This window comes from Dermacentor silvarum, chromosome 6 (assembly GCF_013339745.2).
Source record: "Dermacentor silvarum isolate Dsil-2018 chromosome 6, BIME_Dsil_1.4, whole genome shotgun sequence".
NCBI classification, from domain to species: domain Eukaryota; kingdom Metazoa; phylum Arthropoda; class Arachnida; order Ixodida; family Ixodidae; genus Dermacentor; species Dermacentor silvarum.
In genome coordinates, this window is record NC_051159.1 from 82,948,068 (window position 1) to 83,092,246 (window position 144,179).

Sequence of the window (144,179 nt, forward strand, 5' to 3'; positions counted from 1 at the left end):
ACCGATTCCTATATAAGAGGGATCAACCACATTTTTTTTCTTTTTTTTTGCCTTCTTTTGGAATGATTATTAGCTTTTTTGCTTAGCGGCATCTGGCAACTCTGCCTATCTGCGACCATCGGCGAAGCGGCGTGGGGGCGTGGGCCCCCTTTTTTTTGCGCAATGCACTGTGGGTCTGCGCAGTCAGTGACCAACGCGCGGATACAGTGGCTAGAATAGCGCGGATGGAGCAAGAGCCATGTCGACGTCCTGCACGTCGGAGCGCGTTTGCCGCGTCCGGTTACGTTGGCTGTGCTAGTGCGTCGTACTATAAACGCTGTTGCTCTCGCCAACGTGGCGTAGCGTGGGCGTGCTCTCACGCTACGTCAGACTCTATCCGCCTCTAGGCTCTTCACAACGCGCGCGCGCCGGCGTTCGTTTCGTGGCGTCACGTCGCCGATGCCACGCCAGGCGCAACTCGGACGCGGCCCGACGCAGCGGCCGCAGCCAAAGCAGCGCATGCTCAGTTACAGTGGCTAGAATCTGTAGCCATAGAGAAAGAAAAAAAAGTTTTTAACACGAAAGTGTTTTATGCCGGGGTCCACCAAGACATCACTGACGTATTTCCGTCACGGAAATACGTCACACGAACATACACGAACATAATACAAAGAAAGAAACCAGAAGAAAAAGTTCCACAAACATGGAAAATTTGGAAATCCAACCCACGACCTCTCGGTCCGCAACGATAGATCGCCGAGCGTTTAACCCATTGCGCCACAAACGCATTTGCAGAGAGCTACACAGACGCGCCTTATATATCTAACACTCCTCCGTGTACCCGCGCTCTTGCTCGGGGCGGTGCCGCCGCCTACGAGCAGAAAAGAGAAGTACTGCATTACGACACTAACGCGCACCGACAGTGAACGCTTCGGTGGTCTCAGCACTACGACGCCTCGATGCCAGCATTCGAAGGGACGCTGGCATCAAGAAGCACTACCAACGCGTTCTCGCAGAAGCACTACTAGGTGGCGTTCACCGTACTCAGCACGGAGCGTGGCCTCCGCAATTAGCTCTGAAAATGTTTCTGAAGTTGATCGCGGAGGCTGCAATTACGACGCGCTGTACGCGCTGATTTGACTCGGTGACGATTCAGTTACGTGCTTTGTCTTGCGCGTTGTATTAGTGTGTCAGTTACGTGCTTCGTCTTTCGCGTTGTGCTAGCGTGTGCAGCGTAGTGCAGCTTCCATATGCACGACGGTTGCTCATGGTCATCGACGTTGGTAGTCGTGATGGAGGAGACGTGCCACCAGGCGTCAGCGTGGGTGCATCAACGCCTAAGGGCGCTTTAGCCACAAAACACCAATAGACATTATATATCAATGTGCAATAAACATTACACTACTTCTGTGAAGACACGTTTCACTTTCGTGTTCTATACCGATTCCTATATAAGAGGGATCAACCACATTTTTTTTTCTTTCTCTATGCTGTAGCTCAGTAGAGCAGAGCGCCGCGCGGAAAGAAACGCGGACGCGGTGCAGTCTGGGTAACGTCGTCGGCGTGGCCTGGCGGCAGCCGGCGCATTCGGTCGCGCCTCGCGTAGTAGCGTCGCTGGGTCCAGCGTGCGCGAGCGTCGTTGTTACGTCGGAATATATCGAGCCCATAACTGTCGGCCCACATAGCGGGCGCACTCACAGGTAACGTAAACACCGGTAACTGCCCGCCTCGGTGTACTGAAGATTGCTGGATCTTATCATGCTTTTATCGAGCGCTCTCACAGAACAAGGGATCGTCGTGAGATTTCGCAAATACGCGTACACGAACGTCAATGGGCCTTCCGTGCAAAGCCTTATGGGTAGCCGTGACTATACCGTAAAGAACAAGTCCGCGTGACTAGCAGCAGTATCACTTATGATCGCATGCGAGAAACAAACCCTGGTAGCATCTACCTGGAAGATCAGGTAGATGCTACATTTGAGTAATATACAGGGTCCTGAATATTTCGCTGCACCTATTCGAAAAAAGGTTTTTCGCTCACCGCTGCACTGTTCCTGCTCACATTTTGCAGAACAATCGCATTTTGGGGCCTGCTTCGCTTAGTATAACACTTACCACAGTTAATTGCCTGTTTTTTTAAAGAAAAAAAAAGTGCGAACTTGCCTTCACTGATGGGGATGCGGGCTGCTGCAGCGACAGCGCTGGCATAAACTTGTGTCGCCTCCTGCCGGCAGCTGCAGAAAGCAGCCTGTCAGGGAGGTTTGCCGCGTATTCCAGGAGTGGGCAACACGCGGCGAACTATAGTGTACTAGATTTGGCGAACCCCACTGACCGGCTGCTTTCTGACACAAGTTTGTGCCACCCTTCTCTCCGGTGGGCCGCTTTCTCGCAGCCGTCACAGGTTGGGGGTGATGCTAACACTGGAACTATGTGGGTTTCTTTTCTTTATTGCGATAGCAATTATATGGACACTTCAACCGGATTTCTGCCGTCGCCGTCGCCGTGAGGTTCCCTATAGATAGAATCTTCACCGCGCGTCGTATGCCCGGGCGGAAGCGCGCGGGGACGCGCGCTATCACGGAGAGCGAACGCACTCAATCTCCCACGCGCAAGCAAGGAAGCGGAAGCCAGCGCCGGAGGGAGCTGGGGGGGGGGGGGGGGGGCGCACTTCTACTCTGCCAACAACCGCGCTCGTCGCTCGCCCGCACCGTCTCTTATCTCCACACGGCTCTGACCTTTATGCGCCGTGCATTCGCCGCTCAATTTCCGTTGCAGCGATAGACCGCACGTACCTTCGCCCGCGGCGGCGTATGCGCTCGCTGCCAGCGTTTTGACAGTCGTTGTCTGCAGTCATTCAGTGTGATCTATTCATGTTTGTTTGTGCGCGCTCACACCACGCTTGTTCATTCAGTAAGTAATCGTCGGGCCACATTTTCCAACGCACGCTACACATGCAATGATGCAATGCTGCCCGGATCGGCAGTGCAGCACTACAGGTGTACGCGCTGCCCACGGGAAGCGCTTCTCATCAACACCACCGTTTCACACGCGCCTTCTCGTGGTCATCGAGTCTCTCTTCATGTCGGTCTACTTACGCCGCAGCACACCTGCTTACTTAATCAGCTCATGTTTACTACAATTCATATTGCTACCAAAGCCGCTCACCTTACTTGGTATGACATTGCTGTGTTGCTATCGCATTCATTGCTTCGCCCTTAGGGCGGAACTGTGACATTTTTTTTTCTTTTTTTCGGAAGATGGGTCGGACATTTTGCAATATAATAACAAGAGCTTGGTGGCGCAACCCACCACCCCGTTTCAAAGCTAGGGGACGCTCATAGCATCCATCCATCCATCATGTCGGGAGAGGAGGGCTATTCTGACACATGCTTCAACCGCCCCACCGCAACATCTAAACATTTAAGCGTTCCGCGACGAACCCGCCGCGTAAATCAATCCCTCGGTTGCGCGAGTGCACGCGCCCTTTGCATCGGCACCTTTGTATCGGCGGTTCACTGTCCATCGACTACCGTCGTAACTACCACGAAAACGACCGAGAGCGGCAAAGAAAGCTATTCGCTTTAAAAAAAGAAAAGAAAAAAAAGACATCCGAGGACACGTACATAAGCCCTTCTTATGAGTTGTGAATGCGAAAGCATTAATATCCAATTGAACGCCACTGAGCGGTCCTTCGAGTTATAAACTCCTCGCGGACAGGCGAGCGGGTTTTGATTTGGCCTTACCGAGGCTCAGAGGCTCAGTTAGAACCAAGGAGATTTAAGTTAGAACGCAGGCGGAGAGCTGCCGCGGAGAGCTGCCCTTTGTCTTCACCATTTCAATGGTGAAGACAAAGGCAACTTGGACGATCTAGACTATAAAATTAAATATTGATGCATTATTTGAACAAGAAAAAAAAACGGTAAGTGTAACTTCTTTTTTTTTTTTTTTGGTTTTGAAAGAAAAACGCAGGTTCACAACTAACTGAACGATGATGTTGCCTATTGAGCCAATGATTCAGCTATGGTGGCTAGCCACCATAATTCAGCAGACACCATCTCCATCGCTACTCTCTATCCAATGCGATCCAATCCCGTTCGTATCCGCTTGCTGTGAGCAACGCCTCCTATAAAGACAAGCGCGCGAGCTCACGAGCCATTCTGTGTTCGAGTGCGTTCGAGGTCCCAACGGCTTAGCGGACGAATGGCTTTATGAGCGGCGTCGGTCATCCCGTAACTGTATTTACTCAATTCTTCGCGTGTGCCGATGGACGAGACCAATTTTCTAGACGACACAGACTTGTCATCGCTGCACACAAGTGAACCGCGAGCAACTTCTACAGTTCTACCTGACCAGCGGTAGGTTGGACACTATTTGAACTACACTTTGGTTTAACATGTGTTGGAAACTGCAGTGTGTCTGTTTTAAAAAGGGTCGGCGAAGAGGCTAGCTGGAGAAGACGTCTTCGAAAATGTAATTGAGAGGGCGAATCGTTGTGTATGGTGCTCGTACTTCTACACAGTGTACGTTGTAGAACCCGCTAAAGAGCTTTAATTTTCGTTAAGAAATTGCATATGTCCACAGTCGTCTGAACACGTAGGATTTATTCGGCCAGTCACGAAGCGTCCGACTGCGAAAAGCAAATGCATGTTTCCGTAAATTTATATACTTACGCAAGCGACGCCTCACTTTTTCACCGGGACGCGTTATGAGTGCTCAAGTGATGGAGGCGACGGCTAGAGGTGAACAAGATAGATACATTTCACTATTGCAGGGGCAACGTTTAGCAAATGGGCCCGAGGCTCGCGCGCCACTAACTCGTTTGGTGTCAGTACCTTCCGTTTCCCTCGCTTACGCGTTCTAAATAGGCCTATGTTGAACTGCCGAAGACGCAGTGCGTATTTTCTTTCGTACAACAGGGTCACGTTTATGGGTGTAGAGGCTGGCGCCATGCTTTCTATATATATGGCGTAGTCCAAGAAATGTGTGGGAATTCGGTCGGTCAACACGGCTCCGCGTCACTTGTGTAGACGCGGCTAGCATCCGTCAGCACCCTTCATCATACATGGTGTCACAAGTGGGCGCCGTTGACTCTCTGTAATGGCGAACAAGCCGGACGCTGCGTTTGCCGGGGGATCTGGACTCCAGCAGCCACCGAGCTTCGGCTTCGCCAACCCAACCTGGATTGAGCAGTTCGAGGACTATGCCTAAGCTACAGGATTGCACCGAGCTACCGACGAGGTTCAGGTACGAACGCTTGTTTATTGCATGGGTGTTCATGCTCGACGCTTGCTGGCGTCTTTCAACTGGTCGGCCGAAGAAGTTCAGTCGTACAGCGTTTCCAAAAGCAAGTTCACCTCGTATTTCGTGCACCCGCTAAACGAAGTTCACGAAAGTTTTCACAAGCGGACGCAGCAAGGAGATGGAAGCGTCGATGCTTATTTTCCGCTTTGCGGAATATGGTAAAAAGATGCAACTACGGCTCATCGTCCGTCGTTGACAGGCTCGTTCGAGACCGATTTTTTTTTTTTTTTTCTGGGAGGGGGGACAGTAGGTTATCCGAACAACTCTGCCGCACTACTGACTTGACGCTTGATAAAACGCCCCTGCATGCACGGCTGCACGAAGATGCCGAACGATAAAACCAGTTATCTGGGCAAGTCGCCGTTGATGCAACGAAGCACAGGCCAGCGAGAAGACAGTCACGTAATCAAGCGTCGGAATCAGGAGAAACGCTCCTCGCCGGCGCGCACTTATCGTGTCATTTCTGCGGACGAGAAGAGCATCAACGGGAATTTTGTCCTGCCAAGAAAGCTATTTGCAAGCTTTACAGCGAAGCTGTATATGGGTATGTTCTGGAATACTTTGCGTCCGTCGATCGAGTCGCATCGACAGAGAAATTTTCCCCTTACCCGATACCACCTGTGCGCCGGCGGCGCTCCTTCGCTCCAGATTAGAGGGGCAGAAAAAGAAAATAAAACGACATGGTCTACACCCACCAATCGTTGTGCCTCGTTTTTAGGGGCGAAGCTCCTTAAGGCGGCACCCGTTCGACCCTCGTCGTAGTAGTAGTGTGTAACCAGTCTGAGAAAAATGAGAAAAAAAAATTCCGAAGTTGTGTCCGTAGCGCGGAATCGAACCAGGGACCCCTCGCTTACGAGCGCGCGGCGTTAGCCCACTACGCCACGAAGCACACATAGACACAAGCACCACGATGGCAATAAATACCCAACATTAACGAAAGGCCGCGTTTCTAGCGAGTTTCTAACGCGTTTGTGCTAGCGCGTTACGGCCCGTGTAAGAAGCTGGTGTAAGACGCTGTGGCCTCTCCGCCTTACCTTCAACGCGTTTCGAACGCGCTGCCCAAGGCGGTGGCAAGTCAAGTTCAAGTCGTGGAGCGTTTATGAATACGGGGGGTATACTCTCTCAGCAGTCATGTGATGGCGTCGGCAAACGCGGTGCACGTTCCGGCATGTGTAAATGGCTGCGTTAGACGCTGTGGCTGCTCCCCCTTACTAGAGAGTACTGCACGTCTCTAACGCGTTTGTGCTAGCGTCCCCTTAAGCGGGAGATCCGATGATTCCCTCCGGAGCTTCGCCCACTCATCATCATTCACCCCGTGGATATGCTGTGATTTTTTTTCTTCTAACGCAGTCATCGCCCTAGCGCCGTTATCAGCAGTTGCACTTTGTACTTGCTATGGGCAGGGCGCACGTAGTTCGCTCTGAAGAAGAATAACGTGCTCTCGAGGAGCGCCGACGTGAACAACAGCGCGAATTGGCGCATAAGCGACGGTAAGCCGCTGCCGCCGAACGCGCAGCGGCCAACGGGTCGGGACCTTCGAGTAGCTGCTCTCTTTTTACCGACGAAGAAGCACAGAGGGCCAGGCCAGTCTGGAGCGTCGGCCGCAGCAGCAGCGACAATATGTGCGGCGACGGCGGGCGAATACAACCAACAAGGAGCGGGCCGCGGATGCCAAGCGCAAGCGTTGTGCCCGTTATCACGATAGTTATCACAATAGTCGTACCAAAACAGCTTCGCTGGTTGTCCTTCTTCACACAGGGGAAGGGCACAGATTTTTTTTTTTCAGAAAGAAAGGACACTTCAAAGCAGTTTGCTTGGCTAAACAATGCTCGCAAAGCCGACAGTCACATGCCGTCGTCGAGATGTATGCTGTCAAGACCAGTCATAAGGCAAACGCTAAGTTTGTTTGGGTCCCCGTGAATGGATCGAGTCCTACTTCAGTTCGAAGTTGACTCAGGCGCGGAACTTACCGTCCCTCCCAGCAGTTTTTCGAAAGTACTGTCGCGACTTGAAAAACCGGAGGGTCATCTCACTGGTCCAGGAATTTATCCCTTGAAGGTAACTGGCCAATTCACAGCTACGCTGGAGTGGAAGAGCCTCATCTGCCTGCAGTCGGTGTACGTCATGCCTTGGCAGTCTACACCTCTACAAGGCTATCCTGCTATCCTCGCATTGGGAGTCGTGAAGTTCATCAACGCCGCACGGCAACCAGAAAAGCAAGCCAGCTCTGCAAGCGACGCAACCCTTGGCCAGGACATATTCGAAGGGCTTGGTACCGTAGGGGTGGAGTACACTAGTCGACTCAAGACAAATGCCAGGCCATTTGCTCTCAGTGTACCTCGCAGAATTCCCATTACTCTGTGCAACAAGGTAAAGCAGGAGTTTGAGCAGATAGAAAAACAAGGTGTCATCAGGCGCATTACGAAGCCGACGCCATGCTGTGCCGGTATGGTCGCTGTACCGAAGGCATCAGGTGGCATCCGAATATGTGTGGACCTCAACAAAGAAGTTATCCGTGCTTTGTGCTTCCAACGGTCGAATGGGGGCTCGGGCAACTGGGCAACGCAAAAGTGTTCTGGAAGCCGGACGCGACAGCAGGATTTCATCAAGTGCGATTGTCAAATGCCAAGAGTATACCACATTCATCACGCCATGTGGACACCACTGCTTCTGTCGTGTACCTTGTGGCCTGACTTCAGCACCAGGATATTTTCAGAGAAAAACAACTCGAATTTTGGAGGGTGAACCGAGTTCTACTATACAGCGAAGTCCGTGTAAGTCCGTATACACATGTTTTAAACACGAGTGATACATTTACTCACGACGCAGCACAGCCATTAATCGTCACAAATGCCAGCGTCTTCAAAGAAGCGTTGAAGTGCTTTTTGATATAGCTTCGCGATGAATCGAATAGGAATATTCCACGTACATGGTGTCGAATATTCCTGATCGATTCCATTAGAAAGTTTCGCTGTTCGAATACTTCTACTTATTATGTTCGAAAAAATAGCGTAGCTTGACTGGAGGCGCAATGCTAAAGGGACAGCGGAGCTGATGGGCACCTAGCTAGTCCTGGCTTTTTGGCTAGGCTAAGCGCTACCAAGTCAACCCAGCATTTCCCGAAATTTATTGATTATTGATCAATTATCGATTAGTTATTGATTGGCTATTGCAAGGTATTGGCTACGTATTTGGGCTAGGCTAAGCACTACCAAATCATCCTAAAAGTTACCGAAATTTATTGATTACTGATCGATTATCGATTAGCCATTGATTGATTATTGATGACTGACTAAGCTTAAGTAGTCCCAGTCATGCTTAGCTAGACTTACCCAGGCTTAATTTCGCCAGTTCACAGGGGTATGTGCCCTTGCGCTTGGACCATTTCTGCACTACCGCCAGGATCGGCCCGCATTTTTGTCCGCGATGGACGGACTAACGGCCGGCTTAAACAGCTCCGCTGTTAAAATTGTGCTTTTGTAAAGGTTCTACCATGATAAGATGGCTGCGCAAGCCTTAAGAGATAGGGATTATCGCCCTTAACGGTCCTTAGTCCGAGAACTCTGATCGACAGCATCAAGAAACGTCCACAGCTGCTACAATAGCGAGCACAGTGGTGAGCCACAGTGGAGAGCTGTCTCATAATGAATAGTTTTCTCATCGGGCCACAAAAATCGGAGAAACCGAAGGCAGGGTGCGTACAGGTTTTTGAAATCCTTGAAATTGAAAAGAGCGTTTTCAAGGCCCTTGAAAGTCCTGGAATTTTTTTCCTTCCTTGAAAATCCTTGGATTTCGTGAGCAATGCATTCTGATATCGACATTGCGGCCTCCTTTCTATGGTAGAACGCCGTCTATCTGGCAAACTCCCCATTTCAGAAACAATACGCCGGCGCGAGCACACATGGTTCCGTTTTGCAGAACTCCACGGGGAAAAAAAAAATAAAAGGCTTACCACCTCAAACCGCAAACGGAGCGAGAGACCCGTGCTGCCTCGGCTGGCAGTGTTTACGCTGCTATCTTTACCCTATCGTTCGTTTCACTCCTCGTCCGTTGGTCTGCCTTTTCCCACTTTCACTCTTTCCCGAAATTTATTGATTATTGATCAATTATCGATTAGTTATTGATTGGCTATTACAAGGTATTGGCTACGTATTTGGGCTAGGCTAAGCACTACCAAATCATCCTAAAAGTTACCGAAATTTATTGATTACTGATCGATTATCGATTAGCCATTGATTGGCTATCGATGACTGACTAAGCTTAAGTAGTCCCAGTCATGCTTAGCTAGACTTAGCCAGGCGCGAGGTGAAGCTAGTGAAGCTAAAGAGAGCTATAGTGGAGCAACTTTACCACTGATGCTCAGTGCCCTTTGGTGGAGGTTTGTTATAATATTATTTATGATAATATAAGTGCAATAACATTACCGTATTTTCCGTTCTATAAGTCGCACCTTTGTATAAGACGCACCCCCCTCAAAACGGCAGTTTTTCCGGAGAAAAAAAAAAACGTATATAAGTTGCACCAGTATACAAGACGCACCTGTTCTTTCGGTAAGCGATTTTTAAAAAAAAGTTAGTGACGTTTCGCTGCGTGAACGCGGGTCACGCGCAAGCGTATGGGGGCCATATATTTCCACTCCAGGTGCATTTCTGCCGTCGTGGTTGCCGCGTTGTTCCGTGTAAAGTCCAATGGCGATAACATCGTCCCCGCGCACCGTATGCTGTATGTGCAAGTGAAAGCGTGCGACGGTGAGCCGAATCGCGCACAAGGGAGGAAAGCAGGAAGGTAGCCCGGGAGGGAGGAGGGGCTGCCTGTACTCTCGTAGCAACTGCGTAGTTTGCGCAGCGGCGCGCGCCGTATCTTAATTGACAGCGATATGCAGATGCGACGACTTCGGGGTCGATCGACTCGCGGTCGGCCTACCGCCGCATGCGTTGCTGCTCCATCCTCCTCGCACGGTGCTGGGGAACTCGATCACAAGAACCTGGCACCTCGATAGCGCGCACAGAACCCGTAGCAATTAAGTCAACCAGCGCGCTTCGTTTGGCCATAACATCGGATCCGATTTTGACGGCAGTTTTTCCGGAAAAAAAAAAAAAAAACGTACATGGGTCGCACCGTTCTAGAAGACACGCCGACGAAAAATTAAGGGGAAAAAACGCGTCTTATACACCGGAAAGTACGGTATGCTGAGTGTTTTGGAAATGTTATAGATGAACCAACCCAGCTAATACTGCAGAAGCCTGAGCAGCTGTTGTAAGTGTTCGTTGTGTTAAGTTTTGATATTGCGGACTTGAGAAATGATCAAGACAAGGCATATGTTTTACAAATTGCAATATACATCTATTGTTACAATTTAATGGATGAAACCCTTGAAATACATACATACATACATACATACATACATACATACATACATACATACATACATACATACATACATACATACATACATACATACATACATACATACATACATACATACATGCATGCATGCATGCATGCATGCATGCATGCATGCATACATGTGCGATAAAATTTGTGTAAGATATCAGTGGTAATTCAGCAGTAAATGCGAGAGCAATGCGTTACCATTAGGTCGCACCTCTTTGAGGTCCCGGATCCATCATTTAAGACGTCTTCACCGCATTCCTAAGTGTGGTTCAGGGGCGGCTTGCACGAACATTTAATAACGAAAATAATAACGAATTTAAGAACGCGTTCTCAGTTCCGACTAGAAAGCTTTAGCTCGGGGTGCTCCTATCTAAATACACTTAAATGGAAATTCGTTTTTCTCGGCAACCACTGCACCAAATTTGACGAGGTTTGTTGCATTTGAAAGAAAAACTTAAAATCTGGTCACTGTTTCTTTCAAATTTTGTATTTATGTTGTCAATTGTTTATTAAAAATTGACGAAAATTGCACATTTTCAGAAATCAAAGCTATCAAGTTTGAAACTCAGCAATGAATGATATCACAATTCTGTGCATTGCATCTAATATTAAATCTCGCGCGGACAAAATTGATATATTGCACATGAATCTAAAAAAAAATTTGTGATATGGAAATAGAATTTGCAGAACCAATGTACACAATGTAACGAATTCACGTAAGATATAAAGTGACCTATCGAATTTGTCCGCTTTGAACGATCTAATGGATGCCGTTTACAGAACTGCGACCGCTGATCTGGATGCAGAGCTATTCATTTGTAACCTTCGTGCTCCGATCTTTATCGAACTTTCGAATTTTTGAAAGTTCTTGTTAAAACTGTCATGCCCTAAATCGAAATTCCGCTTGAAACAGTCACTACAATTTATCTCTCACTCTCAAATGCAACACATTTCATTAAAATCGGTCCAGGGGTAATCTCAGAAAAGCGTTTCTGCCTTTTACACATGTTTGAATAGGCCGCATCGGAGTTGGGTCCGAGCTAAAGCTGCCTCTTAAGAACTTAAATTGCTGCCTCTTCGAAGAGCGAAGTGTAACCGACTGTGGTCAGGAGCAGACCACCGTCAGTTGCACTGTGTGTGTGTGTGTGTGTGTGTGTGTGTGTGTGTGTGTGTGTGTGTGTGTGTGTGTGTGTGTGTGTGTGTGTGTGTGTGTGTGTGTGTGTGTGTGTGTGTGTGTGTGTGTGTGTGTGTGTGTGTGTGTGTGTGTGTGTGTGTGTGTGTGTGTGTGTGTGTGTGTGTGTGTGTGTGTGTGTGTGTGTGTGTGTGTGTGTGTGTGTGTGTGTGTGTGTGTGTGTGTGTGTGTGTGTGTGTTGTGTGTGTGTGTGTGTGTGTGTGTGTGTGTGTGTGTGTGTGTGTGTGTGTGTGTGTGTGTGTGTGTGTGTGTGTGTGTGTGTGTGTGTGTGTGTGTGTGTGGTGTGTGTGTGTGTGTGTGTGTGTGTGTGTGTGTGTGTGTGTGTGTGTGTGTGTGTGTGTGTGTGTGTGTGTGTGTGTGTGTGTGTGTGTGTGTGTGTGTGTGTGTGTGTGTGTGTGTGTGTGTGTGTGTGGTGTGTGTGTGTGTGTGTGTGTGTGTGTGTGTGTGTGTGTGTGTGTGTGTGTGTGTGTGTGTGTGTGTGTGTGTGTGTGTGTGTGTGTGTGTGTGTGTGTGTGTGTGTGTGTGTGTGTGTGTGTGTGTGTGTGTGTGTGTGTGTGTGTGTGTGTGTGTGTGTGTTTTGAAAGACGGACGACGACCAGGACAGGCAGCACTGGCAGACCCGTTTATTCCGCAGGCACGGCCCAGGCTCGAACACGAAGACAAACAGGGATTATGATGGCTATGTACAAATGAGAACGATGAATTACGTTAAATGTGCTTACAATATATATATATATACATATATATGCTTGTGGAGCAAATGGTGGGCTCGTGCCTACCTTCTCAATATTCATAGGACATTAAGGACAGGCACCCTGGCACCCCATCAGGCATAGGTAACCACAGGATTATCAAGTGCCTCAAATACGTTAGCATATATCTGTGAAAATACCTCGGTATCCTGTCACCAAACCTCGCAGTGCCTTAGATGGTATTGGTTTAAAAGAGAGGTCGAAGCAACACATTCGAACCAGTGGGCTTCCAAACACCGGACTACACGCAGACTGCAACCATAGTACTGTTGAAACTTTTTATATGCGTATATATTAGAGTTGACGAATGCGCTTTGAGTGGCTCGCGGTGCCATTATTTCCTCCAAGGCATAAATAATCTGCGCAAACGTGAGCGGGCGTTTTACCCGCAACGTCATCCATCAACCAAGCGAAGACCGATGAAACACAGCAAAATACATAGTGGGTTCCTTTGACACAAGTTCGCGTGTGAGTCCCACTGAGTCATGTGCTTTCGCGCCGTTATGGTTATGTTTCCAGTTAAAATAGCCAATATATTTGCGTGTCAGCGAGTAGTCGACGAAGTTTTGTTCATAATAGAGACCAGTTGCGTTACTGGTGGACACATATTCGAGGCCTATAGAAGATGACTCTGTTTCGCGCAATATGATTCTTATAGGGCCAATGGTCACTAATGTCGATAAACACGCCGTGTCTTTCAATGCTTGCGCCGCCATGCGCATTTTATCGTGTTATAACCTTTTTAGAAGCACATAATTTAACATTAAATTTAACATGCGTGATGCTACCTTTGAGCAATATACAGTGTGTTTTATTTAGCTGCACCAAATTTTTGAAATTAGAAACATGTAAATCATGGTCACGTTATGTTTACCATTCGAGTGTACGGATTGTTGGCCTCTAGATACAGAGCAATTTCCGCACGTACGTGCGTAATTAGCGAAGTTACGCTAATAACTTTCTAATTATCAACAATATATGGCTACAGCAAATGAGTACTTTGGGGCCCGTCCTCGACACTACCTATCCCAATGATCAAATTTTGAATAGCGGAGTTCATGTGGGAGCTACGCGAACAATTAGTTCCCCTTGGCATGCTGCTTGGAACCGAAACTTGCCGCAAAAATGGCGTCCGTGTCGTCAAAGTCGCCGCCCTTTCGTCACGTCTCCGACGTCACCGCCAGTCCGGCCCATTGAGCAGCTTGCGTTATCTCCTTGGGCCGTATTCTGAAACGTTCCACGTCGGCGAAATTTCTTTTTTCGCTTGCGCGCGCTGATTGTCTGGCTGAACAAAATTGAATGACGTCGGGCTCAACCAGCCAATCAGCTCATCAGTTTGCTAAAACAGCCAATCATCGCGCGCCTGAAAGCGAAAAAGAAATTTCGCTGAAGTGGAACGTTTCAGAATGCGGCGCTGTATGCGGCGCTGGCCGCTTCAATGCCAGCGGGCCGCCAAATTTACTTCTTCATTCCGTCGCGCGCCACGTTGCGTTGTAGCGCCGACCCCGCTCCTTGGGCTTTTAGATACAACCGGCATGACGTCATATCAGTCTGTATCGTCGACTGCGAACGCCACAGACAGCAAGGAGATAACGCTAGCTGCTCGCGGGGCCGGACCGGCGCTTACCTCGGAGACGTGACGAAAGGCCCGGTAGGCGGGGACATCGACGACACAGACTCTCTTTTTGCGGCCAGTTTCGGTTTCAAGGAGCCTGCCAAGGGGAACTAATTGTTCGTGTAGCTCCCACATGAACTCAGCTATGCAAAATTTGATCGTTGGGATAGGTAGTGTCGAGGACCGGCCCCAAAGTACTCATTTGCTGTAGCGACCTATTGTTGATAATTAGAAAGTTAATTAGCGTAACTTCGCTAATTACGCACGTAAGTGCGGCAATTGCTCTGTATCTAGAGGCCGCCAGTCGGGACACTCGAACGGGAAATATAACGTGACCAAGATATATATTTTTCGAATTTTAAAAATTTGGTGCAGCTTAAAAAAAATTACACCCTGTATAGCAACAGCCGTGCTACGTGACCCTGGTGTATTGGTTACTTCAGCTCTGAAACTAACGCCTAATGAAGCAAAATTTACAGAAGCACCTCATAGGTAACAACCCAACGCTTGGAGCCGCATATAACATTGACGTCCTCTTTCTCAGTGTTTTTTTTTTTTCTTTTTTTTTTTCCCGCGGGCAGTGAAATTCAGATAACAAACGCCGACGATCGTTCCTCAGTCAACGGCTTTGGCCGTTCTATATCACCCGATATGTCGTTTTGTTTTGTTCAACCTGTAAACGGTATCCTGCGGAGCTGCTGTTTTAATCTTCCGCAACAATTCGACTCTTCAAAAACAAAAAAAAAAAGAAAGAAAGAAAGAAAGAAACTTGCTTCAAGGTAGGTTAACAGCGCAAGGCCAGCAGAGGGGACAGAAGATAGAACAGAGCGCTGAAAGCGCTGTGTTCTCTCTTCTGTCCCCTCGGCTGGCCTTGCGCTGTTAACCTACCTTGAAGCATGTTTTATCAACAAGCCCAATCTTACACGCTTCTTAAAGAAAGAAAGCAATCTAGTCTTCAATTCTGAAAATAGAATGTCTTGAGTGAACCATTTTCGAAAAACGATAGAATTGCAAGGCGTTTCTGGCATGTGATTCTATTACGGCGCATGCATGCATGTGGATCACGAAGCTGGTATTTTATCTTAATAAAATGCGCTGCACGCCATTAATCGAATATTCGGCAGTCTTCCGTTGAAACATCTACGTTGCAGCAGAGGGCCCTTCGATTTCTGTCAATATACATTCTGCACGCCGTGCTTGTTTAAATGACAAGATGCGGAATTCTGCAAGGGTGGTCGTAGTATCTTTAAAAATAGGTTTTCACGAATGTTCGATGAGGAACAAAATATTTGCATTTCCTCTCCTTAAGCATGAAGCTTCCCTTTCCAGCACTTGCGTGTTTTTTATTTATCCAGCCAAGTATCAATCACCTGTGTTGGTTGAAGCCTGTTGTGTAAACAATTGTTTCAAATAATTTTGTTGTTACGTACTTCCGGGTAGAATTATATTAGCGTACTACATCAATAACATCACTGAAACACACAAACACACGACACAGCATACTTGCACGGCATTGCAGAATCATAGCATAATTACCACCAATGCCGTTTCCTTAAACAGTTCTATTAGCAATTTTTAATACCCTAATTAAACCAAACACTTTAAAACATTGCACGCATATGACGCACAGCATGTCCCCGACCCATTTCATGCGACTTTCAACTCAGTGTCACAATTCGTTCTTTCAGGACATCACAAAACATGCGTATAACGCTTGTATAGCACTTTCGAGTGGTTCAGTAAGTAATCAACTGCAGACGCTATAATCAGCCCACATACTTTGAATTTTTCGGGGAAGTCAGCTATATAACGACGGTCACGCTTCTCAGTGTTGCTGGCGTCGGGATTGCTATTATTGCGATAGAAATTATATGGACACTCCAAGCGCATTTTTGTCGTCGTCGCCGTGAGGTTCCGTATAAAGTCCAACGGCGATAAAACCGTCGCCGCGCGGCGCACGCTATGTGTGCGAGTGAGAGCATGCGAGGGTGAGCTGGCAACCACAGCTTAATCTCGCGCACACGAGAGAGGAAGGCGGTCGGAAGCGCGCGCGAACGAAGACCGCGCGCGAGGCACAGGGAGGAGGCGACGGAGACGGTGGGGGGTGTGTTCTGTTCTTGCGGCTGCTGCCCACGGAGCTGCCGCGCGGGCGCCTATTTTGAAAGCGATCTGCGATGTGGCCGAAGTGTGCGCCCACGGGTGCATCATCTTCAAAGCGAACTGCGATGGGTACAAAGTGATAAGACTATTATTGTCGCTGTAAGGGCCAATAGCCGAACGCTTCTAGAAAGCTATTCGCTTTTTTAAAGGAATGATCGCCGGATGGCTTATGTTAGTGATACAGTCAGCATATTTAGGTAGCGCTCGCTGTTTCATTACGTAATTCGGTAGAGAACATAGCCGCTAATCAGCACATCTGTTACATATAAGCCGATTCGCCATGTGTGTTGCCTCCAGCGGCGCAAGCAACTGCGCTCGCTCGCAGCCGTCACAGGGGGAGCGTTGGGTGGAGATGCTGTCGGGAGGGGAGGGCTGTTCTGACCCCAACCGCTCCACCGAAACATCTAAACATCCAAATGTTCGACGACGAACGCGCCGCGTAAATAGATCACTCTGTCGCGCGAGAGCACGTGCCTTTGCATCGGCACCTTTGTATTGGCGGTACGCTGGGCCACCGACTACCGTCGTACCTACCACGAAAGCGGCCGAAAGAACCAAAGAAAGATCCCAGGTCACCCAAGCCACGGCCGCTGGATAAACAAACAAACAAACAAACAAACAAACAAAGGTCTTTCGAGTTATGAACTCCTCGCGGGCAAGCGATCGCGTTGATTTGACCTTACCGACGCGCAGTTAGAACGCAGGCGAGAGCTTGCGCGGGCGCGGACAAAGAACGCGAAGAAAACACAGGTTTCCGAGAGCGAGAGCAGATGACGTGGCGTCGCGGTGATGCCATCTCCCTTCACGCTACACCTGGCGCGCTATGGAGGCAGCAGGTGTCCCCATTCGCCCGCTCTACTCCGTCGAGACGCGCTCGTAAAGTGGCGTCGCAGCCAATGGGAAATTAGGTACAGCTTCGTTTATACAGATGACAGACGCCGGCTTTATCGCTCAATGAGCCATTTGACTCTTTCGCATTAGAAAAAAAAAAAAAGAGAGAAAACAAAAAGGTGCGGCCTAACCCAATGCCTACGGACAAACTGTTAGTTTCGAACACTATTCCCTGCACTGTTCTGAAATCTAAGAACGTTGGTTCCTCAGCAGTTAGCGCATGAGTCAGCACAACATCCCAATCTCTACCCATTAGAAGTTGGTTCACCCAGTGACCCAAGAATGCTAATCGCATTAAAAACTGCGAATTTCCCTTCATCTGGGCCCTTCGCAGCGTGAGTAATACATGGCAGCTGTGTCACTTCCAGGCGTCTTGCATTACGGCATAGCATTACCTTCGAGACTGTTTGTATTAATCGCTGGGGGTGCATTTCAATGGTGAAGACAAAAGCAACTTGGACGATTTGGACTATAAAATTAAATATTGCTGCATGATTTAAACAAGAAGGAAACATCAGTAAGCGTGACTTTTTTTTTTCTTTTAAAAGAAAAACGCACCTTGACAACTTACGGAACGTCGATTTTGCGTAATTTTGCGCATCACCTATTCAGCAGACACCATCGCCATCGCTACTTCCTATCCAACGCGATCCAATCCCGTTCGTATCCGCTTGCTGTGAGCCACGAAAGCGCGCGAGCTCACGAGCCATTCTGTGTTCGAGTGCGTTCGAGTTCCCAATGGCTTAGTGGGCGAATGGTTTTATGAGCGGCGTCGGTCATCCCGTCACTGTCCTTACTCAATTCTTCGCGTGTGCCGATGGACGAGACCAACTTTCTAGACGACACAGACTTGTCATCGCTGCACACAAGTGAACCGCGAGCAACTTCTACAGTTCTACCTGACCAGCGGTAGGTTGGACACTATTTGAACTACACCTTGGTTTAAAATGCGTTGGAAACTCAGTGTGCGTTGTAAAACCCGCTAAAGAGCGTTAATTTTTGTTACGAAATTCTTTATGTCCGCAATCGTCTACACGTGTAGGATTTATTCGGCCAGTCACGGAGCGTCCGACTGCGCAAAGTAAATGCATGTTTGCGTGTTTATACTTTCACTGGCGACGCCTCACTTGTTCACCGGGACGCGTTATGAGGGATGAAGTAATTAAGGCGACGGCTAGAGGTGAACAAGATATACGTTTCACTACTGCAGGGGCAACGTTTAGCAAATGGGCCCGAGGCTTGCTTGCCACCAACTCTCTCGGTGTCATTACTCATTTCACTATGATTAAAGGGGGGTTGTATGAGCGATTCTTCGACTGTTTAGGTGTGCTTCCTACCATGTCGTCCGCCGACGCGCTGCGGTGCCGCTGCCCGGGGCCGCCGTAGAAGACAATTCGCGACGAGGTGAACATGACTTATACTGTTGCGGGCACTACTTCCGAACCTTACCACTGCTACGATACTGCTGCTTCGGATTATTCTTCAATGGATGCCAGGGACATTGCTGCTACTGAGATGCATCCCTGTTCTACTACTACTGCAGCGGTACTGCTGCTGCGACGCGTCCATATTGCTGCCCATGCTGTCTATGAGGAACCCCCTGTACTACTGCGATGACTTACACTACGGACTTCAGACGCTGCTACAGAAACGCGTCCCTACTTCCTGCGACCACTTCTTCGGACTTGGAACGGCTCGGACGTTACCTTGGCGCTAACCCTACCAACCCTACTTCGAACGCTGCTTCTGCGACGCGTCCACTACGTCCATGGACCCCAGGTACGTCTCGTCTGCTGCGACGCTCCTGCTGATACCCAGGCCAACGCCTCCTATAAATATATAGGAGGCGTTGCCCAGGCGTGCCCTTCCTATTTCTTCGGACCACGGACGCTGAACGCTACAGCGCATTTCATCAATGCTAGACGCTGCCAAGGCACAGACGGCTCCGACCACTGCGACCTAGTGCGCTCCAGAGTACTCCTACTCAGACGACGATCCTCCTGTTCGACCTACAACCATGCGTTGTGAAATTCCGCCGCCGCCGCCTTTTTAGCAGACGCCGGGTCCGCCCCCAAACCATTGGCGAAGTGGCGTCGCGTTTTCCAAGTCTATGTGGAACTGGCTGGAGACACCACTCCCGACTTCAAGAATATTCTTCTGACCGCCCTGTGGTCTAGGGGTTGAGGACCTAGGTGCATACATATTTCGAGCTCCAAGAGGCCCAGACGCAGGCGGGGAAGAACATTCATCGATCGCGGAGTCCATGGACGTGTACGAGGCGACGCTAACGATGCTGGAGACACACTTCGTAACGACATTCAATGAATCATCAGCGAGGAAGGAGGAGAAGAATGGTCAGAACTTGGGCGATTTACAACCGCGCAAGCGAATTGATCGGATACCGTCGCCGAGTGGAACAAGGGCCGTATTCTGAAACGTTCCCCTAGGCGAAATTTTTTTTTTTCGCTTTCAGGGTGTGCACTGATTGGCTGGTTGAGCAAAATTGAATGTCGTCGGGCTCAACCACCCAATCAGCTCATCCAATTTTGCTAAAACAGCCAATCAGAGCATGCCTGAAAGCGAAAAAAGAAATTTCGCATGGGGGGGGGGAACGTTTCAGAATACGACCCCATGATGGCGGTTGACGGCACCAGCGGCATCCCTGGCTGGAACCTGGTAGCCAACAAGGCGTCTGTGCAGCCTTACCGTCAACTACCAGATACCGCAGTGTGTCTTGTTGTGTGCAGCTACCGTTCATGCTTATGCACGTTCCTTTCAAAGGAGGGATGTGATGTCCATGCATCCACCAACTGGGACGCCCCAGAGTGGCAGTGACCAAGTGCCGTTGGCGTCGCCTGATGTCATGCCTATTTATACATGTGTCATGATTAACGGGGATTGTACAAGGGAACGACTGTTAAGTTGACCTTCCTTCCATGTCATCGGCCTGCGGCGCGATCCCCCTTGTTCTACGGCGGCATGCCGCCATCAATGACATAAGTACCTTCCGTTTCCCTCGCTTACGTTCTAAATAGGCCTGTATTGAACTGCCGAAGACTCAGTGTGTATTTTATTGTTTCCTACAACAGCAGTGCCAGGTTTATAGGCTACCTTTTAATAGGTTGGTAACAGTGAGGGCAAGCGCCTGCACAAGATTTGTTCCAGAAGGGCACAGTCCTGAGGGCCAACCCTCCTCTCATAGTAAATTCAGCCTTGGTTTCACAATAAAAAAATAATTTAAAAAATGAATGACTGATTGGTGAAAAATGACTGATTGGTGAAAAATGACTGATTGGTGAAAAATGACTGATTGGTGAAAAATGACTGATTGGTGAAAAATGACTGATTGGTGAAAAATGACTGATTGGTGAAAAATGACTGATTGGTGAAAAATGACTGATTGGTGAAATGAGCTCCTGCCCTCATGCTCAAAATACATTTCTGGAGCCCCTGCAGTTCAAGTTGTATTTTCAGATGACTTGCAGAGAAATGAGAGCAGTTATTTATTAGTCGCGCGAGGGAGGGTAGCGAAAGTAGGAAGAAACGGGTTGATGATAGCATTGTAACTGTCTAACCTTAAGTTTGACACCTTAACAGTGGTCATCAGTGAATAAAGGGAATTACAGGTGACAATATGAATGGAACTAAGAAAGAATGTGCAAGAATGTATCGATCGGATACCGCTTTGCAAAGAATATAACTTGGACAAAATGTTGAACAACATTGCTAGCAGCAAACGAGATCACCTAGAGGAGTTTTTTAGTGCGGAAATGAACAAACCTGACCTACTATTGAGGGTTATTGTATCAGAAAAGGACACTTGGCAGAAGTCTATCTCGCTGTTTTTACAAGCCAAGCTAGCCATTCTAAACGTGAATTACCCATTGTTAATACGTAACTCTGATGAAGTGATTGACTTTTTGAAGGACAACTCTGATCGAGGGTTCCAGGTCTTCTCCGTCGATTTGACGGACCTCTACTATATCTTTCACAATGACCTGCTGTCAGCTATTTCGCAGACAATTGATGAATTTGGTGCTACCCGTTTTCAGAATAATGCTGGGCTGTCAAGCAGGCAATTTTTAGAACTTTTGAGCTTTTATTTGTCATCAACGTTCATTACTTAGAATGATGGCATCTATTTGCAGAAAAACGGAGTATGCATCAGTTCTTGCATTGCCCCGCCCCTCAGTGATTGATTTTTAGCTCGCCTAGATGTCATGTCAGTGAACCTTAATCAGACTAATGTTTTCAAAATATTTCATTATGTGGACGACTTTTTGTTTTGTATTCAATGTTCTCCGGCTGACCTTGGGGCTGAGGTTGCAATGGTGGTGCAATAGTGAAAGAATTTCCTTGCCCCCCTTGACGTTACCCACGAGCTCCCACAGAATGACACGATCCGGTTTTTGGATCTGCGCTTAACTTGGTTCCGATATTTACACGTGTTGGTACTATGAACCTCGTGCCAACAAACCACTTCCGTTTTATTCTGCTCATTCTAAGTTGGTCAAGAGAGGCATAGCTAACTTTTGCTTAAATAATGCATTGAAAAAAATTGTGCCACCATATACCGTCTTGTCTAGCTTTGCTTCTCAGTGCGAACGGCTTTCGCAGGCTGGTTATCCCCTGTCCTTACAGGTGTCAGTGGCAGAATGAATTCTAAGAGTTTAGAAAAGACAACCAGCATGAAAATAATCCTACAACTACTCGGAGTAGGACAAGCATTATTCCTTATATCCACAGCATCTCACATAATCTTAAGAAAATCGCCAAGCGAGCGAATATTTGTGTTTTCTGCCCCTAACAAGCTTATGAGGATTTGCAAGCTCACTAATCCAAATAAGGCGGCTCCTCCTAGCTGTGATAAAAAAAAATCATAAAAGAAGTTTGTTAATTGCACACATTGTGTTTATTGCTTTCCACTCAAGTGCGGAAAACGTTATCTCGGTCAAACTGGTCGATGTCTGAATGATAGGCTGCGTGAGCATAGCCACAATGCTAAGAATTGCATCACAGCCAGGGGGTTTCTTGCGCAGCACTGCAAAACTTGTAGTTGCAAACCTTTTTTTAGAAGAATGCGTCATTTTAGGACATAGTCTCAATCAGCTTACAAGTGAAATCATTGAAGCGAAAGCTATCATAGGTCCTGGCCGTGCATGTGTAAGCTGACCTTCATTATCGCCATCAAGCAGTGAATTGGCGTATCTCGGACTGCCGCCACAGGCTGTCTGAATGTTTTTTCACATGGTTATTTTAGGTTTAGTTGCTTGTTTTTCGTTCTTGTTTCCTTTTCATGTCACATGGTTCGCTGAGTGTATAAGTAGCCTTCTGAGTCACGAAATAAACCATCAGTTGGAAGTTAGAGCTCACCCTGTTCTCCAGTCCTTTTCGTTACCCCTTCCACCTTCCTTTTTTGCTCGTTCTGAGCTGCGCTACAAGCCTAAAAGTGTAATATATATATATATATATATATATATATATATATACGGTGATGTCACTAATGGCATTTTATTAGTTTGCATGTAATGGATTTTCGTGTTAGCAATGCAGCCTGCATGCCATCATGATTTTTAGAGAGTAACCGGGGTGGAAGTTGCTGCTGCCCCAAATAGTTTTTGGTATGCCTAGTCCTGTGCATGTGCAACATTGCCGATGCATTATTAGCAACACCCTAGGCCTGTAATAGGTCTACTACACAAGTTAAAATGGAAAATGCACACATTAGTTTGATAGCTGCATCTTCTTTTGCGCAGTGAGTGAATCTTTGGCACTTGCGCTTGTATCACCCCATTCCATTTGTTTGCCCCCTGTTGTGGCATTCTATTGAAAAGTTCTAACACTTCCTGCCCTAACACAGCCTGCCCTATGTGCCTTGTGAGTTAAGCTTGTTAACCTGTACAGATGGCTTGTGCCGTTCACTCGTTTTCCTTAAGGCTTTCTTCCGCTGCTGTCTTTGCTGTATTTTAGGATTCGTCTGACTCGCCCATCATGCGGCGACATTGCCACGAGCCTCTTTCACGATCCCAGTGACAGTGACTCATCTCTGGGCCTTTTAACCAGCAATGATTGCCTAGGTAGGAATTGGCATTGTTTTTGTGACCTAGATTCTGTAGTCTTCTTCTTTTCAGAGGTGCATTTTAGAATTTCTGCAGGCATGTTTGGTTAACATGCCTGCAGCTGTCTTTCTTTTTTTTTTCTTGTTTTCTCTGTTGCTTCCTGATGAGTGCAGCAGAGTTATATCTTTGATATTATATCTATTGTTAGATTTCTTTTGAGGTAGCTGGAAAGAAATTTTCTAATGAGAAGGCTTATTGATGTTGAAATAGGCTATGAGAAACTTTGCATGTTTTGTACATGCTTCAAGTTCACTAGTAGCATTGCTGAAACAATGCAAAAGAAGCTTCTGATTTAAAGTGTTGGATTATTACCTAGCAAACAAGGCTTCAGCAGCCTTCCAGCACTTTTCCTAGAAAAGGCTTTGGTACTTAGGTGCTACCTGGAAAAAGAGGGAAGGTACGACGAGGGAACAGAGATAAACACGAAGGGACCAAGGAATTCTCTCCGTCATACGGAACTTTGTCTTAACAGAAGGCTTATTGATGTTGAAAAAGGCTATGAGAAACTTTGCATGTTGATTTGTACATGCTTCAAGTTCACTAGTGGCCACGGTGTAAGATATATACTCTTTAGGTGGGGACACTTCTCGGCTTGCTTGCTAGACGCGATCGACCAGATAAAGTAGCAAGGGCGCGCGTCTATCGGGGCGGTGACGGCAGCGGATACCTATCGGCGGGACCACGCAACTTCAGTTAGAACGCAGGCGAGAGCAACGTTACTAGATAAGCGAGAGCGTGCGCCGACAAGGAAGGTGCGCATGCCCTCTCCCCGGTGACCTACTTTCGTGCGTCACTCAATCATTTCGGATTTCCTGCGAACCGCCGGTTGCTACAACAGGAGATTAAACCAATAAAAAGCTTTCCGGGTTGAAGTTGCGTCGTACTGCCGATAGGTATCCGCTGCCGTCACCGGGCCGATCGGCGCGCGCCTTTGCTACTTTATCTGGTCGATCGAGTCTGGCGAGTGTCCTCACCTAAAGAGTATATATCTTACACCGTGCTAGTGGCATTGCTGAAACAATGCAAAAGAAGCTTCTGATTTAAAGTGTTGGATTATTACCTAGCAAACAAGGCTTCAGCAGCCTTCCAGCACTTTTCCTAGAAAAGGCTTTGGTACTTAGGTGCTACCTGGAAAAAGAGGGAAGGTACGACGAGGGAACAGAGATAAACACGAAGGGACCAAGGAATTCTCTCCGTCATACGGAACTTTGTCTTAACAGCAGTGATCCACAGAAGAGAAATTTCACTATGCTAGGTGTATCCAAACATTAAAAGTACATTTATTGTGCTTGCATGACTCAAAGCGTTGCTGACTTGGAATCTTAGTGTTATTCTGGAAAGCTGACATTTCTCTTAAGTTACTCAAAAATCTTTCAGTGCCCTTTAGTTAAAAAAAAATAACACCAATGTATTTAGGGCATTAACAGCTACATCTCATGTTATGACCACTGGTTCATGTGGCTGCTCGCAGTGTCTTCACAATTTTCACCCTACAAACACTTCAATGACCTCCCACGGCTGTTCGCTGTGAAGATTTTAACATCCTCTTTGATACTGGCCTAGTCTATTGTCTACAAAAATACCATTTGGTTCCAAGGTTCCAGACATCTTGCTGATCTGAGAAGGCTGCGGAGCAAAGTAAATGATGGCTGTAGGAGCTTGGCTTTACTGAATAGATGGTTTGTGTTAAACCGATTCTTTTTTGTATTGCATGTAATGGAAGCTAACCAAGCGCTCGTACATTGTTAGTCATATACGAAAGTTGTGCCACCTTTTCCTGCCACTTGGTTAGTAGTCTTGTCATTTTCAGACAATTCTTACGTGAACAGTTCTTAGACTGTTTGAACAGTTTGACTGGGCATTGGTTCAGGCACTTAAAAACACTGGCAGTGCTTTAAACCTAGCGTTGTGTATAAGGCTTATAAGATTGTTACATTGAGTGCTTCACGTGTGATATGAGTGATTGAGTATGGCAGCTCGATAAGACAGTGAGGTTTTTTGTTGGACCAGGAGCGTCTCAGATGTCATAATGCCCCAGGATGACAATTAGGGGTTTTCTGTTGACAAATGCAATTGAATTTTCTTGTGTGGTTCCAGATTTCAGCCTTCTGGATACATCTACACGGTTGCCTGCTGCTGAACAGGTCGTAATGGAGGTGATTTTTCCCCATTGTTAATCTTGTGAATTACAGCACAGCTTGATGATATGAGGTGAACGAGCAGATGGAGCACATCTGTGAAATGCATCATTACCCTGAGCATTTGAACATGCTCTTCTACAAATAGCACAGCTCTAAATTGTGGACTATTTCTGTGCATTTACTAGTGGAACTGTGTGTTGCATTACGCACAATCTTGAAAAAAATTCGTGCCGGAGATTAAAGGGCATATAGCAATGTTCAGGAAATAGCATACATCAGTATTGGACAACAAGTATGCTGGTACTAGTCGAGTAAACTGTTTGAAGCCTCTGTCATTGCCATTAAACAGAATGAAAGAGACGGTCAGTGACACTTTTAAGGCAGGCTAGACATCTTATTGTGCTCTTAAAACTGACTATTTTCATGAAGAACGGAAGGAGGGGGGGGGGGGGGTCTGTACGCCAGGAAACTGCAAAAACATGACATGCTATTAAAGCAACTTTCTTCTGATGTTTCACGTGAACATTCGCTTCCTAGCATTTAAAAATTTCTGAATGTTAACCAGCCATCTGTGTCTTGTTGAAAAATTAATCTTTTCCAGGTACACGCCAACAGCTCTTGCTTTTTTGTTTTCCTTTACTTCAGTAAGGTTGAAACAAATTCAACCCTCACTTCAACAAAATCAGTTAATCAGTTAACTCTGATTGGTGGTGCCTCATTCTTTTATTTTGTTGTTACTGGTGAGATTGCTGCGTACATGTATTCTAACCTTAATGGTTTTGTTCTTGAACAATTCTGTACATGTTTCGGTGCGGCACATTTTAGTATGGGTATCTTGAAATTTGTGATAGTCTAGCGATTTCTTCTGTGTATGTGCCTTGAGCACTGATGGCTTCAGTTTCATATTGCAACATGTGCCCTAATGTAACAGTATTAGTGAACTCTAGTTTCTTAGTACTCCAGTGATAATCATGCAACCTCTGATGTCCAGCAGTGTGAATGACTTGCCAAAAAATTTCTCTGCTGCTTTGTTTTAAAAATTTGCTTGGTCTTTGCTTAAACACTTGGTATATACCATGTGCCGAAACCTGCATACTTATTGCACTTGCTGCATAAGTGCATCACGAGGCTGTAGTGCCTTTTTTATTTTTTAATATCAATTTGGGCATTCAACATTTTCTAAGAAAGGAAGTTCATCTGCTGTGCATCATAGTGTTATTGCTGGAATTTGCAGATGTGTTGGTCAGATATGGTCATCTCTGTGGAATTATTTTGCCATATTTACACCTTCATTTGTACATTATAGGGGACACCTTCCAGGAGCAGCTCCAAGTACCTGAGGGAGCGTTTTGATGTATCGGAGACTGGTGAGTGATAACACTGGAGATTTCAAGTTATGGTAATGACACGACAACGCAATGCTAATACATAAAACTTCATAGGCTATTCCGAAGGGGTCTCTTGCAATTGCACAGGTGTTATAAGCAGCCTATTTTCATTTGCAATTGTTATGGTGTTGGCTTCACAAATTACGTACAAACTACGCCTTTACTACTCAGTACTGCCCAAGCTTTCTGGAACTTTGCACAACGCTTGCATGTGCATACGAGGTGGCTCCCCTCATTCTCGCAGAAATATGCTGTGCTTGCATCGCAACATGGCTGCAAATGTCTTTACTCTTCCTACACAGTTGAGCCCACTTATAAAAAAATTGATAATTCCTTGAAAAGCGATCATTATATACCAGTAGTTTGGTTACATGTAGGCTTGTCATTGTCACTCAAATCTGGTCCTTGTAATGAATACATTAATAGGATAGTGTGGGATCGACGTACTTGTAATGGGCAACAGATTTCTGCCACCTAATGTGCCTCTAGTGTTTCTTCACCACCATTAGTGTCATTTTCACTGGCACTCTCTCATTTCAGATGTTGATGCTCAGGCTGCCTTTGAAGAAAGCTTCACGGGTGAGACATGCATTTGCTGTGAAAATTGGTCTGTTTATGTAGACACATCATACAGTCTTGTTCAATATCAGAAAGCCTACTAGAGAACCGTTGTTCTAGTTTTCTATTGGATACAGGCTCCCTGCTAGGTAGCATTTCATCGCAAACACTTTATTTTCAACACCAGTAGTGCGAGCCACACATCAAGCAAACTACTGACACGACTAGAGGTTGTATGGATTGGTACTGAAGTCTGTCTTGTATCTGAGCTTTTATCTGAGCTCTTAATTCTTCTCACAGAATGGCAGATTATAAGGCGAAGTGTTGAAACAGCAAACACAGCAGCCTGTGTGATGCCTATGACTTTCAGTACTCGCACAGGAATGGTAGATGTGTTTGTTTTAAACCCCAACGAGGAAAGGAAATTCGTCCGTGTGTCACGCAAGATGATCGCTTTCAAGATAGGGCCCACAGCAGTGAGCAAATTCACCTTTGTGCTGCCTCTCGCTTCAACGCAAGCTAAGCTGCGAGAACACAGCGCAGACGAAGCTATCAGCGCTTGGCGCACTTTGTCCCCATCAGATTGCTGTCAAAATGGGGGCCACGCGTCTCGCTTCAACGCAAACTAAGCGGCGAGAACACAGGCCCATGCGACCGCGGCATACGCAGCTGTTTCTGGAGTACGATTGATCACTGTTGATAATGGCTGGATGCGGAAGGATAAGGTGCTAAAGAGTAATAACAGGCTTATAATGATCGGAACGTCATCAGCGCACCTAATGCCGCCACCTGCAGTAGTTAGCTTGTGTTATCAATTCACCTTGTGCCGCTGTCCACAGTAGTTCGTGTCGCCGCCGCGATGTCGTTTATACCAGTCAAATCAAGTTTCATAACATCGATAATGACACCGGATTGCGTGAAGATGAGCAAGTGGCAGAATGCTTACCCATACTTGGACAACTCCCAGAGGAGTGGCTTCTTTTTTCGTTCTCGTTTTGCAGTCTGCAAAGATATACAAGATGTATACTCTAATGTACAGCCCCCGGGCATCTTTAGCTATATCGTGTGAGAACACTAATATGGTCGTACGTCGTCCTGAAGGGAACATCGCATTAGATGATTCTTACACAGGAGAGTGCTTAGGGCACTTGAGAGTACTTCTGCCAGTCTCGCTGATTATCGTCGCTTAAAGGCGCTAAAGTGACGTGTGATGGACACTCGCATGATATAGCTAAAAATGCGACAGGCTGTGCACTTGATGCACATTATTTAAAGGTGGGCAAATATTGATTTTTTTCAAATATGAATCGAGTGCAAATAGCAAGTATTGAATATAGACGCAGATATTTAGAGCAGAAATGTTTACTTTGGTATAATTATGTACCACTTTTGTACTGACTAGTGCAAAAAGACAGCTAACTAGGAGGTATAAAGGATCAGTTTTAAATATTACATCATTGTGCGCCGTAGACACATGTAAAATGGCCAGTTTCAAGGAAAGCATCACAGGATGTAGCGTAAAAGATAAAGCACACAGTATGCTAATTTAACATGCAGAGGCGAAAGTCCCGACACAGACAAATCCACCATGTGAAATGGGTGATTATGTAGCAAGCCAGCCTAGAAGTCTGGCGGAGCTAATAGCAGCTGCACTGCGGCCCTCTCTTGGCTGACTGCTACATGACTGAACGACCAAAACCACTAAATGACATGCTACAAGCAAGTCGCAGGTTGTCATGTAAGCTTTTGTCACGAAACCAAAAAAAAAAACTTGTATTACTGATTTTGTGTCTCTATTGCTCTGAAAACTTTAACTTTTGTCTTTGTTCACTCCTGATAACTTGCAATACTTTGTTTAGCAGACGGAAAACAGTAACCAGATTTCAGTTAGTTGTTAGTTTCGAATATTCTAAAATACTGAATAGTAGTTATTGCAAATACGAATACAAATAGTTATTGTGTAGTATTCAATTCATTTTAAAATTGCCCACCCCGGCATTAATGAATTCATCTTTGCTGAGATGACTCGGGACAAGCTTATAACAGTATGCTGTGTTCGTCTGCAATTTGCTGTTTTAGATGATGCTGCTGAACAAATCCAACAGGATGAGCAGCAATTCAACGAAGAGCATCTGTTGGATGTGAGTATTGTAATGGTATGCTAAATATTCAAATGGTACCCTTGCACATGACTAAAAGAAAGCAGTTACAGTTGAACCTACTTTTAACGATCCCAGATGTAATGAATTGTTGGTTATAACGTCCGCATTTCACTTCATTTACAATTTTCCAACCCTGCCTATTGAAACTGCGTCCAGATACGAGGTCTGTTAGAAAAGTATCCGCCCTTGGTTTTTTTTTTTTGCTAACCACTGATGGATATGAAACAAGCGCGCTTGCATCAGCCGACCTTGAACCTTCGTGCGCATGCGCGTATTTTTTCCCGCCTGTCTATAGTATCAGTCACTGGGATGCAGCGTTTGAGTGAGGTAGTGCGCAGTGCTCTCGTCGTTTTTTTTATTGCAAGGAAAATGACGGGGCAACTGGAGCAGCGCTACTTTATAAAATTTTGCCAGAAACTGGGCGACAGCCAAGTGGAAACCATTCGGAAGATTCGGACTGCTTTCGGTGACGATGCTATGAGCAGCACACAGATTAAGGAGTGGTACAACCCGTTTAAAGACGGCCGCACATCGGTAGACAGCGAGCCACACTCCGGTCGACCCTCAACATGCCGAAATAACCAAGTCATTGCTGAAGTGAACGCTGTGGTGATGCAGGACCGTCATGTGACCATCCGAGAAATTGCGGAAGAGGTGGGCGTGAGCACTTCTGCACATTCCATTTTGACCAAAGATTTGGCCAGGAAGAGAGTTGTGCCGAAATTCGTGCCGAAGCTGCTCACAGTGGAGCAAAAGCAACTTCGTGTTGAAGTCTCACAGGACATGCTGGATTCCACAAACAGTGACTTCGACTGGTGACGAGTTTTGAGCGTACGGGTACGACCCGGAAACCAAATCCCAGTCGTCGCAGTGGAAGCATTCCACGTCACCAAGACCAAAGAAGGTCCGCCAAGTGCGTAGCAACATCAGTGATGCTGACTGCTTTCTTTGACTCCTGTGGTGTGGTTCACCATGAGTACGCACTACAGGGTCAAACAATTGCCAAAGAGTACTACAGGGATGTCCTCCGTCGCCTACGTGATGCTGTGCGGTGCAAGAGACTGGAGTTGTGGTCAACAGTAAATTGGCGCATCCATCGCGACAATGCTCCTGCACATCCCTCGCACTTGATTCAGACTTTTTGGCAAAAAACAAGACTCCTCTAGTTCAACAGGCTCCTTACTCTCCTGATATGGCGCCCTGCGACTTCTGGCCGGTTCCCAAACTCAAGAGGCCATTGAAAGGAGCGCGATTTCAGACAAGAGAGGACATTATGGCTGCAACGACAGCTAAGCCAAACTTCATTCCGAAAGAGGCATTCTCGGAATGCTTCCAACAATGGCAGCACCGCTGGGAGAAGTTGTGTTGAGTCCAAGGGAGACTAATTTGAGGGTGATTAGGTTTCCAACGCTCCAGTTATGCCAGTTTTTGTTCTTTGGCCAAACGTCGGATACTTTTCTAACATACCTCGTACAATGCACATGTTTAAAAGCACTGTACAGTTGCAACGAGCACTTCAAACCAGGTCACGCTCATGCTAAGTTTCGAAGCACAAAAGTGCGGTTGTACTGGGTGCACAGCAGCGCACCCCCTGCTTCAGTATAATGGCGAAGAAGGTACAACCACTGAGATGAGTGAGCGCTGCGCGTGGATTTCAGTAGCCGCAAGGAAATTCATTTGCTGTCGACCATGCTGTAACCATGCTTTCAAGGCATGTCCCCAGCGTGCTTCAGGGCAAGACAGTGCCGTAGCCTCTGAGATAGCTGGTGCACGCGCCAGTGCTATCTTGGAGGCCACAGCAGTGGCACCCTTGTTCTTGCACTGTTTTCCGTGCAGCACCACATGCATTGTGCCTATTTGGATCAGTTTGGACCAACTGCTGCTCAAGTGTTTAATTCTTATTGCTGTCTGTGGTCAAGCACCCCGAATTAGCGTGAATGCGGCATGATGCACCACTGCCACACAAAGTTACTTAGTCGCGGTTTATATGCCGCTATCAGGGGATTGCGGTTCATAGACACTTCGTTTACATCATTGCTGATAAGTTAGGGGTGGCATTCTACCTTTCAAACATCATACTTTTTTTGGCCGAAGCGACAAAATGTGATTGCGTGGCTCTTGGTGCTCGTGTGGCTAATGCTGCAGCCATAACGACAAGAGCTTTGTGCATTGCCAGCATGCCGCAGTACTCAACTGCTTCTAGCCAAGTAGATCGCTTTGCTATCGTATGCAGAATCCACTTGTGTCCTACAAAGATGCTGAAGTGGACTTGAACGAAGAGCAGGAGTTTAATGATGTAGATGGTTTATACAGTACCACTCTTGTTACAACGGACCCTCTTTATCTGAAGTCCGTAATATCCGAAATGTCTCACTTCCAAAACTTTGGTCACAATCTCTAACGTTATTGCAAAGAGTGAGTGACGAATGTCCAAAATAAAAAATAAAAAAGTTGCAGTTTCGCCCGCAAGGCGAAGCATCGATTGTAATAGCAGATTAGTAGACAGCTATACTAAGTACGGATAGTAGTTTTATCAGCCGTGTGAAGTTGTAAACATTTGCTTATTAACTAAATCAACAAGCACTGTGTTATGCGTGCACCGGTAAACATGAGCACATCTCGATTGATGACCGCGGAAAGTCGCTGTCAAAACGCTGTAGTTGGAAATCGCTGCAGCAGCAGTGAGCGAACTAAACGTCAAGCACAGAGCATACAAAGCTACCATCCTTTCAAGATAAGATCGCTTTCAAGATACGGCACTCCTTTGAAGAGCCCCCAGAGGGGAGCACCTCCTCCTCCCTCCCTCTCTCTCGCCTCCCCACCCTGCCTAGCGCGCGCACGAGATTGAGCCACGATTGTCTGCTGACTTTCACAGGTCTTGTCAGCCCGTGTCGACATGGCAAAAGTACGCTTTATATGCCCGATTTTGAAGAAAATTGCTAATTTCGTCCACTCTAGCCGATAGTACGTTGTAGCACGGTCAGTTAAAAGCGAACTTCGTTGCATTGCTAAAATAGGTAAAGCAAACTAAGGTTGAAATATGGTCCGTTATGTGCGAAAGTCAGTTGTACGCGGATCCGTTGTAACGAGCGTACATACAGAACACTAGCGCTATCAGCGTGTACAACGTTGGTAGACAAAATGGCGAATAGATAACGATACAGAACCGAAACTGACAGTAGAACAGTTGTATAAACGCGTCCGACTGTATACGCCCCTCATACGACAATATCAAGGCACGTTATCTTCTCATTGGTATCTTGACTGTCTGATTGTTGTCCAGGCCTATGAAGAACCTTCATCGATGCGCTCCTGTGGAAGTTCACAGGACGCTGAAATCAGCCGTCCGTCGTGGATGTCCAGCGGTGGGGATGACCGCGTAACCATCAGTGCATACCTGCGAAGTCGGTCAGCACCGGTGAAAGAAATGATGGTGAGTGCCATCATTATTTCTTTAGGAGAGAGCCAGTGCAAATGCAAGAGGTTAGTTTGTTGGATTACCTATTAATCTTCAAATAGGATGTGGAGTATTTTACCAGTATTCCTGATCAAGTACATTCAGTATAACAGTAATTGGACCTGGAAAAGCCCTAATGGAGAAACAAGGAATGAAATAGATTTCATACTCTCTGCTGATCCCAGCATAGTGCAGGATGTAGAAGTGTTAGGTACGGTAAAGTGCAGTGACCATAGGTTAGCGAGGTCTAGGCTTTCTCTCAATTTGAATAGAGAAAGACTAAAATTAGTCGAGAAGAAACAGGCCAACGTAGACGCAGTAAGGGTAAAAGCAGGCGAATTCAGGGTGGTGCTCGCAAACTAATATGCAGCTTTAGAACAGGAAGATGAATGTAACATAGTGGTAAGGAATGAAGCTAACTAGGCTGATTTCAGAAGCAGCAATTGAAGTAGGCACCAAGGCAACCAGTAGGGAAGCTCTCCCAAGTAACAAAGGACCTAATAAAGAAACGACAGAGCAGGAAAGTGTCCAAATCAAGAGATCTGATAGAATTTGCTGAACTGTCAAAACTAATCAACAAGAAGAAAGTAAGAGATACCTATTCAATATTATTATGTGTAAATTATTGAGAAGCAGTAAAAAAATGGTCTCGGCATGAAATCAGTGAGAAGAAAACTTGGCCTAGGACAAGGCAAGATGTATGCACTGAAAGATAAGCAGGGTAATGTCATCAGCAATTTCAATGATATAGTAAAAGCAGCAGAATCCTATACCGAACTGTACAGTACCCAGAGCAGCCACGCTACCTTCACTTGAAATAGTGGTGAACAGGATACAGAGGCTCCTTCTATAACTAGTCGTGAAGTTAGAAGGGTCTTGCAAGACATGACCCGTGGAAAAGATGGAATAACAGTATTTAATCAAAGGTGGAGGAGATGTCATGCTTGAAATGATTGCGGCCCTTTATGGGCAATGCCTCACGGCTTCAAGTGCACCAGAGAGCTGGAAGAATGCCAACATTATACTCATCCGCAAGAAGGGAGATGTTAAAGGGGCCCTATACCACTTTTTATCGAAGTGGAGAAATGCAATTGATGTTAAAATAGACTATTTCAGAAATAATTTGCCACAAAGAGTACTTCAATGCGTTCAGCAGAAGTGGAGTTATTGGCAATAAAAGACAGCGTTTGCGGTGGAGGCTCCCACTCCAATTATTTGCACTGTGAAGGCTATGGTGGAGGGGGGTGTGCCCACAACGCTCCGCCTATTGAATGTCACCATGGCACACAGTTAGTTTGATTTTGGATGTTAACATAGAGGCCAGTACTTCCGATTTTGGCACCTGCGATGCGCCCAACTGTAAGCCAATGGCACACAGTTTGTTTTATTTTGGATGTTAACATAGACGCCAATACTTTCGATTTTGGCACCTACGATGCGCCAAAATGTAAGCCAAACGTGGTTGTCCTCAGTGAGCTGCAGTGTGGGCTCGTTGCGGCACCTCACGGCGGCCGTATTCACTAATAACGTTGGCCACAATATCTACGCTACGTAGCAGGCCAGAGCTACGTGCAACTGTAGTGCATATGCGCAGCGTTTGCGTTGTGCACAACAGGGCTTGAGTGCGTGCTCGTGCTCAATGTTCCACTCTGACGGTGCTAACGTGGTGCGGACCAGCTTTGCCCTTAACCAGCTTGACCGACGGATATTAGTCACATCCAACTTCACATCTTGAAGCGCTATCAATAAGTCTGCCAAGACGTCTAAAGCCATTAGCGGCCGGGAGTGAGCGCACGCTGTAAAACGTGCGTGTAGTCCGACTTTAAGTTTCCCGTGGTTCGACGCTAGTTGAGTGTTCAAAGCTACTCGAAATTAGTGGGACCCAACCGCTATGACACCAACAAGCAGGGTTGCCAAACTTTAACTCTTACGCGGGCGGCTGCAGCCGAGCGGGAGCAGACTAGTTGGCTTCTTCCGTAAGTACATAATTACTATAAAAATTTTAAAGCAGGTTTTCGCTTGCTTCAGCCTGTTTATTAAACTTAGTCAATATACACAGTAACAGTAGGAAGAAGCGCACTGATCCAAACAGATCCAAACGCCCTTCTTCACTGATGTCAGCTATTGGCCAATAGCAACCGCGTTTTCCGAGTGCTTTATGACGAAATAAAGCATCCAGTAAAGAGTGAGGAACATGGCTTCTGTTGAAAAGAGTGTTTGAGAAAAAGGTGACTTCGTGCTCTGCTTAAAAGTTCCACATGCCACGCACAACTGCAAAACTTAGGGCTGAGATGTTCACAGCTGCGTATGCTACCCATGGACTGTATTTTCATCAAGCCTGAGGGATGCTTCAGGACCCCTTTAAGGAATTGAATTATGGCCCATTAGCTTGTTTTCAGTTATGCATAAAATATTCACTAAGTTAATTTCCAATAGAATCAGGGCAACACTTCAATCAACTTAGCCGATATCACTCAAGAAGTGTTTGGATCAGTGTGTTTGTTCCTACTGTCACTGTATATTTACTGAGAAAGTTTAATAAACAGGCTGAAGTAAAAATCTGCCTTTTGAATTTCGATAATAATTACGTACCTTAGGAAGCAGCAGACTATCATCTGCTCACGCTGGTTGCAGGTGCAAGTGTAGGAATTAGCTTTAGCCACCCTGCTTATCGGTGTCATAGCTGTCGGGTCTCAGTAGTTCAACTAGTTTTGAACACTCAATTAGCCTCGAACCACTCGAAACTTAAAGTCAAACCACACGCATGCTTGTCAGCACGTTCACTCTTGGCCACTCCTGGTTAGATGCCTTGGCAGGCTTTGTTTCGTAATGTGTCATTCATAGCATTTCAAAATGAGCATGTTGGATGTGGCTACTATCCGTCAGTCAAGCTGGTGCAGGACAAAGGCCCACCACAAAGCACCGCCAGACTGGAACATATGAGCGCAAGCACAAAGCAAATGCTGTGCATACGCATTACAGTTCCACGTAGCTGTGGTCTGCTACGTCGACCGTTGGGTACCGCGACAAGTTGGCTGGCTGAGCGCACGGTGCCTCACTGAGGGCAACCATGTTTGGCATGTGGTAGGCTCCAAAATCACAAGTAGTGGTGTCAAGGTGAACACCTAAAATCAAACTTGAACTGTGCGCCACAGTGACATTCAGTAGGCGGAGCATGGTGGGCACGCCCCGCTCCATCGTACCCTTCACAGTGCAAACCATTGAAGGAGTGGAAGCACCGCAAGCAGGTGCATTGCTAATAAGAGAGAGAGTAAACATTTTATTACAAATAGAAAAGGTAGTAAGAGTGTGGGAGGGAGCCCTGACTAGAAGGATCTCAGCGACAGCACGGGCCCGTAAGATCAGTGCTTCATAGGATTGCCAATAACTCCGCTTCTACTGAATGCATTGCCAATAACTCCGCTTCTACTGAATGCGTTGACATACGCAAGGTATTTCTGCAATTGCCTAATTCGACTTCAGGTATATTTCTCCATTTCGATAAACGGTGGTCCAGGTTAAGTGGCTGACAACTCCTTCAGCGCATGAAGCCATTCGTTCCAAATTGTTTCTTGTCATGTCGCACTGAGGCAGCGTTTAAACATGTCGGCACTCTACCGAATGCTGGTTGAGCTGCGCTTCAAGTGCGAGAAGATAAACATTACAGCCTACTTGAAGCAATGAAAAATATTTGAATTCATTCATCAGCCGCCCTTTGTTAATTCGACCTTTCAGATAATTTGACCAAATCTTCGATTCCATAAAGGGTCCAGTTAGCGGGGGTTGATTACATATATAATATTATGACCGATTTTCAACTTCTGGATTGTTTGTTGTTGCATATCCCTGCATTTAACTTGGACCATGCTGGAATTAAACGAAATGGCATGCAAACATTTTTTGGGCAGGGGATTTTGTTGTGAATTGGTTGTGATACCTGAGGCTTTTTCGGGGTCTTGCGATGTAGGCATTCTCGCGAGCACCTCCTGTTCTCGAAGAGCCTGAAAAGGAGTCTGCAGCCTCTGATCAGCTGTCCATCCAAGATCTCGTTGAACAACAGCTTGGACTGAGGAAGTCCACCTGCAGTGAGCAGTATGAAGGTATCTTTTACTGTTCATTTTGTTAATTGTTAATCATGTTCCCAAGCTTCAAGTGGTTGATTTTGCATTGCCGAGTTCTGGCCTCTTCAATAGCTCAGCTGGGGGAGTGGCTACCTGGAAAAATGTGCGTGCTTGTCTGGATTTCCTGACTAAGGTCATGATCATATAACAATTCTACTCCAATTATTTTCCTTTTCACACTTTGGCAGTGCTCTGAACCATAGGTCGCTAAATTCACTCGAGTTGACTCTCAACTGACCTGCGACTCTCAGTGAGCCCAGCTGAGTAGAATTTTGGTGAGTCTAAGTGAGCCCTGCGGAGAATTGTGGTGAGTGAATCCGAGTGAGCCCAGCCGAGTATAATTTGCGAGTTAGCCCGTATGAGTTGAATTATGGTGAGTCTGAGTCAGAGTGAGCCTGGCTGAGTAGAATTTTGGTGAGCGCAAGTCCAGGAGAGCCCTGCTGAGTAGAATTTTGGTGACCATGAGCCCGACTGAGAATTTCGGTGAGCGTGAGTCTGGCTGAGCCCGGCTGAGTAGAATTTTGGGGAGTCTGGCTGAGCCCGGCTGAGTAGAATTTTGGGGAGTCTGGCTGAGCCCGGCTGAGTAGAATTTTGGGGAGTCTGGCTGAGCCCGGCTGAGTAGAATTTTGGGGAGTCTGGCTGAGCCCGGCTGAGTAGGATTTTGGGGAGTCTGGCTGAGCCCGGCTGAGTAGAATTTTGGGGAGTCTGGCTGAGCCCGGCTGAGTAGAATTTTGGGGAGTCTGGCTGAGCCCAACTGAGTAGGATTTTGGGGAGTCTGGCTGAGCCCAACTGAGTAGGATTTTGGGGAATCTAGGTGAGCCCAACTGAGTAGGATTTTGGGGAATCTAGGTGAGCCCAACTGAGTAGGATTTTGGGGAATCTAGGTGAGCCCAACTGAGTAGGATTTTGGGGAATCTAGGTGAGCCCAACTGAGTAGGATTTTGGGGAATCTAGGTGAGCCCAACTGAGTAGGATTTTGGGGAATCAAGGTGAGCCCAACTGAGTAGAATTTCGGTGAGCGTGAGTCCGAGTGAGTCCAGCTTAGCAGAATTATGGTGAGTATGAGTGAGCCTAGCTGAGTAGAATTTGGTCAAGTCTGAGTTTGAGTGAGCCCAGGGGATGTATTCTCGGATGGTCACTTTCGGCGATACTATCGCCTTCGCGTATTGCAGTGCTCAGCCATCCAGTCAGTGTGCGCCTGATGGCCGTGGCGATAATATCACTGAAGGTGATCATCCCAGAATATGTCTCAGCCGAGTAGAATTTTGGTGAGTGACTCCAAAAAATAAATTTTATGAGTGAACTTGAGGGAGTTCTGATTAATTTCTGATTATTTTGGCAACCTAACCTACAGTCGATTTCGAAATAAAGCTATCGCTAAAATCGTGGCGGCGGCAACATTAAAAGTTCATCCAAGCGACGCACACCATACTTTGAACAACTGTATCAAGAGAAAAAATGTCGCAGTTTCGCCCGAAACGGCGAAGCATCAATTGCGATAGCAAATTAGCAAAGAGCTATTCGGAGCAGGGATAGTAGTTTTATCGGCTGCATAAACTTGGACACATTCGCTTTCTAACTGAATTGACAAGCGTGGTGTCATTGTGCACAAGCAAACATGAATAAATCACACTGAATGACTGCAGACGACTGTCAAAATGCTGGCAGCCAGCGCAGCCGCCGCAGCGGGCGAAGAATCGTGCGGTCTATCGCTTCAACGGAAACTGAGCGGCGAATGCACAGCGCATACAAGGGTCAGAGCCGTGTGGAGATAAGAGACGGTGCGGGCCACCGCCACGACAGCCAGTGCAAGCGTATTTGTTGGCAGAGTAGAAGCCGTTCCCCCCGCCCCCCTCCCTCCCGCGCTGCCTTTCCACTTTTTTGCTTTCGCGTGGGAGATTGCGTTGCCAATACCCCTTGCGCCCGGTTGCAAGATACATACGCATTTGGTGCCGAAAGCACAGCGTCGCCGCACCAAAAGCACAGCGTCGCCCCGCCTCCCTCCCCCCCATACCCCCAAGGCTTTTCGCGCGACGGTCGCGTTTGCTTTCTGCCGTGCGTTCGCTCTCCGTGATAGCGCGCGTCCCCCGCGCGCTTTCACTCACGCATACGGCGCGCGGCGATGATTTTATCTCCCTTGGAATCTATACGGAACCTCACGGCGAGGACGACGGCGACGCCGACAGCAGAAATCCGGTTGAAGTGTCAATATAATTGCTATCGCAATAAAACACCCTGCACAGGACCGTGCCTCTCTGCACAGGACCCATTCCCTCTCTCTCTTGCATGCGCACACACACGCACAAAATCTTTACACGCCTGCCTGTAGCATCAGTCCGGAGTCTTCGCAGCTCCCAGCGATGCTCAGTCTAGATGTACAGCGCTTGCTTCCGCCTTCCTCCCTGCCCGGTGCTTCTTGTTTTGCTCCTAAAACTGTTTTCACCCTTCGCGTCTCCGCGGCACAATAGAGAGAGTTTGGAAGGGAAATGTGGGAAGCCTCGCAGGTGAGCGTGAGACATTGCGTGCTATGAGAACGTTGCTTTCGCTTTCTCCTTCAGTTTTCTGAGGAATGTCAGGCATAACCAGACCCCGCAGTGCTGGCGGCATCGCTAGAAGCGAGCACGATCGCCACAGTGTGCAAAGCTTGGTCAGTTCAGTTAGCATTCCTGTTTAGCATGCGCTCTACCTTCTCTCTAACGTGCACATACTGCTTAAACCGAGTGCCTGCATTGCTGCCTTATGTGTATGTGGCACTGGTATTCAGCACGACTGAGCAAATATCGATGTCGTGGCTGTGCACTGGTCGTGTTGTGTGCACATCTACGCTTGTGAGCAAGTTGTATCATGATTGTATCACTCCTGTTGCATCTGTGAAGCAACCGTGGACCTTCAATATGTTCATTGTCCAGTGCTGACTTCGAGAATGCTCAAATGAGCTAGACTTTCAGCAGGGCTCGTGTATTGTAGTTAGGTTAGGAACCATGTTGCTTTATGCCTTTTTATGCTGAATTCATGGATGTACCATTTCTCTTACGATGCAATCTGGGCGAGTATGCCTCACCTTATCACAAAAAACTGTGTTACTAGAGTGAACAGCTATTATTCTAAGATTGACTAGGCTGTATTCTAAAGGTGGCAGAGACTAAGATTACCAAGTTTTGAGAACCTATTACTGTGCCACAACGGCCCAAATAGGGAAAAATAATGCGAAATTCGCAACATCACACTGACGTACCAGAGCTAGAATTTCAGCGTGAAATTAAAAAAAAAACTTGACCTTTGTTCTCTCTTCTAATAATAGATCTAATAGTGCAAAATTAACGAAAATAGTTATTATCTGACTTTATTTGTAATTGTTTCTCTAGTCCAACTGGATGAAATTACTGCAGAATACTGTATAGAGTTTAATCCCCTATTCTTCTATGTCTTCATTTTCACAATACCTTATTTGGGTATCTTTCTGTGCACCCAAGAAAAGTGGGAAAATTATGGTTTCTTATGCAAGGGTGGGACTTCATAATAGGTCTAAGAGAGTGTTATAAAATAGTCTAAATTGCTCCTTATAGAGGACTTATTGCAATCAAGCTAGAATATAATTTTCTTTTTACTTCAGTATTTAAAGAAAATCTGCGATCTCAACTATAGTTAAAAACTTTTCATGTCTTGTACTCCTCGTCTTCGCTCCTCAATTTTTTTCTGGGTTCCAGTACCTGGTGCAATTACCACACTAAGGTACCAATTTGGGCTTGATGATTCATTAGGAGCAATTACGGGATTGCACACATATAGCATTCATACAGGATACACTTCATTGTGATGGGCCGCATCAGCACTTCGTTATCTGAAAACTAAAGCATCCTTTCCCTCTCCTTGATTTTCGGCATTTGTGCCTAATATGTTGCATGTGACCAAAATTGCTGCATATAACAATAAAGCCTCGATACGTGCATCCTACAAAACGTTGTGCATGTGCTTGCAAATTTTGGCCACAATTGAGTCGCATTAAGTACAAAAATTTTTGTGCACCAGTAGTAAATACAGCCGAAGGTTGAAGAAAAGAAAAACGGAGTTGGAAGTTTCTGCACATTCTTTTTACTGTTGCAGATTATCAATTCACATGAAATTTGCCCAGAACGTAGACTAGTCTTTCTAATAGACTAAAACATTCTCCTTCAATATAGGTGATACCCTCAGGACCCCTGTGAGCTTCTTGTAGAACTTCCTCAAAGTCTTCGTGGCCCTTGTTGAAACCACAGGATGGCTCTAGAAGTGGCCATATATCTCCCCAACAGTGCGTTAAGCAAATCTTGTTTTCGAGCACAGCAACCAAATCTTGCTGTTGAGACTGACACATTTTAGGTTTTGCTTAGAACCCAGCAAGACAGCTTTTCGTCAGCCTTTACTATGGAGGAAGCATGGCCTTTACCTCAGCACTGGTGAAATGTAGAGTATGAGCTAGTGCCAACTCAGCCAGGGCTAGTACTTGTTGGTACTTGTGCCAGGAAAGCTCGTCATCTAGGCAAAGCTTGGTCGTGATCCTCATCAATGGAGCATAAATGGAAAAGTCAAGCCCCTACAGCTACCATGCCTCGATTTGAAATGTTTCTCACAGTTCCTTGGTTGGAGAAATGCCTTGATTTTTTCGTAAATGAAAATAGGGTCTTGGAGCCTGATATTTCAACCAAAATCTGAAAAATCATTTTTAAGAAAATGATTTTTCGACCCTCATCTCCCCTTAAGTGATTGTTGCTATGCCTTTGTCTTTCAGATGAGTCGCAAGACTGCAGTCTATTGTCGCAGCACTCAGCGTCGGGCGTAGACCATTCCCTGGAAGATGCATCCTCGAGCAGGTCAAAAACGCTCGCCAACAAACGTGCTGGTGCCGGTCATCTTGGCCCTGAAGCTTCCAAGCAGGACTTGCCACTCTACAGGCAGGCTCAGGGGGATGGTTATTTCAAGCGCCCTCTAGGTGCAGCCCCTCGTGCTAGAGCATCTCAGATCTCCACAGGGTCAGCCTCGTCTTCTGCATCACAGTCTCATTCCTCGGGCCTGGGGTCCATGAGTGCATCGACAGTGTCACGGACTGTTTCACACATTTCGTCGTCTCAAAAAAAGGACAGGTCACAGCTTCCGATCCGCAGCAGGGGGCCACCACTTAGCGCTGGAAGCCAGAGTGTTTCGCTGAAATCGCCATCAAGGCTTCGTCACAAGGTGTCTCCCATTTCCTCTAAGGTCAGTCGCGGTCCCCGCAGCATGAATGGCGGTGTCAAGCACTCTCAGCGTGCTGGTGACTCACAAATGCAGTTGGGAAGTGTACATCACAGGCTGTCGTCACTCAGCAGTCCAGATCTGAGGACACTTAAAAGTGGAGGCAGGGACCGACAACCCCCAGTGGCGATAAGCACGTGCCAAAGTGATGAAAATCTTTTCGTTCCTCAAAGAGACCAGGACACAATGAATGAGAGTCAATTACTAGCCAGGGAGCAGTTTGGTCATTTCAGCACTCCCAAGAATCCGGAAGCTGGCAGCATCCAAGCACCTTTATTCAGCTCGGTGTCCTCACACTCGCAGTCATGGTCAGAACCACCAGGTACGAGAACCCTTTGTACTTTTTCTGGTACTGCCGGAGTGGTTACAGTTTATATGTCTGCCTCTGAGAGTAGTCTAGCTCAAGAAATAGAATTGTGCTACATGCCACGGGTAATATTAAAATATTTCATGAACGATAACAAAAACCACCCCGTTGTATAGTATGTTTTACAGAGCTGAGGCAGGGTATGTTGTGGGCATCAACAGTGGGTTTTGCTGGTGTTCAGTGAGCACAAGTTCTATAACACTTCAGGAACATGACTAAAAACTTTCAGCACACAACCAGACGAAGACAGATAAAGAAGACTGAAGACACACGAGCACTGTCTGTGGCTGTTTGGGCATGTTGTCTTATCAACACGCCTTAACAGCCACATTAGTAAACTTCGGGAACTTAACTTTTTTTCAGTTCTCTCAAATATGGAAAGAGGTAACACAAAATGATTACATTGTAATTAGGAATAGGCTAACAGCAAATTTTACGAATATGAATAGTAAGTATTGAATACCGAATAGTCAACTGCAGATATATTCATATTTACAGCAGGAATATTTATTTCTGCCGAATTCGGTACCACACCTATGAAGAAAAAAGAAACTTACCAACAGGTCAAAATACAGTTTAAACACAAGATTACCAACTTTCATTAAAAACCGCATGAATAGCCCCTCAGCATCTTTATAGCATGGTTGCATTCAAGCTTTCCAAGAATTAATGACCACTGTATGGAAAGGAGCTTTACAAATTGTAAACTCCAAATCAAGGGTTGCTGAAAAAACGTTGGAAGTTGTGGTATGAGAAAAAAAATCGGCAAAAAGCTGCTGAAGGACTAGTGTGCCGTAAATACGCAAAAGGGCCAGTTGCAAGGAAAGCATCTCGAGTTGTTGCATAAAAGATAAGAATTCTGCATTACTGAACTGCCAAAAACACTAAATGACACACTTCAAGAAAAACTAACAGGTTGTCATGTAGGGTCCTGCCGTTAAACAGAAAACAAAGCTTGTATTATCCATTTTGTTTCTGCATTCCTTTGAAATCTTTTGTCACTGTTTCACTTCTAATAATTTCCAGTACCGTATTTTTGCGCATATAACCCGCCCTTGCATATAACCCGCACCCCTAACTTTGAACTCCACGAAAAAGAAAAAATAACCTCGCATATAACCCGCGCGCTTATCCAAAAAAATTAGGACTAGTAAGTTACAACTACGTGCAGTCATCATTTCATTTTCAAAACACGTTTATTTAAAAAACGACCGCCGCAACGTTGTCAGTGCTGTCCGATTCAATGCTGCCATCCGAGGCTTCATCGCCGCTCTCAAAGACGTAATCGTCTTCGGAACCATCTAAGCTGTTCCTTACGGCACATTTTTTGAAGCACTATGAAAGACTGCCGCCGAGACACACTCATGATGCCTAAACAAGGCTGGCCAACTGTGCAAACTGGACGTACAAGAAACGGCACCTGACTCGTTGCAGTACCTTGCGAAAAGTGTCTAACCAGACTATGGATGTGAATCTGGCTATAACCTGTGTTGGCCTCTTATTGGCTTGACACATCGATGTCGATAGGCATGTGGACTCTGCACGGCAGGCCGCACGTTGCCGTCAAGCCAACCCCCACCCCCTCCCTTCGCGAATATTCGCAGATAACCCGCACCCCCACTTTTTAAGGGGGGACATGGGTCCCGGATAAGAACACTTTCGTTATTGACTTAGACACATGAAATTTTCAGGTAATATTCAACCTTGTGTGCTGATTACAAATATGCAGTTTGTTTTTCCCAAGTCAGTCCAAAAAAAAATGTTAAAATTATTTGTGTTATAAATTTGGAATGTGACTTGCAAAAAATTTACTGCACCAAGAGAGCTAAAATTAAGCAGGTCTCTTCCTGAATGTTCAAAGAGTGCAAGTTTGTATTTTAATGTTTATATCTGTATTTAAGCTGAAGTTATGAAATTTTTGGTATTGCAACTTTGCAAATGCGAATTTTTATTAGTGATTCCTACAATATTTCAAAATGTTGCAGTGTCCTAAAACACTATATCATAGCTTTTGTGCACACTCTGGCTCTCTAGCATTCCGGCAAAAAAAGAAATCAAGAGGATTGAATGAGTAACAGTGACACAGTGCTGCTCCCAAAATTTTACACTTGGAAAAATCATTTTTTTGAGAAAAATGCAAAAAATTAGTGTGCAAAAATGGCATTTTATGCTACAAAACCAGGTAGTTTTCTTCTGAAGCAGCATTGAAGGCTCGTTTTGGCAGGAAAGCAAGCGGCAAACATGCTCTTTCAAACAAGATCGAGATGGCCTGTCTATGATAGACGGTTTTGGAATGGCGAATGACACAAAATGGGCCATGTCAGCACTTTCATGGGCATAACTGAACATTTAATTTGACAAATACAATGTTTTCTTCCTCATTGGCGTGTCATTTTGAGCTAGTTTTTTGCCAGCGGGTGCGCCCTGGTATGTGGATTAGAAAAAAATAATAAAAACAACCTAAATTTTTTAGTAAATTTTTTGTCTCCAGGACCCAAGCAATTTTTTTTAATTTTTTGGTGCGAGTTATATGCGAGAAAATACGGTAATTTGTTTAGCAGGTTTAGAACAATAACAAGACATTTAGCAGTCAATTGCGAAATACAGTAAAAGCTCGATGATACGATCATGGCTAATACGAATTTCCGGTTGATACGAATTTTTCTGTGGTCCCGGCCGAGCCCCATTACTTTGCAACGTGCTAGAGAACAGTTGTTACGATTCGATTTTCAGCCTGCGTCGGTTGATCAGAATAAACGCCGCCCCACCGACGGCCGCGAAAGAGAACAGCGCGCAGTCACGCGCTTTCTCTCCTTCTCTTTTGGTGCGGAGGCGCGGCGCCGGACAGCGCGGACTCCGCGACTGGGCGCGAAGAGTTTGAAGCGGTGGCGCTTCAAGAAATAAATGCTTTTTACGTACATGTGCCTGAGTGAGTTCACCTCTGACTCTTTAATTTAGCTACAGTCGAATCTCGTTAATTCGAACACGCTTATTTCGAACATACCGCGTACCGACAATGCTCTTGGCAGCGCGCCAAATAACGCGGCGGCGCCTCCGACCGGCATTGCTCCGACACCGCCATAGAGCAAAAGCTCAGGAGAGACCCCTCAATGCCGCGCGCGAAAGAACGGGGGGAAAAAAAAGAACCCGCTGCGGAAATTTCCCCCTCTCTCAAATTGCAAGGTCGCCGTTTCTGCATCGCGCCGGAACAAGCGTGTACGTGCCGACTAGAGTGTTCTAGACAACCGTATTCTAGCACACACTAGTGCCGACGTCACGCGGATAAAATGGCAGTGAACCCTTCTCCTGTATTTTCTAGTCGCATGTTGAACTTGCACGCTGCGGCAGCAGCGCAGAGGGAAGCAGCGGCGGAGGCACAGTCGGGCCAACGAAACTGCCACGCCCGCAAACGCTCGCTTCTCCTCTATTTTCTAGTCACATGTTGAACTTGCACGCTGCGGCAGCAGCGCAGAGGGAAGCAGCGGCGGAGGCACAGTCGGGCCAACGAAAGTGCCACGCCCGCAAACTGCTCGCTTCCCGATAACGGCAGAAAACGAAACTTCAGGGGGCGGCTAAAATAAGCTGGCGCCAGCACGGCGGCGGGCGCGCACCGAGATGTGCGCACGGGTCGAAGGTGAGAGAGCTACGAGGGAGTTGAGAGGGAGGGCGAGGGGAGCCACCGAAGCGGCGGAGTTGACGCGGCCAAATCCGCTTCCCTGCCGCCCTCCTCCCTCACCTTCGACGGTCTCCGCGAGCACCGGTGTGCCGGCGCCGCCCGCTCGCTCCTTGAAGCTTCGTTTTCTGTCTTTATCGTTATCGGGAAGCGACCGTTAGCCGGCGTGGGCAGTTTCGTGGCCCGCGCTTGCTATGCGCTTGCGCGCCGCCATATTTCACGACTCGCACCGTTCGTGCATCGTGCTATGTTGCACGAATACTTCAAAAATACGTCCTTTTAATTCGAACAAATTTCGGGCCCCTTCGAGTTCGAATTATCGAGATTCGACAGTAGTTTTAATTGTGTTTCGATGATACGAATTTCGGCTAATACGAATATTTTTCGTAACCCCGTGAGATTCGTATCATCGAGCTTTTACTGTATTTGGCTAGTTTCAAGTATTTGAAAATACTAATTATAGTTCCTTTTGAAGTACTATGAATATGAATGGTAAGTGTATAATACTATTTGATGCATATTCAAAACATTAAATATTCATCATCATCATCATCAGCCTATATTTATGTCCACTGCAGGACGAAGGCCTCTCCCTGCAATCTCCAATTACCCCCGTCTTGCGCTAGCTGATTCCAACTTGCGCCTGTGCCCACCCCTAATTGTAATACACGACTTTCTTTTTTTTTTTCACTTTTTTTTTCATATCTGATGCAGGCCTGCTGGTTCCATTGGGCTTTGTTGAGCCATCACGAGTAAGCCTTGGTACTATTTGTGCTGGAGCACCACAGGATGTTGTGCTTGCATTGATAAATATAACAGAAAAAAGCCAGTGCTACCACATCCAACAACTTGGCTCAAGCATTGGTGGGCGCGTACCCAAGCACTCCGAGACTGTCAACGCACAATTTCCAGGCCAGCACAACGTGCCTGGTCTGTGTGTTGCAAAAATTCAGGTGAGTATTTCTTGGACCCACAGTGTTGCTGACATTGAAGTGTGGTTTGTAGTGGCCCTTGAACAATCTAAACATCGTTGTAATGCCTTGAAAATCGTTAAAGTTAGGTGCATAAGTATCCATGAATTTTAATTTTCAACAAAGCTTAGCAGTCTTGGACATCTTGCCACAACATTAGCGTAATCCAAAAGTGATACTGCAGTCAGACGGGCAAATTTAGTGACACTTCGAGTAAGTGAACTTCGCTGTTTGTGTCGTTCCCAGGCTGTCGGATGGAAAAGTTTAGCAATGCTTGCTGTGGAGTGCCCTTGCCAGCGAGCTTGTTTGACGAACTCGCTTCATTGCACTGAGGACTGTAGCCTAGATAGCGGTGCTTCAAGAATAAATAAGTGAAGGCTCACTGCAGAGTCGGCACTAAACCCAAGACCAATTTTTCGCAATTTCAAATGTAATGAGCGCCGAGCTCCGAGAGTTGTCCGAATTAACGGGAGTTTGATTGCACTAAACAATGCATGCGGCCTGCCGGGACCAGAGGATGAGGCCGAATTATCCGATTTTCCGAATTAACGGGGGTTGAAATAACAAGGTCGAAATAACGAGGAACTGCTATGAGCCCTTTTGATGTCGCCCTTTGCTGATCACAGGCAACGTAATGTTGATGTATAGCCGCTGACTGATCAGTCTAGATTGGCATAGATTGCCGAAATGTCTGCACAGTTCGGAGTTTCAAAAAAAATTTGGACGACACTTAAGCTTCGCATTTAAGTGTGGAACGCGATAGCATTCAAAGATCCCTGGCTCCTTATCAGGCTTCCCGGCAACTGAATTATGTTTTCTCTTATATTCAAATTGCAATCCGACTCTATCAAGTCTGTCAGTTGTGGTTAAGTCTTACTGTACGACTTTTCTGGCGGATTTTACTTTGAGAAATTCAGTTTTGTTCACAAACTCCTTGCTACCCGTGGAGGGCCTGCGTGGTCGGATTGTTACTGTCCAAGACGCCGGCGCGCCCACGCCAACACCAATGCCGATGCCGGATTTTCTGCGACACGGGGCCCGGAAAACTTATCAGTGCTCTATGCCGGAGAAACTCGTCAGTGCTCTATGCACAGCTGCACTTGTGTACGCCACGGTCGCCTGTATTTCAGCTGATGTCAAGTTATGTCAAAAAGTATTATCAGTCCCTATGGTACATGTGCATATGATGGCTGTTGTGCAGGGGGTCGTCAGAGCTGGGGCATACGTGCGACGGCTCAAGTGTTTGGTGAACGGTCACGTTATCATCTGAACAATATAAATTTGAGTCGGCAGACAATGCTCATGAGTGACTCAAGACCACGTCACTGTTTAGCAATTAATCTCTCTCATGGGCAAATTTTTTATAAGTAGTACTTGCATATTTTTTTCGCAAGACGTGGTCGCCAAAGTTCTCTGTTAAAATGTCAGAATATTAAAAGTACACTTGCGGAAATGCTGTAGCTTCCCACTGCCCATTAGCTGCAGAGAACGAAATTATTTTTGTATTACTAAAAAAAAAACTACAGAACATTTGGTGTGCCTTTGTATGGCTCGGAAACCAAGCGAAATATTGCTAACAAATCGTTATTCACTTTCCGTGATATTGCATGTCCATGATACTGCCTACACACAAAAAAAAAACAAATCTGGCAGTAACTATCTCATGATAAATGTCAACATTAATGCGATTAGCATTGAAGCAATATAGCGACGCACCGTATTGCCAATGCCGAAACGTGTATGCAGCTGGCTCCTCTCTAGCGCTTCTTACTGCACATTCTGCGCGATCTAGCAGCACCTAGTGTATGGTGCGGGTTTGATTCCGCTTAGCATCGGAGAAATTTAAAGGATTATTTTTGTCTGGTAGAGCACATATGCAGGGTGTTTTTTTTTTTTTCAGCTGCACCAAATTTTTTAAATTAGAAAAATATATATCTTGGTCATTTTATGTTTAGCATTCGAGTGTACGGATTGGTGGCCTCTAGATACAGAGCAATTTCTGCACTTACGTGCGTAATTAGTGAAGTTACGGTAATTAACTTTCTAATTATCAACAATAGGTCGCTACAGCAAATGAGTACTTTGGGGCCGGTCCTCGACACTACCTATCCCAACGATCAAATTTTGCATAGCAGAGTTCATGTGGAAGCTACGCGAACAATTAGTTCCCTTTGGCAGGTTCCTTGAAACTGAAACTGGCCGTAAAAAGAGCGCCTGTGCCGTCGATGTCGCCCCCCCCCCCCCTGCCTTTCGTCACGTCTTCGAGGTCAGCGCCAGTTTGACCCCGCGAGCAGCTAGCGTTATCTCCTTGCTGTCCGCGGCATTTGCAGTATCTAAAACCCCAAGGAGCGGGGTTGGTGCTACAGCGCAACGAGGCGCCCGACGGAATGACGAAGTAAATTTGCCGGCCTGTCGGCATTGAAGCGCTAGGCCAACGCCGTCGACAGCAAGGAGATAACACAAGCTGCTCGCGCGGCCGGACTAGTGATGACTTCAGAGACGTGACCAAAGGTGGAGGGGGGGGGGGGGGGGCGGCGACATTGACACAGACGCTCTTTTTGCGGCCAGTTTCGGTTTCAAGGAGCCTGCCAAGGGGAACTAATTGTTCGCGTAGCTCCCACATGAACTCCGCTATTCAAAATTTGATCGTTGGGATAGGTAGTGTCGAGGACGGGCCCCAAAGTACTCATTTGCTGTAGCCACCTATCATTGATAATTAGAAAGTTAATTACCGTAACTTCGCTAATTACGCAACAAGTGCAGAAATTGCTCTGTATCTAGAGGCCGCCAATCCATACACTTGAATGGTAAACATAACGTGACCAAGATTTATATTTTTCTAATTTTAAAAATTTGGTGCAGCTAAAAAAACACACCCTGTATACAGTGGCACATACCCATTTACACAAGTTAGTCAAAGAGGTTCATTGAAGAGTGGCACAGACCACTCAGTGCTCCAAGTCGGCGTCTAAGAGATCCATTGTAGAGTGGTACTTACCCAGTGCCTCGTGCCTAGTAGCGCGTCCCCAGTGGCCCATGTTGGCGTCAAACAGGTCTGTTGTACAACGGCATATTACACTGCCACATACCCACCGACTCAAGTTGGTGTGATGGCTGGTTTAGAACCCTGTTCCCTCAGTACAGCAGCCCAATGTGCTATCCATTGACCCTGGTTGGAAGGAAAATGGTTAGAGACATAGACTAATGGACAGTCAGTCAGTCAATCCGTCAGTCCGTCCCCAGAAAGTGCATGAAGTACCTTGAGAATGCTAATCGCATTAAATGTGGCATAGCACGAAAAGGCCTTTGTGTGGGTGTATAATGTGCCTTTTTCGTCCGTGTTCAGTTCACACTTTTTAACATTCTTATGTATTGGCGTGGCAAGCCACCACTGGGCCATCAAAATTGACTGGGGCGCTTTGCTGGCCCATCAGTGACATCTCTCTTGCATGAATATTTTATTTATTCATTTATTTATTAGAAGTGCCTGCAGCGACAAAAAGGCATTATTGTAGGGAGATTACATTGCTTTAATGTTGAGACAAAATCTGCAAACATCACTTCAAAGTACATTTTTGTGTCAGATGCAATGTCATTATAATGTGGTCTGATTGTACAACAGCAATTACTGTTAGTAAAATGAATGGTGCCTCTTGTGTTGTACTACACAGGGCTCCTTCCTCTCCTTGAGTCCTGGTGCTGTAGAAATAACGGTGGGCATTGTGGCCGAAGACAAGACTGGCCGTGGTTATCAAAACCAACAGAGGGTGACTCTGGTCGCTCAGGTAGAGCAGCCATGCATTACCTTGGAGCCAACCCAGACCATCAACTTCGAAGGTCTGCATTTTGATGCAGAACAAATAAGCGCGAGCAGCGGTGCTAGCCAGGAAGTTACCGTCATCAACAAAAGCTCCTGCGCCGTGCCTGCCATAGTTCGCATACTTGGGGTGAGTTTTAAAGAGCACAGTGCAATGCTCATCTTGCTGCCTTTTTGCCATACCTGCCTGGTTGCTCAGTGACTATGGTGTTTGGCTGCTGAGCACGAGGTCGCGGGGTCGAATCCCGGCCACAGTAGCCACATTTCAATGGGGGCGAAATGCGAAAACACCCGTGTACTTAGATTTAGGTGCACGTTAAAGAACCCCAGGTGGTCCAAATTTCCGGAGTCCCCCACTACGGCGTGCCTCATAATCGGATTGTGGTTTTGGCACGTAAAACCTCAAGCAGCAGCATGCAATAATTGCATGATCAAAATGAGAAAGTAAATAGACTACCTTTAAAAATACAATTTACTGTACTACTATACAAAACAGCGGAAACTATATACAATACTATGGATATGTATCCAAACTACTCTATATATATGTACAAAAACAAAACGGCAATAACCACATCAATGACAAGAAAAAAAAAAGAAATGCAATTACATAAACTCATCATTATGTTCTATCAAAGCAAGATTTGAAAGCATTATTTGTACAACACTGGTATCACTGAGGTTGTTTAGGTGATATAATAATGCAGGCATTTGGTACTGTACACTCTGTTTGCCGAAGTTAGTCTTTAGTTTTGGCTTTTTTCTGTTTTTCTGACGTGTTGAGCAATGTGTATGTTCTGGTGGGGTTTGGAGACAGTGGCACATTTCGTCTAATGCATTGCTTTAGTTTGAAGTGGTACACTTGTTTAGCTTTCATCATAAAATGTTTTAAAAGAGCTGTCCTATATTTAAGTCTTGCAATTGGGCTCCACACACTCTTGTGCTTAGGTTTGTTTGCTTAACCGCAGAGCGGCCGAATAATTAAAGGCCCCCGCTCCTACATTGTCAGTCATAGCCAACTGCCCATCGGTGGAGCATATGAAGCCCTATGTTACCTGTGCAGAACTGAATATATGTGATGCCAATTGCTGAGCCTGTGGCTTGTATGACTGTGCTGCATTCGGACAGGGGAATTGTGTAGGCATAAAGGTACTTTAAACAGGGTGAAGAACTTCATTTACAGTGAAATATTAATTGAACGTGTACCTTTCTGCACAGTGTGGTTGAGGTCCTCATTCAGAAGCTCCCTTGGAGTCTTTCGTGTTTTTTTTCTGTGGCTTACAATCATTCGCACTGTGTGCAGGGCAAAGGAATGTTTTCTGTGAGGCTCAAGAATGCTGAGGGCACCAAGCAGGGTCAGGCTGCTACAGCGCTGTCTGTTGTTTTTCCAAGCAAAGAGGAGCAGGCTGCCACCTCCTTCATCGTGGAGTGCTCTACGCATAGTGCAGACTGTGAGTGTTCAGTTTCTACAGTGCAGCAAATTTTTTACTAATAATTTCATGTTTACTCTAAAAGAGCTAGCAACTGTGAGTGCCTTGGGAAATTATTTTAAAATTTATTTATTTAGTATATATACCCTTAGTGCCAAGAGGCACTACAGAGGAGTGCAGTTACAGTCGGTACAAAAAGAAACATAGAATAAAGGCTGCATTCGTGTAAGAGCTGTACCCCCAACTTGGCAGCCCAGAACGTGAAAAAAGAAAATGTTGAAATGAATTTGAAGATACTAACCGTGCAACTAACTGAAAAGAGTGTTGCTGCAACTTGTATGCATGCATGCTCTTGGATTCTGAACATATGGTGTGCGCTGTCTTTGGACATTGTAGTGGAAAGCTTTCATGTTACGGCATATCTAATGCTAATGCCATGGAGGGCACTGAGGATGACTGTATATATTGTCACCCAGCTAGTACAGCTAGAATAGTTGACCACCAACAGATAGGCAAAAAACCCGTTAGCCTTTAATAATGGCTGGACCTCGGAGAGCGCGCGTGCAATCACGAACTTCGTCGTTCTCGCCTCAAGGGGCCAGTGTCGCCACGTGCCAACTTATTTCGCGTCAATATGAGTGTGCCGCCGAACAGAACCTGAGCAGCACTGACAGCGACAGCAGTGAGGACTAGACGGGCACCATCTGTGTGGCATGCATGCGTGAACAAATAAATGCCTTGTAAAAACAGCGTTTCGCGTTTTACACTCTGAAATCACCAATATTACGCATGACCAGAAAAATGACCGAAATTGCCCACCTCCTTGTAAAGGTTGCACCTCATCAAAAGTGCGGCAAAAAAAATGCGGCTATTACACAAGAATATATAGTACCTTCATTACACAATGTTAGCTGAGGAATTCTTGGAATGTTCTTGGTTAGCTACAATGGCAACATGTGCAGGAAAGTAATTGACTCTTCAGGTGTTCGGGGTAAAAGTGATTGAAAGAAAGTGCCTGATCTCTTATGGAATTCAATCCTTGTGACTATGTTCTAGGCGAGGTGGAATGTTGTGGGAAGGGAAAATCGGTTTGTTAAATAGGGAAGGATGATGGAATACACAAAGAAAATAGCACAGATGGGTGACTTTACAGTAGCGTGTTATGGCGGTAAGCCGAGCCTGGATTTCATGCTGATTATGCTGCCAGCGTTGGTAAAATTGAGACATCCTTTTGTATTCATTGGCACACTTACTGATGTTGATACTTCAATCAGAAATTATTAAATAAACATTGATGTACCTTAACCGAGAAAGCCGTATGAAACAAAAAGCAAGTAACTCTGTGGCTACCGTATTTACTGAAATCTAACGCGCACTTTTTTTTTTCAATAAAACTGGTCCAAAAATCGCGTGCGCGTTAGACCTAAATCTGCGTTGCCATACCACCATCGGCATTTCAAAATGGCCGCCTCGTACGGGCTTCGAGCCTAGCTGCCGTAGCTTCCTCCATGTGCTGTACGTGTGCTTGGGCATTAATCTACCATCTGTCTTCCCGTTTTCTGCATTTGCCCTATCAGCACGAAGTGCAGAGTTTATTGTGATGCCGCATTTAAAAGGAAAGTGATCATGTGAGCGGATACGAAGAGAAATCTGGCCGCGTCACGGTAGTTCGGAGAATCTGAAACTTGTGTGCGGGACTCGCGCAAACAGGAGAGGATTTTCGTCAGTAAAGCAATGCGGAAGGGTTTCAGTGGCCTGAAGCAAGACGTATTCTACGACTATCCACTTCGGCGATACGATCGCCTCGGCCCTATCTTGGAAGCGATCTGCGACGGGGAGTCCGCGCACGCTTTGTTTTTGCCGCTTATCGTTCGCGTTGCAGCGGGAGATGTGCTAGCGCAAAGGTCAATTCGCTCGCCGTTGCTGCCGTGCTTCGTCACTCCAGCGTTTAGACAGCGAGTTTCCGCTGTTTCCGCGGTCATCGAGCAAGATGTGTTCATGTTTGCTTGTGCGCGCGACACCATGCTTGTTAATGTAGTTAGTTAGCGAATGTTTATAGTACGTTTATACGGCCAATAAAATGTACTATCCTTACTTCGTATAGTTGTCTACTAATTTGCTACCGCAATCAGTGCTTTGCCTTTAGGGCGAAACTGCAACATTTTTCTTTTTAATTCATCGCAACTTTAGTGCATTGGGAGTAAATGTTTTTTTTTCCGAATGAGAGAAAGCTTTATTCCTTTTTTTCTGTATTTTGGTGACAGAAAACGGGTGCACATTACAATCGAGGGCACGTTAGAATCGAGTAAATACGGTATACCTAACGAATTTACACAAACCATGTGACCACGTACCATTGCCACCATGTATTGTATTCAGTCCTTTTCCTGCTCTAAAGAACTTGGTATGTTGACGTGTTGCCATCATACAATGGCAGCAAGACCTCCAAGATTGGTGCAGCTTGCTTCAGATCTGCCATGGAGCATTTCAAATCTTGCAGGCAGGGCATCTGGAGCAGGCACAGCCTGTTTACTTAATGTCAGGTGCTATCATCTTTCAGCCTTTTGGAGTTTTCATCGTATGACCATGGCCTCCAAGATTGCACGTGCTGGCAGGCTTTGCTCCGGCCATTTCATTTGACATGTTTCCCAACCAAAAAGTGTAATGCGGTGCATGCGCTCGGTGGCCCCGAGATGGCGCTGTTAGCATAGGGCTCTAGTGGCACGTGAAGGCGACCGTAGAAGGCAGACCACACAAGATCTTGTAGCGCCAACTGACGCCGCAACGCAGCGACCCCAAGATCGCCGCTCTCGGCTTGACAGCCGAGGAGAATAAAGTTGGGCGGCGCGTGCTAACGGCGCAAGCATGGCACGCGCCAGTCCGTTCTAAAGGTCTGCTGAGCTGGTCCTCTTGGTCGGGCGCTCCGCGGCGACCCCTCGGTTTCTTACATTGGTGACCCGGACATGATCCTCAGAGTATCAACAAGGACCGATTCAGCATCGCCTGCTACCGAGCCCTGCCCGCGGCCATGGACCAGCTGGAAGAAGAGTGGCGCCCACTGACGCTCGACGACCCTTGGCGCTTGCAACTGTGGCCCTACCGTCCGCACAGCCCTATCGTGTGGTTCGCGCAGGTAGACGCACAGCTATACGTTAATGGCGTGTCGTCGCAGCTCTGGCGGTACCTACTCCTCAAGCGAGAAATTCCCACCGACGTCTTCTCTCGTCTTGACCTTCCGTCATCAGACCAGAACATGTACGAGGGCCTCAAGACCGCCTTCTTTCAACACTTTGGCGTACCAGTTCCCGATCACTTACGCAGCACGACACAGTTTCCTTCAACGGCTGACGCTTCTGAAGGAATGGCTCAAACTACGTCGCCCTCTTCACCATCGGCGCCGGGTGAACGCTGCGCCACTGCTCGCGAATCTTGCGCCGCACCTACACCACAGGAGCCACTGTGCGGAGACAACAAGACAACTGCGCCTCCCGCGTCTCGTTCGTTCCCCGACGACGAACAACCTCCCGTCACACTGCCCGCACCATCAACTACACAACTCGTGAGCCCGCTAGTCCTCAGCAACGACCACCTTGCATTCACGCCCGAGCATACCAAAGAGTCGGCATGCACTCCACCCCCACCCGAGTTACATGACGTCCCCAGTCCAAGCCGTGGAGATGACTCAGCAGCGAGCCGTGCCGTGACGGCTGTCGAGACGCATATCAGTCCACCTGTTCCGAGTGAAATCCTGCGGCAACACTGCGGTGAGACTGGTCCGCCAGCTATCACGTGCACTGCACTTCCCAGCTACGCCAGCGTCTTTCCCGTGGAGCCCTTGTTCGCCTGCCCCCTCTCGCAGCACACGTTCAGTGTCTCGGCTTCAACGCCCGAACGACACTGCCTTGACGTTTGGCCACAAGGATGCCTCCTCGGCTTGCGGTGCTCGGCGTCGGAGAACTCGTGCCCAGCGCGGCCTGCAGCCCCGCTGCTTCGCTGGTTTTCGTCGCTGCGTCCACCCAATTTTACACAGGTGCCAGGCCGGACGCTGCTACCGCGCACTTCGAAAGCGCCCGCCCTCAACACCAAGCCTATGTTCATGGGTCCGACTGTCATTCACACGTTGGCACCACGCTAACTTCGATAGAGCGAACCGGGTCCCGTCGTTGCGGGCTTGTCACCACGGTCGCAGCATCAGCGGGGGCCGGATTCGATGTTGCTGTCGGCGCCGACGCACCCCACCACCGTCTTCACCGCTTGACCAGCCCAAACTTGGACGATGTCATCGTGGCTGCCGCGTTCCCTGCACCCTTCTGCGATCGACCGTCCAAGCAGACCGACCAGGCAACATCTGCACCTGCAGCTTGGAACGCGAATGGCGTCGCGCCTGCGCCCTCCGCGATGCAGGGATCATCAGGTCAATGTTCCTCAAGCTGCCGCCACCAAAACCTCGTCCACTGCTGCACTCCCAGGCCAGGCCACCGTAGTGAATCGCGCACATTTCGCCGTTCCGTCTGGGCGGGGGGCCCTGTAGCGCCAACTGACGCCGCAACGCAGCGACCCCAAGATCGCCGCTCTCGGCTTGACAGCCGAGGAGAATAAAGTTGGGCGGCGCGTGCTAACGGCGCAAGCATGGCACGCGCCAGTCCGTTCTAAAGGTCTGCTGAGCTGGTCCTCTTGGTCGGGCGCTCCGCGGCGACCCCTCGGTTTCTTACAATCTCAAAGTGCGCATTGCTCCACTTTTCACGTATGAGGAAGATTTTCACTAGATATGCCCCAAGCAATTTTTCAGCTCTGCCTTGACATTCTGCCATTTGTCATTTCAATTGTCTAGTCATGTTGTGCCTGTATTTTATCCTCTACCTTTATATATCCTTATCCATTGATGTTGTATGTATCTATAGTTTGTACTTATGTTTGGTTATTATTTTATTTTTCTAAAGAAATCATCTGTTGGCTCACACATCATTCATTGTGAGTTTGTAGCTTATTGTAGATAGAAGAGTTTAGTTGCTGCCTGCCTTTTTTTTCTTTTTTTCTTGCCCTTTGCATTGTGGCGATTCTGCAATTGATATGGCTATTTTGTATTTTCGCATATGTACGCCAATTCTGTGGAGCAATTACTATTATTTTCAAGAGTGTAGCTTTTCCTGTTCTAAATTTTTGTTTCAGTTGAACTTTTTTGTATTGACTGTATTGATGTTTCGTGCTATGGGGTGATGTGAATAATGCTTTTGTTATGTTGGGGCTTTTGTTAGAATTAATTTTTTCGTCTTGTTGAATATTGCTTGTTTTATATTGATAATCGTAACTTCCCCCTTAGCCATTGCGTTCCTTAATGCATGTAAGGTATTCATAAATATATAAAAAATAATTGAATGTACTGTAAGCAGATACGTGGAACAGCGAACTAGTATTTTCTAATTGGTGCAATTAGAATTTTAGTCCTTACTGTTTATGGCTATGGCCCGAGTGGTGTTTAATGTGTACTAATAAACAAGTAAATACACTCGAACCTCATTATAACAAATTTTAAGGAGAATCTGCATTATTGTGTTATATCCGTTACTTTGTTGTATCCATTATTTCTCTACTTTGATGGTCTATCAAAATGGAACAATTTATTTAATCAGCGCTATCAGTTAGGCTTGTCGCGGTCGAGCTGCACATGGCAGATAACCCAGCGCTCCACTGTGTGATCGAGGAGGCAAGCAAACTTCACCACGCTGGCTTGTAGCCTCCGAGATAGCAGCGATGCTAATACGATTTAGGAGGCCATGCCCAGATGGCTGAAGAGGGAGAAGTGAACGCTCAGCCTGAGTGCGACCCCCGAGATTGCATCGGGGATATCTGAGGCTGGGCCTAGCTGCGGCTGCCTGCGCGGTGCGTCATAGAGAAAGAGTTAAGTGAATACACTAATCAGCATGGCCATACGTACTGTGCAGTATAGCACAACTCGCACAGTCTTTGGCATGAGCCCCGACATTGCGCCGAGGATATCACGGAGGCCACGCCCAGCTGTGCTTGCCTGCGCAGCTGGTCGCACAGTAGAAATTAATAAACTAATCTTTCCCACCGACGTGCGTGCAGCATATTCGCGCAGCCAGGCATGCGCAAGAGAGAGGTCAGTGGAGAAGAGTGATAGTGGGCTGCTGATTGTGCGCGCGGCTGTGAGAAAAACCAGTATGCGACGCGAGAGTTTTGAACTGCTGCGGAAAGCGATGTACTCTGCACGCACCGGTCAGGTATTTTTTGGTTTCGGGTACGAATCTAGTTCGTTATATCCATTGCCAGGACAGTTTCACTTAGTTAAAACGAGGTTTTAAATACATGGGTCTCTATGGGGATTTCAAAGGGAATTACATTTACTTGATTATATCCCGTTTTGTTGCAATGAGGTTCAAGTGTAATTGCATAATTTATTATTGTACGCTCCGTGCACAATTTCTCGCTCTATCGAACCTTGAGACTGTAGCACACAGCAGGCAATGGCATGTAAACTCGCTCAGCAGAGCACATGGATTTTCTTTAATACACAGATAAACCTTTCATGAGCTTGCTGCACCTTAGCTGAAACATTCTTTGTGTGTTTGCACATTTCAGTGACACTTCACCTTGAATATTCGCCTTTGAACTGACATACTTAATCCTGCAAGTTAAGTTTGTCCGTTCGCTAACAAAGCCAACACTAAATATACATGTAACCAGCAAACTTTGAAGTGTAGTGCGTTTCCGGCACACTGCAATTTTTGCACAGATATTCCACTTCTACATACCCACGTGAATGTAGTGCGAGTATGTGTGCAGCAGAAAAATAAACGCATTTGAGAATAAATAGGCACCAGCACGCACTTTACCCCTCGCAGACTTTCAGCCGTCATTTCCAAATCGGTAAGGGATCATATTTAGCAGCACAAGACAATTTTTTTCTAGCCTCATCCAAGCTGCAGCAACAGTAGCAGAGTGCCCGAAAGCCTTCTTGATGCATGAACCACTGAACTTGCTCTTCGTGCAAATGGGACGGACGAAGCAAAAATTGTTTGGGCATGTTCCACAGTATTGTTGTGGCAACAGATAGTTTTGGAGATAAGTGGGGCCGTGGCATACAGTAAACTTCCAATAATTCGACTCCGCTTAATTTGACATTTAATTCAGTAATGTAACGGCGAGGTTGTGCTGTAATTGCCCAGTGACAATTCTCAGTGCCCCGGTGATTCATAATGCCTTTTGATTGTAAAACTGCATTCTTCCTTTCTCTACAGGCCTCACTGTGCAAGCCAAAATGGAGGTGAAGTTGGATGGCTCCCTACTCACTCGCAAGATTCTGGCAGGAGTTGGCCTTTGCGCATCAGTTGAGCCACCATCACTAACACTGGAACATGTTGGCACATCCAAGGTATGGCTGGTTTACGTCTCTGCTTGCTTGTTTTATTTGTTTAGTTAGTCACCTAGGTTCATTTTCTGTTTGATTAAAGAAATTGGCAACGAACATGGTGACGTCTTTTATTTTTTTATTATCTTGTGTGGATTGCTGCCACGGTTCCGGGAGCAGGTCCTGGAATTCGGAATGAGTCAAGGCTAAAAAAAAAAACGGCGCAATTTGTTCATTTATTGTTTTTACTTTAGGGGTGTGTGAATATCAAAATTTTTGAATATGAATCGATTAAGAATACTTAACCCTTTATTGACGAGTGTTGCCTGCAGGCAACATACCAGACAAAAAATTTTTTCATGCCAAGTTTCAGTATTAAGTACAAAGTTTCTGGCTGAATGTCTTCGGCCAACACTGAATGACAGGCAGCAAGCGTCATATGTTGGTTTAGAGCAGGAACGCTGGACAAGGAAGAAGTTTAGCACGCACCTCGCTGTCTTTTGAAAGAAGTCACAGGAGACGGGCAGATGCAAGATATCATATCACATGTGTGGTGTCACACATGTGATGTATAGCAAATGAAATGTACACCTATGCTTCACGTGTAATGAGTTGTCGATAAAAATTGAAAATGAAGCCTTAGATGGCTTGGGGTGAAGCCCACTTCCAGTTTCCTGGCTGGGGTTTTCCCCATATTGCTAAAAAAAATTTCCACAAAATAAAAAAAAAAATTTTGTGGATTATGCTTATTCTTGATGTGTTTTGTACATTTAGATAGAAAATAAACACGTTTTCTGTCCATTTATGTCTCGTCCTTAAAGGGTTAAGCTTCGAATATTGAATGGAATATTGAATAAGGATGTACACATGCATTTATTAGTTGGGTTCATTTCCTATGTTGAAACATTGCAATTACATTGTCAATGTTGCAAAACTGAACTAGTAAGCCGTTATACTAAAACATCGTATATTTGGCTCATGTTAACTTGGAAAATTGAGTAATTCTCACTAGCTGTTCTCGCCAACCTGTTCCTTATTATACCACATCAAATGCCCGTAAACTCTGAGGCATGTGACCCTGTGCCAGTCATCACACTTGCTGTCAACCAATAAGCTCAAAATTTAGGGTGGCGCTGCAAAAAAAAAAAAAAAAAAAAGCCTTTTGTTATTCAGAGGCTGGCTTTCTCGCAAAGTTCAGACATTTAGTGGCTAAGTGTGCTTTATAGGCGAAATTTTGCCAGCAGCACGAAATTATCACAAACTTCAGCACAATATCGCCCTAATATTCTTAGATTAGATAGAAACAAATGCTAAGAACAGTGTTTGCTCCCGCACAGCCAGCAATAGATTCGGTTTGATTCAAATATTCGTATCCGGACCGAATATTCAAACATTTTTGAATATCGATTTTTTGAATCAAATACGAATATTAAAAATATAATATTCGAACTTTTCTAATATTTGCACACCCCTATTTTGCGGGTGTGGGTTCCGCGGACCCTCAGAAATGGCTTCCTGTGGACCCCCCATTGGAGAACCACTGCACTATTCATTTGGCATGTGGTGACTACAGTGTAAGCGGTCAGCCAATACATTAAGTTAAATCGTGACATGGTGGGGGATTCATCGCGACTATATTTAAACCAGAGTTGCTTGTTAAGTGGGTACGTATTAACAAGGTTTTACTGTACGTGCATACTGCTTTTAACAAAATGCAATACAAAATACCTGCGATAGCGCAGCTGTCAAAAGTTGTTTTAGGTTGACTAGTCAGTAGGCTTTTTATTACTGGGCAACAGTGTAGTACTGGGCACTGTTAATAAGCTGGTGCATTGCTGTCAGAAACGAACGTCTTAAGTGCCATTGAGCCAGCTACTTCCGGGGTTAGCATGTAGCTCTCCTGTCATCACCGGATCAGCTGTTTTAGAATATGATAACACCATACTCCAAACATTCACATTGTTTCCTTTGAAATGGCTGAATGACAGTTGGGCACTCATTGGGCAATTCACGAATTGTTCCCTTTTGTCCCTGAACTAAACATGCCATTTGAATTGGCCGCCATGCCAACAGCTAATTGCCCAAGCTCTGCAAATCCTGCGCCATTTTTTTATTTATAAAGGTGTCAAGAAACATGCGTTTGTCAAAGTTTTTGCGATGTAGGATGGGCCTGCACAATATAGGACCTCTATACATTGTGCAGGAGAGGAGAGCCAGAAGTACAATTTGACACTATGAATAAATACTGCAACAGCAGTTGTCCCATAAGTTTATTAAGAACAAATTAATTTTGGCAAGTTTCATATTGATCGAATACTCAAAAACATAAGAGTACTGACAATAAAGAATTATACAAAGCGGTAATCCGATTATTTATGTGTCTGTATTGTCTGTATACCGAGACATGTGGCGGCCGAGTGCCAATGAGCTGCCACGTGTATTGCGGGAGCCGGCCTGGCCATGGATACGGACATGATGATTGACGACTCAGGAACAGTTAACATGGTGATTGTCCAGTCAGGTGCCGTGTGTCTCTGCTCCAGCAGTGATGAAGAGAGGACAAATAGGCTGGTCACGCCGTAGAGCACTTACAGCGCCTGACTTACTGGTCGCTATCTTAGCTGTTCGTCAACCGTCAATCACCACACCGGCATCCATGGCCAAACCAGCTCCCTCAATAAACATTCATGGCAGCTCATCGACACTCAGTTGTGACAAAATTGGTGATCTGGACGTGATGATCAACTGCTGAGGAACAGCTAAGATGGCGACTGTCCAGTCAGGTGCCATGCATATTCTTTACCATGTGCCCAGCCTAGTTCGTCCTCTTCATAACTGCAGTGGCACTGTAGACATTCAGAGCAGTAATCTGGTCGGGTATGTTTATTATCCCCGTTCATTAGTTACTGCTTCAGTATGGGTCATTCCACGCGAAACGTCCCAGCCCAAAAAGCGACCATCGTTGATTTTCTTGGAAAAAATTGGGCTAGATGGCTATTGTGTGAATAAGGTTTTACCAAAGTATTTTGGTCTAAAAATTTTTTTGATCACGTGAGCGCTCTTTGAAGTTTCTGAGAAGCAATAGTTGGTTGGAGCTCATTTTTCTTTATTCAAGTCTGAAACTAGGTGTAATTACAAATTTTATTTGAGAGCATTCTAGAGGCATTGTTTTTTCACATAATGTGATAACTGAATGCATTTTAGAATTTATTGCGTTTATTTGGCTCAGTAAAAAAGCAAGAAATGTTACGTTTTCAGAATTTTTTTTTCACGAACTGCGCAAATTTTTGAAATATAATATTTTTCTTCCTTTTTTCATGTTGCTATAGTGTATGCTAAAAATAATTTGAGATTCTTAAGGCATATATTTTTTCAGAAAAACACCTCCAAAGTTGGCAAAAAATGCATTTTTTGCGAGATTCAGGCCACATTTAAGCCTTAAGGCCCTCCAGATAAAAATACAGTAAAAGATTCCAAGGAGCACCTTGAGTACTATCCTGAAGAACAAGGCAGATATCAGGGCCATCAGGGCAGACATCGTGGCAGCGCGGCAGCAGCAGCGAGCGAATTGACCGTGTCGCCAGGAGTAGAAGACTCCTGCTTTCTACGTGGGGAGTAGGGAGGGGGGGTTCTACTGCGGGCGGCTTGCATCTTTAAAGAGATCTGCGTCGTGAACCGAGTCCGCTCTGCACTGTGTTTTCGCAGCTTAGTTCGCTTTGATGAGACTGCCGGCACGAAGGTCAATTCGCTCGCTGCTGCTGCCACGCTGCCACACCCCAACGTTTTGAGTGAGTTTCCACGGTCATAGAGTGAGAAGTTTTAATCATGTCTGCTTGTGCACGCGTGACTCCATGCTTGTTAATTTACTTACTAGGCCTATGTTTACAAGTTTATACGGCCGATAAAACTACTATTCTTACGTCCTATCATCATTATCGTCGGCCTATATTTATGTCCACTGCAGGACGATGAGACTCCCTGCCTTCTCCAATTACTCCTGTCTTGCGCTAGCAGATTCCAACTTGTGCCTGCAAATTTCCTAACTTCCTATAGCTGTCCACTAATTTGCTATGGCAGTCGATGCTTCGACTTTCGGGTGAAACTTCGATTTATTTAACAAAATGCGCATCTATGCATTGAAGCACAAAAAAAGTAACCGGAACGCCCACGTATTTCGTCCCACACTTTAGGAAATAACATCTCAAAATTGGTGTCATCGTAGAAATTAATTTCAAGTGGATGCGTCTTTCAAACTCGGCGGCTGCAATTCGTAAATTGCAATATTTGCTGTAAAGTAATTATTTAGGAAGTTAATTAGCAGTTGTTCATTAGTTTAATATGCGTTTCGATTCCTCGTGCAAGAATTGTCCGCCTCTGAACAATCCAGCTCAAGGACTAGAATTATATCTGTTACAGGCGATTTTTAAGAATTCCATAAATCTTAGAAATGATCACTCCATATTGTTACGGGGAAAAGGAATAAGAAATGTATTTACAGTGTATTTACAAGACCGGCAGCGGCTGACAAGATCATAGTAAGCACGCGAAGTCCCGAGCTTCGTCTTCTTCAAGTGCTCTCAAAACGTCTTCTTCATCGCTCTGTCACATGACCCCCGGCGGCTGAAGCACCGACCCGGTGCTGGTTAGGAGGCGTTCGAGTGATACGGCTTAAGACGCGCGACGTGGACTACGTCGGAACGAGGCTGAGCCACGGTGGGGTCAAGAGGGGCGATTTCGTAGGTGACGTCGGTTACTTGATGCAAGACGCGGTAAGGACCAGAGTAGCGTGAAAGCAACTTCTCCGAGAGGCCAACGCGTCGCGACGGAGACCAAAGGAGAACCAGGGCGCCCGGTGTGTAGTGGGCGTCACGATGGCGGGTGTCATATAAGCGCCGCTGATTTTCCTGCGAGTCCACAAGTCGACATCGGGCAATATGGCGTGCCTCTTGTGCCTGGATTATGGCGTCCCGGGCGTACTCTGATGTGAAATACAGGCTATCAGGCAGGAGGGTGTCGAAAGGTAGCGTAGGGTCGCGGCCAAACAAGAGGAAGAATGGAGAGAAGCCTGCGGTATCGTGGCGAGAAGAATTGTAGGCAAAGGTAACGAATGGTAATGCAACGTCCCAGTCGCGATGGTCAGCGGAGACATACATGGATAGCATCTCAGTGAGGGTCCGGTTGAGACGCTCGGTTAGACCATTCGTTTGTGGATGGTAAGCAGTAGCAAGTTTGTGTTTAGTCGCGCACGAGTGTAGAATGTCATTAACAACTTTCGAAAGAAAGTAGCGGCCTCGGTCGGTAAGGAGCTGTCGAGGGGCACCGTGGTGAAGGATGACGTTTTCTAGTATAAAATCGGCGACATCGGTTGCACAGCTTGTCGGAAGAGCCCGTGTGATTGCGTATCGGGTGGCGTAATCTGTTGCTACAGCAATCCACTTATTTCCCGAAACAGACGTAGGAAAAGGGCCTAAAAGATCAACGCCTACACGAAAGAATGGTTCTGAAGGCACGTCAAGTGGTTGAAGGCGGCCAGCAGGGAGCGTGGTCGGCTTTTTTCGTCGTTGACAAAGGTCACACGCAGCGACATAACGGCAGACGTCACGGTAAAGACCAGGCCAAAAAAAGCGCCGACGAACGCGGTCGTAAGTCCGTGACACGCCAAGGTGACCGGCAGTCGGCACATCATGAAGCTGGGCGAGAACAGTCCGGCGCAGATGCGAAGGGACAACTAAGAGTCGGTCAGGGCCGTCAGGGCGCATGTTACAGCGGTACAAGATGCCATCGTGGAGTTCAAACATTCGAAGGGAAGGGTCGGGCGTCGTTGAAGTCAGCCGTTGAATAAGGTCTTTTAAGAAGTCGTCCCGGCGTTGTTCCGCTCCGATATCGTCAAAAGCACTCAAAGAGAGAACGGTGACAGGAATGCCGGCCATAGAAACGTCAGGTGGGTCGACAGGATGGCGCGACAAGCAGTCCGCATCTTGGTGTAACCGGCCTGTCTTGTATACAACTGAGTAGTTGTATTCTTGAAGGCGCAGAGCCCATCGGCTAAGGCGCCCAGAAGGATCTTTCAGAGATGAAAGCCAACACAGAGCATGGTGGTCAGTAATGACTGTGAATTGCCGGCCGTACAAATAGGGGCGGAATTTTCCCACTGCCCAAACGAGAGCCAGACACTCGCGCTCAGTGATGGAATATTTGCGCTCAGCAGGGGAAAGAAGGCGGCTGGCGTAAGCAATAACACGGTCTTGTCCTTGTTGTTTCTGGGCCAGGATAGCTCCAATACCATGGCTGCTGGCATCGGTACGGACTTCTGTTGGAGCTGACGCGTCAAAGTGAGCGAGAACGGGAGGGGAAGTAAGCAGCCGGATCAGCTCAGTGAAAGCACGAGCTTGCTCACAGCCCCAAATGAAGGCAGCGTCTTTCTTGAGGAGCTGAGTAAGAGGGCGTGCAACGTCCGCAAAATTGCGGACAAACCGACGAAAGTAGGAGCAGAGGCCTAAGAAGCTGCGAACGTCCTTGGCGCACGTGGGCACGGGAAAGTCTTTCACTGCCCGGATTTTATCTTGATCAGGACGGACACCCGAAGAATCGACGAGATGTCCGAGCACAGAAATTTCACGACGACCGAAGTGGCATTTGGACGAATTGAGTTGTAGCCCCGCCCGACGAAAAACAGATAGGACCGTCGATAGGCGTTCGAGGTGCGTCGCAAAAGTGGGAGAAAAAACGATCACATCGTCCAAGTAACAGAGGCAGATCGACCACTTGAAACCGTGTAGGAGGGCGTCCATCATTCTTTCAAATGTGGCTGGGGCATTACATAACCCGAAAGGCATGACTTTGAACTGATAGAGCCCGTCGGGAGTAATAAAAGCCGTTTTCTCACGGTCCATGTCATCGACGGCAATTTGCCAGTACCCGGAGCGAAGGTCTATGGACGAAAAATATTGTGCTCCATGGAGGCAATCAAGGGCATCGTCAATGCGTGGTAGCGGATAGACGTCCTTCTTGGTTACCTTGTTTAGGTGCCGATAATCTACGCAAAATCGCCAACTGTTGTCCTTTTTCTTAACTAGGACAACAGGGGATGCCCATGGGCTACAAGAAGGTTCAATGATGTTACGAGAAAGCATCTTATCAACTTCGTGTTGGATGATGTCTCGCTCGGTAGGAGAGACGCGGTAGGGTCGCCGATGGATTGGGCTCGCATCCCCGGTGTTAATGCGATGTTTCACAACAGATGTTTGTCCGAGAGGACGGTCTCCAAGGTCGAATAAGTCCCAGTACGAGGCAAGGAGGCAACGTAGTTCATTGGCACACTGGGGCGGAAGGTCGGGCGCGATCATTTTCATTAGGGCATTCAAGTCTGAAGGGGCAGGAGGCACAGCAAGAGTTGCACACGAGGAGTCGTCAGCATTTAAACCCGAAATCTGGTAGTCTTCGGCCGGCGTGATTTGCGCAAGTGATATGCCGCGCGGGAGAACTTGTGCACTAAGTCCAAAGTTCACTAGCGGAAGACAGGACGTGTTGTCCGTAATGGTAATGACGGTGTGAGGAAATGCGACGTTATGCGAGAGCAGGACATCCGGATTAGGAGATACAATGTAGTCACTGTCTGGAATGGGCGGAACGGGTGAAACACCTATGTAGGTAATGGCAAGGTGAGGGAGGCGAATATGCTCTGTGGAACATAGCCGGATCGGAGCACTACTTTGATGAGGTTCCGATTTGTAGGCAGGGTCAGAAGAGGATTTTGGCGTCGGGGCGGTATAGCAGCATCACCTCTAGGTGCTGCACCTGTTAGTTTTCCGAAAGCGTGCGCCGGAAGGAGCTGGGCGACGGTGACCGACGCGATGGGGGCGAGCGGGAGGAGCGGCGATGTGGCGAAGGAGAGCGGCTAGAGCGGGCGGGCCGAGAGGAGTCGCCAGGAGTTACTGGTTGCATGCGCGGTGGGAAGCGAGAAGCAGCATGAGGCGGGCGGTCGGATGGCAGATTTTGCCAAGGGGTCGAATTCCACGAAGAGCGGCAGTGACGTGAAATGTGACCGATACGGCCACAAGTGAAGCATATTGGCCTGTCGTCGGGAGTGCGCCATTCAGTCGGGTTGCGATACCGCGGAGGGGCATTCATGTTGCGAGGGCGCATGGCAGAGGCGGACGAAGCGTAGTCAGGCCGATTAACGGAGCAGACATTCATCAAGCCAACGTTGGCCAATTCCTGGCGTACGACGGTCTGGATCAGGGAAACGGTGGACTGGCAATTGTCGGAGCCAAGGGTTGGGGTTTGGATAGGAGATGCGGCCTCGATTTCACGCCGGATGATGTGGACGATGTCATCAGAGCGATTGGGTGTGGGCAGACTGCGGAGGTCTTCGCAGGTGGACGTAGCAGCCGTGTTGGGGAGGCGGGGAAACGGGTGGGCAATGCGGCGGCTCTTGGCTTCTTCAAACCGCCTGCATTCGGTAATGATGGCTTGTACAGTAGAAGAATTCTTAAAGACGAGGAGGTGAAAGGCGTCATCTGCTATGCCCTTAATGACATGTGCGACCTTATCAGCTTCGGACATTCTCGGATCCACTTTGCGGCACAGAGCGAGCACGTCCTGGATGTATGTGAGGTAGGACTCAGTGCACGTCTGGACACGCGAAGTGAGGTCTTTTTGAGCGGCGCGCTGACGTCCAACAGGCTTGCCAAACAAATCCGTGAGCTTCTGTTTACAAATGTCCCAGGTGGTAAGTTCCTCTTCGTGGGTCTGAAACCAGACGAGTGCCGTTCCCGCGAGATAGAAGATCAAATTAGCCAGCATGGCGGTCTGGTTCCAATGGTTGCTCTTGCTCACCCGCTCATATAGTTGAAGCCAGTCTTCAACATCCGTGTTGTCAGTGCCGGAAAAGGTGCCGGGGTCGCGCGGTTGTGCCAGAATGACGGTTGGCGTGGGGGTCGACGAGCCCGAAGCATCCTCGCCTTGAGCTGGCATGGTAGATGCAGCCAAGGAGCGCCCGCTGCGTAAATCCGTCTTGAACTTGAGCCCGCACCTCCACCAAAAATGTTACGGGGAAAAGGAATAAGAAATGTATTTACAGTGTATTTACAAGACCGGCAGCGGCTGACAAGATCATAGTAAGCACGCGAAGTCCCGAGCTTCGTCTTCTTCAAGTGCTCTCAAAACGTCTTCTTCATCGCTCTGTCACATGACCCCCGGCGGCTGAAGCACCGACCCGGTGCTGGTTAGGAGGCGTTCGAGTGATACGGCTTAAGACGCGCGACGTGGACTACGTCGGAACGAGGCTGAGCCACGGTGGGGTCAAGAGGGGCGATTTCGTAGGTGACGTCGGTTACTTGATGCAAGACGCGGTAAGGACCAGAGTAGCGTGAAAGCAACTTCTCCGAGAGGCCAACGCGTCGCGACGGAGACCAAAGGAGAACCAGGGCGCCCGGTGTGTAGTGGGCGTCACGATGGCGGGTGTCATATAAGCGCCGCTGATTTTCCTGCGAGTCCACAAGTCGACATCGGGCAATATGGCGTGCCTCTTGTGCCTGGATTATGGCGTCCCGGGCGTACTCTGATGTGAAATACAGGCTATCAGGCAGGAGGGTGTCGAAAGGTAGCGTAGGGTCGCGGCCAAACAAGAGGAAGAATGGAGAGAAGCCTGCGGTATCGTGGCGAGAAGAATTGTAGGCAAAGGTAACGAATGGTAATGCAACGTCCCAGTCGCGATGGTCAGCGGAGACATACATGGATAGCATCTCAGTGAGGGTCCGGTTGAGACGCTCGGTTAGACCATTCGTTTGTGGATGGTAAGCAGTAGCAAGTTTGTGTTTAGTCGCGCACGAGTGTAGAATGTCATTAACAACTTTCGAAAGAAAGTAGCGGCCTCGGTCGGTAAGGAGCTGTCGAGGGGCACCGTGGTGAAGGATGACGTTTTCTAGTATAAAATCGGCGACATCGGTTGCACAGCTTGTCGGAAGAGCCCGTGTGATTGCGTATCGGGTGGCGTAATCTGTTGCTACAGCAATCCACTTATTTCCCGAAACAGACGTAGGAAAAGGGCCTAAAAGATCAACGCCTACACGAAAGAATGGTTCTGAAGGCACGTCAAGTGGTTGAAGGCGGCCAGCAGGGAGCGTGGTCGGCTTTTTTCGTCGTTGACAAAGGTCACACGCAGCGACATAACGGCAGACGTCACGGTAAAGACCAGGCCAAAAAAAGCGCCGACGAACGCGGTCGTAAGTCCGTGACACGCCAAGGTGACCGGCAGTCGGCACATCATGAAGCTGGGCGAGAACAGTCCGGCGCAGATGCGAAGGGACAACTAAGAGTCGGTCAGGGCCGTCAGGGCGCATGTTACAGCGGTACAAGATGCCATCGTGGAGTTCAAACATTCGAAGGGAAGGGTCGGGCGTCGTTGAAGTCAGCCGTTGAATAAGGTCTTTTAAGAAGTCGTCCCGGCGTTGTTCCGCTCCGATATCGTCAAAAGCACTCAAAGAGAGAACGGTGACAGGAATGCCGGCCATAGAAACGTCAGGTGGGTCGACAGGATGGCGCGACAAGCAGTCCGCATCTTGGTGTAACCGGCCTGTCTTGTATACAACTGAGTAGTTGTATTCTTGAAGGCGCAGAGCCCATCGGCTAAGGCGCCCAGAAGGATCTTTCAGAGATGAAAGCCAACACAGAGCATGGTGGTCAGTAATGACTGTGAATTGCCGGCCGTACAAATAGGGGCGGAATTTTCCCACTGCCCAAACGAGAGCCAGACACTCGCGCTCAGTGATGGAATATTTGCGCTCAGCAGGGGAAAGAAGGCGGCTGGCGTAAGCAATAACACGGTCTTGTCCTTGTTGTTTCTGGGCCAGGATAGCTCCAATACCATGGCTGCTGGCATCGGTACGGACTTCTGTTGGAGCTGACGCGTCAAAGTGAGCGAGAACGGGAGGGGAAGTAAGCAGCCGGATCAGCTCAGTGAAAGCACGAGCTTGCTCACAGCCCCAAATGAAGGCAGCGTCTTTCTTGAGGAGCTGAGTAAGAGGGCGTGCAACGTCCGCAAAATTGCGGACAAACCGACGAAAGTAGGAGCAGAGGCCTAAGAAGCTGCGAACGTCCTTGGCGCACGTGGGCACGGGAAAGTCTTTCACTGCCCGGATTTTATCTTGATCAGGACGGACACCCGAAGAATCGACGAGATGTCCGAGCACAGAAATTTCACGACGACCGAAGTGGCATTTGGACGAATTGAGTTGTAGCCCCGCCCGACGAAAAACAGATAGGACCGTCGATAGGCGTTCGAGGTGCGTCGCAAAAGTGGGAGAAAAAACGATCACATCGTCCAAGTAACAGAGGCAGATCGACCACTTGAAACCGTGTAGGAGGGCGTCCATCATTCTTTCAAATGTGGCTGGGGCATTACATAACCCGAAAGGCATGACTTTGAACTGATAGAGCCCGTCGGGAGTAATAAAAGCCGTTTTCTCACGGTCCATGTCATCGACGGCAATTTGCCAGTACCCGGAGCGAAGGTCTATGGACGAAAAATATTGTGCTCCATGGAGGCAATCAAGGGCATCGTCAATGCGTGGTAGCGGATAGACGTCCTTCTTGGTTACCTTGTTTAGGTGCCGATAATCTACGCAAAATCGCCAACTGTTGTCCTTTTTCTTAACTAGGACAACAGGGGATGCCCATGGGCTACAAGAAGGTTCAATGATGTTACGAGAAAGCATCTTATCAACTTCGTGTTGGATGATGTCTCGCTCGGTAGGAGAGACGCGGTAGGGTCGCCGATGGATTGGGCTCGCATCCCCGGTGTTAATGCGATGTTTCACAACAGATGTTTGTCCGAGAGGACGGTCTCCAAGGTCGAATAAGTCCCAGTACGAGGCAAGGAGGCAACGTAGTTCATTGGCACACTGGGGCGGAAGGTCGGGCGCGATCATTTTCATTAGGGCATTCAAGTCTGAAGGGGCAGGAGGCACAGCAAGAGTTGCACACGAGGAGTCGTCAGCATTTAAACCCGAAATCTGGTAGTCTTCGGCCGGCGTGATTTGCGCAAGTGATATGCCGCGCGGGAGAACTTGTGCACTAAGTCCAAAGTTCACTAGCGGAAGACAGGACGTGTTGTCCGTAATGGTAATGACGGTGTGAGGAAATGCGACGTTATGCGAGAGCAGGACATCCGGATTAGGAGATACAATGTAGTCACTGTCTGGAATGGGCGGAACGGGTGAAACACCTATGTAGGTAATGGCAAGGTGAGGGAGGCGAATATGCTCTGTGGAACATAGCCGGATCGGAGCACTACTTTGATGAGGTTCCGATTTGTAGGCAGGGTCAGAAGAGGATTTTGGCGTCGGGGCGGTATAGCAGCATCACCTCTAGGTGCTGCACCTGTTAGTTTTCCGAAAGCGTGCGCCGGAAGGAGCTGGGCGACGGTGACCGACGCGATGGGGGCGAGCGGGAGGAGCGGCGATGTGGCGAAGGAGAGCGGCTAGAGCGGGCGGGCCGAGAGGAGTCGCCAGGAGTTACTGGTTGCATGCGCGGTGGGAAGCGAGAAGCAGCATGAGGCGGGCGGTCGGATGGCAGATTTTGCCAAGGGGTCGAATTCCACGAAGAGCGGCAGTGACGTGAAATGTGACCGATACGGCCACAAGTGAAGCATATTGGCCTGTCGTCGGGAGTGCGCCATTCAGTCGGGTTGCGATACCGCGGAGGGGCATTCATGTTGCGAGGGCGCATGGCAGAGGCGGACGAAGCGTAGTCAGGCCGATTAACGGAGCAGACATTCATCAAGCCAACGTTGGCCAATTCCTGGCGTACGACGGTCTGGATCAGGGAAACGGTGGACTGGCAATTGTCGGAGCCAAGGGTTGGGGTTTGGATAGGAGATGCGGCCTCGATTTCACGCCGGATGATGTGGACGATGTCATCAGAGCGATTGGGTGTGGGCAGACTGCGGAGGTCTTCGCAGGTGGACGTAGCAGCCGTGTTGGGGAGGCGGGGAAACGGGTGGGCAATGCGGCGGCTCTTGGCTTCTTCAAACCGCCTGCATTCGGTAATGATGGCTTGTACAGTAGAAGAATTCTTAAAGACGAGGAGGTGAAAGGCGTCATCTGCTATGCCCTTAATGACATGTGCGACCTTATCAGCTTCGGACATTCTCGGATCCACTTTGCGGCACAGAGCGAGCACGTCCTGGATGTATGTGAGGTAGGACTCAGTGCACGTCTGGACACGCGAAGTGAGGTCTTTTTGAGCGGCGCGCTGACGTCCAACAGGCTTGCCAAACAAATCCGTGAGCTTCTGTTTACAAATGTCCCAGGTGGTAAGTTCCTCTTCGTGGGTCTGAAACCAGACGAGTGCCGTTCCCGCGAGATAGAAGATCAAATTAGCCAGCATGGCGGTCTGGTTCCAATGGTTGCTCTTGCTCACCCGCTCATATAGTTGAAGCCAGTCTTCAACATCCGTGTTGTCAGTGCCGGAAAAGGTGCCGGGGTCGCGCGGTTGTGCCAGAATGACGGTTGGCGTGGGGGTCGACGAGCCCGAAGCATCCTCGCCTTGAGCTGGCATGGTAGATGCAGCCAAGGAGCGCCCGCTGCGTAAATCCGTCTTGAACTTGAGCCCGCACCTCCACCAAAAATGTTACGGGGAAAAGGAATAAGAAATGTATTTACAGTGTATTTACAAGACCGGCAGCGGCTGACAAGATCATAGTAAGCACGCGAAGTCCCGAGCTTCGTCTTCTTCAAGTGCTCTCAAAACGTCTTCTTCATCGCTCTGTCACAATATAATAGCCGCCGTCTGCTACTAGCAGACAAAGAGGCTAGCGGCGGCACGTACGCAGTGCCTACTGGTGATATTGATTGCTGACTTCAAAAATTTTTTTCTCGCTTCAAACAAAATTTACTCGAATAAAAATTTCTAAATCACAAGCTAAGAGGCCGGTGCGCATATTGAGCCATCTGACATATTTTTATCTGGAGGGCCTTAAGGCTTAAATGTGGCATGAATCTCGCAAGAATTCCACTTTTTGCCAACTATGGAGGTGTTTTTATAAAAAAATATATGCCTTAAGAATTTCAAATTATTTTTAGCATACACTATAGCAACATGAAAAAAGGAAGAAAAAATATTATATTTGAAAAATTTGCGCAGTTTGTGAAAAAAATTCTGAAAACGTAACATTTCTTGCTTTTTTACTGAGCCAAATAAACGCGATAAATTCTAAAATGCATTCAGTTATCACATTATATGAAAAAAGAATGCCTCTAGAATGCTCTAAAATAAAATTTGTAATTACACCTAGTTTCAGACTTGAATAAAAAAAATTAGCTCCAACCAACTATTGCTTCTTCATGGAAACTTCAAAGAGCACTCACGTGATCAAAAAAAATTTTTAGACCAAAATATTTTGGTAAAACCTTATTCACACAATAGCCATCTAGCCCAATTTTTTTCAAGAAAATCAACGATGGTCGCTTTTTGGGCTGGGACGTTTCACGTGGCATGACCCCCATACCATTAGAACTTGACTGTTGAATTGAGCATGTTGGTGATGTATGAAGAATCATGTCACGCTTTCCTCGATCACTGGAAATGGGGCATTCAAGCTCTTTTTGCTCATTGAATGCAGCCCTTGGAAGTGTGTTGTGGCAGAGGACGTGCTACTAGTGTCTGGCTAAGAAATGGTGGCCCGTGTCCTCTGGACTTGGAGATGTCTGCTGGACCACTCTTCCACGTGAGCCCCGAGAGGTTCAGGATTCAAGCTGTGGCCAACATGGAGCTGCTTCTAAGTGTGGCAGATTCTGCTGGAAGAATTGGGACACGTGCCGCTGACACCAGGTGTGAAGGGTGAGTCAGTCTAGATGACGCATTCAAGCTATATTCTCATCTGGTGATGTTCAGTCAGTTCACTAACAGCAGTTCGCGACATGCCTGTGGAACTACAGTTGCTGACGAATGTTTTGGACGCCTGATTTTTCGGACCTACTCGATTACAGTAGCCGACCGATTTTCCGGACTTCGTGGGGACTGAAAAATAGTCCGAAAAACCGAACAGTCCGAAAAACTCACCCCCCCTCCCCAAGAGAAAAAAGTTGAGGCTTAGAGTGGCTTAAGAAAAATGTTGCAGTTTCGCCCAAAAGGCGGAGCATCGATTGCGATAGCAAATTAAGGGACAGCGATACGAAGTAAGGATGTTAGTTTTATCGGCCGTATAAAGTTGCAAATATGCGCTTACTAACTTTAGAATGGTGTCACGCACGCACAGGTTACATGAACACATCTCGCTCGATGACCGCGGGCAAATTGACCTTTGCGCTGTCTATTCTCTCGCTTCAACGCGAACGTCGAAAAAAAAACGGCGCATACGAAGCTACTGGCACTCGGCGCACGCCCTTTGTACTCATCGCAGATCGCGGGCGCACAATTCGGCCACATAGCTGATCGCTTTCAAGATGCGGTGCCTGCGCGGCAGCTCCGTTGGCAGGAGCTGCAAGAGCTGAATGCAACTCCCCACCGTCTCCGCTGCGTTCTCCCCGTGCTCCGCGAGCGAACGAAGTCCGCGCACGCCTCTGTCCGCCTTCCTCTCTCGCGTGCGGGAGATTAAATTGCGGTTGCCGGCGTACCCTCGCAAGCTTTCACCCGCACACAGCGTACGGCCCAACCGAAACTTAATAACACCCCCCCCCCCCCCCCCGGATTCCGCTTAAGTGATATGACGATAGTGTCGAGCTGACCGAACAAAAAAAAAAAAAGCAAGTGCCGCTTTTTGGCACGTTTTGTCGGCCAAGGAAGAGCGGGCATTGGCTCGGAGACGAGAGGATAGCGTGCGTCTACAAATCTTGAAGGCTATACAGGGGGGCACTGGAAGCCAAGCCAGCGGAAAATCCAACATGGCAGCCTCCAAGATCGGGTAGCGTGGCTCGGAGCGAGCCATTTAGTCCGGAAAATCTGACATTGGCACCTAGATTCGTCCGAAAAATCGGTCGCGAAAATGCATTAGCACTATGGGAATCCTGTCGGTACATCTATGAAGTCCGGAATATTCAACAAGTCCAAATTTTCGGAGTCCGAAAAATCCGTCGGCTACTGTAATCTGACTGTCGCGGCATTGCGACTTACTAAGTTGAACCAATGTATGTATAATGGCAACCAAATAAATCGGATGCCACACGGTGTGTTGCCCGATTTATCAAACTGATTCACGTCCACGATGCCACAAGCATAGCCATCGAAACAAAGTTGCTACTCATGCCCTCACATTTGTTGTAGAGGCAATATTTTAGGTTGTACGATTGCAGCTAAGACCATTTCATTGACTTGGCACCAAACTGCAAGTTTGGTTGCTAACTCAACGAAAGGATGTTGGTTATGCCTAGCTGATGGGCCTGGTGAGCAGCAAGTTGTTGCAGTCGTGGGAAGTTCGCCCTTGGTACATTGGTTCCTCTAGACATCAGAGGTCGGGTGTGAGATCATATGCATGGGCTGTACAGACAGATGCACGCATGAAGCGACTTTGGGTCGAGCACTACTACTGTCAAAACCAGATTATAGGTGAAGCTTTTCCTAAACATTTAGCTGAAAAGTGCCCCCTCATTTTCTATAGTGATCGTTGGCACAATTTCAATTGTTGTCTCATCATTATGAGGCAAGAAAAAATAGAGAAAGCTTTACTACTACCTCGGGGTGCAAAATTAGCAGGTCTTCGCTTTACTTTAGTGCTGCCTTCAAAAATGATGAGATGGAAAGTGCGGATGCAAATGGGAACGTGACGGCACTGCACTGTTTTAATGTTTCTGTGAAGAGAAAGTGAAATGGTGCAACTGTCTACTTGCACTAAAAACTTCTGTGGCCACTACACTGTTCTTACTGAACTTGACACCACTTCAAGAGCATTGTGCATAAGTGTTTGCGCTGGGTGTTCTGTGATAAACAGAGTTACCTGATAAGTATTCTGTTGAATGATTGTATTGTGGAAATCATCAGAAGTCCACAGTATGTGTCCTTAAGTTATAAGATAAACAGATTTCAATGGACCCTTCGTGTCCGCTTCAAATGGTGTATACTGTGCCTTTCTATCTGGCCATTTATTCTATTCCCAGTGCCATGCAGCCATTTGTTTTGATATGTGTCTATATTCTACAATTTGTACATTCCTGTATTCTAGAACAAGCTGTTTCACGTTGGCTCGTTCCAGAATACACACTCCGTCATCAGCTGACTTCATCCTAAACCTGTAATTTTTCTAATCTCATCACATTAATATCAAGATGTACTAATGTGGATCACCTTTAACCCTTCTACTGATCTAAAGCATTATGTTGCGTTTCACATTCAAAGCCGAATCTCCCATTGCTTGCAGCATCCTGGAAGCCACTGTCATGCCACAGGGCTTCAAAGTGACCCTTGTCAGATTGGTTGGCTCCTATGAGCAACACACTGCATCGGGTGCCACAGCATTGTCTGGTGCTTCAAAGCGCAGCCAGGCCAGTGACTGCAAGACGTTTTTGACCTTGGAGAGCAACCGCAAAGTTCTGTTGTGGGCACAAATCCACAACTTGGCATCTGAGTAAGACACACCACAGATTAAGCTCATTTGCAATTTCTTTTTGCGTGTTACCTTACCTGAACGAATTACCATACTTGCTACTATGCAATCTTTCTTTCTCACATCTCGTGTTTAAAAATGCAATGTGAACTCAGCCACAAAACAACCAAGTTCTGCAGTAAAGCCAACATCTTGATTACGGTAGGTGGTAGTGAGAGTGCAACTCAAAGTACAGAATGTAAGATATCGCACAAGGGGTTCTAACTACTATATTAAGAAAGCTTCTTTAGTGACCTTAGGTCTTATGGCTCAATCCACAACTGTAACAAACATTTTAGCATGGTTTTACTGCGATTCAGCTGCTGCGGCATGCATGCATCTGGCCCACAGGTGCAGCACATTGAACTCGTGATGGGATGTTTCAACACAGCATGGTGGGCCACATAGCTCGCCCCTAATTGTGCTGGCACATAATGTGTGCATGCACAGTAATCACACATAAGACTGCAGTTGTATGAGGAGAGTGCTTCAATTCTACTATCAATGTTGATAAAGGTTTGTAACGAAGTGCTGCTTAGACTCCATCAAAAATCAGCAATAGGTGGCATCTGTTCAGTGGCATTCACGTCTGTGCTATTTGACAAGTTCCTTCTTGCCCTCCCTCTTTCCGCTCTCTTGCTTTTGTGTGTCTATTTTCTTTGTTCTGCCTCTTGACTCGGAAAAAAAATTGGGCAGACCCCTCGTAGATGTGGGAGTTGGTGTAGGAAGCTTTAGTTCGGGACCCGCTGTGGTAGCGTAGTGGTTATGGTGTTGCGCTACTAAGCCCGAGGGCGGGGGATTGAATTCCGGCCACGGCGGCCGCATTTGGATGGGGGTGAAATGCTAAAACGTCTCTGTATCGTGCATTGGGTGCACGTTTAAGAACCCCAGGTGGTCAAAATTAATCTGGAGTCATTCACTATGGCATGCCTCATAATCAAATCGAGGGTTTTGGCATTTAGACCCCAGAATTTAGTTCGGGGCCAACTCCAATTTTTCGATTCAGATTCAGACTTCTGTTAATTCGACTCTGACAGGATGAACGAAACTGGTCGAATTATCCGGCGGGTCTAACTAAACAAAAGAAAGAAAAAAATGCGACAAAACACGCTGTCGATTCATTTGGCAGTATTTGCCTACAAAGTTAGCTTTGCCACTATACAGCTGTGTTGTGGGGGAAGCATATTAAGAGGGGAAAAGGTGCCACTGTTACGGGATGTAGCACGTGTTCATTAATTTACACACGCACATGCTCCCTCTACAGTCACAGTACGAGCACCGAGACACCTAATAAGTTTACTAGCTGAGCTTCAGAGTTTTACATAGACCCCCGCTCTTTTGTTGGCCTTAAGGGGACATGCTACTCGGAAAAGCGTTTTCTTTAATATTTGTGACAGCTCAATGAAACGTACACCATTGACAGAGCTTGAGCTCATCTTTTCATATCTGCATTTAGTTTTTTGATAGCTCATTTGGATAATTTTTTGCACACCATGCATTTGTAAAAACAATGCATTTTTGTGCAAGCTTAGGAGATAATAGTGAGCACAAAAAAAAAAAAACACTGAAAGATAGCTCATATTGCTCCCAATGAATAGAATTCAATAAAGCAAAAAAAAATATTGTGTAACATTTGTGTTTTAGTCTAGAGAACTTCCAACGCTGAGTTTGTTTTACCATTTTCAATGAAGAAACTTTTGAAGTTATCTTACTGAATAAGTTTGTGGAAAGCTCTGAAAATTTCTTTGAATTCAGGACATGTTAAAGCATAAGCATGCCAAATTTCATTATGGTCAGACTACATAAAGTGCACAAATCTTAGTGCACAAACTCTAAAAATGCTACAAAATGAAGAACTGAGAAAAACACGTTTGAAAGTTTAAAGTTAAAAATAGTTGAAAGTCGCAGCACTAAAAAAATGCAGCTAACACCTGCTTTTTTTTTTTTTTTTCTTGTACCGCAGCAGCCCGGGCAACCATGGTTATTGGAAAAATTAGGCTTGGCCGAGCTCCTCATGCAATCCGCAATGGCGAGCAGCCGCACGCTGTCAGCCGCAAGACGCTATAAGACTACACACTTTCAGGCTTGTAACGGCCACCTTGTGCTCTTTAAACACAATGTTAACCCATTTACAGTTGAGTCTCGGGTTTGATTTTGATTTTCATAACAGTAGAGATACTAAACTTATGAAAACAAGTGAAAACGAAAAATCTATTTTTGAAAGATTTTTGTTTTTCGAGCAGCATCTCCTCGTAAACGTCTGCACTTTCGGAGTTTTTCATCTTACCGCCTTCCTTTTCGTTAGCTTTCCCAAAACACAAATAGTTTTTCTCCGCTTCTCGTTGTGTGGTGAATGCACGTGCACATATTTAAGGAAAAACAGTCTCGTATACGAGACAGGCATGGTGGGCAAAACATGGGCTCATATCGCCACAGAGACTTTAGAAACAGCTTTGAATTGCTGCCAGTATGCTTATTGAGCATCTAGATGCTCGTACTGTGATCAGAGAGGGCGCATGCACGCAAGTACAATTAAGGAACGTGTACTTTGTCCCGTGACAGTGGCCCCTTTCCAATTTTGATGTGCTTCTCCGCATACATGACTATTGCGGCGAAGCTGACCAGTGACGTTCGAATTATCCAGCGAAGGCCAATTTCGAGATTGAAATAACAATAGGTTGGGCCCATAGACATGTGTGGGCGCCTGTCGGGACCTTCTGTCTTGATAGAATTAACAGAAAATCGAATTAACAGGAGTCGAAAATTAACGAAAGTCTACTGTACGTGCAAATTGCAGACATGTCTTCATGAGGCAGCCGCTGGACCGATGTGAGTGAAATTTATTGCATTCGAGAGAGGTTAAATTTTAGTATGTCTAGGAGCCAGAATTATTGTTTATGACCTAAGATTTTTACAATAAAAAGTTACAGAAAATTAGTTTTAAAAAACATACAAGCACAAAGTTTACAAATATGGCACTCTGCACGAAAAGTGGATATCACAATTCTGTAAACTGCATCTGTACAGCATCTAAAGCAGACTAATGCGATATCAGCATCTGCAGCTTAGGTGAAGTTATTACAGTGTTTACGAGAGTTTTGAAAATGTCCTATTAACTAATTAGTGATGTAATTGAGAAGTGGCACATATATACATACATCAATTTTGTCGGCTTTGGATGTCTTAATAGGTAAGGTATGCAGAATTGTGATATCGTTACTCACCGTGGTTGCTCAGTGGCACTGGTGTTGGGCTGCCGAGCACGAGGTCGCGGGATCGAATCTCGGCCACGGCGGCCGCATTTCGAAGGGGGCGAAATGCGAAAACACCCGTGTACTTAGATTTAGGTGCACGTTAAAGAACCCCAGGCGGTCGAAATTTTCAGTCCCCCACTACGGCATGCCTCATAATCAGATCGTGGTTTTGGCACGTATTGAAGCACGGTTTACCACCAGGGTATGCATCGTTCTGCCTGATTTAGCGCCATTGAATAATTATTTATTAAAAGCCCATAATTTTTTTAATTGTTATCATTTCTTTTGGCTGACTTAAAGTTCTAAACTTGATAATTGAGTTTTATTAAACTTCTCAATTTTCAAAAATTCAAAAAAATTATTACAAATTGAAAAGTCACTTTCTGCAGTTAATCTAATAACTTCTTTCTTTAATGCCACAAACCTTATCAAAATTGCTGTAATGGTTGCTGCGGAAAAATTGATTTCGCCGTCCCCATATGTTTAGGTAGGAACTCCCTAGCTAAAGCTTCCTCTTAATTGACGCTTTCTCGGATGTTTGTGCAAATGTTGAAGAGATGCTTTGATATGTAACACTAATTATTCAGATGCAATGCAAAGTTAATAAATGCAACAAACATTTTTTATGTAAGCATGGCGTTCGTGCGAAAGAAATGCAGGTAAAATTATATAGCAATCCATGTGCTGTTGGTATATTGCACTGCACATCAACACCACCACTCGCAAGACACAGGCTCTTCAGTTCACACTTCGTCAGAAAAGTCACCGATCGTAATTGCCTATGCAAGTTCAGCGGGCTACATTTCTCATAGTGCGTGGGCATCGTGTCATGACTGAAGGCAATACACTAAATGAACTTGGCACAATGGTGACAAGTGGCATGTCTGTCAACAAATACGACGTGAAAAGAAACGTTCGTGTAAGTCCCTCTGGAAAACACGGGGTCAGTCACGCCACCACTTCTTGACGTGGGCTGTGATGACTGACTAGTGTGACTACTGAGGAGGCACACACTGAAGCCGTCTTCCATGAATGTCTATAATCACCAGTTCTCTGGATTTCATGTTAAAGTTCAATTTTTTTCGGTGAGGGCCAAAGGCATCTTATTGCTGTAGATGTTGTTGCCGCCAAGAATACGGTGCCCCTAACGACAGGCAGTTGCTGCAAGTTGAGCTGCTTTTCTGTTATCATTTCTCTCTTGCAGGACAAAGACTCTGAAGATTAGGAACCCAAATCCAGAACCTGTAAACGTGGAGCTTTCAGTCTCCAAACCATACAACAAGCTATTCCAGGTGGGTTGCTTACCATACTCACAAGAAGGGTTTGTTTTGCTTTAGTTTATGAATTGAGCACATTCTACAATTCTGTTCGCAAGAAGCTTTTAAAGGTGCTGAAGGATGGGGTGGTGCAAGATTGCAGAAAAAAAGCTTTTGTCTTGCCTTCCTTCAAGTCCAGGCCACATGATGACAGTTTAAAAACCCATTGAAAACATAGCAGGCTAACTAAAATTTTGGCATTTATTTCAGTTTACCAGACTTCTTCATTACCTGAGCTGACCGTGTTGGGATTTCTTGATGCAACCTGACGTAGTATAATATAGATAGTGAAATCTCGGTACAATGAACTTCAGGGGACCGCAGTAAATCGTTCGTTCTGAAAGGTCGTTATAGTGAAAGCACCAAAATTAAACATTCTGCCCTTCAACCCATCAATTCATAAATTCACCTTTGAGCTATCCACGAAATCGTCGCTGTTGGCTCTTGGTCTGCACTGTCGCTATTTTCCATAGATTCCGCTGCCATGCACCATCGAAGCACGGTATAAAAGTGACACATGCAAAACAGACGCTGAGAAAACTACCGACAAAAAGGTAGCTCCATGTTGACTTCAAAGTGCAATCTTTCTTGTAGTTTGTTTTTCACATTCCTTGCTGTGGACACCGCAAATGTCTCACTCTAGACGAACACCCGAACTATTCCGAAGCTCAAGCATGTGTCAACGACAACGTCCAGAAAGTGCAAAGTGCGGCATCCCCGCGAGTACGGAGGTTACATTTCTCCACGAGCGTAGCTATATATAGTACGACCGCAGAAATAAGCGTGAAAGAAAGCGGTGTGCACAGAAAAAAGGGCTAAAGAAGGAAGAGAAGCTTCCTCATTGCTAGGTGACACTTCTCTGCGTGGAGCATGTGCTCGCAAAACCGGATGTGTCGTCGCGTTCACAATAGAAAAAAAAAATCTCCTGTGTTAGTTTTAATTTTTTTTATCGTGCACTGTCTCAGGTTTTCCCAGCCCATGCGCCGTGGAGTCCTTTTTTTTTTGCGCCTTATCTGCCAGCCTACTGTTTCGGCTGCCATGAAGGATAATGGAAAACTAAGAAATCCCCACATTTTGGAATATTATTTTATTAACATGTCACTGAAATTGAATAACGATTGTCATTCTGAAAAGTTCGGTATTCTGAAGTTCGGTACTGAAATATTGTACTTCGGAACTATGTCGACCCTTTTCGCGGCGATCCCGTGGGCGCTGCCATGTTCGATCACGTGGTGACGCGTCCATTGCTTGCCTCAACTGCCTCCGTGTTTACAATGGATGTGTATGACGCTGGTGCGGCTTAGCAAACCTCTGTTTCGGGAGATATTGTAGACAGTGACTGGGTGGACGACGCAAAGCTTTGGCCACAGCTTCAGAGAACATGCAAAAGCGTTTTCGGAGCTGATTAAGCTATGCCCAAACGGCGCGGGAGGTGTATATGTGGTGCTTGTTCTAAAAGCGGGGCTAAACACTTAGTCCAAGCTATCCAAATTTTCCGCTCATGAATTGAATCAAGATTACCGTGTTTTGCTCTGTTTTTTTATTTGGCATATATTTTGAAGCAGGCGGCTTGTCCCGTTTCTGACTCGGTAAGGGTCTTCGGTGCGGTCACTATCTGATAATTTTTTGCCTAATCGCTTGTGGGTGTGCTCAGTTCCGTTAGATTTGTTCTTGCTGCGCACAAGGCTTGAAACGTAGCTGTTCTGTACATTGTAATACCTTGTAGCAAAGACATATCACTAGTAACTCGCTCACTCTTGTGGACCGTCACGAGACATTAAGTTTCGACCATTCGTGCGCTATTGGAGTAGTACAGTCATTAATTGTGCGTATATAGTGCGCGTATATTCAAGAATGCGCCCATTCACTTATTCTTGACACATAGGTAAAAGAATGGCTGTCAATGTCCGTGTTAGTTGAGGTAGTTTTGTGCAGATACTGTGCGCGAAACCTAATTTGAGACAGATGTGTATAGATAACGTGCGCGAAGCTTACTATGACAGGAAGCGGCGCTACTCCCTTTATCATTGTTTAACGAGCGGTACTCACTTTTGCTGACGTATGCTGGGGCTGAAGCCCTTCTTTTGAAGGTTAACGATACAACGCGGGCGGGTGAGCAAATTTCTCTATCCTCGAGGAAAGCCGTACATCTCTAAGTGCCGGAAACACGTACGAACCGTTGCAGCAGTGGTTCGCGAACTTGGCCACATCTATTCATTACATTCCTTAATATGCCAGTCACTATTTTTGCAGCCAACTACTGCACACATGATTCAATCCAGCATGATTGGAGCACAGTGCGTTAGCGAAAACTCAGTTGCATTTCCGACAGCTGATCACACAGAATCGGGGTAGAAGCGGCAATGGTTTTGTATTCGTGCGCGGTCGCTGAGGCAACGTATGGCGCGCCGCCGAAAGCACCATCTCGTTTCTGTAGAACTGCTCCGCAAAAAGGGTCAATAAGAAGTCAGCAGGGGCATTCTGAAAAGTTCGTTAATCTGAAAAGTTCGTCAATGTGGTGTTTACAGTAACGAGGTTTTACTGTATATGCAGCTGCACACGAGACATGCTTGCACGATTGTTTGTATACAGGGCAGATGTTGACTGTTCATCAAATTCGGTTTGTCATTCCTGCTGGGCATTTCCTGGCAGAAAACATCCTGGCAGAAATGTGGACTGTACTGTGGTCATGGACCATATTGCTGCATCGGCATGCCTGACTACTTGCCCAACTTTTTCATCAAGTTTACGAATTTGTGCTGATTCTACTATTTTACAAATGTTCTATGTTTTACAAAAAATCAGTTCTGTTTGTGAAAAAAGGTTCAATGTCTTGATGGACAGGGTGAAGCGTTCTTAAGGCCTTCTTAATGCAGTGCAAGATGCCGTATACTAGTGGGATGCTTGCTTTGAGCACATTCATTCAGTATAGTTCTTGAAGCAGGTGAAATCGGCAACTGCACGTACATCTGCCCGAAAAGGTGTGTTCAGGGCAAAGTTCTCAACAATGCATGCAATAACACCCCCCCCCCCCCCTCGATCACAGGATTTCTACTAAGTTTAAATCTCGCAGGTTGACAGAGTACGCATTGGCTTGCTTGCTAGATGTGCACAGAAGTGCTTCTGAAATTAGTGCATAAGGTCTGGAGTTGGCTTTCTTTTATATCTCGGGCACTTGGTGTTCAAGTGAAGTGCTTGGCAAAAGTCTTTCATTACATTCATAGTCATCTTCTCAAAGGGACTGGCAACTGGCCAGAATGTGTTGTGAGACATTGATGGAAAGGAAAAGGCCATGATCTATAGCGATAGAATTGAGCGCACTGTTTGCGGTTTAAGTAGGAATCATATTTTTGAATTGGCAAAGAAAACAAAAAATACGGAGTTTTACGTGCCAAAACCACCGATCTGATTATGAGGCACTGCCGAATGTGGGGGACTCCGGAAATTTCGACCAGCTGGGATTCTTTAATGTGCACCTAAATCTAAGTACACGGGTGTTTTCGCATTTCGCCCCCATCGAAATGCGGCCGCCGTGGCCGGGATTCGATCCCGCGACCTCGTGCTCAGCAGCCCAACACCATAGCCACTGAGTAACCACGGTGGGTAATTGGCAAAGAAAGTCTCAAAAACCAGTAAATGGCACAAACTGACAGTGAAGCCTTGGTACGTCAGATAGTACGAGATTACTGTATGTAAGTCGGCTGTTATTAGGTGCCGCCTACTTATTGCTTAAAATTGCAGTTCATATATTATTAGGCGTTCGTGCTTTATTGTATGCATACAGTAAAACCTCGTTAATTTGGATTTCACGGGACTGAAAAAAATGTGCGAATTAACCAAATGTCGAATTATCGAGGGTATCCAGAAGACAATAAGCTAATGCCTACTATGGCAACACACTTTTATTTAGTGAATGAATTGGCAAATCCTGTTGCTGTTTTGCAAAAAAGCAAAGCAGAAGCTGGAATTCTCGTCATCTTGTGACTCATTGGCCCTCGCAGCTTTGATCGAGGCCTTGCGACTTTCTTCGCAGCATGGCTGCGGCATGCGCCTTCATTTGCGACATGCTTTGCACTACCACGCGCACATCCCGATTATGTTTTCGCCAGTGAGATGATCGCTAACATGTATCTAACAGTGAGATGATCGCTAACAGATGATCGCTAACATCGAAACTGCAGCCGTCACCGACGCTATCATGAATGGCGACTACAGAATTGTGAAAGCCTGCAGCCAACGCGGTGTCATCCGTGGCGGTAAACACAAGAATAAAGGCTTTAAGGGCACAAATAGGCACGAAGCGTTCCGGCGTTGCTGTCATTCACGTACGATTTCCGTTGATGACTGTGGCGATGCGGACTCCACCCGTTCATTTCGGTTGGACGCTAGCGCAGTATTTACTCTTTTGCATTGCACATTTGCGGCGCTCCTCCTCGCATCTCTGAAAGTTGTCCGAATTAACCAATGTGCGGCCAAATACGCCGGAATTAACGTGAGTTTGATTGCATTGAATAATGCATACGCCAGCTGGGACCAGAGGATGAGTCCAAATTATTCGATTTTCTGAATTAACAAGAGTTGTATTACCGAGGTTTTACTGTATTGCGAAGTAAAAAGGTCCATGCTAACGAGCAGCGCTCGGGTCCCTCAATGCATGGCGTTGCACATGAGTGCTGTTGCACACACACAAAATTTTGAGCATGCATTCCAGCTCATTCAGGTCTTCGAGTGACGACATGCTTTTGGAAGTCAAAAGCATACGTGTGGCCACGGCAACATGCTGAACTGCGCATCACGTAAAAGAGCATCGTTTTGCTTTCGAGTACTTGGCTTGGCTAAAAAACACCCTTGACTTGTTAATGACCAAAGTTGTTGGACAGAAAACCACGAAAGCACGTAGCTATTATAGAAATAATTTAACACTTCGGAAAACATTAATTGCAGGAGTATCGGCTTGATAAACAAAATAATAATATACTTTTAAATAGTCGGCTTTTTTTTTTCAGAAGTACGTAATTCTTATCAAAAATTCTTAATGCAGATTTTTGCTTACTTCAGCCTGTTTATTAAACTGCGTCATTCAATATACACAGTAGAAGTCTGATCAAATGCACTAATCCAAACACCCTTCTTGATTGATGTCAGCTATTGGCCAATAGCAGCCGTTTATGGAAATCTTGCTTGAGAATAAGGTAATCGACCGCACAGAGCGATGGAACGAAACATGTTAGACCTAACATTAAGAGACGGGAAGAGAGCGGTGTGGATCAGAGAGCAAACTGGGATAGCCAATATTCTAGTTAGCATTAAGAGGAAAAAATGGAGCTGGGCAGGCCATGTAATGCGTAGGATGGATAACCGGTGGACCATTAGAGTGACAGAATGGATACCAAGAGAAGGGAAGCGCAGTCGAGGACGGCAGAAAACTAGGTGGGGTGATGAAGTTAGGAAATTTGCGGGTGCAAGTTGGAATCGTCTAGAGCAAGATAGGGGTAATTGGAGATCGCAGGGAGAGACCTTAGTCAGGCAGTGGACATAAATATAGGCTGATGATGGGAATTTTGCATATGACATGTGCAAGCCGCCAGCAGCTTTGAAATTGGTGAGAAGGCCTTGTTTGAAAAGAGTGGTTGAGAAAAAGCTGACCACGCAGAGTGATCTTGAATCACATGATGCACGGTCTTCGCTTTTATCTGTACCGCAGATTGGACTTAACGAGCTGACGATAACCCGCGAAAAACCACCTATAAAGATTGAAAAGCCCGTCAGTTTTCTGGATGAAAACTTGAAAGCAATACTTTCTAAGCAGTAAAGATTGTTGCATTAAGCACAGTATGACCATTGGGTGTGCAGTTAAAGAACCCCTGGAGGTCGAAATTAATCCAGAGTCCCCCCACTATGGTGTGCCCCATAGTCACATCGTGGTTTTGGCACGTAAAACCCATGAATTTAATTAAAGTATGGCTCACTATTAAACTGAACACCTCATTGGTATTCAGAACAACATAACTTCACTATTTCTTCAGCTTTAACGGAAAAGAAAACACTTGAGTCTATTGAACAGGCATCATGTCACTAAAAAATAATAGTATACAAGCTGAATTGGTATCAGTGCTGGTGTACTAATCTGGTGTGCCCTTTAATAACAATAGATGTTACTGATAGCTAGCATCCTTGTTATGCAGTGTTATTAGCTTCCTGAGCATGTACAGCACCGTGTTTCTTTCCTTTTTTTTTTTTTCTTGCACAAAATTTGTAAGCATAAAACTTAGTGTGTCGCTTTCTGATATTTGATTTGAAATCTACTATTCGGTATTCGCACACCCCTAATAAATTGTCTTATTTGACCCTGCAACCAGTGTTACTCAGATTTTGTCTCTGAGCGTTACTTTGCTACAGATTTTTCCTGTGTGTATCCTTTACCCCACTTCGTGTATGTTGCTTTCTTTTTCTAACAACAAAAGCAGGTTGGGTTTCGAGAATATCTAAAAGCTGTTCTAGAGCTGTCCATCACGCCCTTCTGTATATTGCGTATTCCAGTGTTGCCCTTGTGTGTGATCATTGTTCTTTCCAGGTGAAAGTAGCAGAAGCTGGAGATGCGACGTGTGCGTCATCCCATGTGTGCTTGGAAGCTGGTGCAAGCGTCGACATCGACGTCACTCGCACCAACTGGAGCGGCCTTGTGGCGACAGGAGCAAGCTTTGTTGAGTCAAGGCTGGTCATCAAAAGCCACAGTGGTAGTTACACGGACAATAAGAACGTGAGTTGTACTAGTATGTGGCAGAAATGTATTTCGCCAACATAACCTATAGCTGGCGGAGGCCTCTCTAGTCTGCGCATGTTCCTCTTCATGGTTGTTACTTCAGTGCAGTGAAATAGAATGAGGGTAAGGGACCTTTGGCATCAACTGACAAGGAACTTCTTGAGCATAGATGTTGAGAGGCAAGCACATCATGGTGGTTCAGTGGTTATGGCATTCTGTTGCATAGGACAAAGTTGCAGGTCGAATTACCAGATTGTGTTGGAATATGCAAGAAAAGCTTGTGCTGGATTTACGGTCACATAAAAAACACCAGATCAAAATGAATTCAGAGCATCACTGTGGTGTCCCACATACCGTATTTACTCGAATCTAGGCCGACTCCGATTCTAAGCCGACCCCCCCAAAAGTTCGAAGTCAGAAAAAAAAAAAAACTTACCTCGAATGTAGGCTGAACAAAAAAGCGAGGACAGCATTCGCAAAATAAAACAGCATTTATTAAATTCGAACATGCCGAGCTCATTCTATGTCACCATCGCTGCTAGCCTCGTCGCTATCTTCCTTACTGCTGACATCTTCAAACAGTGCGCTATATTCAGTACCATGAAGCGCATTAGAGATGCTGAATTTTTGGAAGGAGCGCACGATCAATGTTCCTAGGTAAATGTCATTCTCGTTGCGGCGCACGCAAAAATCATCTCCCGTGGCCCCCTCCAACGACAGACCGATGCCGAAGTTCCGACCGGCTTGAACGTTTGACGATGCCTCTACGGCTAGCACAACTACCGTATTTACTCGATTCTCACGCTTCCTCGATTGTAACGCGCACCCGTTTTCCGTGAGGAAAAAAAAAAAAGTCCTTTGCAGGTACCGCGCACCTCATGCTTTCAAACAGAAGTACAACTTTCTGTCATTTGGAAAAATAGATTTCCTCCCGATGCACTTAAGTTGCGATGAATAAAAAAAGTCGCAGTTTCGCCTCGAATGCGATAGCAAATTAGTAGACCGCTATTAACAAGCACGGTGTCACACGCGCACAAGCAAACATGAACACATCTCGCTCGTTGACCGCGGAAACGAACTGTCAGAACGCTAGAGACGGAGCGCGCCTTCGTGTTAGCATGCGTCTCGCTTCAACGCGGCGAAAACACGGCGCGCGGCGGACTTTACCCGTCGCAGATTGCTTTCAAGATAGGGCCGAGGCGATCGTATCGCCGGAGTGGATCGTCGCATATTACGTCCTGCTTCGGTCCACTGAAACCGTTCCGCATTGCTTTGCTGGCGAAAATTCTCTCCTGTTTGTGCAGTCCCGCTCGCAAGTTTCGGATTCTCCGAACGCCCGTGATGCGGCCCGATTTCCGTCCGTCTCCGCACAGATGATCACTTTCCTTTTAAATGTGGCATCACGATGAACTTGGTAGTTCATGCTGATAGATAGAGCAGACGCTGAGAGCATTGGCTGAGAGCGTGAAGACAGACTGTGGACTATTGCCTAAGCACGTGTACTGCAGCACGCGGAGGAAGCTTCCGCATGCTACGGTAGCTAGGCTCGACGCGCGTGCGAGGCGGCCATTTTGAAATGCCGACGCAGATTTAGGGTCGTGTTGAAAGTGCGTGTTAGATTCGAGTAAATACATTATTCGTTTAGTGCCATTACATTAACGCCACACCACGCGCCGATGCTGCACCATACCAATACAACCGATACGACGCAGGTTAAAATGGCGACGTCGCTCGTGTACATCAGTTGGCTACTGGCGCGGCTAGTAGCGGCTGCGATACTAACTTTTCTAGATGGCGCTAACTATGACCGTATTTATCAGTTTCAGTTAAAAACTGGCGCGTTTTTTTTTTAAATCCTCGAATCTAAGCCGACCCTAGAGTTTCGTATGTGATTATTTGAAAAAAACTATCGGCGTAGATTCGAATAAGTACGGTAGGCAAGTGTATGCCATTGGTATGAGACATTCTAATTCATCACTCAGTGCTTCAACTCCAAAAGATGCAGTAGTTATGCCATCAGTGCATGTAACACTCGGTGAGCACAAAGCTGTATGCAAATATGCTGTGCACATTAGGATATATGCTGTGCACATCAGGATTGAGTGCAGCACCAAAACTGCAATAGGTAATGTCCAAATCGCACCTCCAGTGACCTCAGTGTAATGAGAACTGATCTCAAAGCTTTTTCTACTACTGTAGCCAAAACTTCGTCATGGCCTCTAAACATTGTTGTTATTCAATCCAATCCAGACATTGCTGCAGCTGTAGGAGCTCTCTCATACATGAAAACCTGGTGAGGGAACAGTCCAGAGTACTGCATTTTTTTTTTTTTTTTCAAGTACGAAAATCGAGGTGCATGTTACAATTGAGGTCGCTTTTTGGACATGCACAGTACACAACTACATGTAGCAATTCCTTGCTTTTGTTTTCAGCTTTTGCGTCCTGCTTTATTTTTTTCTTACAGGTGGCACTGTATGCACTTGGTGGCGAGCTGAAGGTGGAGTTTCGTGGCACGCACTGCCTGGGTCTAGCACGCCACCTAGTGGACATGGGCGTGCCATTAGCAGCAGGCACTGTGTCAACCCATGAATTCACTCTTGTCAACAGTGGTGATTGGGACGCATTTGTCTACCTTGCAACTCCGGGCAGCCCACTTCTAGACACTCCAAAAGGTAGTGATATAGTGATGCAGACGGTTATACACTTGCATACAGCAATTAACTTGCATCTCATATCAAACCACTGCAACCATTCGAACACTTTAAATGTAAGATATATAGTACTTGAATTCTACCTTTCATTAACATTTGAACCCACTTTTAACGATCTCGGTTTTAACAATATATCAGATATAACATTGAACAGCTGCGGGTGAACTTTTCTGTGTATTCTGTGGTAAAATAAACCGCTTACTACAATACTTTTAAAGCTAAATCGGACTACTGGGTGTGTGCAGCAAAAGGAAAAAACATAAAATCCCTGAAAAAAAAATGAAAAAAAATGCGAGTTGTCTGTGTTCCACATGCACCTTCGCCACACCGACCTTTGTGCTGTGCAGCCCTTACAGCAAGCCTTCGTGTCAGTCTAACTCCCGTGCACCTCTCTACCTTTCTCTTCCACTCCTCCGACATGCCAGATTTAATTCTTATAGCCAATAATGTGGCATATGAACATTTTAGTACAGTAGACTTTTGTTCAACTCTGGCTAATTCGATTTTTTTGGTTAATTAAATCCCGATCGAAGGTCTCAGCCTGCATCCATGCATTTTTATGGGCCCAAACTTTCGTTATATTGATCCTAAATTTGGCCTTCGCCAGATCATTCGAATTTGACTAGTTATGACCAGTTGATCAGTTTGACCCCTATGGTGACCCCTATAATGACACCAATAGCAACCCCTTTGCTAGGAGCGTCTGTCTTGGTAGAGCTTAGGGAACAGTAAAAGCGTCAAATAGTCATCTGCCATCGAAAACTCCTATTTTTAATGCTGAAACTGAGAGGAAGCCTCTCAAATTGGATGTTGTTTTTCTGTATACAGTCAACGACGGATTTTCTGGATGCCCGATTTTTTGGACATGCCTGATAATTCGGACGTCTTCGCGGTAATGCCATAGCCGTACCCCAGAGTGTCAATGTATAAAAATGCTTGAAATTTTGGAAGCAAAACTTTTGTCATCCGATTTTCCGGACTTTTTTGCCATGACCGCAGGTCCGAAACGGCATTAAGCCCAAGCAGCATGAGAGCGATTTTGTGCGCGATGGCGACGAGCGAAGTCTTCAAGCTACCAAACGGGCCGTCGCACGAACAGAGAGCTCGTTCTTGTTTCTCGATCACTCGGTTCTGGAGATATAGAATTCGTTGCTCGTTGCCCGGAAGTGCTATGAGCAACTAGCCAATAGCGCAAAGCTGGAACTGGATATAAATCAGTCAAGTACTTCCGATTGTCGCACGGAACGAGCAAGAACCGAGTGCAAGACCTTTAGAAATATTTATGCTGCTCTTGACAGTAAAACACGTCAACTTAAATAATAAAGCGCTCGTCATGTCAGTTTCAGCGTGTATTTGCTGTGTTGGCGTGTACTGTCACACACGGTATATATTCCTTAATTGTACACGCGTCCACCTGCAGTCTCCTATCACAGCATGAGCTACAATATGCATAATAAGTGTACTGGCAGGTCTTCAGAGCAATTTCGGACGTGTCTGGGGCGATTTTAGCCTTGGGGCAATAAAAGGCATGCATTCGTTTTTTTTTTTTTCGGACATTTTCGCGGCCCCTAGGGAGTTCCGAAGAATCGTGCGTTGACTGTAGTAAGTCTGTCTGCAGGACCCTTTCAGCACTGCAACTGTTAAAGTAAGCTAGTGATTTTGGCAGTTGTACTAATCTGACAAGCAAGCATCCCTGTTCACCAGTCTTATGCATGTTGAGGTGAACAATAAGTGGGCCCAGTTGTGAGGGCTCTGCTGTTTTGGTCAATTTCAGAACCCAAAAGTGCTACCAGCTGAACCCCCTTTGCTCTCGGAACATGTTTTGGGAACACTGACTATGAACACCAGTCATGCTTGTCCTCCTGTTTTATTCAGTAGTATTACGTGGCAAAACCATGATCTGATTATGAGGCACGCCGTGGTGGGGTACTCCGTATTAATTTTGACCATCCGGAGTTCTTTAACGTGCCCCCAATGCACAGGACACAGGCGTTTTTGCGTTTCATCCACATCGAAATGCGGCTGCCAGGGCTGGGATTTGACCCTGCAACCTCGTGCTTAGCAGTGCAACACCATAGCCACGAAGCCACAGCGATGGGCAGTAGTATTGCTCTCTTGAGAGCATCATTTTCTTACTGCTGGTATTAGCTTATTGCTGGTTATTAGCTGTCTTGTTGCTCCTGTTTAACTTGTCGCTGGCATCTGTATCTCTTACAGAAGCTTCAGACAAGGGGGGCCGAGGCACAATTTCAGTGACTCCATCCTGTTTTGTTCTACGCCGCAAGAAGGCCAAGGTTTGTCACCTTCTGTGCTTGTACAGTTATAGGTCCTCAGCACAAAAGCCTGCTACAATAAGCAAAATTTCAGTGCTTAGATTTTATGACTTTTATTCTCTGCAGTAAAGCGCAAATTCCTCTGGTTGCATTCAAATGTAATAGGATTAAATATAACTGTAATGTCGAATAAGCTAAAGCCATCTGTGCTATGCTGTACATTTTAACCTTGAAAGTAGGAACAAACAGAACAGTTTGTGCTCATTACTACTCCTAAACAAATGCATTGTAACAAGAAAGGACTGAACTCAAATACAGTAGAACCTCGTTGATACGATTCAGTTTCATACGATTTCTGGGCGGTAACGTTCACAGCCAAGAACACAAAATTAAAAAATGACCTATTACAATCGCACGTCTTCACCGGTTTATATGTTCCCAGAAAGTACAATCATTCGGTGCCAAGGCTCACAGCATCACTAAACTGCGATCAGTATGATGTTCTCCCACCACTAGATAAAATGTAAACAATAATAGGTGCCCGCCACGGCAGCTTCCCCTCGTCCAACCTCATTAATACGTTTTGAAAAAGAAAACGCTAGAAAAAACGTACTAACCGAGAACATGTAAGATCCAAGTAAATAATTTGGCACTCAACTGTAGTTGACATCTACGTAATGCAAAGCGTCGCACACAACGTTGTGGCACGAGGCGTCGACGCGCTGAGCTGGTGGGGCTGTAGATGGCTCGAGACGTGTTTTGTTGTTTTCCTATTGTGTTATGCATGAAGATGGCGGCGGGAAGCCGAAACGAAATCGATCTGGTGGGCGACGCCGGATGCTGCCGGAGCGAAACAGCAGGGAACGGCGGCACGTTTGGGTTGTAGCATACTAAAAGCGTGCAGTACGCTTCCAACGCCCCACGTGCTGTAAAACAGATACGTGAAGATACTTATTGCAATAGGGTTGGCAGCGATAGCTGTGAATGCAGCGTGCCATAACCTGGGAGATTTTCTGGTTGCAGAATAAGAAAATGAATGCGCGCCAACGTTTTCACGTGAGACGGGTAGGCGAGTATTGCTGTGAAGCTGCTGCAATGGGTAGCTACTGTATACAATCAGTTTCGTGAAGTATTGAACGTTGGTGCCAAAGGTAGGGTTTTCCGGAAATGTATAAACTGGTCAAAAATGAGCCATTTATTGTGCTCTCGATAGCGAACGTTGGCACCAGGTAATCGTACGTAACAGGATCGTTTTAACGAGGTTCTACTGTATACCAAGTGCTGAGCACATTCGCTAAAGGAAGGCAGCAGGCATCTTGAACAAGACATGCACAGTTTATGTCGCATACATTTCTGGGCATACAGCTGTATCCTTATTGCTGAGCACATTCGCTAAAGAAAGGCAGCAGGCACCTTGAGCAAGACATGTGTGCACATTGTGCAGACGGTGTCACTGACCTACAAGTTTGGAGCCATTGACATGCAGCTGTGTGCCGGGGGGCAAATTGGTACGCTGGCAGTCGTCCGGGTGCTCTTCGGCATTGAAGCACTTCGGCAGGCAGCCAAGAGGCAAGTCTCTCACACCCCTGTCTTCTTTCTTTATAAGCCCTTGCTCATTATGCCACATGTGGTGGTGCATGTCCATGTGCAAACCCTAGTTTATTCACTGTACCTGTGATGTTGCTGTAATTATCCTACTTGTCGTGGTGTCTCAGTGGCTGTGGCATTCTGCTGGTGAGCACGAGGTCGCGGGTTTGATTCCAGCTGCTGTTATTGGGTGCATGTTAAAGACCCCCAGGTGGTCAAAACTAATCTGAAGCGCTAGGCTTGCCTCATTATCAGATTTTGGCATTGTGACACAGCCCCAGAATTTTTTTTAATTTTTAGTTTTAGGACATTATACCCCACAATGTAATCTAATCTCAGTTTATCCTTTTGCAGCATGCATCTACAATTGTACCTGACCAGTTAACACTTCAAATTTGCAAACAGTAATGAAATCAGTAATGTTTAAAATGCATTGCCTGCATCTAAAGGCACTTCTGATTAGCCTGTAGTAGTTTAAATTTGGTCAATATATGCATAAATCATGCCACAACATTATACTGGATGTTAAATGTCTGGGTTTTGGTAGTGACACTGTGTAACCTTGTACTAGGAAGTTATCTTTATTTATTGTGTTTCCAACAGTAAAGATTTGTTTGGAATGGCTTAGTAATTTCGTAGTATTTAAGTACACTGCATCTGAAATGTTCAAGTTAATTCTTCTGCCAGAATAATATTTCTGGGTTCTGGTGTGAAATTCACTTTGAAGATTCAATTAATTTTACTGAAAAATTCTGAATTTTCGATGTACTGATGCTGTCTGTTTTAAATGACAGTGAAGATGTAAGAAATGCAGAGATACTAGACTTACAGTGTACAAAATTAGTTTGTGTCTGAAGTGGGTATTAAAACCAGTTATCTGATCTGTAATTAACAAAAAAAAGCAGTGACCTAAGTTGCACTGTGAAGAGCGTTTTTGAACAAAATGGTGTCATCTTGTTCGCACAATTGTATGTACAAGTGCACTTTCTCCTTTAATTTTTTCTGCTATAATGTGACCGCTAGCAACCCAGTTATAATGAATAGATCTTGTTCATACATTTTTGAAAAATACACGAGACAAGATGTACTAACTGGGAAAACATACGATTTGAAGTCGTTGAAAGTTTTCGGAGACTCAACTGTAGTTATCAAGATTAAGCGAAGCGTTGCGCAAGTTGTTGCAGCACAAGACGCCGACGGGCATCGAGCTGGTTGGGAACAAGCGGCCCAAGGCGTGCGTTGTAGTTTCCCTTATCTATGGCGGAATGCTTTAAGATGGTGACGTGAAACTGAAACGAAATCGAGCTGGTGGGTGACACCAGAATACCATGCTGCCAGCAAAACATGACGCTCGCATCGCGCCACCTGCAGCAGGGAACAGTGGCGCATTTGGGTTATCGCATTTTAAACGCGAGCAGTATATGCTTCCAATGGCACTACGCCACACGCACGCGCTGTGAAACATTAAGTTGAAGATGCTTACCGCAATACAGTTGACGATGATAACTGTGAATGGTGACGTGCGACAACCCGTAAGATTTGCTGGTACCGGAACTTTCGACCATTTTCACGTGGCACCGGCAGGTGAGTAGTGCTGAGAAGCTGCCATGGCAGTCGCCTACTGCTTTTGATCAGGTGTGCCTCCGCCCTTTCTTGTTTACATGAGATCTAGCGGCCGGAAAACGTATCATACGATCACAATTTAGCGATGTACTGAACGTTGGTGCCAAAAGATTGTTTTCCAGAAACGTATAAACCGGTAAAAAACAAGTGGACTGTATTGGGTGGTTTTTTGTTTTCTCGATCGCGAACATTGGCGCCAGGAAATCATACGGAACGGGAGTGTATCAAGGAGGCTCTACTATACTAAACATTTTGTGATGGTCAAGTCCATCATAAGTTGGCTCAAGTGCAGTTATGAACTTGGTATTGCAGAGTGTTTTCCAAGTCCTCAGGATCCAAGCGCCAGCCATCAGAAGTAATGTTGCCCTTCCTTGGATCGTTCGAGAATGAGGGCAAAATAGATGGTAAGTTCTTTGCTGCTTTGGTAGTTCATTGGTGAGGAATTCCCTTTCTTCTCGCATAATAGTCTGTGTAAGACTGTTTGTCTTTGTACAGTGTGCTATATAAATGTACGGAGCTAATGAAAATGATATAATTTATTCCCTGTAAAAAAAAACAATAATATAAATTGCTCCTGTTTAAGGCAGGCCAGCCTTGTTGTAATTTTTCTTTCTGGCTTTATATGAATTTTTATTATGGCTGTCTCTGACCAGGTCTTGCTCAATAGGAATGAAAATCTGGGTGAGTTTGTGCATATATGAGTTTGTGGCAAGTGCCCCTTTTGGCACCCCCTGCCGACGCCCATGAACTGAGAGCAAACAATACTCGCTTCGCTGTACCTGATATCATCTCTGGTCTTGCTATTTGAGTTCGGTATAAACAGTAGAATGCTTATTGAACTAATGCATGGCCAACCAAAATTTATATTTGCGTCATTGTATCGAATGAATTGTTATATTCATGTTTGTTTTGATGTGGTTCAATTGTAACATGAAGGCTGCGAGTAGTATTTTGTCAAGCATTTCGGAGGTGTTTTCTATTCTGAAATTAAAGGCAATTGTTTTTAGCAGTGATGAAAACCACAACTTATCCAGCAAAGGTGAAGTATTTGCCTTAAAATGTTTGAATGGAGCTGGGGGACTCCACTGCCACGCCGTGCATTCTCACGATGGCTGTTTGATCTGGATGATAGGCCTCCTATGCTAGAGTTTTTGAAACCGCCAGAGATGAAAGTTTATAATAGAGTTTATCAGTTTATCATGGGTTCTCAAGGTGGGTTCCGTGGAACCCAGGGGTTCCGCAGGCCCCTCCTCAGGGTACCGCTAACCACTGATAAATTTTCCCTGGTTCCGTGCTTGCCAAGTGGCTAAGACAGCGAAAGCGAGGTGCACGTGATCCAAAGAACCTCCATTACCCTATCCTGAGTGTCGAAAAGCATCATCACAGTGCGTAACAGAAATGTACGAACTGCGAAATAAATCCACCAGCAGCTTGTAGCCACACAGCCTCCGAAAACTGGCCTCGCGCCTTAGCTTTTGCACTTAAATCTCGGAGGCCGTAACATCTACCATGCGCATTTCTTCCGTTTGTAGATCAGGCCAATAGCGTGTGCATTGATGTACTCGTCGGTGGATTACAAAATAAATATGCGGAGCATCGCAAATGCGCGACAAAAAAGTGCAAAAACTGCTCTAGCGTACAACCGAAACGAAGTGGTGGAGTCCGCATCCGTTCGCATCGTCATTTGTCGTCAGCGGAAATCGTACGTGAAACGTGTCTGACAGCAACGCCGGAACGCTTCGTGCAATTATTTAGTGTTGCGTTTATCACCGCACATTTAATACCACCGCGTTGGCGGTAGGCCACGTGCCTTCATAACTGCGTAGTCGCAATCTATGATCGTGTCGATTAGAAAGCCTACGTGCAACGCTCCCTAGCATTGATTGATAGCCACCACGGTTTCGTCTGCAGCGGTTGCGGCAAACTGGTTTCGCTTTGAAGTGCAAAGCTGTCAAAGATGAAGCGCAGCTGCTATATCGCGATGGACGGACGATTTGTTAGCGACCAGCTCACGGGCGACGGTATAATCAGGATGTACGCGTGGTAGTGAAAAGCGTGTCTCCGATAAAGTCGCGCGCAGCGTGCTCGTTGCGAGAGTTATTATATAATAAGAGTCATGAGGTGACAAGAATTGCAGCTTCCACAATGCTCGTGTACAAAATAGGAACACGATTTGCTGATTCATTCAGTAAATAAAAGCTGTTGACATAGTAAGCATTAGTTTATTGTTTTCTTGATACCCTCGATAATTCGACATTCGGTGAATTCGGTCATTTTTTTTCTTTTCGGTCCCGTGAAATCTGAATGAGGTTTTACTGTACTCAAAGTAAAGTCGGCACTAATTTTGATCTCTTATGATGAAATGGTATATGTGTCGTTGTGCAATAAGCACTGAAAACTCATTCTTTCCCGGCATATGTCTTGGTTGCGATGCATATGTCTTGGTTCATAACAATTGCACCCAGTTTGGACCACGTGTGTTCCACGTCGCTGTCAAACTAGACTGCCGAACACCACCGTTGGCCCCAAACATGTTGCGCGCTAAGCCTAGATAAGCAGGGGGTTCCCTGGGACCAACATGCTTTGAGAACCCCTGTTCTAGATTACAATAGCTTGTATACCTTTGCACCGTTGAGGCAGATAAATGTGCCAAAGCTTGTTGCTCCTGCTTACAGAGGCAACTTGCCTTTGTTGTAAAATTGGTTGCAATAAAAGAATTGCTTCATCCCTCTTGCAAAGGAATTGGTCAGAACACAAAAATGTTTTCATGGTGCACACTGGTCCTTGGAAAAAACCCTTGAATTTCTTGAGCAATGCAGTCTAAGACCACACTCACCTTTGATCCACATGGCATGCCTTCGTGGCATTCACATCCTCTTGGACCATCTGTCTCCTGTCTCCCTTCCACCGTTTCTTCAGCACCGTTGTACTCTTGTTTCAGAAGAGCATAAGGGAGAAAGATGCGCGAGGCTGGTGATGCAACGAGATAACACTCGCGCTTTGTCTTTGAAGTTAATATGCAGCGGGTGCTAGGTCATCCCACTGCAGGCGATGCTATCAGCTGCGGTGAACTGGACTGGAGGCGAAAGCTTCGTTTCCTACCATCGATGTAAAATATTGACACGGCATGAAAACGTATCTTCGGTCGGGGACTCTCAAGTGTAGAAAAAAAGCTTATTTTACATCGTGAAATTCGTTGCTTTTTCTCGTTGCGCGATAATGCAAATAGCTTTACGGCCCGCCCCTTCCGTGCAAGAAAAATGTGTCAGCGACTGTACTTATTTGCATAAAAGGTACAATTTCAATACGACACCATAAAGTGCCAATTTGACCAACTTGTGTCTGAGTTTAGCTATAGTGTTTTGGAAACATTGTTACAGTAAATAATTGCTATATGGAATGCCACTCTGCACCCTTCAAAAAGCTTGACAGGGTCTTGAAAGTCCTTGAATATCCTTGAATTCCGGTCTGTGAGACCTGTACGAACCCTGGCTTTGCTTGAAGGGTGAAGCAATGACAGCAATAGCAAGCACACGCCTGTGGTGCTGCCCAGCGTAAACAGCATAGAGAAGAGGCTATCGGGCGTCATAGATACATATATCCAAGACAACGATCCGTCTGTTTGTGGCGAGAGTGCATCATTAGAGCTCCGGCAGCATGGCGTGCTCAGACTAGAGCACTGCACGGGCTCGGGCTTACCCGAAAACCCGGGCCCGGCCCGGCCCATGGGCCGGGCCGGGCCGGGTTCGAGTCGGGCTCGGGCCGGGCTCGGGCTTAAGGTAAAGGGGTGGCGGGCTGGGCCGGGCGGGTAACGTAGATTATTTCCGGGCCCGGGCCGGGCCCGGGTCTAGCCACTGTTTTGATCGGGCTCGGGCGGGCCGCCCAATGTAAAAACGGGCCCGGGCCGGGCCCGGGCCGCAAAAATCGGCCCGTGCAGTGCTCTAGCTCAGACCACACATGTGCCATGGCACCACCGAGTGGTGACAGTTGTCACGTACCAGGAACGCCAACCAAGTTTGACAGCAAGACACTTCCAAGCCCTGCCATTTTTACTATCCTTCCAAGTGTCTGTGGTGCTGGGCATATTGTCTGCACAATTATTCAGTGCTAAAATAACTGATAGCTAAATAGTAAATATACTAATTGCAACAAATACACGTCTTGAAGAGCACAATTCCTTTAATAAACCAAGGTTTTCTAACCTTTCTATGCCTACTATATTAACCATTAGGTAGGCAGAGTATCGCCATCTTGCGGATTAGTGTAATATGTATTGCATGACGTACATACACTGGACAAATTTTTGCTGGGGCTCGGCGCAAAACACTTTCCTGTGAAAAGGAAAGCAACACGGTTACATACCACACTGCTGCATTTCAGCGTGTTATAAATTTAACATTGCCCTTGAAGGGTCCCTAAACCATCTCTGAGATTTTTTAACACATTTTATTTTAGATCGATGTATGCATTGTGTACAGTTTGCTGTGACAATAGTCTTTTGCAAACAAGGCAGAGCTATGTGCCATGGGGAAACCACAAATTAAAAAAAGTTGTGCGCTCCTCTTCAGGCTACTCTTCAGATGTCATTACATTGAATGACACCTGTAGGATGATGCATGTAACACCACCAGGGTAAAAGTTGTCAATTTAGGTAATTCATCTACAGGGACATCAGTGCTGATGTCTCTGCTAGCACACTTTTGCGATGCAGGTCGCGAGCATCGTCTCGCTTGCCTGTCATGCGCAATGTTACCTCATGTAGCATGTATTGTACTTTGTGTGTTGTAGCAGCAGTGTGCAGCCAAAAAGCGCAGAGTCTTGGTAACTGAAAGTTGGTAGTGTCTTCAAACAAGAAAAGAGTGCCACCGTGACGTTCGACACTGACAGTGTCCACATGCCTCCTGGAGAAGTAAATGGTGAGGAGAGAAATCCTGTGGGGAGGGTAGCGAAGGCAAGAGAAACTGCTTGCTCTCCTACGAGCTGAGTTTTTTTGTTCATGTTTGCCCCTTTTGCAGATAAGTACCCATATGCGCTGTTCTAGTTTCATTAAGCCCTTGCTTGTTATCGTGTCATATGTTGTCACTCCACGCAATAACTGTAATGTTGTTTCTGTCAGGTCAGCAAGTCTGTCCTTGCAAAACATTTGTGGTCTCGTTACACAGTGCGATAATTCGTTTTTGACTACACCAAGCTTGTCAGACCTGGCAGTGATGACTGACCATGCACGACGTGCACACCTCCCTTTTTATGAGCTCACTTCTGTTTGGTACTTTTTCTTTTTTTGCGATGCCAGAGGTCAGATTGTCTGCAAGCCTGGTGGAGCAGGTGTTCACAAAGACCGTCTCTCAGGCAGTTGTTGCGGTCATAGCCAGCGGTGGTGCCACGGCAGAACTTATCCAGTCATCTACTGAGGCCTCTTTTGCACCCCTGGAAGACCTGTAAGTTGTTCTGCTCCATCTGGCCAAGCTGCAGGGAATCCATGCTTCTCGGCAGGAATTCTAGGACTGGCACCAATTTGGCACATCCGTCTTCAAAATCGGTACCACGGAAAAAGCATTGGCATTTAAGTTAAAGAGTTCCAAACTGCTTGCCGCAATATTTTTGCGAAATTGTTACCTGAAACGTCAAGAGTATTTCGTAGCACACTTTATCTCTGAAGTTGTGCTAGATTTACTATTGTTGCTAAGAAAACAAACTTCATCTCTGCTTGGCTTCAATTTCGCATTTGCAACAGGTTCCTTATAGTGAAACATTTGAGAAGTTAAACTGCACAAAGCTCGAGCACAATTCACATCAAAAAATTTAAAACAACTTGTCCACATTTATTTCTGGCCACTGAGAGCATATTGGTATGAAAAATACTGTGAAATGAAAATTGAGGTAAAGTTGTTAGTATGGTAGTTACCTAATTATTAATTGATTTGTTGAACTATCCACAACTGAAAACTGACCCTCCCAATTTCAGAATCTTTGACAGGTGGCAAATCACGCCGAACCTGGCAATAAAGGTGCTGATCGCAGTGTACCTGCATAGCGCCAATTATGGCTATGCGCGGAGCAGGGATCGAGTCACGGGATGGCGCGGTCCGTGTTTTCCTCATCGTGCAGAATGGCCTTCCAATAACCCATCTGCTGCAAATATGGAAAAGCCCTTCTGTATTTTGAAGGAAAACTGGAAAGCAATACTCTCTATGCAATATAAGATTTGTCGTGTAGCACAGGTTCACTATTGAACTGAGAACCTCATTGGTATTCAGTACAACATAACATCACCAATTTAACTTCAGATGGAGAAGGGCACTTTATTTTATTCAACAGAAATTCTATTGATGAAAAAATATTTCCCAGACCTTCATAGACTAGAACTGAGCTGTAATCAGTGCTGGCAGGCTAATTTGGAGTTTCCAATAATAAGAGTAGATTGTACTGTCTGTCTTAATTTTTATGTACCTTAATTACTAATAGCTTGCTACATTCTTGGTATGCAATGCTGTGCGACTCATGAGCAAGCATGTGCAGCACCGTGTTTTATCGCACAAAATTTGTAAGCTTCACTTTTTGTGATCAATTTTCTCATCGTCGATATTCGATTTGATGTGCAGCTCTTTTTTCTTGCTTAGATTCATTATTTGATTCAACATCTACTATTCGGTATTTATGCTCCCCTAATTTCAAGCCATCAAACTAAGTGTATCAAAAATATGCGTTGGGCTTTGTGGGATAAAATATTAGGGAGTTTTAGAAAAAGGGGATCTAAAGTTAAGGATGCTATCGGCCAGGTGTACAGAAGAATGCAAAGAGAGTACAAGCGACTGCAGAAGGTGTAAAAAGAAGTTTGGGCTTTTGGCAGAGGTGTGTGAATACTTGAATACAGTTACACCTCGATATAACAAAGTGTTTAACTCTTCGTAACTTTTTGTCCATAGTACATCATATATTTAGAACCTCAACATAACGAAATGTGTTTATACACGATTTCAGTAAAACGAAATTTCGCTGCTGCCGCAAAGGAATACAGAGACAATAAGTGGAAACTTCCACATACGCAGATGATCAAATGGTTGTACAGTATAGACCACTTATAACGTAACCGTTCATAGTGCAGAACTGGCTGAAACGCGGTCTTTTCCGACTCCAGTTTACCCTCCCATAGAATTCCATGTACAGTGGAATCTCGATGATACGAATCTCACGGGGTCACGAAAAATATTCGTATTAGCCGAAATTCGTATCATCGAAACAATTAAAACTACCTAAATTAAGGGGGGATGTGGGGATCAGATCGCGAAAATCGCGAGAAAAATCTATTTTTGAAAACCACGCGTTTCGGTATCTTCAACGCCTAATCTACGCTATATCAAATTGGTTTCGCTGAAAACACACTAAAAAAGGCCGAAAAATATTAATTCATCAGTGCGCAGGGCGAGAAAACAGCTTTACATCACGCAAAAACACCGCAGTTCACGGACACATATCTCGTATTTCCCGCCACGAGCGCCGCCATCTTGGTATCGTTCGAAAGCTCAAAGTTTCGCAGTTCTGCTTCTCAATTCGTCCGTCGTCGCCATCTTGTAACAAACGCACAAACACAAAAGAAGGGCGGGTCTGCGATAGGTACACACGGGCCCTCCGATGAAAGCGAGCCTCCGATTGGCTGCCATGCTGAAAGGCGTCTTTCCATTAGTTACTGCTGTGGCAGGTTGCACGATGGCAACCGCAGTTGTCTGCTTCGTAAACCACGCCAGCATCTTCACTTGCCACGCAGAATTCGGATTACTGAGAGCTCGCAGTATCTGATGGATCGTCGCTCGTTGGAGAAGAAATTTTGGACGAAGCACGCCTTCGGAATACGGAAGCGCAAGCCTCCCACGGCACGAAAAACACGGCGATTAGCGGGAGAAGCGGAGGAGCACCCGACTGAACGTGCCGCGCTACCGTGCACCGTGGATTACGTGTCGCACTATCTTGCACCGCGCGATTCCAGCAGCGAAACTGACAATCGCCCTGTGCCATCGGCACCGATAACGCGGTCGACGGAAGACGTGCCAACGGAGGCTCCCGCGCCTCGGTGTACGGCCGCGCGAATCAGCCGAGATCGTATCTCGGTAGACATTGCTCGCTGCGACTAGGCAAAATGGTGCAAACGCAAAAAACGCGGCCCGAAGCACAGCAGCCACTCCGCCCGATGACATGCGGGAAAGGAGGAAAAGCAGCAAAAGCGCCACCGCTTCAAACTCTTCGCGCCCAGTCGCGGCCTCCGCGCTGCCAGGCGTAATAAGTGGTTCGTATGGAAAGGGAAAGGTTGGCACTATTAAAGCCCCTATATATAAAAAGTAGCAACACTCTCCTCCGCCGCCTTCCTTCCTCCTCACTTCTCCTCTCTTTCGCACTCCTTTTTCGACTGTTGCGCCGCCTACACCGCTTGAAACACGTGCACTTGTTTATCTTTCGCCGCTGATCAGTTTCGACGATCGCCGACTGTGTTCGCCGCTATCTTTGTGCTCCTCGCAGTCGGTAGACGCTTCTCGGGCGAAAATGGCGATGGAGCGTGATATAAACAAACGCAGCCAGCGCCCGGCGGCGCGACGGTCCACGTGATGCCATTAGGCCAATACCGACGCGGCGTCGGCCTCGGACAGGGTGTGCGAAGAGGCGGCAGCATTCTTCAAAGCGAGACGCTACTTTTTATATAAGGGGCTTTAGGCACTATCTTCTGCAGCCCTTGAGGGAGCACGGCTCAGCGCCAGCGTCCGTGCCTCCGCACCAAAAGAGAAAGGGAGAAGGCGCGTGACTGCGCACTGTTCTATTTCGCGGCCGTCGGTGGGGCGGCGTTTATTCGTATCAACTGACGTGGGTCGAAAATCGATTCGTAATAACCGTTCTCTAGCATGTTGAAAAGTAATGGCACTCGGCCGGGACCACAGAAAAATTCGTATCATCCGGAAATTCGTATTAGCCGTGATCGTGTCATCGAGATTCCACTGTATACGTATACCGTTTACAGTGCGGCCGCGTGAGACCAAATACCGGTTATAATGCGGATTCCACAGGAAAATCTCGCCAACAAGGGTGGTAGCTGAGCATGCTTCTCAACGAGGTGCACCCACCGATGGGGAGAGGAGATCGAGGGCGATGCGGAGGAGGAGCATGAGATGTGGAGCATGAGTCCAAGGACGATAAAATCGTCGCCACGCGCCATATGTGCGAGTGAAAGCACGCGGGGGACATGCACCTTCATGGAGAACGAACGTAGAGCGGAGAGCAAACGCGACTTCCTTCCTAGCAAGAGGCCATGAGGGTATGGGAGGGGGGCGACGCTGTGCTGTGGCACCAAATGCGTATCTTGCAACCGGGCGCAAGGGTAACTAACTGGCGACGCAATCTCCCACGCGAAAGGAGCAAAGCAGGAGGAGGGAGGGAGGGAGGGAGGGGGGTGGGCGTCTTCTACTTGGCCAACAAATGCGTTCTTGATCTTGCTGAGCGCGTGCACAGCCCATGCGCCCTGTTTGAGGTAATCTGCCACGTGTGCAAAGAGCGGCCGTGCCTGAGATAGTGTGATATCATGTGCGCTATCTTCCTGCGCGTTTAGTACTGAAGGTTGCTTAATCTCAAGTTTCAGAGATGCATTGAAGCGAGATGCAAACGAAGCATTCGCACCTTTCTGCTTACGCTTTTCGTGAGAGCGTTGTCACACTGCGGGCGACACAATCGGGAGCGGGGGCGAAGCGGTGGACGCTACAGCATGGCTGGCTTTGCTTCTTACCGCCGGTGTAAGCATTTCATCATATCACGCGAATTTGACCTTTTATGCAAATAAGTACAGTTGTCAGTGTTATTTTACACTGACAAGGGCACAAAATTTTCTTAATTATCGGGCAATTGACAAAACCAAATTTTGAACGAGAAGAACTGTTTGTTGAAACCGAACCTTTCATGTCGACTATCAAATTCAACAAACTGAGTTCTTCTCGTTCAAAATTTGGTTTTGTCGATTGCCCGATAATTCAGAAAATTTTGTGCCCTTGTTAGTGTAAAATAACACTGACAACTGTACTTATTTGCATAAAAGGTCAAATTTAATGCAACGAAGCTCCGATATAACGAAGCGAATTGCCGATTTTCCTGACTGTGTTATATTGAGATTTAACTGTATCACTGAATCCAATCGAATAGTGGATGGGTTCTCAAAGTGGGTTCCGCAGGCCTCTGCTCGGGGTTCTGCGAGCCACTGATAAATTTTCCGTGGTCCAGCGCTCGCCAAGTGGCTAAAACGGCGAACACGAGGTGCGCTCGATCCACACAACCCCCATTACCCACGCCCGAGTGTCAAAAAGCACATCACAGTGCATAAGGGCAGCGCGCGAACTGCGTAATAAATCCGCAACCAGCTTGTAGCCACCCAACCTCCTGAAATGGGCAGCCATGAGCAGTGCACCTAAGCTTTCGCACTTCAATCTCGGAGGCCGTAATTTAGCACCATGCGCATTTCTCCCGTTTGTAGACAGGGTAGGTGCCGATTGCGTGCGCACGGACGTATACGTCGGCGGAATAAAAAAATTAATGCGTGGAGCACCGCAAATGCGTGCTGCAAAAGAGCAAAAATGGCGCTAGGGTCCTCAGCAGCAATCGTATGCGATACGTGACTGGCAGCAACGCCGAAAAGCTTCGCGTATAATTGTGCCCTCAAAGCTTTTATTCTTGCGTTAATCGCCGCGCGTAACACCGTGTTGGCGGCTAGCCGCGTGCCTTCACAAGTGCGTAGTCATCATCCATGGTCACGTCGATAGCCACCACAGTTTTGCCCGCAGCGGTTGTGGTTGTGGCAGTTTTGTTTCGACTCGGTGAGCGCGTCGGCTGCGTGCCTTCACCATCCATGATCGCATCGATAGCGACCGTGGTTTCGTGCGCACTTGTTGCAGCATACGGTAGTTTCATTTTGACTTGGTGCGTGCTTTGGCCGCCTGCCTTCTGACGCAAGGCCGCCGTCCATGATCGCGTCGTTAACAGCCGCGGTTTTGTCCGCAGCAGTTGCGGCAAGCAGTAGTTTCGCTTTGACGCAGTGCAAGGCTGTCGAAGATGAAGAGCACCGGCTACATCACGATGGACGGGCAATTTGTTGGCAACCAGCTGACTAGTGAAAAAATAATCGGGATGTGCTTGCGGTAGTGAAAAGCGTGTCTCAGATGAAGACCCGCGGTGCGAAGGATATCGTGAGGCCTTTGCCGCTGGTAGCTGTAATCAGTCATGAGATGAGAATTTCAGCTGCCGCACTGCTCTTGTGCGAAATAGAAGCAAGATTTGCTGATTCATTCATTAAATAAAAGCGTGTTGACGTAGTAAGCATTCACTTATTGTTTATTTGATGCCCTGGATAATTGGACATTCGGTTAATTAGGACATTTTCATTCGGTTAATGCGGGGGGGGGTTCCTTGGCGCTTGATGGAGCTTAGCAGGGTTCCCTGGAACGAACATGCTTGAGAGCCCCTGGAATAGTGAATATTCAAATAATTTGATTCACAAGTGGTATATCTACTATTCAATATATTCGGGTCCGTGCAGTGCCACATCTCACATGCGCTACAGAGCCCCTCATGCTATATCCCAACCAAGCAAGCATGTCACTTCGTTTTCGGCACAAAAGCAGAGCCGAGCACGCCGCGGGTGGATTACCCCTGCTGACACTGTAGCGGACTTTGTCACTAGTGTGTGCTGTCAGCTCCGCAAGCTTTTTTAGGGGAAGGCTCCATGGAAAAGCTGCTTATCCACACAGTTTTCGTAAGCATTGTGTAAAAGAGCAGAGTATTGTGTTGGTCAGGCATGCCAGAACACTATGCAAGTGCCACACGTGTGCTCAGACTTTTGAAAAAAAAAAAATAGGTCTTTTCAGTGATCCTCTGCCCCGTAAGCTACTGTGAAGGAATAGAGTACATTAGTATATACTACATAGTGTATTGCAGTTATGATTGGAGGTTTCAACATATGCCGATTCATTGTTCTTTGCAGAACCTTTCTGAGCCGACTGAGCCTCTCCGAACTTCCTGAATGAGGCATTCCATTGGACTACTTGTATGCCTGTGCCCTGCAACCTGAAACAGGCTTGTCAATGTCTCAGAATGCATTTGCTCGAGTTGAAAAAAACAGCCGTTGATGGAACCAAAGCTGGTGCTTGGTGCTCTTCCTTTCTGAAACACCTTGGTTTTTGTGAAGTTGGTCCATGTGAAGTTAGGACTTTAAGATCCTTTCAACATAAATAACTTTGCAAATAACATTGAGTGGGTGGTTTATGAAGCTAAGAAACCAATAAGTAACGATGCACCGTAACATTATGCCTAGTGGTTGATGAACAGTCATAAAAACTAAATTTTATCTGGGGTAGGATTCCATTTCAAGTAGCAATAAGAATACTGCTTTCCCATTGTTGCAGAAACATAGTAGTAGTAAAAATACTGAGCACCATTCCCGGCTCTTGCTCCCATGCAAACTGAATAGTGAAAGCATAAAATTGAGGATATTGTATAGTTGGCATCAATTTTTTCTTGAAACCCTAGGTAGTTTTGAGATTTTAGGCTACTGCACTATTAAAGAAAAAGTTCAAAAATTTTTATGATTATCATAATTAATTTGGAATATGTCGTTAGCATAGGTGAAGTGCGCACACACACACAAAAAGTACAGACAAAAAAAAGTTACTGTCGAAGAGACAAACAGGGCCTGCAGTCCCAATTAGTAGTAAGTGCCATCTATATGGCTGTCATCATGGCAGTTATTATTGTGCCTGTCATGTGAGTGGAAGGCACCCAACACTGCAATAAATAAGGAAATGCTCTGACAAGAAATATTGTGAATGTGAGCTTGGACTCTTTGTTCATGTTCAGTATTCTTGTAACTGTACAACATTTTTTGAAGTGGCACCCTTGATTGGGATGATGTAGCAATTCTATTGCAATTATTTTTATTTATTCACATCAATAATGGTCAGAGCAGGACTAATGAATCTTATCACCCAGATTGGCCAGTAATTTAGGTGGGTCACAAGAATGCAGAATTGAGTGAAAGAAAGAGATCTTGACATGTATATTAACCCTGTATTCTTAAAGGCATTAGCAAATGTATGTGTTCCTTTCCAATATGGTTGCTCTCGGATGAAGATTACATGAACGTCTGACACTTGTGCCTTGAGCACGTTGTGTGTTTGTTCTGTCCATTTCATTTTGTAGCGCAAATGTATGTATTTATGTTGGATGCACAACTAGTGCTGACTCGTTTTTCATTTTTAGTTTATATGTGTGTGTCACATTGTAAATAATTTTGGTGCTGGTCGTACAAGTCTTTTGATGTATGTATTTATGCAACTTACTGAAGGTCCACATTTGTATTTTTTAAGGGACTTGGAAGTATTTTATCTTCAAAGTATGTGTAGTTTTTATTGTTTTTATAGTTTTTGAAATAAAATTTCATGACTCATTGTGTTGCTTTGACTTTCATGAACGGAATGGATGGAATTGCTGTTATTTATGGCATCATGGTATTTCTGTGGCGACCAGTGCACATCCAAACCCTACATAACCTGTGAGGCATGGTAGTCGCACAGATTTTGAAGTAAGATTGTGCACATTTTGCTGTAACGCCCGACCCACATGGAGCGATTTTCTTGCGACAAACTGGTGAACGGCCGTGCGCGGCGTCCACCCGGCGGCCGGCGGCTGTTCGCCGACGATCAAGGCGGGCTAGATATTGTTTGCCGGCGATCCACCGCTCACCGGAAGCGGTGAGTGGCGCGGACCAATCGGGGCGCAGTCGCGTCCGACTTCTGGCCGCCGCATTTGACTCGGCTAGCCAGCCAAAGAACATGGCTACAAAAGCTGCTCGCATTGCGTACAGCGATCGGCTGATCGTAGCCGTCTAGGCGCGACCAATATTATGGGATTGTAGCCGCCCTGAATACAAGAACTCTCGGAAAAAGTTGGCCGTGTGGCAGGGGGGGAAGTTGACGCAGAGATTGGTAGTGACCCTGAAGGTAATCTAACAATAATTGCCACTCCTTGTTGACACCTGCTTTGTTTCCGATTCACTCTTTCGTTGGTTATTCTGTAACAAGCATTCTTTATAATTTGTTTTGGTTTGCTTGAGGCTACTACCCGTCTCTCTCCACCCCCCACCCCCTTTTATTTGTTTCGGCGATCGACTTGAAGCTGGGCTAGCTGGTGCGTAGCTTATGAGAGCAAACAATAGTGCAGAAATGACGCGCGCGGAAGCCGAGAATGACACAAGACGTGCGCGCGGTCTTGTGCGCGTCGTGTGTCATTCCGTGCGCGTCTTCTGTGCTTTTGTTTTCTTCCAAAAGCGGTGGCAGCAGGTGCCTTTTTTTTTTCCAAGGTCGGGGCGGTGGCGGCCGCCTGTTTTTCGCCGCATGTGGGTGCAGCACGGCGTAGGCACGCTGGCGGTTCGCCGTGAAAGTTCACTCCATGTGGGACGGGCTTAAGATCCAGCTTTTCACTTAAGGGAAATGCGCATGCCAAGTTGCATCTTTCATATGAATGTTTCGATTCAAGCACACTAGGGAGCATGCAGTAAATAGGCCACAGATGATGGCGACAATGGCAGAAGATGGCTATAAGAGCTCTCTATGAAATACCTCGATATAACGAGTTTTTATACACGATTGTAATATAGCGAAATTTCACTGCTGCCTCAAAGGAATACGGAGACGAAAATTCGCTATAACCATAGGCGCGGGCCCCGTGCACAAGCGCTGGCGCCACCCTCTCCCCATACCCGTCTTCATAGGTGGATAGCAAAATCTCGGATGTCGCAAGGCATTATGGGGTACGGCGTATTCTGCTAAAACTTCCTGTTCGCGACCACGACGCCGTCTATGCCGCCGTCACTTTATGCCCATGCTTCACGCGCTTTGTCTTTTATATACTGCGGAACTTTGGTGAAAAACCACGATGCAAGCACCGCTGGGCAGTTGCAAAACGTAGGTGGGAGCTATCGCTCCTTCGTACTTATGTTGGCGCCCTTAGACTCGTGTACATTTAGGTGGCAGGCATTTCATGCCCTAACGTGTTTGTGTCGCGTCAAATAGTCATATAACGTTTATCAAGCGCAAACGTTTGGCGAGCGCAAATAAACGTTCGTTAACTTAGGAAGTAGTTTTTAATAAGTGGCAAGTCAACCTAATAAGTGGCTGTTTGTAACGCTTCCTATAACCAACGGTGCAGTCGATCGCTTCGTCCGCTGTTTTGTCTGCATCGGTGCCCAGCGCGCGCTATGTCGTCGGCTGCTGTGCCTTCGCAGTGTCCCGTTTTTTCTCAAGAGACGCATGTAATGTATAACTGCAGAGAGAAAGCACTGATTTAAGTATCTGAAAAGTGCACGAATTATTTTGACGTTACCTCTCCTCCCTCTTTCGCGCAGCCTCAGTGGCCTTTTCGTTGTACCGGAATGAAGACGGCACATAATGTGCTGGAGGATGCTTGCTGGGTGCACCTGTGTGTACTTAACTGATAAGTTAAAAAGGGGGTATTTGTACTAGAACGTTAGTAGACGAAGTTATTTGCTAAAACACTTGCCTGTGACGGAATGAAGACCGACATGAAGAGAGACTCGATGACCACGAGAAGGCGCGTCTGAAACGGTGGTGTTGATGAGAAGCGCTTCCCGTGGGCAGCGCGTGCGAAGGGACACACCTGTAGCGCTGCACTGCCGATCCGGGCAGCATTGCATGTGTAGTGTGCGTTTGAAAATGTGACCCGACTATTACTAACTGAATGAACAAGCGTGGTGTGAGCGCGCACAAACAAACACGAATAGATCACACTGAATGACTGCAGACAACGACTGTCAAAACGCTGGCAGCAAGCATACGCCGCAGCGGCGGAAGGTACGTGCGGTCTATCGCTTCAACGGAAACTGAGCGGCGAATGCACGGCGCATAAAGGTCAGAGCCGTGTGGAGATAGAGACGGTGCGGACGAGCGACGAGCGCGGTTGTTGGCGGAGTAGAAGTGCGCCCCCCCCCCCCCCCCCCCCCCGCTCTTTCCGGCGCTGGCTTCCTGCTTCCTTGCTTGCGCGTGGGAGATTGAGTGCGTTCGCTCTCCGTGATAGCGCGCGTCCCCGCACGCTTCCGCTCGGGCATACGGCGCGCGGCGAAGATTTTATCTATAGGGAACCTCACGGCGACGCCGACGGCAGAAATTCGGTTGAAGTGTCCATATAATTGCTATCGCAATAAAACGTAACGTAGGTATGTTTATGGCGCGCGCGCATTCTTTCTTTCTCCAACATCGCAATGGTACAGCCACGTGTCGTGCGTTCTCCCGAGGAGCAAATCGCGTACGAAGAACGGCGCCGCGAACAGCGCCGGGAGTGCGCCAGCCGCCAACGTCAAACGTGTCCGTGTCTTCAGTGCTTTGCATAAAGGGGCGCGTAAAATGACACATAATGGCGTAACACAGTTCACAAACACTAATATCATCATCATCAGCCTGTATTTATGTCCACTGCAGGACGAAGGCCTCTCCCTGTGATCTCCAATTACCCCTGTCATGCGCTAGCTGATTCCAACTTGCGCCTGCAAATTTCCTAACTTCGTCACCCCACCTAGTTTTCTGCCGTCCTCGACTGCGCTTCCCTTCTCTTGGTACCTGTTCTGTAACTCTAATGCTCCACCTAATCCTACGCATTACATGGCCTGCCCAGCTCCATTTCTCCGCTTAATGTCAACTAGAATATCGGCTATCCCCGTTTGTTCTCTGATCCACACCGCTCTCTTCTTGTATCTTAATGTTAGGCCTAACATTTTTCGTTCCATCGCTCTTTGTGCGGTCCTTAACTTGTTCTCGAGCTTCTTTGTTAACCTCCAAGTTTCTGCCCCATATGTTAGTACCGGTAGAATGCAATGATTGTACACTTTTCTTTTCAACGACAGTGGTAAGCTCCCAGTCAGGATTTGGCAATGCCTGCCGTATGCACTCCAACCCAATTTTATTCTGTAAATTTCTTTCTCATGATCAGGGTCCCCTGTGAGTAATTGACCTAGATAAACTTACTCCTTTCCAGACTAGATGCTGACTGGCGATCCTGAATTCTTGTTCCCTTGCCAGGCTATTGAACATAGTTTGTCTTCTGCATATTAGTCTTCAACCCCACTCATACACTTTCTCGGTTAGGGTCCTCAATCATTTACTGTAATTCGTCTCCATTGTTGCTGAATAGGACAATGTCATCTGCAAACTGAAGGTTGCTGAGATATTCGCCGTTGATCCTCACTCCTAAGCCTTCCCAGTCTAAGAGCTGGAATACTTCTAAGCATGCAGTGAATAGCATTGGAGAGATTGTGTCTCCTTGCCTGACGCCTTTCTTGATAGGTAACTTTCTACTTTTCTTGTGGAGAACCAAGGTAGCTGTGCAATCCTTGTAGATATTTGCCAATATATTCACGTATACTTCCTGTACTCCTTGATTACGCCATGCTTCTATGACAGCTGGTATCTCTACTGAATCAAAGGCCTTTTCATAATCTATGAAAGCCATATAGAGAGGTTGATTGTACTCCGCAGATTTCTCTATCTGTGGAGTACAATCAACCTCTCTATAATATAATTTAACTTTAACATACCCGCTTGCTAAACCTAAATATAAGCACCGTGGCTGCCCCTTTTCAGCTTCGTTGGTCAACCATCTCCACAGGGTGTAATGGCCGAACATTTTAAAAAAATTATTTCCCGCTAAATCTAAATAGTACTAGAGGTTGGATAATCTCGACTTTGTGACGCGTTGAAGCGAAAGGCACACGAAGCATTCGATCCCCGTTGCCGGCACTTTTACGATAGCGTCGTCCCAGTGCGAGCGGCAGAGCCACGGCACAGAACACCTATAATGGCCGCAGGGGTATACACAGTGGATGCGAAAGTGTGGCTGCCTTCGCTTCGTACCTCCGGTTTGAAGATCAACGTTACTTATTAGCTCCTAAGAATTGGTGAAGATATCGTCGATCCGCATGAAACCGAATCTTTCGTCACCGACTATCAAATTCAACAAAATGAAATTTCTTCTCATTCAATTTTACTTTTACTGTCCGTTAATTCGGAAGTTATAGCGGTCCCTTCCCTGTAGTAAAAATCAATCGGCGACTGTGCTTACTTGCATAAATGGTAGAATTTCAACACAACGAAATTTTGATATAGTGACTCTGAGGCAAATTGCCGATTTTACTGACTTCGCTATATCGAGGTTCAACCGTCCTAGCAAAATTTGTCGCATCTTACTTAGATAGCTGCCGACCCCTTAGCGGTGGTAAGAGGCCTCAATTTTTCGAACGCGCAACCAACTTCTATTTACGTCTTTCGATGAGATGAATTCATAACATTCGCCAAATGTAGCATGGCTGCGGGCACGCTGACTATATATTTCCTGAACCAGACAAAGTGACAACGGGACGTGGTCATGCACGGATATTATAGAGCTTTAAATTAGGGGACGCAAGCCACACCCAAGCGTTGGGACACGCAAACCACCGCGGGCTTACGAAAGTGCAGCTGACTTTATTTCGTGCCTCTTGTTCTGCTTTTCGGGCACCTACCAGCGGTACCTATGCCCATTCTGGGTGATCGGCCAAGTAAGTTCATACTCAGGGGCCAGTGCCACATGCCCAGCTGCACGTGCCCAGTGGCATATATATTGTACATGCCACCGGCCATAGTTGTTTATTCGGGGACATACTCGGTGACCCAAGTTGTATAATGGGCAAGACAGTAACAGCCGCAAAGTGGGGAGAGGAAGCAAAGAACGCGTAGATTTAAAACGCAGTTATAAGAGTATCTGCGTTTCGTGCCGGGAACGCGCCATTTTTCGATGTGAAGCGTCATTCAGCAATAAAGCCGGCGGCGTCTGTATCAGCGAAACGGCACTTAAATTTCCATTGGCTGCGACGCCACGTCACGAGCGCGCCTCGACGGAGTTCCCATTGGCTGCGACACGACGGCACCAGCGCGCCTCTACGGAGCAGAGCGGGCGAAAAGGAACACAGGTGCTGCGTGAAGGGTGAGGGCATCGCCGCGACGCCAAATCACCCTCGCTCTCGGAAGCCTGTGTTATCCGCGCGTCCTTTCTCCGCGCAAGGTCTCGCCTACGTTTTAACTGCGCCTCGGTAAGGTTAAGTCAAAACGCGCCAAGCATCTCGACGCGCTTGCTTGCCCGCGAGTTCATAACTCGAAGGATCGCTCAGCGGCCATTCTATTGGATTCACATTTGGCATTCACAACTCGTAAGAAGTACTTAGGTGTCTCAGGATTATCTGTATTATTATTATTTTTTTTTCATCTGGGCATTTACGATAGAAGACTGCGAGGGCGCCTCTGCTCTAGGAATGAGCCTATACTGACATGCTATACGGCGCGGGGTCGAGTACAGGAGACGGCAAGCGCGTCAGTAGTGTTTCGTGGCCAGTGTCCACTATTTCGGCTGTGGCTGCGGCGCCGTATCCTTACTGATCTGCCAGCCGCATATGCGGTCTTTTGAGCGTATACAGTGTGTACGGCCGAAAAAAAAAAAGAAAAAGAAAAAGCGATACCATGAACTGAGGTGGGGAAGTAGACATTGTTTTGTACTGTTTACGTTTACGTAACTACTTTACGTAATTTTATCGACTGCTTGTATAGTGTAGTAGTCAAAGCCGTTTTTTTTTAATTTTCGCTGCTTTGATTACTGGAAGTGGCGGTTGTCTTCGTATAATATATGTAATCGTACGTATGCGTCCATAACGTTGAATGCGGTATATTGTTGGCAAGGACATGCCGCCAGCGCCTGAACGACGTATATATAGTCGGATCACTTGCCGGGGTGTCTGCCGTCGCACGCTCCGCTTTTCGTCAAACTGCCGCGGAATTTTGGTCGGTTGTAATATATAGTTCTACGCAACAGGCGCTTGTTCTTTGTCTTGATTTTAAGGTTTTATGCGCTGTATGATAACATCCGGTGTTTCTCCGTGCCAGTATGGGCCAGATTTTGCTATGATATTATCGTAGAACTAGGAAGTGCGGTAGCTTGCACAGAAGATCAGCGGTCATTAAATCCCGGTGACAAATTTTAGAGCGCGCATATACAAGTAGGAAATAACACGATCCGTTCGTATATGAGTGAAGTATTCGAATGCAGGAATGGAGATGTATATACGCGGCTAATGCAGCCAGTCATCTCCGTTGCACAGCGAGAACTTCTCGTAAATCTATACGGCTTTCGGTTGGTTTGGACGTGTGATGGAATCAATTGATCCTGGGATTTTACGTTCCAAAACCACGATTTGATTATGAGGCACGCCGTAGGGGGGGATTCCGGATTAATGCTGCCCACTTGGGGATCTTTAACGGGCTCCCAATGCACGGGACACGGACGTTCCTGCATTTTGCCCCCATCGAAATGCGGCCGCCGTGGCCGAAATTTGGTCCCGCGACCTCGTGCTTCGCAGCGCTAATTAAGCTGCCGCAGCGGGTAACATGTGAAGGAATGTTGTCGTAGATGTTCGGGACGTATTGGCATGTTTTTTATTTTTATTTTTTTTTACTTTTTTATTTAACTTTCTCGCGGACAACGTGAGAATTCGCCTGTATCGCATCATTCGGTTCTGCAGCATTGTTATCTTTGGCCCTGTGCGTGCCATAAAATGCGGCTCCATTATCTGCATAACTTTATGCTGCAAGTACTTTCCTCAAGTAGCTTACCAGCAATATCGTTGGCGGATAAATCTCTGTAGGATAGTTTTTTTTCTTCTTTTTTTAAAAATTTTATCGCCCGTAGAAAGCAACGAACAAGAAGTGAATTAACCTATATACATAAGAAGTGTATCGATCGTGCTGCGTAGCCGTTTATAGTTCGCATTCGCCCTATAGAACACGATAACACAGACCTTGTTGTAATTTTCTCTTTTGAGCGTGTACATTGTGTACGCCCGAAAAGAACGAAAAAAAAAAGAAAAGAAAGAAAAAATGCGATACCATGAACTGAGGTGGGGAGTAGACATATTTTTGTTTTGTACTGTTTGCGTTTACGTAACTAGTTTACGTAATTTTATCGACTGCTTGTATAGCGTAGTAGTCAAAGCCGTTTTTTATTTTCGCTGCTGACAAAAAAAAAAAAATCGATTGCTTTTTTCTTTTTCATTACGGCAAACGTTATCACGAACCTCGCCGCGTCTCGAACGCTATCAAAATTTTACAAGTTAACTTACTGGTTTAAAAATTTTCAGGAAGGCTGTCGAAAAAATTTGACCAGTTTACTTTTGCACAGACCTGGTCTTGTCGCTACATTCTAAAGGAACAATCCGACTACAGCGAATTCTGGCCTTGGATGGATATATTCCCCGATGAGCGCCTTTAGAAGCTTTAGTATACTAAATCTTCGGGAAGATTTAGTATACTAAATACAAGCATTTTTTTCCTGTTCTAATAGGACAATCACTAACTACTGTACAATTACAACGGGCAAGATTTATAATATCGGAGTAAAATTAGAAAAGAACTCCTAAATCGCGGGATAAACTCGCCGCGGTGAACCCATGTCACGTGATCCAGCTTTCTACGCAAGAGCGATTGCAGCGCCGGCACTTACAGTGGTGGCCCTCGCGCCCAATACAAACACGCAGATCCAGTGCAGCATGTTAGAAGCTAAATGGCGCGAAGCTTTCAGGTAGCAGCGGAAGCAGCGGATGACACGAGCCAACGCCTCTCAGATGCCTGTGCCCTCTGCTTTATGACATCATGTTACGTGGACCGAAATTTCCGTTACCAAGCCTGCCGTGAGGAAATCGGTGACGTCAAAATCACCGCAGCTTACTCGGGAACATCCCCATACGATTCTACATGACAGTCGGGCAAGATAGCGTGACGTCATGGATCGAAGTGCACCGGTCTTGTGCCATCTAGGAGGCGTTGCACGAGTACGGCAACCTCGTTGCCTGTAGCTGTTAGCTGTTCGTGTCAGGACGACGAAAGCGACGCATATGAAGGATGTTGATGAGGTGCATTCACAGAGAAGTACAACCGAATGTTGCCTACAGGCAACGTATACCCGAATGCGCTCGCTCCTGGCTGTTCCTGGTTAGATGTTTTGGCAGACTTCGCTTCGTACTGAGCTATTGATAGCGCTTCAAATTGTGCAAGTTGAATGTGGCCACTAAACGTCGGTCAAGCTGGTGCTGGACAAAAGTGGTCCGCATCACGCAGCACTGCCAGACTGGAGCATATCTTGCCAAGTCTTGATGTTGAGAACGAAGGTTCTGGCGAATCGTCTTCGGCCAATTAACACTGTATGACAGGCAGCAATCATCTGTTGGTTTAGAATAGGAACACGGGCAGTAAGAGCCGGTAGAAGCAGTTCGGCCTGAGACTCCCTTTCTTTTGCAAGTACGGTCAGAGGAGATAGAGGGATGCAGGATCTCCAGCTGCTGCATAGTGTGACACACGCGATGTAAAGCAAACGAAATGTGCACCTATGGTTCACGCATGACGAGAGCTGTCTGTACAAATTCCAAAACGAAGCCATAGGTGGCTTGGGTTGAAGTGAGCCCATTTTAAGTTTTCTACCTGAGGTTTCCGCCTTATAGCTGAAAAAGTTTTCGGAAGATTCTTTTTTTATTGCTTAAGTGGCTTAACCAGTGGCTTAAGTCGCCTTCATTTTGCACAGCGCCAAAAACGCGGACAAGCTAGGAGAACACGGGACTTGTCCGTGTTTTTTGGCGCTATGTAAAATGAATGATCCGTACCAACTAGCATACCTATAGTGGCCCAATTTGTCTACTTGGCAAGACAAGGCCAGCAGCAAGTTGGTCGCATATACCGAGTGGCCGAAGTTCTCTGCTTAGTAAATTATCATGTAAACTTGGCAAGGCGTAAACAGCCACTACCCGGAAAGCGGAGGGAAGGGCTAAATAAAGCTTCACTTTAAAATCTTGCGATAAACTGCGAGTCATACGTACGAAAAACAGAGCAGCGCGAGAGAGCATCTTCCTTTGAAACAGTATAATAAGGTTTTATTCCGCTTGGGCACGCTCCTCGTGTAGCAATCGTGAGATACCGCGATATAATCTACACGGCTCGTCTTTAGGCGACAACGTCTTCGGCCGGCGTGGAAGCCCGCTTGGGCTTCTGGTATTTGACCACCTTGAGCAGCCCGAGCTCGAGCGTCACGTCCGTGAGGACGACGTGGGTGACGTTATTGACCATCTGCGAGTGCAGATCGCGGACCCTCAGCACCAGTTGACTCCAGGGTGCCGAGAGAGTCACCGCGTACTCCAGCGAGCGGCCAAGCCAGCCGCTGTACGTGGCGTCGGGGAACGCCTTGAGCACGAGCGTGTGCACCAGCTTGAGCACGTCCGCGTCGCCGCCGCTTTCCGGGGCGAGCTTGACGAGCAGCACGGTGCCGGTGGAGAGGCGCTCGCGCAGTTCGTTCACGGTGCCCAGGCACTGGAAGCGGCCTTCCCGCATGACCGCCATGCGGTCAGACATGACGACGCAGTCGCTGACGCTGTGCGTCACGATCAGGACGGCCGACTTGAACAGGCGCCGGAGCTGGGCGACTGTTCGGTAGATCTTGCGCTTGGACATCAGGTCCAGCCCAGTGGCCGGGTCGTCCATCAGCACCACGGGAGGCAGCCCGATGATGGCGATGGCCACGGCCAACTTGCGGCGCGTCACGGCGCTGCGCACGCGAAGAATGCCGCAAGCGCTTTACGACGCGTTGTAGGTAACTTCGGTCTTGGTTGCGACAAAGAGCAGAAGGATTCACACCCCTATATAGCCTCCTTGCTGAAATTTAATCCTGCCTAACTATATACAGTTGAGAGAGCTATAGGTCCGCAATAATGCCTTTCAAGTTTAAGACATTTTTCACCGGCTAGTTCGCTCAATGTAAACAGACCGCGCTTGCTCCGCGCTAGGATGCCACAATACCACGTCTCTCTGGCATCGAGACAGCATTTGTTGCCTCAAAACCCGACGCCTTGCCTCAGCGCCGGTTCGATTTACCGGCGCGGCAGCACCATCGAGGTGGAATGCATAAACGCTGTGGAACACTCCGCCACGAAGGTTTGAAAAACTATGGTGGCCGCTTCTGGTGCAGCACGTGCTGGGCCAGGAGGCATGAGCCTACCAGGAGGCCCGGACTTCGGCTTTAGTTCCTTCGGTGCTAATAAATGTTATTTCTCTCTCTCCTGTACTCTATAGATTTAGGTGTACGTTAACGTATACTCCAGACGGGCGAAATACATCCTAAGCACCAGTACTACCGCGTCTCTCATAACCGTTGACTGTGCAGTTTGAGAAAGCTACATTTTTTCTTTTTATTGCGATAGCAATTATATGGACACTCAAAAGCAGATTTCTGCCGTCGTCGTCGCCGTCGTCGTCGCCGTGAGGTTCCGTATGACGTCAATGGAGATGAAATCGTCGCCTTTGATAAGTGGTTCTTGAGGGAAAGGGAAAGGTTGGCGCTATCTTCTGCAGCCCTTGAGGGAGCACGGCTCAGCGCCAATCGTCGCCGCGCGCCGATGATAAGTGGTTCTTGAGGGAAAGGTTGGCGCTATCTTCTGCAGCCCTTGAGGGAGCACGGCTCAGCGCCATACGCGCCGAATGCTGTATGTGCGAGTGAAAGGGCGCGAGGGGCGCGCGCTTTCACGGGGAGTGAACGCACGGCGGAGAACAAACGCGCGTTCTGCGCCGTGCTCGCTAAGGGCTGCAGAAGTAGGCGTCTCTTTCCTCCTTTACAATCACCATACATGTAGAGCAAACGCGCCTTTTTCCGACGCGCGAGAGGCCGTAGTGGAAGGGGGGAGGGGGAGGGAAGGGAGGCGACGTTCAGCTGCGGCACCAAGTGCCTATTTATATCAGAGGCTCCGGCAACAGTCACCAACGCCGCACGCATTTTGAGCGAACGCGGGCAAAACGCCGACGGCGTCGACAACAGTTCTGCGTGTTGCCGGTGCTGCTGCATGTCCAAGTTTATACAGCTGATAAAGCTAATATCATTACTCCGTATAACTCTCTAGAAATTTGCTATCGCAATTGATGCTTCGCCTTTCAGGTGAAACTGCGACAACATTTTTTTCCTTTTTTTTTAAGCGAAGCTTTCTTTGCCCCATCAACTTTTCCACTGCTGGTGCTGCTGCCTTGCACGCCGCGTCGAGGGGTGGTTGAGAGCTCACGGCAGGGATGCGCGGGAGACGAGATAGGCAACATCGACGACTTTTCGGTAGAACGGGACCACAATTCTCTCTGACGCGCCCTGGGGGATGCCACTATGCCTGCGGGCCGCCATAATTAGGTATGACCTTCCGCAAAATCATTGCTGGAGCTGCCGCGCTTGCCTCCGTGCTCACGCGTAACAGCAACGGCAGTCCAGGGAGGAGATAGGGAGAATGTCAGAGAGGGAGTAGAGAGAGAGGAGGCGTGGAATGGGTACAACCGGATCCCTATACCGACGCAGTCAGGAAGCGGGTGATTAACCTTACCTCTCGGCGCTCGTGGCCGTTCACCTAACATGACACGGGAGAAAGAAAATGCGTCGTCAGAAAGCATTGCTCATTTGGGCTCTCTTCAATAAAGGAATGAGTGAATGAATGATATGTCTCTCCTGTTCTGTGTACTACATGGACAAACACATGCGGTGCAGGCAAGGTAACATTTACCATCACATCACGTCTATGAACGCAAACAGCACAGAAAGCTTCGCTTACATCGAATCCCACGGTGCGTGGAATCTGCATACTTTTAATCTGCTAAATAGGCTGTACGCATACACACTTGGGTAAGACTGCTTCTCTAGTTAGTGGACTGACAACTGCGGCATCCTCACATGGATCTTTGTACCAAAAGCTGATGAACATGCAGTCTATTGTGTTCATAATGAAGTATCGAAAGAAGACGTACTACTCGTTAATGGCATTCTGCTTTTTAGCTCTGCGCGCTTTACTGTAGCTACTGTCATTCCAGGTTTTCTTCGTCGCTGTTTCATTGCGCCATAACCCCGGAATCCCAACTAGATTGTACTAGACGATTCTAGTACACTCTAATCCCAACCCAGTTGCGGATGTTGACGGCGGCAGCTTTTAGTGACGGCTCGGACGGCACTCGGCCTTAAGCAATGAAAGCCTCACCCGCAAGACTCGGCCGTCTCGTCGACGAATTGCGTGAGGTTCAGCAGGAGGACAAGGTGCTCCAGGAGGCGGTCGATGTCTTCCGGCCGGATGCCCCTGATGTTGGCATATAGCTGCAGCGTCTGGCGCACCGTGAGGCGGCCTAGCACGCTGTCGTGCGAGGGACAGACACCGATGCGCTGCTCCCACTCGGCCAGGTTCTGCAGTGGCACGTCCCCAATTAGGGCCGTGCCAGAGGTGGGCTGCGTGCTGCCCGAGAGCACGTTGAGCAACGTGGACTTTCCGCAGCCGCGAAGGCCTACCACCGCCAAAGCCTCGCCGGGCTCCACGCTGAAGGTGAGGACCACGTAGCACCGAAATCGACTGTAGCCGCTTGTTCAGGTCAAGCACCAGCAGTGCCGGCTTGTTCAGGTCGTGCGCCGCGATGACCTTCTGCACATGCCTGCGCCGAGAATTCGTGCACGCAAATTATAGGGGGGTGTCGTGGTAATTTTGTGCCAATCTATTTCCGAGTTTCACAGTCGAAGCGCTGCTGGGGCTCGACTGTCTGCGATGTGTTTCGATTTCTCGTGCTCGTAATGTCCGCTTCTTCGAATAATTTAGCTCAATGACAAGAATTGTGCTGTCTGCCACAGGCGATTTTTAAAAATTCCGGGAAACCTGAAAATGATCGCATCACCTGTATGTAGTGAACATGCATTTTTCCTATGAGTGCTCCTTCTTTCTACACTACATGTACACCAGACCTGTAGAACTTCTGCTTGAAATTATATATATGAACGAGAAGATAAGGGAAACCACGGGGCTCGATTTTTTAACATTGACCATACAGCCAACAGTCAATAATGCAACAGACAATGTTGCTATATATACAGGGTGTGCCAGCTATCATGCAGCACGATTTAAAAAAAGAGGAACGGCGTTACGCGAAGCAAACCTAGTGCGTTACAGTGGAGTAGCCGCCAGTAATTTTTTTGGTACTGAGATTTAATTAGGTAATTGTAATTAATTATCTAACTCGAGAAGTACTGTCCTAATTATCAAATTGTCAATGAGAAAATTGTAGAGCAACATGAAAAACTCCCGATACAGCTTTCTGTTGCTCAATACGTGCTACATAAATGTGTTTTTCCGAGTGTGAAAGAAGCCCGCGAATACACGCAGAATTTCCGCGCGACTGGCCGCTCGAGGAACTTCGCGTGTATTCGCGGGCTTCTTTCACGCTCGGAAAAACACATTTATGTAGCACGTATTGAGCAACAGAAAGCTTTATCGGAAGTTTTTCATGTTGCCCTACAACTTTCTCACTGACACTTTGATAATTATAGCAATACGCACTACAATACAAAACAATAAGCACTAGGTTTGCTTCGCGTAACGCCGTCCCCCCTTTTTTTTTAAATCGTGCTGCGTGATAGCTGGGACAACCGCTACTAATTTCTTTAATGTTGTCTCCAGTGCGTTTTACGCGAGCACAGCAGCGTGCAACAATCAAAGCCGACATAGCGGCCGTTGCTCTGTCAGCAGCTGCGGAACGGCAATTTTGCCAGAATGCAAAGTGTGCGAGGTCTGCGCCGCGTAGGGGCATCTGTCGCGCTTCGTCACTATATAGTATACCGGTATACCTGGCTTCGCTGGCCACGTCTGCCGGCACGTCCTTGGAGGCGATCATCGTGCTGGAAGCTGCCGTGGCTTCATCTACGCGGCCGGGATTCCAGGAGCGGAAGAAGCCCTTCTCGTACAGCGCCAAGAGCAGGAGAAGAACACATCCTTCGGCCACCATCACCAGCAATTCAGTCAAGATGCCATCTCTGAGAGGGCCACACAAGGGGGTGAGGCCGGAAGTGAGCTTTACGAAGCCGCGAATAAATTTGTTGCACACTTTCTGCTCTAATATTGCATTGTGTTCCTTTCATTTTTAATGTGGCTTACCATATCTGCAAGGTAGCCTAAGCTTTATGCTTCGACAGTTAGAATGATAGATAGCTGACGAGTGCAGCTTGGGTTTGTTGGTGTAACATAACGACTTGGTTTACTTCGCTTATTTATGGTTTGGCGACGATGCTTTATACTTCGCGTGCCCCTTGAAGCTTCGGTTGGTCAGGCGTCAGACTATTGCGCTTTCAAAGTGCAAAGGTACTATATGCGAGGAAAATTATACAGCCAGGCCAAGACCATTAAATAGTGAAATGAATTATAGTTGCAAGTGTCCTCAAGCGCACTCAAGCTACACTTTACAGATTTTATTCTGTGGTCCTTATCCCACTTTGTTTGTGTGGGAAAAGTGAAGGCAATCTTTAATATTTAATTTTGAACGTCAGTTGCCGTCTACGACCGATGGCAAATGTTTAGTCGTATACTGGAAATGAGAGTGTCGATCTTTATTTAAATTGCGTTTGAGGCCTGCGTCAATTGCCGTCTACGACCAATGGCAAATGTTTAGTTGTATGCTGGAAATGAGAGTGTCGATCTTTATTTAAATTGCGTTTGAGGCCTGCGTCAGTTGCCGTCTACAACCAATGGCAAATGTTTAGTTGTATGCTGGAAACGAGAGTGTCGATTCTTATTTAAATTGCGTTTGAGGCCTGAAGTTCAGTATGATTTTTGGATGTTCTTAAATGCGAAATGCGGCTACGGCGGCCGCATTTCGATGGGGGCGAAATGCGAAAACACCAGTGTACTTAGATTTAGGTGCACGTTAAAGAACCCCAGGTGGTCAAAATTTCCCGTAGTCCCCCACTACGGCGTGCCTCATAATCAGATCGTGGTTTTTGCACGTAAAACTCCCTAATTTAAAGTTATTTTAGGGAATTTTCGTTAATTATAGTCCATTATGCATTTCGATTCCTCGGGCGAGTATAAGTCCCATTGCATCGAGTAGCCCACCTCAAGGACTACAGTTAGGCTTTCTGGCATTGGCGATTTTTTTAAATTCGACATGAAAACAAAATTACACGCAAAATTTTCCGTGGGACCTGTCTAAATGATGCGTAAGCATTTGCTACTAATCTCCTACTGTTCCGTCGTCGTATGCTGCTGTGTTTTTTTGGTATGATTGCGAGAAACACCGCGAAAGAAACTTTCAAAAATTCTTGAAGGTTGCCTGTGGCAGATAGCACAATTCTAGTTCATGAGCTGGTCTACTCAAAGAGGCAGACATTACTTGCACAAGAAATTGAAATGCATAGTTGACTGATTCGCAAAAAGTAACTAATTAAGTTTTAATTAATTACCTGATGGCCCTTATTGCAATTTTAAAATTGTAGCCGTGGAGTCCGCAAGGCGGATGCACTTGGAACGAATTCTCGGGATGACACCGGTTTCGAGATATTAATTTCCGAACTTTGCGGAGAAATGCATTAGTGTGCCAGTTACTTGCTTAACAAAACATCGCTTTATGCATTGAAGCACAAAAGTAACTCGAACGCCAATGCATTTCTCCGCAAAGTTCGAGAATAATTATCTCGGAACTGGTGTCATCCTGAGAATCCGTTCCAAGTGGATGCACCTTGCGAACTCCATGGCTAGAATTTGTAAATTGCAATATGGACCATCAGGTAATTAGTTTAAATCTTAATTAGCGAATTTTGTTAATTAGTCGACTATGCATTTCAATTTATTGTGCAATTATTGTCCGCCTCTTCGAGTAGACCAGCTCATTAACCAGAATTGCGCTATCTGCCACAGGCAACCTTTAAAAAAATTTGAAAGTGTTCATGCACTGAAACACCCTGTATGATGGTGCGGTTGGATGATGCCGCTATACTTCGTGGAAGATGAGCACTGGGCGATGCGTGTAGTACGTGACGTAATTGAACAGTGCCACGTTTGGTAGACCTCGTACGCAGACGTGGTCGATGACGCTGCCTCCTCTCGATGAAAAGCATTATCAACCGTGATCAACCGTGCTCCGGCGGCGGCTGCCTCTGGCGTGACCGCGCGGGCCCTTATCTTAAAAGCGATCTGCGATGGGAGCGCCGAATGCTGTGTTCTCGCCGCTTGGTTCGCGTTGAAGCGAGAGGCAGCACAAAGATGAATTCGCTCACTGCTGTGGGCCCTATAGCTTTAAAGCGATTGTCTTACGTGAAGGACGGATGAACGGGTTTTCTCGTTGAGCAGGCATAGAAATGCTTATACATATTAAAAAAAAAAGAAAAAAAAAACGTATAGGTCATCGCAGTTGCTTGCCTGTCTTTCGACAGGCGATCGCCCACCGCAGTTGATATTCTTCAGCACTCTTCGCGGACCTTAAATGTTGCGCTGCAAGGAATTACATAAAGGCAACACCACTAATACTTCGTCACTCTGTTAGTGGAATTGTGCTTGCGCAAGAGTGACACTCTTGATGAAGGCCGGACCCCGGCCGAAACGTCAGTAAGCTCTTGTTATGTTTTTCCTACGTGCTTCTATTTTTTGAACTATATATATATATATAGCTCGACTCAGCCATAATAAGGCAATAGCGCGTGTAAACGGCCGTACGGCATCTGTGAACTCGTCTTTTCTTTCCTAATACAATAGTGCTGTGGAATTCCCTTCTAGAGCACAAAGTGACATACACCGAACGCCAAAGAATTCCGCGGGCAACTAAGAATCCACTACACAGCCTCAGATGACCACTGTTCCGTACACTGGCTAACTCATCTTAATCAATATCTACCTCCTCAGATTTTTTTTCTGTTGTTCACCTTTTATATTTTCAGTGTATTCTCAATTGTATTTTTACTCCACTGACTGTATTTCTGTGTATTTTTGCTATTATTGTTCAAATAATTGAAGTTTACACGTCTTTATGTCTCCCCTTATGTAATGTCTTCGGACCCTTAAGGAGAAATACGTGAAATTAGATATCGTCTGCTAGCCCACGTCAAGCTATTGTCAAGCTCGAACACATGGATGCCCACGTCCAGCTCGAAGACATGGATGTCTACGGAAATCAGCGTGAGCACCGCTGCCGTGTATACACCAGCGTCGGGGTGGTGTCTCGGCCGTCGAACCTTGCTAGAGCGGCGCACCTGAATGAGCTCGCAATACCTGTGAAAAGAGAAGGACGGCAGCAAGCGGACGCTGGTCATGTTGGAGGCGTAGAAGTTGGCGCAGCAGTAGCGCAGGTTCGGAAGCAGCACGGCGCCTTCTTCCAGGCTGTTGTGCACGTAGGCGCACACGTCGCGCACGTCGATCGTGTCGCCGGTGCAGTAGCGCTCCTCGGACACCTTCTCCATGGTCTTGATGAGCGCCCAGGTGTAGGAGAAAGGCGGCAGTAGGTACAGCTGCCAGAGGAGCAGGTCTCGCGGAGGGTCCAGCATCAGCAGCTCCGAGCCTTGCTCATTCCCGATCAGAGACAGCTGGTAGGTCAGGCCGGCCACCGTGCCTGCAACGTGGGCGCCAGCTTACTATGTTGGTACGTCTTGGACGTCAAAACGTCGGGCCCACGCTGTGGTTATGATTGAACGATGCTATATGTAGTGTACGCTTTTGATGGCAAGAGGCGAGGCAATAGGGTGCCGGAAATCATTAAGCACCGTAGATTATACTTTAATTGGCCGAATGCGGTGAACTTATCGACTATCCTACCTGCACCAATGCTTTTCGTTTTACAGCGGAGCTGTTTACGAGAGTTCCGCAACGGTTTTTTTTTTATGCGGTGAGGTAGTCTGAGTCAAATGCCAATCAAGCAACAGCAAGCATCGCTGCCTGTGCCAGAACCCCGAAGCGGCCGTATGACCAAGATGTTGGCGAGAATGCGTAGCCGGACTCCGGCGTCAGTAGAGCTGGCGAAGCATGCAGGAACATGCGTCACTTATAATATAGATATGGAAGAGAATTTGAAAAGGCTCGAGAGAAATAGCTCAGATACAGTGAAGCGCATCAAGCTCTCGCCTCTTTGCTTACACTGACAATCATTATCGATGGGTTCTGCGCATGTTTGATGCGAAAGCATCAAATGGCCCGTTGAGCGAAAAAGTCGGCGTCTGTAGCAGCGAAAAGGCACCTAAATTCCCATTGGCCGCAACGCCACGTCACCAGCGCGCCTCGACGGAACATGATGGTGATTATGATGATGATTTATTGGCATCCCCTTTGGAACGGGGCGGGGACAAATGGTCGCCTAGACTGCTTAATCAGGTATGCTGCACAGCAGATACGGCTAGGCGACGCCGCGGGGCGAGACGGGATGTTGTCGGCGAGGCAGTCGCGTGACGCGCGCGTGCGGGTGCCGCCGTCTCGCTCTCGGGTGCAACTGAATGAATGGCACAATGAAAGGTGGAGGCATGCTAATTAGGCGAGGTATGAAGTGGCAAAGGGTAAGAGAGACATGTAAGGAGCATTTATGGATTAGCAGCACATGGGAAAGCAAAAAAAAAGCGTGACCTGCATGGAATAGCTGACATATGGACGGGTAGTGATAGCGGAGATGAAAAATAAAGAATTGATTGATTGCATTAGAAGCAATATTGATGAGTTCATTCAGTTCAATAAAATGGGCCAGGTGATATTAGTTGAAAATATAAATGCGCACACGGAGGATTTAGACGGATATACTGATTACAACGGCTCTCTAGCGCTGGATCTGTACGCTGGATAGTAGTTAAAATTAAATTATGGGGTTTTACGTGCCAAAAGCACAATAGTAGTTAACAGGAAGAATAAGTGTCATGGACGGCTAACTTGGCAATGCGGGAATAGGCAGTCATGTATCGATTATGCCTTAGTCACAGAAACAGTCTACGAACGACTAGACCAAATGATGAGAAAAGAGACCAAACATAGAAAAGAGAGCCTGGGTAGCGATCATAAACGTTTAACCATATCATTTGGAAGGGATACTAACGCAAATCACGAACCAATAACATCATAGTTAGTTATGTAAGGTTTTATGGCGCAAAAGCAACTAAGGCTATGATGCTGTATGCGCCATGTACAAGATGAAAATATAAAATTTGATAAAAGTATCTCAAGGAACAAAGATCATTACTTTAAAGTTTGTTTAAGAAACCTGTTTGATCTAAAAACTTAAAAACACCGTTTAGGAATAAAAGTGCGTTTTCAGCTAGGATCAGGGAGGGATGAAATGGTGTTAGTATTTTGTTAAGTTCATCAAAATCCAATGCCGGACATGTTATTAAAATATGATTAACAGTTAGAGATTCTTGGCATTGATCACAAACCGCTTGGTTTTCATTTTCAATAAAAAGTTATGTGTGAGATGTGCGTGTCCGATGCGAACGCGACATAGAATAACTTCCATGAAACGTTCCTGGTGATATGATGTCGTCCGCTCCTGCAGTATGGGCTTTACTATTTGTAGCTTGTTGTTTACTTGACATAATTCCTAAATATGAATGAAAAGCAAATAACGGCGATCGCAATAACCATAAAGAAAATGGAGGCCTTTTCCTATACAACAGTCTGGGCATACAGGAAACTGGTAGACTTTGTGGAGCAGGAGATAAGTCAGACGCGGCAAAAGAATTGTTGGAGTGGAAAGAGGAAACCACGTAAATGGTGGAACAAGGAAATACAGCAAGCTATAGAAGAGCGTAAGCAGGCGTCTATCATATAGAAGCTAAAAAGTTGAGATTACACGAACAAGAGGTGCTCCTTAGATGGAACAAATACCGAGAAAAGAAAAGGTCGCGAGTGAGCTCGTGCAAGAGAAAATCAAATGCACAAGTGAACGTTGGGTGCATAACATTCGCAAATGAGACAAAGGCACACCAAAAATATTCTGGAATCATGTAAGAACACTCGGAGCTCAAATTGAAAATTCTTAAACGGCTATATAAGGGATGAAGACAGTAACATCTTCGAAGGAGACGATGCGCTGCGGTACATCAGAGACGTTATTAGGGATAACTTCGCCCAAAAGAAAGCTTAATTCAGATCCAAACAGATCCACCAACAACAGAGAAGCCTGAGAGATGAAAATTTAGCATAGAAAGTTTTTACTAAGAGAATAAAAAACAGAACATGTCCCTAATAACACCGCCGCAGGAGCCGATGAAATACCAATACAGCTAATAAATACCTCCGTCCAAAGAACAAGGCGCTGCTGACTAATGCCATTGAGCAAGCGGTTAAAACGAAGAAAATTTCTGTTGGATGGCGTGAAAGCAAGATGATCCTCACCTACTAAGGCAAATGTGATAAGGATAAGACGAGCTCGTACAGGCCAGTTGCAGTAACGTCGGTGATGCAATGCAAGCCATAAAATTAGAACTGTCGAAGTGGACGAAAAAAAAAAAAATGATCTACTGGGGGAACTACAGAATGTGTTCAGGACAGATAGGTGCTAAGAGGATAATAAGTTTGTACTAACTCAGTGGATAGAGATTTCAGTAGCTCAGAATATACCTTTATGGATGGCATTTGTAGATATTAAAGGGGGCATGACACTCAATTTTCGATCATAATCTGTATTGTGTGAGGTAATCCTTGTGCGCTCAAGAACACGTTGGCAAAATTGTAGCGCATTTGAGCCAGCACGAAATTCGTAATTGAAATTTTTTACATTACACTCGAATGGCATAACAGACCAGCAACAATGGCACGCTCGCGAGCCGTGACGTCACAAGCTGCATGCTTGCCGAGCGAGCAGCGAGCATGTATATTCCGGCGAATAATCCGTGGTTTAGCTGTGCTTGCATGCGGGAAACTTTTGCTTTGTTTAGCTTGCCATTGGAATTGCTCAACTTACAGCGACTAAAACAATGCCACCGCGGCGCCTATGTAGCGCTGTAGGATGCCAGAGCGAACGGAGCAAGGAGTGCTCCGTATCGTTCTTCAGGTTCCCCAAGGAGCCCGTCAAGCGTAAGGCTTGGGAAATGAATGTGGGCAGGAAGAACTGGCGCTCATCTGATTGATGCTTTTGCTTTGTCTTCGGAACACTTCACGCCAGACAGCTACAACGACGATTTGCACCTGCTCGCCGCGTTTGGGATACCCGCGAAAAAGCTGAGGCTGCGGCCAGATGCGATGCCGACCGCGTTCGCGCACCGACCCATCCGGCAGGCAGTGTCCCATCCAAACGGCAGCCTTGTTATTTATTATTGTTATTTTTTAGCGATATCGGGTGCAATAAAGCAAGTTCAAGTAAAGGTTCAGCCAAGGCGTACATCGCGCAAAATTGTTGCGCCACGGACACATGTACGTGGGAATATGTTTACATATGCCGCACGCAACTACAGAAAAAAAAAAAAGTCGCACTTTCACCCGAAAGGCGAAGCATCAATTGTGATAGCAACTTAGTAGAGAATACGGAGTAAGGATAGTAGTCTTATCAGCTGTACAAACTTGGACATGCAGCAACACCAGCAACGCGCAGAACTGGTGTCGACGCCGTCGCCGTTTTGCCCGCGTTCGCACCGAACGCGCGCGGCGCTGGTGACTGTTGCTAGGGCCTCTGGGGGCGGCTCGGAGGTTTTCGACGAGATCAGAACGGGAAACTCGTCGAGCAGCGTCGGAAGTCTTTACCACCTTCTCGCCTCGTAACGTTTATATATATATATATATATATATATATATATATATATATATATATATATATATCGAAAGCTTGCTCTTAGGCATAATACAAAGTATACATCAAAAATACACGAACAGACTTGACTCATGCAATAAATCTAGAAGTGAACGATGATACGGCCCATGAATCCAACGTTCAAGGTCGGGTGGGCGGCCAGGCCAAAGGCCTGTTGCCCGTAGGTGGCGGAGACGGCTTAGGTGAAGTCCTGGGCACGTCCATAATAGGTGTGTCACTGTCACGTTTTGAATCGTAGTGTCACAAAATGGGCACGATGTACCATAGGGACGGGACCGTGGTACAGTTGTGCCCAGAGAGCGGTCACAGACGGAGTGAGTGCGATCCCGACACGCCGCCTCCGTAACGTAACCTCCTCTCGGCGGGTTAACCCACCAGGGAGGTCTGACCCACACGGAGGTATAAGGGCTCGTGTGGTACGTCGGAGGTTTTCTATTTCCCGGAGCAGTTGTCCGCAGGCGTCTTCAGGAAAATGCGGAAGTGGGTACGTTATGTTATCAGGGTGGGTTGCCATATCTGCTTCAAGTTTTTATATAAATACGCATTTGGTGCCGCAGCTAAACGTCGCCTCCCCTCCCTCCCTCCCTCCCTCCCTCCCTCCATCCCGTCCCCCCACGGCCTTTCGCGCGACGGAAGAAGTCGCGTTTGCTCTCTCTCTCTCTCTCTCTCTCTATATATATATATATATATATATATATATATAGATATATATGGTGATTGTAAATAAGGAAAGAGATGCTTAATTCTGCAGCCCTTCAGGGAGCACGGCGCAGAACGCGCGTTTGTTCTCCGATAAGTGGTTCTTGAGGGAAAGGGAAAGGTTGGCGCTATCTTCTGCAGCCCTTGAGGGAGCACGGCTCAGCGCCGCCGTGGGTTCACTCCCCGTGAAAGCGCGCGTCCCTCGCGCCCTTTCACTCGCACACACAGCGTCCGGCGCGCGGCGACGATTTCATCGCCGTTGACGTCATACGGAACCTCACGGCGGCGGCGACGGTGACGCCGATGGCAGAAATCCTTTTTGAGTGACCATATAATTGCTATCGCAATAAAAAAATGTCGCAGTTTCGCCCGAAAGGCGAAGCATCAATTGCGATAGCAAATTAGCAGAGAGCTATACGGAGTAAGGATAGTGGTTTTATCAGCTGTATAAACTTGGACATGCAGCAGCACCAGTAACGCGCAGAACTGTTGCCGACGCCGTCGGTGTTTTGCCCGCGTTCGCACCGAACGCGCGCGGCGTTGGTGACTGTTGCCAGTGCCTCTGGGGGCATGATGATGATGATGAAAAAACTTTAACACGGAGGAAGCTTGAGGTGGCCCGGAGGGGGCCACCTCTCACACTCACTATACTCCGTTTCATACATCAGGTGCAACGTTGTGGAGGCTAGAGATACTTTTTGCAGTGGCTGCGTTCGCACTCAGAAGTAGTTCGGTGTTTACTGACCGAATTTTGTGAAAATGTTCTTTACATGAGATCACTTCTGAACGAAAAAACTAATTCACCCTTATAAACAAGCAAACCATGTACCCATATGGCTGCAAACACATTGTCTTAAGTCAATTAGCTTTTCGTTATTGTTTTTTATTTGCAGCCTGTCGCGGCAGCCTCACGCGCAAGCTCGCGCGAGCAAACGCCGCTGGCGCGCAGCGAAGCATAGATGGAACGCGCGGAGTGATACATTTTAAGAACCGTACTTCTTGCGTAGCTTCCACCGCGTTGCACCTGATGTATGAAACGGAGTATAGGTGGGCTCCTCATTACAGGAGCCCATTGGCGGCCGCCGCGGCTTGTGCTCGGTCGACCAGGGCCTTCTGACTCGCCAGGTCGGAGCAGCCGAGCAGGGCTGCCTCCCAGTCCTCCCGGGTGGGGTTTGGTTTTGGGGTGAGGTTCGGGGTTGATTTACATGCCCACACCATGTGGAAGATGTCCGAATACTTCTCCGCACAATGCGGGCATTTTCCTGTACAGGCAGGATCAAAGTGCTTTAAAACTGCCGGGCACAGCAGTGTTTTGGTGTAAAGGCGGAGGAGTGTACGTTCCTCTGCCTTTGTAAGGCCCTTACAGGGCTTAGGATAAATTGCGTGGCCGAATTGGTATAGTTGAGTAATTTCTCGAAAAGTTAGGGCCGGATTGGGTTCGGGATCCATTTCGGAAGGGTCTGAAGGCGTTGCCCGGAGAGTGAGCGCGCGGGCAGCGGCATCTGCCGTTTCGTTGCCTTCGAGGCCCATATGAGCAGGAGCCCATACGATCATTCGAGACGCGGGGGCCCCGAGGTAGTCACTGTTTTGAAGGATGCGAGACGCAATGAGAGGAATGTACCCCTGTTCAATATTTCTGCAGGCCCCTCTCGAGTCGGTAATGATGACGCGCGAGTCCTGGTCTGCGGCAGCTAGCGCGATGGCAACTTCCTCCGCATGTGTTATGTCTTGAGCTCTGAATGTTAGGCCATTCACCGCGACGTTTTCATGGACGACTGCGGCCGTGTACCACCCCCCATGGTGAGGGCCGGAGGCGTCCACGTAGAAGATTCCGTGTTTGTTCCCATAGTGGCGGGCCAGTGCCTCCGCCCGCGCAAGGCGCCTGCCACTGTGGTCGTCACGTGTCATGTTGGCCGGAAGAGGCCGCACGTGCAGGGCGTACCTCCAGACTTCGGGGATGCGTACGCGCTCTTCCGTCAGTGTTGGGTGCTGGATGTGAAGTCGGGCTAATAGGCGGCGTCCCGACGGCGTCTTTGAAAGTCTTGTATATTGATTTGTCAAGTGTGCCTCCCGGAGCTCCGCGAAAGTGTTTACCATCCCCAGGCCCATGAGGCGGTGGTTGGACGTGGTTATCGGGAGATCAAGGGCACGCTTGTACATCTTCCTGAGAATCACCTCGAGGGCGTTCTCGTCATACTTGCGCAGGTGGAGGTAAGGAGTCGAGTAGAGGACTCGACTGGTCACGAATGCATGCGCCAGCCGCAAGGCGTCTTTGCACCGTAACCCCCCGCGTTTGTTGGAAACCCGGCGGACCATCCGGCCCACCTGGTCCCCCACCTTACGCAATTTGGCTGTTGTTGTATCAACTCGTTTGTGTTTGTGGATAAAGAGACCAAGCACTCGAATCTCATCGTGTTCGGGTATCGGGCCGCTGGCCAGGAATAGCTCCATTTTGGTGGTGCACTTAGGCGACGGGCGAATGTGCACAAATTCGGATTTGAGTGGGGAGCACTGAAGGCCGCAGCGGCGGGCGTAGACGTCCACGATCTCCGCCGCTTGCTGCAGGTTGGCCTCAATGTCTCCAACCGATCCGTGTTTGGCCCAGATGGTTATGTCGTCGGCGTACAGCGCGTGCTGGACGCCTTCGACCTTCGCCAGCTGAGCCGGAAGCTTCATCATGGCCAGATTAAAAAGTAACGGCGAGAGGACCGCGCCCTGTGGGGTACCTCTCGTTCCCAGTTGATAGGGGCCATGTTCTTCGTCTTGGATTCGGATGAAAGATTGTCGATCCGAGAGAAATTGCTTGACATACAGGAATGTGTTATGTCCACAGTTGGTCTGGGAGAGATGTTGCAGGATAATTTCGTGTGTGACATTGTCGAAAGCCCCCTTCAAGTCTAGGGCGAGTATAGCCTTATCGTTGAGGGGGTATTCGACAGGGTTGAGAATTTCTCGGTCGAGTTGAAGCAGAACATCCTGCGCGGACCGGTGCGGGCGGAAACCAAACATGGTGTCTGCGAATGCATTTTGGGTTTCTAGAAACCCAGACAGCCTGTCCCGCACCATGGTCTCCATCAGCTTTCCCGCACAAGACGTGAGGGAGATGGGGCGGAGGTTGTCTGTGTTTATGGCTTTGCCAGCTTTTGGAATGAAAGTTACCAGAGCGGTCTTCCATTCGATTGGGAGGGGTGCCTCACCAAGCCAGATCGAGTTGATGAAAGCGAGGAGGGTATCGTAGGTGGGGTCGGGAAGATTGGCAAGCAGTTTCACGGTTATCTTGTCCCGTCCCGGTGCCGTTCCTCGTTTCATTTTAGCTAGGGCCGCCTTCAGGTCATGCAGCTGGAACGGCTGATCCAGCTCCGCGTTCTCTGAACCTGCATACGAGTACGCGGGCCCTCGGGGGTCCTGTTGAGTGCAAAGGTACTGGTCGCGTAGTTTGTACGCTAATTTTGAGGTATCTCCATCGAAGCTATGAATAGCTCGTTGGAGATGTTTTTGTGTCTCGGCGCGTGTTTGAGTCGGGTCAATTAGGGCGCGGAAGAGGCGCCACGTGCTCCGGCTAGACATTTGTCTGGCCGCCGTGTTACAGCGGTCCACCCAGTTCGAGTCGGCGAGCTGGGCCGCGTACTCTGCCGCTCGCTGGGTGAGCTCGGCAATGCGAATTTTGAGCTTTCTATTATGTTTTTGACGGCGCCATCTGCGGACGAGGCTGTGCCGCGCCTCCCAGAGGTGCAGAAGGTGGTTGTCTACCTCCGGCATTGCCTCCGAGAGTTTAATTTGGGTTTCCGTCGAACGAAGGTGTGTAACCAATTCTTGTGCCCACGCGTGGTATCCTTGTTCGCGGATAGAGGCCGAATTGATGTATGTTTGCCGGAACTTATTCCAGTCGGGGAGCCCAGCTTGTGCGTGTGGTCTTGCCAATGGTTTAGTCATTACGGTGGTAGTGATAAGGCAGTGGTCACTCCCGAGGGTTTCCTCGGTGTTGGCCCATTCTGCGTGTCTAATGTTTTTGGTAAAGGTAAGATCCGGACACGTATCCCGGGTCACGGAGTTACCCACCCGCGTTGGATATGCAGGGTCGGTGTGGAGAGTCAGGCCCAGCGTGGACGTAAGTTCCGCTAGCTTGCGTCCACGCTTCTCCTCACGCACGTACCCCCAGAGAGTACTGTGGGCGTTGAAATCGCCCACAATCATCAGGGGGTCCCTGCCCGCAGCCTTTAGAGCGCGGCTAAAGAGCGCTGCGAACGTTATATTTTTGAGTCTGGGGGAACAGTATATGTTGAGTATGTGGAGTGGTGCATCGTGTTTCTTGAGCGGAAGAAGTGTAACCATCACATACGAATATTCAGTTTCAAGTTCCAAGTCGACTAGATTAGCTGTATAATTTTTATGCACACAGACGCAGGAAGAGGGGTCCTGCTGGAAGGTGATGTAGCTTGTAAGGGTGGCGCCGCTCCCTGGCTCCTGGAGGGCAACCACCGCCGGAAGCGAGTCGAGAGTTGAAAGGAAATGTCGGAGATTCGCCCGCTTCGCGCGGGACCGGAAGCCCCGACAGTTCCACTGGACAATGTGAACAGGGGTGGCCGAATTGTTTTTTGGGGAGCGCCTGATTTTAGGACGGCTCGCCATGGTCAGTTAGGCTGAGGTTGGGTTGTAGTGACGCTGCTCCGGAGCCAGCACTCACAAGGAGGGCGGAGTCCTCCATACCAGAGAGCGAGCAGCTGTCGTCATCATCTACCTCGGGGGTGCGTCTAGAAGTTTTGAGAGGGCGGCCGGATACGTCCTTGTAGGGACCGCCGGGCCTGCGCGAGGGGCGCGAGGAGTGCGCAATTTGTTGGGCAATCATCGCGGGAATTGTGTCTTGCAATTTTGAGATGGCGGTAACCATCATTGAGATTTGGTTTTCCAAGGCGGCGAATCGGGCGTCTATGGCCCCGAAACGGGCCTCGAAACGGGCGTCGAATGCGGCCTCCGCACTTGTTGCCGCCTTCGGCTCCACGAGCTCACTCTCCATTACCTCAGTCGCGGGGAGGGAGGGAGGAGAAAGAGGCTGGTTAATTTTGGATTCTAATTCGTTAATTTTTTTTTTTAGCAGCATCTCGTTTTGGGCCCTGAGTGCTGCTATTTGATCTTGCTCGGCGCTCCGCGCGCTTGGGAGGGGAGTAAGAGGGGGGGAAGAAGCAGCCCCGCCCGAATTGCTCACCTGGCGCCCGTTTTTGACGGCATTGACCCAGGCCCCGGTTTTGCCGTGCGTCTCCGCCGTTCGTTTCTCCATGCCGCCGTGTGGTGGCAGCTGGTCGCTGGGTTGCCCAAGATGGCGGCTTTTGTTCTTGGGCGTCATTTTCTGTTTCCCGCTCTTTTTGGCGGCCGTCTTGGGTGTGCGGAATTTTGCCGCACAGTCGCGAGAGTTGGTGGCATGGGCACCACCGCACACAGAACAACGGGGAACACAGTTGTGAGGGGCCCGCACTCCCTCCACTAGCGGAGCATGGAGTCCGCAGAGTCCACACGTGTTCGGCTGCAGGTTCGGACATGCATCCCCGCGGTGCCCGACGGCCCCACACTGGCCGCAGGCGGGGATAGTTTTGTAATAGTTTTGCACAGAGACGACCATGTTGTCATAATGCACGTAACGGGGCTTCTCCTTACCCGCGAAGGTGATGCGTGCCTTGTTGGATGTTCCAAATTTTCGGATTTCCACGATGGTGCCAGCACGCCAGCACACTCGGTGTTGAAGAGTTTCCGTGGTGTCCGTGTTACGGACCACGATCACTCCGTGGCACGTGTTGCCGCCGTCTTGTCTCAAGTAACCGTGAAGTGGGACCGATCCCTTCTCGGTATTCACTGCAAAGTCCCCGATGAGCCGGTCGGCCGCCTCGATGTCCGGGGTATGCACGATGATGATGTTTTGGTCTCGCGATGGCAGAACGGAGGTGGCGCGGGCCCGTTCCGGCCCGAGGTACGCCGAGATGGCGGTGCCGTAGCCGGTTTCCGTGAACGCCTCGTGAAGAGAAACACGTTCTCTGGGCTTGATTACTATAACGTAGTCTTCGGGAGCAGGTTTGATCATTGGGCGCGGCTTCCACTTCGTGAACGCCTTGCCCTTGCGTCCCGTGGCGCGCGTCGCGGGAGCGTTCATGTTTCCGACCGATGAGCCGGCGGCCGGGGCGGCGTTGGACGCCGTCATCTTGGCTTTGTCCTGGGAGCGGCGTTCGGCCGCTTGAAGTAAAGCTTGACTCCGAATTTTCGGAAAAACCGTCGAATTTGCGTCACCGGTGGTGGGGACCGTGGTCCACGCCATCGCCTCAGGGTCGTACGCGCGCAATTGGAGCGCGGATTCCGCCATTTTGCCCTCGGAGGGCCGATTCCACCCGGCCGGGCGTCGGCGTCGCTAACGACGGCGCCGACGTGGTCGGTCGGAAAACGGCCGTAAATTTGGAGAAAATGGGCCCACCTGGAAGACTTTGGTATCCAGCTGTTCGGCTCGATGTTCCGGATCGCTCGATGCCAGTTTTGCCTGGGTAGGGTGATTTGGGCCGCGGGCCCAGCCGAAAATCGGCGGAGCCGACACAACACACGTTTGCTGGCGTCGCGCGCTCGCAGCGCCTCCTCTGGGGGCAGCTCGGTGGTTTTCGACGAGATCAGAATGGAACGCTCGTCGAGCAGCATCGGAAATCTTACTCACCTTTTCGCCTCGCAACGTTTTTATTAAATACGCATTTGGTGCCGCAGCTAAACGTCGCCTCCATTCCTCTCCCCCTCCCCTCCAAGGCCTTTCGCGCGTCGGAAGAAGGCGCGTTTGCTCTACATATATGGTGATTGTAAAGGAGGTAAGAGACGCCTACTTCTGCAGCCCTTAAGGGAGCACGGCGCAGAACGCGCATTTGTTCTCCACCATGGGTTCACTCCCCCTGAATGCGCGCGTCCCTCGCGCCCTTTCACTCGCACATACAGCGTTCGGCAGAAGATAGCGCCAACCTTTCCCTTTCCCTCAAGAACCACTTACCACCGGCGACGATTTCATCTCCATTGACGTCATACGGAACCTCACGGCGACGGCGACGGCGACACCGACGGCAGAAATCTGCTTTGGAGTGTCCATATAATTGCTATCGCAATAAAAGATTTGGTGGGAACGAGGATCCGAGAGACATGCATTCATGGAATGCTTGCCAGCAAACAGTCTATACGTGCATAACAATTTGCAGTGTCCGAAGTAACGCCATACTTCGTCGCCCTTTAAAGGCTGGCTAAACGGCGCTTCATGCATGAAATATGAGAAATGAAGCTATTGGGGGCGAGCTCCACCACTGCAACAGCTGGCGTCACCGTTGGTGTGACGCGGTATGAGGGATCACGTGGATACAGCGGCCGCGTCGTCTGCTTCGGCAGCGCCGAAGCGAGCTGAAAACGAAAGTTTAGTCCCACCTGCGCTACGGTCCTGATTAAGTGCTGATGTTTTAGGGGCGAAGCTCCTTAGGGTGTGGGTCTGTCCCTCCTCTGTAGTAGTAGTAGTAGTCGTCGTAGTAGGTAGCCACGTCTACTTTCATGAGAAAAAAAATTCCGAAAGTTGTGTCCGTAGCGCGGAATCGAACCAGGGACCCCTCGCTTCCGAACGCGCGGCGCTAACCACTACGCCACGAAGCACACATGGACACACGCACCACGATGACAATAAATACCCAACATTAACGAAAGACTTCGCGTTTCTAACGCGTTTGTGCTAGCGCGTTCGGCCCGTGTAAGAAGCTAGTGTAAGACGCTGTGGCCTCTCCGCCTTACCCCCGTATTCATAAACGCTCCTCGACTTGAACTTGACTTGCCACCGCCTTGGGCAGCGCGTTCGAAACGCGTTGAAGGCGGTGGCAAGTCAAGTTCAAGTCGAGGAGCGTTTATGAATACGGGGGTTATACTCTCTCAGCAGTCATGTGATGACGTCGGCAAACGCGGTGCACGTTCCGGCATGTGTAAACGGCTGCGTAAAACGCGGTGGCCTCTCCCCCTTACTAGAGAGTACTGCACGTTTCTAACGCGTTTGTGCTAGCGTCCCCTTAAGCGGGAGATGGTGCAATTATAATGAAGGGCGCTGTTATTAAATAGGAATGACGTCACATATGGCGCGTGTCATTGGTGGAAGTCAATCGTTCGATTTAGTGCGGCGAGACTGGGCGAATTACACGGAAGATTCACGGTTTACCGATGATTCCCTCCGGAGTTTCGCCCACTCATCATCATTCACCCCGTGGATATGCGGTGTTTTTTTCCGCTTAGTGTGTCTGCTTCACAAAACTTGAAAGCGCCACAATAGGCAGTGGATGCCTTTGAAGGCGTCCGACATGGTAGGCGATTGCTCGGTACCGCAATGCATGCCGGACGCGTACCCAACGGAGCCCAGTGTCAGCCTTCTCATGTACCCGCAGGTCAAGAAGCTGCGTGTAGCATTGACTGCGAAACTCGGATGTGCAGCAACTCAGGTGTGCAGCAAGCCCCTCTGCGGGGAAGATTTTTGCTATAGCAATAATGTTCAACGCAGAAGGGCTTGGGATACGGCGTTGGGGCTGCGATATATGTTCGGTGAGTAGGAGAATCGCGTACTGAGTAGCACGCCCGCGTGCGCTGCCCGTTTAATGTCATGAAGATTTGGTCTATGAACTTGTTCACCAGAATGGAAAGGGAACGGTAAGAAGCACATAAAAAAAAGAGCATGGCATATGCTCGTGTTTGTATTAACACCAAACAATGAATGTACTGGATTAACAAAAAGAAATAGCGGGAAATTCCTCGCTAAAAAGGCCAGTAAACGTACGGTGTGACGCAACTTGAGAAATAACAATATTGAAACGTCCAAGAATTTAGAAGAAAATAAAAAAAAAAATGGTTGAAACGTCGCGATGGCACATCACGAGTCGCCGTAGTGGTGTCGAAGTCTCTAGCTATAACGAACTTATTTTTGCACAGCGCAGCTGATAGCGTCCACGCAGCAAGTTGCTTGTGTATAGTCAAATGTTCATATGCGGCGGCCTAAAGCTCACGGAACAGTACGAAAACACGCCCGCAGTGAAAGCGAAACATAGTGCGCGGACATGCACGCAGACGCGCATGTTGGTCGCTGCGAACCCGTGCGATCGCTGCATTGAGGCTTCCTTCTGTTATGCTACATTTGGTTATACAAACAGCACACTATAAGAACATATTTCACATAGTTTGCTCTCAGCGAATGCCTACCTATCACGCAAGGAGCTGGTTCGGGGGACTCCATCACGGCGGCCGCGCGCCATGAGCGTTGACTGTACGTATTAGGTAAATAGATAGCGCCTGTAAGCCATTCTGTGCTTTCTGTTTGCCAAATATTATTATTTTGACAGTAAGAAACTTCCCTAGTTTGGAGAGTACTTACAGAAATGACCAGGAGGGCTCCCGCGTGGTGTTTTTATTGAGCACCGACAGCCAAACCTATGAGGAGCGCGCCGCGTTGTCCTTCATGTATACTACACAAGCGCTTACGGAGGCGCTTCCGACGGCGACTCCGTAAGTCCTCGCCCCGAATAGTACTCAACAGTGAGGAATCGCATCAGCAGCATTTCACTCAATACCAATGTCGTCATCTATGTTGAACACGTTTACTACGCTGTCTTAGTCCTTAGCATCCAAGACTTGCTCGTGCCAACGCAAATATTGGGGGCTGTTTCGTCACGAGCTGGTGGCGATGGGGTCGAAGTCGAAGTGATCAGCGATCGCTGCTTCTGCTGCTCAAAGATTCATCGCTTGCTTCTTCACGCGAAGTTGGCAGTGTAAATGACATGGCACGCGATATCTGCAGCAATAAACGGCATCTATGCTCCGACCTCACGTGTTGTGGTGGCTAATTATGTAGCAGACGATGGCTCGGTTCCATGCAGCACATGGCATGGCAATATCGCGGTCGGCGTCGGAGAGCGGGGCTTAGAGCCGACTAGTTCTAACTCATATTTTGGACAGAAATGTGCTTTTACTGTCCACTTTCTACACGTGTGTAGCCATAATAGACCTTCTACTACAATTTCTCGCGAAAAAACGCAAAATGCTCGGTGAACGTGTCATGCCCCCTTTAGGGAGCCTGCAACAACGTAAACAGATAATTTTTATGGGATATTCTAAAGCACGAAGGCATAGATGACGATTTCGTGGAGCTGCTGAGGGAAATATATAGAGACAGCCGAATACGAATTGTATGGGAATGCCAAAAATATGATGAAGTGGTGGAAATTCACCAAGAACTGAAGCAAGGATGCCATTTGTTTTCAATGATGTTCACGGTTTATGATAAGGGCATAGATAGACGGCTGGAAAACAATGAATTAGTGTTTGAGTTATCATACATGCGTAATGTACAAATGGTGCAACAGAAGGTCCCCGTACCGATGTGTGCGGACGACATAGCGCTACTAGCGGACAATGGAAGAGATTTACAGACACTTGCGAATATGTGTGGCAACTCAGCGACAAATCTACGCCTTAAGTTTGGCACAGAGAAATCGAGAATTATGATCTTTAATGAAGAGACGAGTAATTACATGGTGT

The 144,179-nt window shown here is 47.2% G+C and overlaps 2 protein-coding genes across 5 annotated transcripts in view; one reads left to right on the forward strand and one right to left on the reverse strand.

The window, feature by feature from the left end:
- Positions 1-4,130: 4,130 nt before the first annotated feature.
- On the forward strand, positions 4,131-110,695 carry LOC119455681 (uncharacterized). Of its 4 annotated transcripts, none has more exons than XM_049668945.1 (23): positions 4,131-4,334; positions 23,255-23,361; positions 25,501-25,559; positions 26,851-26,911; positions 27,473-27,511; positions 29,570-29,631; positions 32,936-33,085; positions 37,077-37,209; positions 41,999-42,820; positions 47,253-47,491; positions 51,181-51,456; positions 52,630-52,777; positions 60,016-60,149; positions 74,749-74,966; positions 77,479-77,685; positions 82,162-82,249; positions 88,848-89,033; positions 91,501-91,708; positions 93,965-94,041; positions 95,465-95,589; positions 97,543-97,634; positions 102,524-102,668; positions 109,235-110,695. In XM_049668945.1, exons 1-23 carry the CDS (start codon positions 4,243-4,245, stop codon positions 109,275-109,277), a joined length of 3,711 nt encoding a protein of 1,236 aa, XP_049524902.1. In that variant the 5' UTR covers positions 4,131-4,242; the 3' UTR covers positions 109,278-110,695. The 4 variants fall into 4 exon arrangements, with proteins under 4 accessions (XP_049524902.1, XP_049524904.1, XP_037573035.1 ...); XM_037717107.2 differs by lacking the exon at positions 4,131-4,334 and adding an exon at positions 17,965-18,193; XM_049668947.1 differs by lacking the exon at positions 23,255-23,361 and having other exon boundaries at positions 4,251-4,334.
- A 9,945-nt stretch (positions 110,696-120,640) lies between these two features.
- The window catches only part of LOC119456760 (uncharacterized), a 59,443-nt gene continuing 35,904 nt past the window's right edge, over positions 120,641-144,179 (reverse strand). The window contains exons 17-20 of the mRNA XM_049669068.1: positions 128,414-128,750; positions 125,005-125,190; positions 123,380-123,821; positions 120,641-120,927 (exon numbers count right to left, since the gene is read on the reverse strand). Of these exons, the coding sequence (XP_049525025.1) occupies positions 120,727-120,927; positions 123,380-123,821; positions 125,005-125,190; positions 128,414-128,750 (1,166 nt within the window). The 3' untranslated portion in view covers positions 120,641-120,726. The remainder of the gene's footprint in view (positions 120,928-123,379; positions 123,822-125,004; positions 125,191-128,413; positions 128,751-144,179) is intronic.

Bases quoted from the DNA above. Each gene is read 5' to 3' on its own strand.
- LOC119455681 (XM_049668945.1), top strand. From the start codon at position 4,243: ATGGACGAGACCAATTTTCTAGACGACACAGACTTGTCATCGCTGCAC. The intron at 95,590-97,542 runs GCAAGTCTCTCA...TTGGTATTGCAG, and splicing joins CTTCGGCAGGCAGCCAAGAG to AGTGTTTTCCAAGTCCTCAG. The intron at 97,635-102,523 runs GTAAGTTCTTTG...TTGCGATGCCAG, and splicing joins GAATGAGGGCAAAATAGATG to AGGTCAGATTGTCTGCAAGC.